The following is a 143,578-nucleotide window of genomic DNA, read 5'->3' on the forward strand; positions in this document are numbered from 1 at the left end:
ACCAAGCTGAGTTATTCACCCAAAGCCACTGATCTTTGTTAACTCAACAAAGCGGAATCCTGCAATGGCTGCTGTAGAACTCAGTGTTCTTCCAATGGGGCCAGCAAGTGTTTCCTGTAGGCCCCTCTGAGTAAATGGAGAGAAAATGACCTGCTCTCCCTTAATTAATGGGAGGCCCAAGCTCAAAAAGGGAAGAATGAAGGCATATTTGTGTGTATGTGTGTGTATATATATATATTTGTTAAAGACTGTGTGTACATGTGCATATGGGTGCATGTGCAAACATGTACGCTCACATGGGAGTCTCCCCCCTGCTCTGCTCCTGAAAATAGGCAGCCCCATAAGTAGACATCAAACGGACTCTAACAGAGTAATAGATCCCAGATTTCATTCCTCCCCCACACACCTTCTTAACAGAATATCTGTGTTTGTTCACTCTGTTGTCTGGCTTCCTGTCAAGATATCCTGCAGCCAGCCTAGAGCAGCTCCTAATGGGCTGCCAGGGGATTTAGTCTGATACGAGTGTGTACCAGGTGCTGACAGCTTGCTGGAGCAGCTCGCTCTGCTAGCGTGATTGGAAATTGGTCTCTCATTTTCACCCTGTCATAGTGAGTAGATAGCAGAGGGATGAGCAGGGATGCTCTCTTTCTGTAGATTTCCACTACTGTGCAAGGTGGGGCATGGGAAGCTTCTTCTGCCTGTCAGGAATTTGCTCAAGCACATTTCTTCCCCTACCTCAGCACCTCAGCTCTTGTCATAAGGGGGCAGCTCTCAGGTTAGCCTTATCAAGCCACACAAAGCAGTCCCCCTTTGGGCAGCAAGATTCAGAGGCAGGTGCCATTTTCCTGCATCCCTCCTCTATCTCTGCATGCCATTTTTAAAAAGAAAGAGAAAAGGTCCCGTCTTGAGGTTTTGTGTTTGTGTTTTCAACATTCTCGGATGGGAAAAGGTCTCAGGCCAGCAGTGGATGGGCCATAACATTTAAATATGGCTGCCAGGTATTGTCAGCTTGCGCAACAGGGGAAAAAAATCTCTCCCCAATAGCTCCTCACATGCACCAATTTAATTTTTAAATGTACCGAAAGAAACCTTACTGATAAGAGGAGCCTTGTAAAGAGCTTCTTATGTGTTTGTCTATAGCAAATAAGAACCATTGCCAGGTGAAAAGGAGGGAACCAAAACACATAGGTTCTTTCTTTTTTAAAGGTGATCATGGGCTAAGTGATGGTCAATGAAGCTAGTAAAAAATTGTCTTAAAATGTTTGTGGGCTTAATTTGCAAGACTGCTGACAAGGGTATGGCCCAGGGCTCCCCACCCCCCAGGCAGAACATGCTGGAACTCAGTTCCAGCACCTCTCAGGTGGGTACCATTGCCATTCTAAGAGGTGTTCTTGATGAGTTCTGGCACCTCTTTTTCTAGAAAAATAGCACTGGTATTGCCTTTTCGGGTCTAAAGAAAAAATGGCATATAGGTCTGGGTTTGGGTGTCTGAGATTGCTGACAAATCCCACATTTCTGGTATTCAATTATTTTTGAGATGGTAAGGTTTTGCAAGAATGAATACAAATTTGTTTGCTTTAATGTCCTTCTGGAATATCTCTGAAGGGCAGACAGGACATTCCTTGGTTGTTTTTGTCTCTCATTTTATATAAAGCTGAGAAAATTGCCACTCTAGGCTACAATCAGCATGAGACTTGTATAGTCAAGTGATAGGAGGGCTCAAATAAAAACATGTAAAAATGGAGCTGAACCGCAGTCTTTTGTGTGTGTTTTCTTCTTCTTTTATTTTCAGGGAATTGTTTCTCATGGATCAATACCATGTAAAATTCACTCAGGAGCCATATACAACAATACTTATGGGAAATGCACATATATGTGGGAGCAGAATAGTGGATAGAGATTTTGCAAGTAACTCTAGCTCTGCTGGCTGTGGGAATACTGGTAAGTGTTTAATTTTTAAAAACCTTTTTAAGCCAACTAATATCTAGATTCAGTTGTAATGTACGGAGTTGTTTTGCTAATTTAGTTAATATAATCCCTTGCTGAATGAGATGAAGAGGTGGGGCCTGAGCCTGCTCCCCTTTTGCATGTATTTCACAGAACAAATCCTCAGGTCTAATCAGTTTCACTTTTCTTTTTTAATTATTGGACAAGGGAGAGCAGCTGCAGTTTATACCTAGGAAAATACAGCAAATACCACATCCTGCAACAACAAGGACACAAACCATTACAGTGGTACCTCAGGTTAAGAACTTAATTCGTTCTGGAGGTCCATTCTTAACCTGAAACTGTTCTTAACCTGAAGCACCACTTTAGCTAATGGGGCCTCCTGCTGCTGCCGCGCCGCCAGAGCACGATTTCTGTTCTCATCCTGAAGCAAAGTTCTTAACCTGAAGCACTATTTCTGGGTTAGCGGAGTCTGTAACCTGAAGCGTATGTAACCTGAAGTGTATGTAACCCGAGGTACCACTGTATATTAATACATACTCAAGAAACCAATGCAAGATCTGTGCTAATGTCACCGCAGCAGCAAGCTATTAGATGTTAGGAACCTTAAAAGTTGCTTTCTTTGTTTTAGAGACACTATCTACTGTATTCAGCCACAGTGAACTTTCCAAAGTCAAGGTGAGGGAGAACCTGTTTGGGGGTGCAACAGGTTTCTGTTCACACAACAGGACTTCACCTTATTACCCTCCCTGCTACAGTCCTCAGACTCTCAGGGTCTGGAAACCAAGCCTTATGAGGGAGTCAGGTATGCTTAGTCTGGAGAAGAGAAAACTGAGAGGTGATATGATAGCTATCTTCAAATATCTGAAGTGCTGTCACATAGAAGATGAAGCATGCTTGTTTTCTGCCACTCCAGGGGGTAAGACCTAAACCAATGGATTAAAATTACAAGAAAGGGGATTCTGACTAAGCATTGAGAAGAACTTTCTCACTGTAATAACTGTTTCACAGTGGAATGGGCTACCCCAGAAGGTGGACTCTCCTTCATCTGAGGTTTTTGAACAGAGGTTGGATGTCTGTCTGTCAGGAATTCTAGCTGTGATTCCTGCATTGCAGGGGGTTGAAGTAGATGACTCTGGGAATCCCTTCCAATCCTACAATTCTAGTATTCTATCTGCTCTGGGAGCGAGCCCCACTGAATTCAATAGCACTTACCTTTGAATAGACACGGTTAGGATTGTGCTATAACACTCTCTTAGGAAAGTGATTTTTTATATATGAAATTATTAATCTGAAATATTTTTGGTATTTTTAATATGAAGTATTTAAACTATCTAGACCAAAATAACGACATTTTTGTTTCCTTTTCAGAGATGCCAATGGATAGTGCGTCAAGACAGCCCCAAATTATTTTGGCCGCATCAAGTTTAAATGTCTGCGCTTGAGGCTTCTGGAGTGCTGGGTAACAAGACTCCAAAATGTGACTCCATGATGCAATTCCAGGGTGCACATTAAGCAGAGGTCTGCTTGGATTCTTTGGAGAAAGCCCTTCCTTAAGGGTCCTATAGAATCCAGAAAGGGATGTCACAGGACAGCAAAGCTGTTCCGCTGTTCTTTTAATTTTTGCTACCTTTTAGGGGTCTTCTCTTTATTTCTACCATCTTGCCAAATATCCTTTCTTACATCAAATTTTCCTTTCACAACTCAAGAGGTTGCATTACCCCACAGCACTTTTGGCCCAGGGATTCTCCATGGTGACTGACTGGACAACTTCCAATACAGCCTACACCTGCCTTTTTGATCAGCTCCATTGAGAAATGCATGGTGAAGTCTGTGTAGCAACAACCTTCATGTTGGGAAGAGAAAAGGGCATCAAGGAAGGGTTCAGACAATGGTTATTTCTTCTCAGAGGCTCATCTTCTTACCGGATGCATCATTTGCCCCACTGTCTTCTATGGCTTTTTATTCCTATGTGATTATATTGCTAATTTCATATAGGGATTGAAGCCGTGCAGTACGCTGGGGGTTTGCAACAGAGGCTGCTCACCTTGTTCAAGTCAAAGCCTGTTGGAACAGCTCAGTGTCATTCATAAAGAGGAGAGACCTCTCATAGGCAGCCATTCACTAGGGACCATTCCTCCTCCTCTTCCTCCTCTGATGTTGCTGTAGCTGCTTCCCTTTGCATGCTGCCCGGGCAAGAGTGGTGCTAGGCCCAAGTACAAGCAGTGCCTTATTCTCCTACTCCTTCAGATAACAATTTAGAAGTGATGGGCATGATTATATGCAGTGATGACCTGCTTTCCACTGTGGCGTGTGTGTGTTGCATTACGTATGCATGCAAACATGTAGCATTCCACTATTTAAGTGCATAAGAATGGCTGCAGTATTTGCCTTTAGTAAGAACCCTAAAGACTATGGAGGGAATGGATGCAGGGAGGACATGGCGGCCTAAGATATTTTGGTGCCTGAGGCGAAACGCCCTGCTGCTGCCCCTGCTATGGTGGGGGAGGTTCTGCAAGAGTTTCTTCTGGGGGTGGGAAGAGATTTGGCAAGGGTATGAAGAAGCCGTTGGCAATTATCCCTTCCCACCCAATGGCAAAGCTAGGTGGTGGAGTGCTGCACTACTCTGCCCCCATTGAAGCCTCTGTTACCTGGATTGCTTCTCCAGCAGTGGTGTTTCAGGGCACTCGCAGGGGCGCCACCTGTGTTTCCGCCACCTAAGGCAGCTACTTCACCCCGCCTCATGAATGGGCTGGCTCTGAGGGAAGAATATTTTCACCTGCCCATGCTCTGATAAAGGGCTGTCTTCCAAAACTGAATGGCAGTGCAAAAATGTGATGAACCATGATGTGGGGTATGCGGGTGTGTGAATGGAATCCTAATATACAGCAACATGCTCTCCAGCCACTTTGAAGGGCACCTATTTTGTCACAAGATGTACTATGTATATAAAGATGCTTTAGGGTTCTGCAACTTCTACTGCAGCAATTCTTAAAATAAAAAGGGGAAATCTGAAATTATTATTGTGCGAACTCAGTTCAGTTTGATTGAGAAGCAGCCCCTCAAAGGAAGAATTGTCACATCCCTTTTATGCTTATTTCTCTCTCTCTCGGGGTAATTTTCTTCTTGGCCTGTCATTTGGGGCCAAGAATAAACTGGCTGTCTTACCCCGAGATAATTGTCCAGGGCTGGTGGGAATAGTAAACCTTCTGCCTTGTCTGTTAGCTTTTTGGAAGAGAGCCTTCTCTAGTCAGATTCTTTCATATCTGGCCATCTGCACAGGTACACCTTAAGAAGCTTGGCTTTTTAACTACAGAAAGCGTGCCTGGAGCAGTATATTCAAGCCCCTGCTTCTAAGCAGTTTTCTGAAGTATTCCTCCATCACCACCGGAAGACAAGCACACTCTGGTATTACACATGAAGAAAGGATGAGAGGCAACATATTTAGGGGTATGTGTGAGGCTGAGGAGAAATTGTTAAAACTTTCACATTCTTGCTGGTGTCTTTGCTACATGCCTTTGTTGTAAGGCAGGTTAAGTTGCTCTCTAGTTGAAGTTTTAAGGTCATAGAGCCCACTCTTCTTTCTAAAACTTCACGTAGCATGTCTTACTGCAGGGCTGATTCTGTGTGTGCGTGCGAGAGAGAGAGAGAGAGAGAGAGAGAGAGAGAGAGAGAGAGAGAGGCTGCTGACAAATTATTGTGCCCGCGCTGCAGTCTGATAGCCTCAGCCTTCATGCAGGTTTAGGTAGCATTACAGAACTAGGGAAGAGGTGCACAGACTTTGATTTCTCGTCAGGATTATATAATCTTCCTCCAAGTTTCTCAAGGGGCATTTGGGGCTTTATTATTATTATTATTTTTTATAAAATATTTATTGAGATTTTACAAAGACATAGGTTTACAAAATACAAAGAAAACATATGGAAAGGAGATAAAAAAGAAAACATACAAAAATACATAAAAAGGAAAAATAAAAATACAAAATACAAAAAACGAGTAGATAAAAAAGAATTAAAAACAAATCCGTTTTTTATAATTTTAAACTCGTTAGCTTGTTTCCTTGACCTCCTCACACCTCCCCTTTTTGTATTCCCATTTAAATAATCAAATCAGCAAATCCTTACCCTCTTTCGTTTATCTTAACTCTGTAACTTAACATATTATAACTCTATATTTTCATCCATTATCAATTCATTTTTGCATATTCTTATTAACTTTGTTGCTAATACCACTTATTTTCAATCCAACATCATTTTAACATTCATTAATTTTACAGTGTTTCTGCAGATAGTCTTTAAATTTCTTCCAATCTTCTTCCACCAACTCTTCTCCCAGGTCTCGGATTCTGCCAGTCATTTCCGCCAATTCCATATAGTCCATCACCTTCATCTGCCACTCTTCCAGGGTGGGTAAATCTTGTGTCTTCCAATACTTTGCAATCAGTATTCTTGCTGCTGTTGTTGCATACATGAAGAAAGTTCTATCCTTCTTTGGCTTTTTTTTAAAGCATGTGTTAAATCTGTCACGTTGGTGCAAATGGGTAGAATTACTCAGTTTGCTGAAGAGATTATAGGAGAACCTTTTCTGCTCACTTCATAAAAGGAGGTCCCATTAAGCACCGTGTGAAATATTAGCCATTAATCAGCCTCTGCACAGAATAAACTATCCATACTTATCATTATCTGATCCTTAATGAAGCGGTAATAGGAATGCCGTGGAGCAGGGATATTAATGTCCCCTAAGAGGCCCAAGCGATGGTAAGGCTAGAAGCCAAGATTTTTAATTCAGTTCCAAAAGCTTCCATAGTTAATAAGGTTGCTACTTATCCCAACCATTAGCACTTGTTTGGCCACAAGTGTTGCTATTACAAAAATGAGCTCAGCCCTCAGGAAGTGCTTTGCCAGCTGTTACATTGCTCATCCTCTTTTCTGTCTGACTACATACTTCCTGGGGCTGAATGTGTGCCTGGTTGGCATCCCCATTCAAGCCACTCCTTGCTTTGCTTTCTTTTTAGGCCTAGATACGATGCCAGTCATCCAGCCGTTTCAGAATGTAAGCTACACTCTCCATGCTGTAATACAGTCATAACCTCGGTTTGTGAACATGATCCGTGCGGGAAGCAGGTTTACAACCCACAGCGTTCGCAGCCTGAAGCGCTGTGTCTGTAAGCATGCATGATGCGCGTCTGTGCATGATGTCATTTTGTGTTTCTGCGCATGCACGAGCGCGAAAACCTGGAAGTAACCCGTTCCAGTACTTCTGGGTTCGGCACAGTCCGCAACCTGGAAACACGCAACCCGCAGCGTTCGTAACCCAAGGTATGACTGTAATACTTTTATTAGATATATGCCGCCCATCTGACTGGTTGCCCCAGCCATTCTGGGTGGCTTCCAACAAAATATTAAAACACAAAACCCCCCTGAAACAATTAAAATCTCCCTGTATAGGTCTGCCTTCAGATGTTACATGCGACCCACACTTCTCATCCACCACTATCTTACATTCTGGCCATAAAAGCTAAAGATACGCTTCTAATATTCTTCCATGCCACAAAGTCAGCTTTAGCAAGGGCCAATGAGCTGTCTACTGCTCCTGGGACTTACTTAGCAGTGTGAAAGATTTTGGCTGGAGTCTGACAATGGTCTTTCAAACGGGTGAAGGTGATAGAAGAGAGAGAGAGAGCCATTATTGTGCTCTGGTCAAAGCAGTTTTGCAGATTTTTGAAGCTTGACAAAACTTATCAAAAACTATTTGCATCATAGTGAGAGGAGAGTGTCACACAGGTATGGAGGACTCCATCATACCAGAATGGAGAAAATGCTGGCTTCTTCAGGAAGCCAGAAGCAAAGTTCAGCCTGTTACCTATTTGTCTTTTCCCTTCCATAATTGTAGGTTCCCAAACTGCTCTCTCAGTCCACTTGAAAATTGTATTGGTAGATAACTTAATGGTGTTTTTTCTCCATTGTAGAAATAGTACTGTGTGGATGCTGTGTGGTTTTTACTTGTATTTTTGGACACACCGTGGGCTACCCGCATGAAACTCTTGGATCATCAGCTGTTCATGGGCCAGTCGAGGAATCCTTTCCTTGGGATATACTCATCTCCTCCCTTGCTGGGCTGGTTTGGAACAAATAATAGAATTCTACAGTTGGAAGGGACCCCAAGGGCAGTGTTAGAAACTGAGATATGAAAGCTAGGGGTTAAATGGCACCTTAAACGTAGCTTATGGGCGCAACAATGGAATGTCTAGGTGTACTTTTTTTATAACAAGAATACAAAGATGAAAATGAATGAACTGCAGCTAAAATACTATGTTCATTTTTCACACTGTCTAGTCCTTCTCCTGCCCACCCCCTAATATTCATAAGAGGGCCTCTTCTCCAGTCTTCAGAGAGTAGCTGGAAGTGGGGAGGCAGAAAAAGGTCCTCCTTTCCTTCTACTCTGCAGTTTTATTCTGAAATCTTAGGTGAAGTACTGTGCCCAGAGCTCAGAAACTGCTCTTGCTAATGAAATTCCCTGTCGCAAAATGCGCCATGGGAGTTTCGAACACTGCCAAGGGTCATTTAGTCCAACACCCTACAATGCAGGAATTCTGCTCATAGCTGTCCCTGGGTAGGCTCAAACCACCAACCTTCTGGTTAACAGCCAGATGCATTGACCCACTGAGCCACAGGAGGGCTCTTATGATAATACTCTTATGATAGCTAAAGTAGGCAACATGACCTGCTTCATTCACATGGCCACAAGCACAAATGAACGGTGGGCATTCTTCTAATCTCTGTGTTACGTGTATACACACACATTCTCTCTCTTTTACTGGGGCATCTACATGTCTGTTAGTGAATCACTTCCCAAGAGGCATCCTGAAGCAATGGCCATTCTTGATGTTAATTTCCTCTTTGCAGGAGCTATATAAAAGTGCTGTTAGTCCCTGTTACACTGGAGGCAAATGAAGGCCTCAACAACACCTCCCTCCTGGATTAATACTCCTGGAAGCTCTGTGGTGCTGACTGCTTGGGTACATGATTTTAAATGTTTGATAGTGTACTAAAATATTTTCGTCGTTGTTGCTTACATAGACCTGACCATCCCTCACAAAATATGTTTTGGCATGTGATGGTATTAGGTACAGCGTGTGTTCAGAAGCCTGCTCTTTACCTCTTTCACCCACTGCCCCAAAGGAAAAAACCCCCGCTGGTGGTTGTTATGGGACGACTGTAGCTATCAAGTTCTAAGAGATGTTTGCTTTATTGTCTGTATTTTGCATGGCCTTCCAGTGAGTGTTAAGTGCCATGCACACACACACACACACACACACACAGAGAGAGAGAGAGAGAGAGAGAGAGAGAGCGCGTGTACATTGGAAAAGTGAAAGTGTTCTTGCAGCCTCGTTGTCCTTGACCAACTTCCCCCATTCCTGCCGTTGCCTCATTAAAGAAAAGGAAGCTGGAAGATAAAAAGTATCCAGGGAGAAAAAGGAACCAACTGAACACTGATGTGAAGTGTGCTTCAAAAAGCAGCCTCCTTTCATCTAACCGTTGTTTAATGCGCCTTTTCCCTTTAACAAGAGGAATTTATTTTAATCATCACTGAAACGTTCCATTAAAAAGAAGAAAAAGACAACAACAACAGCAGCAGCAGCAGAGGGATGTTGCTAGTGAAATCTATGCAGACTTAACAGCTCAGGGATTACCCTAGAGAAGTGAATGCTGCAAAAGCTTTGTGAACCTGTCTGAGAACGAGAGCAAGCAGCATCTTCAAGGATTAATGAAGAACTCTGCCGATATAAAAGAAATTGTTTCTTTTCTGGGGCCGCTGCTGTGGGAGATGCAGAAAGCATGGCGAGGCCAGATAATCAGTCGGCTCAGACCCTCCTTTTTCAGGGAGGCAGATTTTGGTAAACTTAAATGCTTCGGAGTGATTTCAACAAAAAACCCTTAATTTTTTTCCTTCCCCAAAAACACAAGCTGCGCAATCACAATTATTTCTTAGCAAAAAGCTCACATTTTATTTGCCATTAGACACCTGCATGATGCTAAATCGTTCAGATGTGCTATGCTTTCTCTGCAGCTAAATATACTAGTACAAAGAAGGAAAAACACATTTGTCCTTGGTACCTCAAAATGTTCCAGATAAACCAGGTTAACACATATCCATTAGGAATACTCTGAGCTCTCCCAGGCTCACAACCTGCAAGGATCATACACCCTGTCCAACATGCCAGAAGGATTGCTCTGGCTACATGCGTTGTGAGCCATTCTCATAATCTAGCTAAATGTGCCACTTGATTGTAAACCTCAACGTTAAAACCAAGCAGCTTCCCTTCTCACTGTGATCTCCAAGCTATGGGGATTTCTTTGAGGAAATCAAGTTTGAAGTTCTTCTCCCCGTATTCTGTCCATATGGAATTCATGTGATACACAAGCTCTTGGGATGCTTCCCCACTCTTACAAGGGCACTCTAAATCCTGTTGGGATTCAGTCTTACATCTTGTCCTTTCATGCGCTAAACCACAGAAGCAGCCTCCAATTGAGATACCTATCTGCATGCCTTTGATGCAAAGAACTTCCTCCCTGTAAGTATTCCCACAATGCAGGGCGGCCTAACTTTTAATACCAACTGGGCCACAAGAGTACTTCAATATAGAACCCACAAGCCACACACTGCCTTGTTGTGCGGTGCAGGGGGCAGGGAGGAGCAAGACCAAAAACTGATGCCCCCACAGCACTCATGCTGCTTTCCCAAAGCCATTTAAGCAAGGAGCTGGGCTTTGGGAAGGAGGCTTGAGGCTCTGACAGGGTCCTAGAGCCCTCCCACCTCCTTCCCAAAGTTGGGATAGCGCTAACTAGCTTTGGGAAGAAGAAGGGAAGACTCTAGAACCCTGTCCTAGCGCCTCCTTACCTGGCTTTGGGAAGGCAGTGCAAGGGCTGTGGGGCAGTGTTGTCCAAGGTTGCCAGGGGCCACTAAAAAGGCATTGAGGGCTGCATGCAGCCCTTGGGCCACATGCTGGAGCACCCTTCCATAATGGTAAAGCTTTTCTGCCTACAAGCCTTCTTAAGCTGACTCTGCCACACACAGATGTCCATGCTGTAATGCAAGCTGAACTTCTGGCTGGGGTGGGATTACTAACCTCCGGTATAAAATGCTCCCTTATTTAATGCTACCTTAGCAAGAAACCAATGTTTTTACCCTGCTGTTTTACATATTGTAAACAATTATCAACCTTGTTTAAATGTATCCTTTTCTGAACTGGCTGGATTTTTTCAGACTAAGTCACCCAAGAATTGAGTGGGAAGATATAATATAGTGTGTGGGGAGTCCCTTTCAGACATATGCATAGCTGTGTGGAAATATTTTCATGAACACCACCCATGCAGCTGGGTTTTAACAACCTAACCATGCTCAGAGTCTTTTTTTTTTATCAGAGGTGGCAGATATAGATTTCAACAGGTGGTAGCAAACAATGATTTGGAAGTGTTTTAGAATGAGTAGTAAAGTTGGAGTAACTAAGGCAATGATCCTCAGCATTTTCATGTGTAGACTAAGTGACACTAGGATCATTTTGGGTCTTGCTTCCAAGTAAATATGCTGAGGAATGGATTGCAGTACTAATTTATCAACCACACTGGGGAAAGGGATCACACAGGAGCAAAATCCAGGTCTATGACAATGACCCATTCACATAACCCCCATTATGTGACAAAATATGATGAAAGACTGGTTTTGTTCATTGTTTTGTTCAAGTGGACACGCAAACTTGGCTGGCGACACTCGAATAATGGCCTGCATTTTGCAGCGCAGCAAATTGGGATCAGGACGGTTGCCTCTGCAGGCTTTCTTGCTTTTGTTCTGTGGGATTAGAGGAGTTAATCAGAGTGACAGTGACTTCTGACTTTATACTGTTAAAAAGGTCACAAACTTGAGGCTGCATTGTTTTTTCTGGCCAGCATGCGAAACAATACATGGGAGAGCTTGCAGCATTCATGTAGCACAGTGCATTCCGCCATGAAATATCAACCAGGAAGAAAATGCCATCTCAAAAGGGTGAGCAAAAGGTCACAGGGTCAGGTTACATTTGTGCTGGTACATCTGGACTATTCATCATGCCATTCTTCCCATAACAGGTGATGACACTCTCCCACTTCAATGTTAGTAATGGCTCCAAGATCAATAGCTAAAATGCACATGCTCCCTGAATCTGGTCAATTAGATTCTCAGTTCCAAGCTCTTGTCAAGGACCCAGAGGCTGGGCTGTGGAAACTTCTGTCAGATTCAGGCTGGGGAAACTTAAGACAGTAGGCTAACCTACTGACACCCCCATGCAGGGAATCCTAAGAAAAATGCTTATTTGGGAAATGCAAAACAAAGCCAAGCATAGTACAAAATAAAGGAACACAGGAGAATGTGTCCCACCTCACTACACCGATTTTGCTTTAGTGATGGTAAATACAACAAATTCAGGGCCAATGCATGAAATTAAGAAGTTACAATATACCAACATTGAAATGCTTTCTTCTTCAGAGTTTCAAAAGGCTTGTGTCTATAGTCACGAGTTGCTCAGTTGTCATGCAAAATGTGAAGACAAAAAGTCAGAGGTAATCCCTCTTATAGAAAGAAGAACTTCATAACCATGTGAGTTAATTGGCAAATATATTTTTTTATTTCATAATGGGCAGTGCATTAGACATGGGTGACTGCGAGAGAGGAAGCATGGAAGGCAGTTTTCCTGTTAAAAATAAGAAGGTATCACTTAGTAGGTGGTGTCTGGGTAGGATGTTTAGCCTACAGCAGACTTAAACAGATGTAGAATCTATAGTACAGTGGTACCTCGGGTTAAGTACTTAATTCGTTCCAGAGGTCTGTTCTTAACCTGAAACTGTTCTTAACCTGAAGCACCATTTTAGCTAACGGGGCCTCCTGCTGCTGCCGCGCTGCCAGAGCAAGATTTCTGTTCTCATCCTGAAGCAAAGTTCTTAACCCGAGGCACTATTTCTGGGATAGCAGTGTCTGTAACCTGATGCGTCTGTAACCTGATGCGTATGTAACCCGAGGTACCACTGTACATACATGAAACAGAAGACAGATCTGATACAGTGATCCTTTTTCTGCTCCCCTCTTCTTTCAGTCGGTCTTTTTTGGAGTGGGGAGTGTTCCTAATGGAAGTACTATAGAGCTGGTGTATTTTTTCTCCTGTTCTGGGAGTGAGTCAGGGGAATGGGAGGGCAGCTCCAAATCCTTTCCCAACCCCAGTCCCAGAATGCTCCCTTTTTTGGCCTCTCCATCAGAGCACCGGTGGCAGAAGAGAAACAGCAGCAGACCCTTCTGTGGTGGCTGGGCTGGGAGTGTGGAGTATCTGCAGAATCCTATGTCAAGGTCTCACTACTGCCAGCAACTGTGCTGCAGTGTCCTTCACTAACTGTAGCTTCTGGATCAAATGCAAGGGACGCTCCACACAGAGTGCATTTATCCAATTAAAGCACTTATCCTCTTTTAAAAAATCAATTAAAAGATACTTTTAAAAAACCCTATCAGGGGGAAAAAATTACGTTAGTAGTCTTAAAGCAGGAGGTGCTAATGCAACCTTAATATCCAGGATTATGATTATCTTTTGCCTTGGAAACATCTACCATGTGTCTAATTGCAACCTTTGGAATCTGAAATTGACAGTCTGGGCAGCAAGGCTCCCTGCTTCATGCAGCCTAGACTTGCCCATAGTTCTTCCTTTGTAGTAAGAAGAATCTGAATGTCTGGTGCATCGCTAACCACCTCTAGCTCTGATTAAAACAGCATGAACGTCCATGACATTTGTGCCTGTCAGGCCCGTCATCAAAAGGTGGTGCCCTCTTTGGAACTCGGTGAAGAATGTGTATGAATCATTATTGCTCAGAAAAGTTTCCACGTTGAAGCCTTCCTGCTCAGCCTCACGCACCAGCTCCTGGCTGCTGAAGGCCCCGGCGGCCTCTGTCGGCCCATCTTGTCCGTCAGTTCCGCCACTCAGGAACACGACTTCGTATTTCTCCAGAAAGCTGCCGGCCTCTGTGGACTTGGCTCTGTGCAGCTCCAAAGCCACTCGCAGAGCCAGCTCTTGGTTCCGTCCCCCCTTCCCACTTCCTCGAAGCTGCACGGTGGTTTCTCCCCCGGCCAGAAGGCAAACGGGTCTTCCTGCTTGGGATTCTTGCAAAGCTTTCAAAGCGTCTGTACAGTTCAAGCCCGGGATCGCCAGCTGGGCTTCCAGGCTGGAGAGTGCTTCTTCCATCTCGTCTTTCAAAAGGTCGATCCGGGCACCTCTCACGGTGCTCAGGCAAATGAGCTGAATCAACAGGCTGTAGAGACGAGCCACTGTGCCAACCTCTCCACACACTGCATCACTCAGAACCAGGGTCAAGTAACCCAGCTCCTCTGCCTGGCACCGGGCTTCCTCCAAAGCTAACCTGTTCGAGCCAATGACAACGTTGAAGACGTGGGAATAGTCTTTGGGAGTGTTATGCCCCGTGGCAGAGCCAGACAGCACGGTCTGCACCGACTGCGGCAAGCTGTCCAGCATATTGTATCTGGTCAATATGTGAAAACAGTCCTGGGCGCTGTGGGAACTGGCAACAGTGGGGCCGCTTGCAATGATGTCCAAAGGATCCCCAATGACATCAGAGAGGATGAGGCTCAATACCTAGAAGCAAGAAGGGCAGGAATGGCTCATTAACATTCCACTGTGTCTGCTATGAATTTGAGTCTTAACTGCAAGAGGAGAAGGAGGAGGGTGTGATCCTCCATGCATGCTGATCACACGGGGACTGCAAGATCGTGCGATGACTTGCAAAGGGTGAAATAGCCCACAGAGGGGGCTTCCCATCCCCTAACACTTCGGGAGCAACTGGTTTCAAAGCAGGCACTTTATAGATTCAGCTGTAAGTCAAAGAGCCTGCAATCCTAACCAAACGACGCAGGAAGTCAACCCTGCTGAACTCCATAGGATTTGTGCTGAGGATTAGGGCTGCAATGTTTAAATAGATTCATGCGTATTTATAAAAACCGCAAATAGCAAGCACCATCTTTGAAACAAGGCATTTCTCCCTTTAGAGGGAATGCTTCTGAGATGACGCCTGCTGCAGCACGTGCGCATTGCCTAAATACAAAGTATACTTGAGAGCTGTGCGCAGATGAACGTAATAGATTAATTGGGCGTTTCTCAACCTGGAGGCCACAGCACTGTTTCAGATGGGCTGCCCTGTCCCCTCCCAGGAAGTTGGAGGCACTGCCATGAGCTGGCTGCCTTTCTCCGCTTACCACTGCAGCTGCACCAAGGGAGGGGGGCAAGGGGAAGCGAATGGCTGGAGCTACGTTATCATCAAGCATCCTTGCTGACCAAGGAGCAGCCAGCAGCCTCTTTCTCCTCCTCCTGGCCCAGGTGGAAGACAGATATTGCCAGCAGCTGCTGCTCCAGTCCAGCAGTCATTATGGAGTGGGACAAGCTTCTTCTTTACCATCATCCTTGGCTAGTATGCTGCTCCTGCAGGACTGCTTGCCCCCCAGGACTTCATTCTCCAGGGGAGCTGGACCCAAAGGCAATGCCTTTTGAATCCCACTGTTGCTGCTGTAGGAGGAAGTGTTTAACAGTGTTGGTATCAAGGCATAGGCTGTGCAAGTACCAGCAGTGGCAGTGAGTCCTGCAGAAGCAGGCATCACAGCAGCAGAGGGTGAGGGGGGAAAGGAGGCAGTGAGAAAGCTAGATGAGGAGGAGAAGGGCTTCTCGGTATGTAGAAAGACTCTTGATCAGGGTTCATCCTATTAAAACCAATGTCTACAATCATTCACATTCATTTATCCTGCATGTCTTCCGCAAAAAATAGAAGTGAATGATCCAGCCATGTCTTTAAACACTGCACTGAATGCATCAGCCGTGCCACTGGTGAGCAACTGCATTTGAAAATGACTCCAAGAGTAGCAATCTCTTTCCCACCACTCAGACGGAATTGATTTCTGCGCTTCGCTTTTCTTTGAGAAACAGCTGACCCTTCCCAGTCCATGATTAAAAAAACATATATTAATGTATAAGACTTCTGGAGTTGTTAAATATTAAAAGTATTCTACCCTCCCTGCCTCTTACCCCCAACCAACTATGTGCAAATTGTGTGAAATGTGAATTAAGAACTAGGCATATACCTAATTAATTCGCATAATCCACAACTGCTGTATAAATTGGGATTTTGATTGGATACTTTGGGATTTTAAGCACAGAATTCCATTATCCTGCTAAAGTGGTCTGTTCAATAAAGAGACCCTAATCTATTGCTTCTTTTGCATTCATTCATTTAAAAATGAAACTTGAGAGCTCTCATGGTTAGGCAAAGGCAGTGTAAAAAAATATGGAAGAATCCTCTGGTAATGGCTTCAGAGCTTAAAAAAAAAGGTTTCACCAAGGTTGGGCTTCTACTAATTTCTAGAGGGGCACATTTTTTAGGGATTGGGAGACAACATGGTACACTCCAATTGCTGCTGGACTACATCTCCCATCACCCCTGACCTTAGGCCATGAGGACTTCAACTGATTGGAAGTTGGGAGTCCAGCAACGTCTGAAAGGCACCACGTTAGCTTGTCCTACTTTAGTGGCTTTTAAATACCCTGTTGCCTTTCCATTTCCCCACCATCCTCCTTCCTTTCCAAGCTCAGCCTCACTCCTGCACAAAGGGAAAGGGGTAAATAGAAGAAAAGAAAAGCAGACATATTTTAAAAAGACTTCCTCTCCAATTTGTGTGTGTGATTACATAGTTCATTCTGGGCGTGTTATTTGGGGTTTACCACTTCACTGTCCCCACAGTCTTGAGCGCAATCCAGAAGCAGATCTCTCATGAGTGCTAAGCAGACAGATGTTGGTCATCTTTCAAGGTCAGTAGCCCACCATTCCTCAGATGCTTTCTGACTACCTGCCATCTTCTCTTCAGCTTCACTGAAACTGAGCTGGCCAAGTTTATGCTCACTGATGTTAAGGAGGGCAAAACAGCAACATTAACAGCAAACAAACAACTTGCCCACTCCTTCTGCACTTCAAGTCTATCCATGCCACCCACATCTGACCTAGAGTTACAAAAGATGCTCCTTTCTAAATGTTCACAGAGTTGCTGGGCAAAGTCAGACAGCATCTCATACCCACCTGGGCAGGATAGGCAGCCCGTGCCAACCCCCCACCTTTCAACAAGGAGAGGGCCTTTCGGATGGTGTTCAGCTCGTGAATGGTAGCTCCCTTTGAAGCAAGTAACCTGGTGATGGTTTCCTTCTCTTCCAGGGTGACTGGCGGGACGGGTGCAGGTAAAAGTGCCGACCCTCCTCCTAAAATGCAGGAGAACTTCACAGTCAGTACATTTTTACACAGCGGGGCTCCTTCTCATGACCACATACAGAGCAGTCCTGTATCAGAAAGAGAGCAATGGGAGACATTTTGCAGGCAGCTTTCCCCTTTCCCTTGCACTGGAAGCATATTTTTTTCCTAATTCTTTTTCAGCTGCACGCATAGCTTATTGGAATGACAACTGGGAGTGCTTTTTACCAAGTGGCTGAAGCCGAGATTCGCATAAAGACTCCTGAATGCATTAGTCCTCCTTCTCGAACATACATCACTGTTCCATCAACGACTCAGTACAGTTCTGAACCTGTAAAATCACAGCATAAGTAACCCCAGCAACTAATGGAGAAACTGTAAAAGACTGGACAGGCTCTTTGTCCTTCAGCTGATATCAAAGGAAGGTGTTTAAATATGAACGTCAAGACAATCAGTTTTGTAATGTGTAAGAAAGGAAAGGGTTTGGGAAATGATGGCGGTAGCAATATAGTCTGAAGGACAGACGGATCGCTATGGTGAGTGGTGATTGACAGGAATCTGCAGAAAGATTGTCCAGGGGGAACAGGAGTGCGCAGCGGGGGAGAAACAGGAAAGAAAAGATGAGAAAGTGAATGAGAAACAAAATTGCTGCTTTCAGGGATAAGGAACAAGGAGGCAGAGGCTGAAAGTGAATGGGAAAAGAAAAAGGAGGGAGATACAGCAACACTGGTATAACAAAGGTGGGGGGGGGAGGCTGGAATGAGAGAAGAAGTCAAGGATCAAAAAGAGAAGACAAAAAAGGTGATGGATGATACAGGTCATTGCGAAGAGGAGTCTTCCAATGAGACAAACGGGAACCTTCATTCAAAAGTGTGATGGAAAGAAATCTAACATTTGTAACACCACCAGAAAAAAGATGAGCTTTCTCCACATATTCTTAGAGGCCTCTTTGGATAGCTTAACCCACTGCTGACCTGGAATCTGTAGAGGACTTTCCAATGCATAGGCCACCATCTCCTGTCACTCAGCCAAAATACGTGGCAGGAGGGGGGAAAGACTGAGGAAGACAGCTGGAAGGCAAAAGGATCTGGGGTGTCCTAGGTCCCAGAGATGATGAGGCATGTTTTAGTGATGAATAGAAGTCAGCAAAAGCATTCTAAAAGAGAACTTTTGTCTTTGGATTTGGGTTTTTTTTGTGTGTGGGAGGAGATGCAAAGCTGTTTTAAAGAAGCTGAACTGACCGTCTTTGAGGGAACTGGTTTGCTAAACAAACGGCGAGAACATTTGCACAAACATATTGGTAAAAAGGATGGCGGGAGTGTCCACATCTCTGACTTCCTTTGTAGCCACGAGCAGGGCTCATTTCCTGTGCTGCCACCTTTCCATTTCTGTCTCTGTAAGTCAGGTGGAAATAAACGGTGGCCCTCCAGATGTTGTTGGACTCCAACCCCGAGCAACATCTGGAAGGCCAAAAGTTAGCCAACCATGAGGCAAACCAAGGCAGCCAAGCACCACCATCTGCTGGCAATTCTTCAGTCCACCAGCTCCATATGATCAGACGAGGATGGAGGAGGCCAGCTCAGCTATTAAGCTCAATGGGGGGACTTCGGCTAGTCACTCCCTCACCCTAACCTGTTGTGAGGATAAATGCGAGTGGGGAAGAATGAAGTCTGTTCCCCTCAGCTTCTTGGAGGAAAGGTAGGATATAAATGCTAGCAAGCAAGCAAGCCGCACCAGATACCATTTTCTCCATGTCCCAGTAGATAGGAGGGGGCCCTGCTCTACATAGGTGTGGTTGCATCTTATTCTTGCCCCTTGCTTCTCTTTCAAGCCAGACCAAACGTAGTTCAGGAAAGACTTGAGAAAAGAAGAAGGATCCCAGACAAGGTTGTAAAACGTAAGGCCTGGGGGCTTTATTAGACTTCTTGTGGTCTTCAGCGTGGCCTGCGGCATCCCTACCATACTCCACACAAATTATTCATCCAAGACTCTGGGGCTAGGGAGCAACACTCCTGCCAGGGCAAGTGGCTGTTACCACATGCGCTTTGCACCAGCCTCTTCCACTATTCCCTTTAAATTAGCAGCCCAGATGTCAGGGAGGGTGACGTGTACAGGAGAGTGCACACGCATGAAGCAGAACGGAGTGCAGAACGGACAGCTTGCTGGCATTTGCAGCTGAGAAGCAAGGGTGCGGAATAGGCAGCAGTGGCCCACAGAGAAATTTGCAGAAAAGGAGTCGGGTGACAACAAGGATATTTAGACAGGCAAGGTGGCAGGGGGGTGGGTCTTAGAAAAGGGTTGCTGGGTGCTAAAGTCTGGTTTAAGGAATTCCAACTGGGGGCAGTGCTTGCAAAGAGATTTTGTTATGCAAGATGGAGTGGGAAGGAAACTGGTGCTAGACGGCAGGCAGTATTTTTAGAAGTTAACCAGCAGACCTGCTACTCCCTGTGCATTAGAGTAGGGGACTTTTCAGTGGATGGTTATGGCTCCTGGGAACCTGACGGAGGGTAGAGAGCTTTGCCCTGTAATCTGTTTGAATTTGCCACCCCTGATTTACAGAAGGAAGCAGTTTGCCAGGAGAGAACGAGCAAAAGTAACACTACCGCAACGCAGAGCAATCTTTGTTGTTTTATTGACCTCGTTCATAGTGAAGAGTGCTTAAAAAACAGCACCAGGCTATGCAAAATAGAGAAATGAAGTGAACTGCAGATAAAAGCTTGTGGCAAGTGACACAAGGGGATGGGAAAGGGAGGAAAGAAAAATAGCTCAAGCACCAGACGTATTTGCAGCCCGCGTGACGGATGTGCGATCACAACTAACAGGACAACCACAGAGAGATATGATCAAGAGGATTGTGAAAAGAGTAGAGGGCAATCTTGTACTGGAGGCAGCTCAAAAAGCTACCATTAAATGATAAATGCTCTGAGATTTGAGACACAACATCTGGCAAATATGACAAACCAGAGAAACAACTAAGTAGGCATGACATTTCTTCAGTCACCAGCAATCCAGTCAAGAGTAGCCAGAGGAGGGAGTGTTCTCTTAAATGGGAGTTTTTGAACCAGCTTCCAAAAACACAGAGCTGGCTACAGTAGGCTTTGAGGGTCTAGAACTCTTGCCAATAAAAAGGTAGCCAAAGGGCAAGGAGATTCACATCATACAACACTTTCATTCAGGTAGATCCATTTTTGGATGGTAGAATCCTCTCTCCCAAGCATGGCAGATTGCTTGTACACTGTGAAATGGAGGGACCCAGCTGCCAGGGACCCACAGTGGATAATGAAGTATTTAGCTCCCTGTTGAGTTGATTATGGAAACACTGAGGGATGGTCATGGGAACATTTGTATGTATTTGTATGTATAAATGTATGTATGTACATATGTATAAAATGCATGTATTTTCATGGTAAGAATCAGTGGATGTTTCTGCACATGAGCAGTGAGAATATTTTGGAGACCACATTCTCCCCACTAAGTTCCCTAACAATTGCTCTGGTCGAACCTCCGCATATTAAAATATTATCAGGCGTCTAGGCCAGTATTCTTAGTTGGTGCCTCCCAGAACTGGAAGTTCTTCCTCCTGCAAGCCCACAAATCTCTGACCTAGTGTATTCATACTTTTCTGTGTTAAGGAAATACTGGATTTTATGTCTGCGTTGTGTGGATATCTGTGCTTTACTACTTTTTATATTGCTGATTTTTTACCTGCCCTAATCTTTAATACAGTGGTACCTCTGCTTACGAACACTTCTGGTTACGAACCCTTCAGGTTATGAGCTCTGCTAACCCAGAAGTAGCTGCTCCTGGTTGCAAACTTTGCCAAAGGATGCGAACGGAAATCATGCGCCGGAGGCACGCGCGCAGCGGGAGGCCCCATTAGCAAAAGCGCACTTCAGGATAAGAATGGTTTCAGCTTAAGAACGGCCCTCCGGAACGAATTAGGTTCATAACCAGAGGTACCAGTGTAGTAGCATATAGCAGACATCAGTGCTTAAAATAAATAACTTACTGCACTAGTATCAAGTATGTACAGCTATACAAATTTAGCTGAAATGCATTCTGAATGATGCACAGATAAATTGCTTCTTGTTCTATCCTTCTTTTGCCCCTGCTCATTCATTTCTGTACCAGCTTTGCATTACCACAAATTTGGCATCCATAACAGTGGCAGACACAGTAGGCGTAGGTCTACACTCTGAAAATGTTCATACGGGGAAAGCAGGTATAGCAGTTCTTCTGAGCCATACAGTGGTGCCTTGCAAGACGAAAAGAATCCGTTCTGCGAGTCTCTTCGTCTAGCGGTTTTTTCGTCTTGCAAAGCAAGCCCATTGACGGCTTAGCGGATTAGCGCTTTTAGCGGCTTTTAGCGGCTTAGCGGCTTAGAAAAAGGGGGGGAAAGGGAAAAAAACCCGCAGGAACTCGCAAGACATTTTCGTCTTGCAAAGCAAGCCCATAGGAGATTCGTTTTGCGAAGCACCTCCAAAACGGAAAACTCTTTCGTCTAGCGAGTTTTCCGTCTTGCGAGGCATTCGTCTTGCGGGGCACCACTGTATAAGATTTTAAAGGTCAAAACTAGCTCTTTGAATTGCACCCAGAAAAAACAACAACAACCTGGCAGTCAGTGCAGTTGAGACAGAATCGGTGCAATATGCTCATGCCCTCCTAGTTACCAATTTTGCTGCTGCATTCTGCACTAGCTGTAGCTTCTGAACCATCTTCAAAGGCAGCTCTGTGTACAATACACTGCAGTAGTTGAACCTGGAGGTTGTCAGAGCATACACAGCATAAGCCAGGCTACTCTCACTCACATAGTGTCACAGCTAGCAGAAGACGCTGCACACTACTAAGGCCAATTGTCCCTCCAATGACAGTGCTGGATCCAAAAATAACTCAGGGCTGCACATCTGTTCCTTTAAGGGAAATGTAACCTCATAAACAACTGGATGCATTCCACTCATCGAGACAGAGGAAGTGTCCACTAACAGACTTATCTGGATTGAGCTTCGGTTTGCTGGCTCTCATCGAGTCCATTACCAAGACCAGCACATCTACTTGGGGGGGGGGGAGAAGCAGAGTCGCATGTCATCAGCATGGGGACAACAGCATGGGGGGATAAAAGCAAACCATGTAAAACTCACATCGGAGGCTTCATGGGTCTGAAAAATATCCCCCAAGCACCAATTCCTGAAGCTGGCCATCCAAGCAGCTCCCCTGGCTTCCAACTCAGAGACACTAAGGAAGCCATAGTTAATGGAATCAAAAACTGTCAGGAAATCAAGGAGTCGACATGGACACACTCCCCCCGCCTCCCTCCCAAATGTAGGGGAACCTACAGGCAACCAAGGCAGTTTCAGTGCCAAAACCAAGTCTGAACCTTGTATGAAACCGACCTAGGAAACCAGTGTCATTCAAGATACGACTGAAGTGCCAAGCACTACTTCTTAGGCCAGCTTCCATCTACAGGGCAGTAACACAATATGTGAGTGAATCACAGAATTGCAGAGTTGAAAGGGACCCCGAGGGTCATCTACTCCAACCCCCTGAAATGCAGGAATCCTCCCCACAGCCATCCCTGTTTGGGCTCAAACCACCAGCCTGGTTAACAGCCAGACCCACTGACCCACTGCACCACACTCAGCATGCAGCAATACAACAATCCATATAATATTGAAAAGCTAGTGTCTTCCTGTTCTGATATCACTTAAGCTCCTTGTCAAAAGGCAAGTTTCATGACAGCACACCAAATGCAAATAAAAATACAGAATATTTCATTTTCTTCTTAACTCATTCAGAGCAGATTCCAGACAACTTTCTTTAACCCTGCTCTATGTAGGCTCTGTGCCCCCTGCCAATTCCACAGCACTTTAGAAGAGCATTGCTTTTGCGTTTTCTGGTTCAGGGCTGCCATCTCCTGGAGAAAGCGTACCTTGCCACCTCAAAGTGCATGCAAGTGTTGTGAGAAACAGAGGCAAGAGTGGTGCTTTGAGAGAGCCAGGAAACATCAGTGCAAGAACAGAGATCTAACGCAGAGATTAATCGCCAAGTGAGACCCACAGATCTCAAACTACTTAACAAGAAAGGTGAGGCAGGAAGACTGAAACAGAGAAAGAAAGAGAACAACTGATGAAGATCACACTGCAAAATCTATTTCAGCAGAGTAATTTATTGATGCAGAGAACTTAAAACTAAATGTTAGCATTCCACATTACGCTTTCGTCCACTCCAGCAGGCACCAGCAGGATTCCCAAAATGCAGCTTTCCTTGAGATGGAGAAACAGAGGCAGATGGCAGACAGGACTACCTGGGTCAACAGTGACACTGTTTCCAAAGCAAGCAGATAGAGGAGAGGAAAATGCAATTATCCTGCTTCTAGAAGAGCACATTTGAACACACAAGCTACGAAGCTGCCAGCAGCGTGGGAGTCACACTGGGGAACAACTCTGAGCCACTTTACGCTCCAGTTCTGCTTTCTTTGCACAGACAAATTGACCTAGTTTGTTAGGTAAGCTTGTGCAGTGGCTTCTTCCCTTCACAAGTGGGAGGAAAAAATATATATAAATCAGATCAGAAAAGGGGGAAAGAACGGTAAGGAAGCTAATGGAGGAAGGGAGGACAGGCTCTCTCTGTAAAACCCGAGTCCCTGTTCTGGAATCCCAAGGCATTACCTGAGATCAGCACCAGGAGAAGGTCCCTAGCTGTCAGGCCCTCGGCCAAATCCCGGATAGCGTTGGCTGCCTTCAGAGCTGCTCTGTCAGGAAGGTTGTGCTTAGCTCCTTCCATAACTTGGATGCGGCTCTGGGGCTTCAGCAACATTGTCCTGTAGAGGTTAACAAAAGATGAACAGGTTATCTTCTGGCACATGCTCGGCCTACCATTGACAACCCCTGCAAACGAAGAGCTACAGGGCAGTTCCTTCTGAATGTCTGTGAGATGCCACCATTTTAATAGATCCATTGCCCAGTAGGCCGACAGTTGCTCAGCTCTGAGGCCTGGCAGTGTCATACCCTCAAGAGCTAGGGGGTCCTAATGAATGAAATTACAGCCTGATTCCAGCTGAACAACCAACCAGGGTGATCAAAAGCAGGACAAACATCATCACTGCCAGACCTAAGGTGCACATGCACATGCGACAAAAAAGCAACAGAGGGCAGTATCCTCCTAAACAGGTCTGCTAGTGCAAGCACTTTTAAACAATCAAAATTCCTCTCCCTCTCCTTTTGAGCACCCCCTAAATACATCCTGGGGGTTCTCCAACTCTCTAGATTTAGGGGGCACATAGGGAAAGGGGGGGACTTCTGTTGTGCAGCCCAAAGTGCTTGCATTAATGGGGTTGTGAAGCTGGAGAGGCTGCTATTCAGGCATAACAATCCATTCTGCAGGGGCAAATGATCCCACAGCATTTCAGCTAAATGTGGCTGCTGTCTTGGATCTATCACAGATCATGGATCTATCACAGATCTAGTTTCCCTAGGAAATACAGTACTCTAGGAAGCCCTAAGTAGCAAAACTGTAATGCATCCCAAACAAACAACAACATCCCTTTAACAACAAAACTAGGTAGGAGTTTAAAGTGGTTAGTCCACAGTAAGAAAAAAGTCTGGAAAATTTCTCTCTAAAGGATCTACAGAGCAAAACCAAAATGGTAGCACGGACTGTTGTTTGTAACAGGGACATTCCTCTACTGTCTACTGTTTTAAAAAGCCTCTGGGCCTGGGTTTAGATGGCAGATACTTCTGACAGAAAAGTGAAGACCAGATTGTTCAGTACACAACCAAGAGTGAGGAAGAAGTTATGTCAAGTCAGTAAGGGGGACCTTGAGGCTGCTCCCCTGGGCCTGGTTGTGTATTTAAATCACCCTCCAACAGGGACCTGCTTCCTCACACCCCGCTCTAGGATTTTTATCATTTTAAACAAAACGTGGACTAGAAATGCCTTAACAAACCAATACCTCCTTCCTGTGTTCTGCAGAGTTTCTTGGATGCCTTGTGGAACACTAATTACTCCCCGGACGAGGTAGTCTCCAAGGATGTCCTCTGCTGCAGCCGCCATGCCCAGAACAGCCTTCCCAAAGCCGACCAGATACAAATTCCTCCTCAGTTCAAAAGGCCGACCGTGCAACACAAGCCTTGGGCATTCGCCTGGCTCCAAAACCAGGGCCCTTTTCAGCATAGGCCCCGGCAGGACTCTGGCAACAGCGCTGCGGAATAAATGAAGCCCATGCTCCTGGAGGGCCATGTCAGGGGAAGATGCCTCACGAGTGAAGCAAGCAGTGGAGCGCCAGCAAGCTCTGCCAACAACAGGCCAAACCTTAAAGAGAGAGGCCATGACCCAAGTTGTTAACCAGCTGCAGTTTTCCTGCAACAAGGGACAGGGAAAATTAATATTTTGAGCCGCACTATGAAATCAGGGGGCGAGAAAGAGACAGAGGACAGGTGGTGGGTTTCTCTCCACTCCTAACTTACCCATCTCACAGAAGCTCTGCATGTACTCTTGCCTCGGCCTCTACAACTGAAGAGCTTACTCACTACCCCCTGGGAAAGTCCAGAGGTCTTCTCGCCTACCCAATTGGATGGATCAAGTGAGGAAGTTAATAATTTACGGAGCAGGGCTTGCTTGAAAGTCATTTGCCTTCCATTAGGTAACTAGACAAACTAGATGAGGCAAGTTAAGCAGAACGGTATATTTAGAAAAGGACAGTATACCAAACTGCCTTCTCCCACACCAAAAGCAGAGTGGGGTAGACTGGAAGGCTACGAAGCCATTTCTCTGTGATGTTAGGGTTGCAAAGTAAGAAGCTGCAGTGACTAGCTAAGGAATGGAAACGATCAAGCTAGCCAGGGAGCTCAGTCATTGGAGAATGGGGGGGGGGAACAAGGAGCTTCAATGTCCCCACCCAGTTTTGATCTGTAAGCACAGCTACTCTAAAGTAACATAATGCTGGGGCAGGAGGTAGCTCAGCAGGGTCCAGAAGCCAAGAGCCACACATGGTGATAGAACAATGGAGTCTTCCTACACTGAAGCAGGGGTGAGGAAACTGTGGCCCTCCAAATATTAATGGACTACAACTCCCACTGTTCTTGAGCACTGGCCATGCCAGCCGAGGCTGATGGGACTGGGAGCATGGGCAGACTTTGGTATTTCAAATTTCAGTGGGGCCCTGTGCTGGGCCAAAATTTCACGTCCCTCTCTCTCCACCTCTCATTCTACTCATCATAGTTGCAATGCCCTGAAGTGCCCCCAAGGCTCAGCGCCCAGTGCGGTGGAACCAGTTGCACTGCCCAAAATCCGCTTCCGTTGGGAGTCCAACATCAGGAGGTTGGCAGGTTGCTTGCCCTTACAGCAGGGGTCAGCAAACTTTTTCAGCAGGGGGCCGGTCCACTGTGCCTCAGACCTTGTGGGGGGCCAGACTATATTTTTGGGGGAGAAATGAATGAATTCCTATGCCCCACAAATAACCCAGAGATGCATTTTAAATAAAAGCACACATTCTACTCATGTGAAAACACCAGGCAGGCCCCACTAATAACCCAGAGATGCATTTTAAATAAAGAGACACATTCTACTCATGTAAAAACACGCTGATTCCCGGACCATCCGCGGGCCAGATTTAGAAGGCAATTGGGCCGCATCTGGCCCCCGGGCCTTAGTTTGCCTACCCATACCCTACACTAAAGGGTGCCTTTCAGAAGGAGATGAACCGTACTTCACCTCCTCCCCTTGCCTGAGTTGTAGTTTCCTTGTCAGGAGGGAACAATAGTTTTGTGTTTCTTTTGTGGTATCCATCTGTAAATGAAGAGGTTGAACAGGTGGCAAAAAGACAGGCCCTGCTAGCTGCTAAGCAACAGAAGCCTCCAAAGGCAAGAAAAGCACTCCAGATTTCCCTCACCCAATGCTGTCTGGCAATAAATTCCAAAAACTAGATTCTGCCCCAACCCAACCCAAAAAAGAAATTCGTAAGTGCGTCCGATTTTTAAAAACAGCAGCCTCCAACCTGCACTTCAGGTACCTTGTGTACAGGGCAAAAGCACTGAGATATCATCCACAGACTGATGACACCCAATTCTGTCATCAGGCAATCTAGAAGCACCAGTGACAGTTCTGAAAACCAACGTCTGGAGGTCAGGGTTGAATGGATGGTGACTAAATTGAGACAAGGCAATTACTATTTTGGTGTGGGATTCTCAGTGCTCTGAGGAGGCACAAATGCTTCAGATAGGAAGGGGGGATACCGTTTACTGACTGGGCTTGCATGTGGCCGTGCTTCCTGATCCGGTATACCTCCTGGAATCTCAGGTTGCCGGTTTGGCAACAAGAGATTCCATCTGATATGTCAACTGAGCCCTCTCCTAGATACAGAGGATCTTGTCTATGTCACGTGTCCCTTTGTAACCTCCAGGACGGACAAGTACAACGTGCTTCACGTGCACTGCCCTTGAAGACTGTTTAGAAATTCAATTTATTGCACGAGTTGGGAGGTGTGTGTTCAGCCAGTGCTGCCAAGTGCACCAACTAGCCGTGCATTCCCAAGGTATGGGAAACTGCCACACGAGGTCATACAAGGCTTTATAGGTTTAGAGCTATAAAGCCCTGTATGGTTCAGTTTCTTGGCTCCCACCAGCCACTTGGAAGTGAAATGCATGGTCTTTGAAGTCCGCCTGAAAGCAATTTGAACACAAACTGTTTTGCAAAGGGACTTCAAAGGCAATGTGTCTTAGCATCCACCAGCTGATAGGCAGTGAGACCTCACTCTGAAGTCCATTTCCAAAGGGACCTCAAAGGCAAGCCCCTTTTCAAGCTGTCACCTGTTGTCATGTGACTGAGAAGTGGGTGTTCTTCCACAGTGGATGGGGGAAGGAAGGATCCTGCCGATCCCCATCTCTGGTTTAGACCTTTTATATCTTTTAGACTCAAGGCTAGCAAATGTGATAGCCTCCAGATATACATAGCTGGACTCAATCAGTTTCCACCAGCGCAGAGGGATGATGTGTATTCCAGCAGCATCCTGAAGGCACTGCTTTGGGTGACACAGAGCAAGTGACACAGAAGACCAGGGAGCTTTATCAATCTGCTGGGGGAGGAAAGAGGTGGGAGCATCTCTTCTAGAACAAGCAGAAGACAAGATGCAAACCTCTCAAGGTGCTGAAGGAACCGGCCTGCTTCATTTCCAAAAAGCAACCCACAAGACCTTTTACTAAGTAGTGTTAGCAGAGAGGCAACCATTTTTTACTCAGAGCAGCTCATTGAAATCAAGAGACCTAAATGAGCCATGGCCATTAATTGCAACAGGTCTACTCCAAATAAAAGTCAGCTGAAAACAACTGGAATCTGCCCTGAGGAGTTTTTGCAAACCAACTTGCAACAGTGGAAAAGACCACAGAAGAAGGTAAGGGAAAGGAGGAACAGGTGAGACAAAAGTAACAAGGGGCAAATGTCATGGAAGTCCCAGTGCATCAGCTTAGCCTTGTGATAATTTTGCTCCAAACTCTGGATGTGTGTGCTGTATTAGCTGTTTAAATCTATTGTTATCAGAGTGTACATTTGTGGCATTTGGTCAGTTGCTTTGCTCTGCAAAAGGAAAACCAGGCTATAAATATGGAAAACCCTCATTTGCTAGCAGACCGAAAACGAGCGCAGCTCACAGCCCCACTGACATTTTCCCGCGGGGAAGTGAATGGTACTTTCACAGCCACCGCCCCTTTGCTTGCGTCTGCTACTGCTATTCCCTCATGAGCAAGAAAAGGAGCCATGGCAAAACTGAATTTAAGTTGCCTTGGAGAAAGGTTTGACTTTTTGGCAACAGCTCCAGCCAGGCCAGACTGCAAACAAAGTTTCCTTGTTTTCCCGTTCCTTCATTTCCAACTTTGAAGCCTTTATTTGGAACGTAGTCCAGAAGCCCTCATTAATCTTGGCGGAGATCTGCTGAGAATTGCTTCTTCCGTGACAGGATTGCTTGGGGATTGTGAAGGGCTTAGATTAATCTCCTTTAAATGAAAACTTCATAAGCTGCCATTAATGAATAATGGTCCTAATCTGCATATTAATTTGAATAAATCATTTTGATATGTTCTTCTGAATGTTGCTTCTGACTATGGCTTGAGCTCCACTGTACAAGACTGGAGATAGTTCCTACTTCCTTATTAAATCCACTGGAGGAGGTGTAAAGAGGTGTTCAAGTTAATTACAAATCGACATACAAGCATATATTAACTGAAATGATTCACTGTACCTGGAATTATATCTATATAATACCCATTAAATCACCAGAAAGAAACACAACATTCAATAATGAACACGGATTAGTCAACAGTATCTCCAAAATCAGTTTCTGGGCCACCAGTGCTGGTTGGAGAATTGTCTTTATCATGAGATGTCCTAGAATAATTTCTCTCAACCTGGTACCCTCCAGGTGTTTTGGACAAGAATTCCCATCATCCCCACCCAGCATGCCCAGTGGCCAAGGATGATGCTGGAAGGCAGCAGGCTGGGAAAGGCTGCCCCAGAATTACGTTTGGCCCTCAGCTATTGCCATTTTGGTGCAAAATGCATTTAAGCATGCTAAGTTCTGAGCCCCAAGGGACAAGTCACATACAAATAAGGAACCTGTCCTATGACTCAAGGGCAATAGCCTTAAATCAGGGCAGGCAAACCGGTAGCCCTCCAGTTGGTTGTTGGCTCTCCCAACTATGATCATCCCCAGGCAGCATGGCCAACCATTAGGCCGTGCTAATGTGGTTCACCAACATCTGGAGAATCAGAGGTTTCTCCACCCTGCACTACGTTAGTAGTTTGGGGCCCATTCGGAGACTACTTTAGACTCCTAAATGGTGATCTTCATACAATTGGCTATTTGTACCTTTTCAAGGCAAAGCTGAGGGTGCATTGACAGGGTATCTGATCAGACAACATCTCTCTCAGAGACTCTTGCCTCAGCACACGATCTGGCTTCCCTGAGGAGTTTAGCTGAGGTGAATGCCCCATCTATGATGGCTGCTTTTTATGAATGCCCCATCTATGATGGCTGCTTTTTATGTATTGGTTGCCACTTGAAGCTGTGGTAATGCCATAGTACACATATGGATCACATTACCCTTTTTTAGGTGTAGGTTTACAACCATGTACATACCACAATGTAAGATGTTACAATGGACCCTAAATATAAACCTCTGAAAAATTACAGGCCCCTGAAAACTGCCACCTGGTGATGAAAAGCAAGGAAGTCTGCAGAATTAATGTGAGGTAATGTAATCAGCATAGCTGGGCGGACTTAATTACAGGTTCACTCACAGGGCATCGGGACCGGCAAAGGATGTAACCGATATGCAACCTTCTGTACCAAAGCTGCAACCTGAGATTCCAGGAGCTGCTGACATTGCTCCAAGGCTGTCACTCCCCCAAGCCCAAGGAGAGTGATCCACTCTTCTCTGCAAGCCACTTCTCAGCTATCCCAGTCTTGACAATCCCAAAGCCCATTTTTTACCCCTCTACACTCCTACCCAACTTGCCTGCTTGCACAGAATTCAGATCTTGGCCTGCTCCTTCACCTGAGATCCTTCACCTCTTCTGACTCAAATACCTGGGCTCATGTCCCTTTTCCAGAAAGTTACCTCCCCCAAGCATATAAACACAGAGCCCAAGGAAACTGAAAAAGTGTTCGGTAAACTTCTCACATCCAGAAATATCTTATTTCTGTTTTGTTTTTTCTTTTATGGAAAGATTTTCATGGATGTCATTTCTGCTATTACGAGGGAAACACAGGAAATGCCGTGCCAGCACTGCGTACCGTGGCAATGTTCCTGAGGTTATGGGGAATGAAAAGTGGCTTGTTAGAATTTGGGGTGACAAAGACAATATTCTGGGTCATCATTTCCTACGTGGCAAGATGGGAAACGCTGCTGTATGAAGTTAGAACCAGTGTTAGAAACTGAGATATGAACTGAGATATAAACCTAGGTTATGGGCGCAACAACGGAATGCCTAGGTGTACTTTTTTATAACAAGAATACAAAGCTGAAAATGAATGAACTGCAGCTAAAATACTATGTTCATTTTTCACACTGTCTAGTCCAGGGGTCAGCAAACTTTTTCAGCAGGGGGCCGATCTTCTGTCCCTCAGACCTTGTGGGGGGCGGGACTATATTTTGGGGGGGAAATGAACGAATTCCTACGCCCCACAAATAACCCAGAGATGCATTTCAATAAAAGCCACACATTGTACTCATGTAAAAACACCAGGCAGGCCCCACAAATAACCCAGAAATGCGTTTTAAATAAAAGGACACAGTCTACTCATGTAAAAACATGCTGATTCCTGGACAGTCTGCGGGCCAGATTTAGAAGGTGATTGGGCCGGATCTGGCCCCAGGTCTTAGTTTGCCTACCCATGGTCTAGTCCTTCTCCTGCCCACCCCCTAATATTCTTAAGAGGGTCTCTTCTCCAGTCTTCAGAGTACCTGAAAGTGGGGAGGCAGGAAAAGTTCCTCCTTTCCTTCCACTCTGCAGTCTTAATCTGAAATCTTAAGCACAGTACTGCGCCCAGAGCTCAGAAACTGCTCACGCTAATGAAATACCCTGTCGCAAAATGCACCTAGAACAATGGGAGCTTTGAACACTGGTTAGAGTCACCTGGTTCCTACAGAACCAGAATATGGAAGCAGAGTTACTGCCTAAGTGAAAGGGATGAAACGGCTGTCTCCCTTACCAAGGAGCTAAAACCATCATTCTGGCATGGACGCTTTTACTTCCCTTATATGTACATCTTGTTGAACTCTCTCTTCCTAGAGAAAAGAGCTGATCAAATTAGTGGCCGTAACACCACCTTATTGTGCTTTCAGAGGATTTACCTTGAGTTACCATTTGTGCAGCAAAACAAAATATAAGACTTCTCATTAAGATTATTTAGGTTGCAACCTGCATCTATGCAGCTGGGAATAAGTCTTGGTTAACTCAATGGAACCTGCTTTTGAGTAGATGTATAGAGGATCGGTCTGCCAAAGTACAATCTGTGAGAAAGGCTTTGCCAACATTTCATTATGAAAAGATTAAACTTGCACAAGGCAAACTGTGCTTTTCACATGCGTCTCAACATGCTATGAAGCCTGCTTCTACAAAATCAACCGAGTCATCCCGAGGCACCTTAAAGATTAACAAAAATATACATTGGCTAAAGTGCCCCTAGGCTTAATTTTTGGTTTTGTTTTGACAGATTAATGGAAATCACGTTCAATAATTCATCACCATTTTTACTTCAGTTAACCAGGAGGAAGATTAAAAACAAAGCACCTGACATACTGTAAACAGAAAATATCCCTCAGCAAGGAACTGAGAGCAAAGCAAGATAATATGGGAGCAGCCCCAAATTTACGCTTTTGTGTCAGTAATATCTAAGGGGTAAGAAAAAAGTGAGTTTCAATTGCTCAGGCAGTACATAGGTGTCAATTTTTCATATGCTGTATGGGTGAGGAGAGTTCAACCCTGCCACCCACCCCTATCTCACCATACTCTTGTTTCAAGCATGGAGAAGCTTTCTGTATTCTGAGTGAGGCTGGGATAAAAGTGCCTGCAGAGATGGAACACAGAGTCACACAACAAGGACAGGGAAGAGAAGAACCTATCAGATGGAACTGTCACTATTTTTAATTCCGTTTGGGGTGAAGCACTTTATTTTACTTGCTAACAAAGAAAGAATTTTCTCATTCACTTTCTTAAATGTGACTATTGGGTCTTTGGAAAGCATTTCGATTAAGAAAATTATTCCCTCATTGACACAGTATCGTCTGTTCATTTAATTATACATGGGGACTTTTTCTTTTCTTGCCAATCATCCCTACACAAGCCTTGGTGTGACTAACAAAGACTGAATCACTTCTGTCCAAAGAAGAAGAATGTGTTACCCAAAATATATCCAAGCAGGATGGCGCTATCAGAATATGCATGCTAGCAACTAACAATCCCAACTGACAGCAGTCAATCAACCTAAGTAAGCAGCCATGATGTAAACAGGACCAAATGGTCACAGCTCACAGAGAAGTGTGCAGTAAAGTGTTGTAATTTATCCGCATGTATTAACAGAAGTGGTCCTGTTCAGCCAGTCAATGGGAGGAATGCAATGCAGTACTAAGTTGGGCATGTGTGTGCAGAATGAGGTCCGCTCACGCAATGGGACTTTCCCCTCTCTCCTCCCCTGCATGCCCCCTAAACCTTTTCTGGAGGTTCCCCCAACTCTCCAGAGCAGATTTATGGGGTGCAGGGAGAGGGGGGAAAGTCCAATACGTGAGCAGAGCTAACTCCTTGCATGCAACAACTTAATTGAATCCCACCCAATCTCTCCAAGCAGGACAATCCAGAATCCCAGGTTTTATCTTATCTTTTTTTTTTTACTTTGGCAAACCCAGGGTTGCTCCAAGCATGCCGGTACCTTCTTGTTTCTTAGTGTCCCACATTTTGGTGCCATTTCCAGTGGCACTCAACACACTGAGTTCTTTATTAGAGGGAGCAATGATGCATACGCTCAAGACAAAAATACACTATCATTTTTTATTATTATATTAATTTCTCTACCACCCTTCATCCAAGGATCACAGGGCAGTTTGCAATATAAAAACACAAAAACACATACCATAATAACAAACAAACAAAAGAAATCTCCTTCACCCAGTTTAAAAGGCTGTAGAATGTTTAATTAGCCAAAGGCCTGGGAGAAGAGAAATGTTTTTGCCTGGCACCTTAAAAAATGCAATGAAAGCACCACAAGTGGGGAGCAACTGCAAAAAAGGCTCATTCTCGTCTTGCCACCTTCCAAACGTATCGTGGAAGGGCACACACGAAGACACTAATGTGACCATTCAAATGAGCAGAGGGCACATACTTGGGAAATGCATCTTTATTTCAAAAATGACATATGAAGTAGCATTGAAAATTGCAGAAATGTACAAAGACTTGGAAGTTAATCTAGTTCAGTGCTCTGCACAAAGGCAAAACTCTCATGTTCAAAGTTGCAACTGATCAGCCAGTGTCATCCTATGAAAGCACACCCTAAGAAACCAACAAGAACAATCGCACCATCAGTAGCTGCAAGACTCAGTCTCCATTATGACTCCACTTGAGCTCACCATCCCTTCCACAGCACTACTCCTTTTGTGTTCAATCACCTGGATTGCAGCTTGCTTTCTCTCAGAGGGACATACTGGGCAGGGAACATCATGCATTAAACGTGTCAAGTGTGGGATATACAGCAGGAGGAATGTTAGCAGAAACAAAGGAAGCTGCCTTACAGGAAGTCAGACCAGGGCTACATCCAGCTCAGCATTGCATTTGCCAGAAACAGGGAACACTCAGGCCCAGGGGCCTTTCTGATCTAGCCCTTGAGACCCTTTCCAGGCAACACACACTCCCAAGCCACACCCCTCACCACCCCACACTTGATAAAGAAATAGCCAAGAATTCCAAGATATCCATTACCTTTGATCTTTGAGGAAGGGCTGTAGCTCAGTGACTGGCACTCACAGCACTCTAGCAAAATGTGCCGCTTGGTCCAAAACGGGTTGGTGACCCATGGCTTAAACCAGGGGTTGGAAACCTAAGGCCCGTGGGCTGGATGCGGCCCAATCGCCTTATCAATTCGGCCCACGTACGGTCTGGGAAGCAGCGTGTTTTTACAAGAGTAAAATGCGACCTTTTATTTAAAATGCATATCTGGGTTATTTGTGGGGCTTGCCTGGTGTTTTTACATGAGTAGAATGTGTGCTTTTATTTAAAATGCATCTCTGGTTATTTGTGGGGCATAGGAATTCGTTCATTATTTTTTTCAAAATATAGTCCGGCCCACCACATGGTCTGAGGGATGGTGGACTGGCCCACGGCTGAAAAATATTGCTGACCCCTCACTTAAACTAAATGGCGCTTGCTCTTTAGGCTTTCCGACAGAAGACCTTCACCATTCTGCAGGGACTTTAAACTGGGAAACAGCATAAGCTTTGCCACTGAGTGAGAACCCTTTCTAATTAAATCTGAGCAGCCTCCCAAAACAGGCCTTCTGTGTGATTCTGCTGGAGGCACACTGGCATCAGGATATGACTTCATAACTGGATGTGAGCCTCCAAACGCACACCAAAAACGAACTATGGTTTTGGAGACACTTGTCTGATCTAGAATTGTGAAGGCGGGGGGGGGGCGGAGGGCTCAGAAACATGGGGAAACCGCCTCTCCCTTTTTCCGGATTTTCACATTTCTAGTCTGATCCTAGACAGGTCACCCTTCATACTGCCAAGAGTGCCACACGCAGCGTAGTACGCCTGGGGTTATTTTCTTTTGCAAGGCGTCTCCCGCCCTGCCTGGCGGCTGTGTGTTGAGAATCTTCTACCGCCCGATCCCAGTTCTTAATTACTAGCAAGGCAATTACTGGCAAGGCCCAGATTAAAGTGTGCACGGTGGCGGGGGGAGGGCACTGCCAGAACCTGATTCTTCCACCGACACTGCAACTCATGGGGCAGCCCCCCTTCCTCGCTAATTTTTATTTTTCTAATTTGTATGCCGCTTAGTACCATAGCCTCTCAGCGGTGTACAATGAGGGTGCATGACGAAAACCTGCTGAAATTAACAGCGCGAGCTGGTCCTCGTCTCCCGCAGCTCCCCGTTTCCCGGGTTGGGGGACTCGCGAGACTTGGCTATACCTGAAGGCATCACCGCAAGGTGAGCGGGGGCGGGGCTCTACACTCAACAGGGATTGGCTGGCTGCCCACAGAGGAGAACGTTCCCGCTCGACCGTTCTATCACGCGATTGGAACTGAGCGATTGGAAAGAGGCCGCGCACGAACGAGCCCGCCTCTTAACATCTAACGCGGCTGGAACGCCGGCTCCCACAATGCACCGCTGCCGCTCCCCCTCCCCCCTCAAGCCGCCTCTCAGACAGACTTGCTTGTATCCCGTGAGCCACTGCTCTCCCCCTTTGCCGCCGGCGCACCTGCGCCTTTAAGGGTCGCTTCCTTCCGCCTTGCTTCCCTCCGCTGCCCCACAATTCCGCGCGGCGCGCTCCCCTCTCTCCTCGCAGGGCCCCCTGGAGCCGCAAAATGGCGGACACAATGAGTAGCCTCCGCTGCTGCTGCAACTGCCGCCGCCGCCGCCGCCTCCTGCCGCCCGCAGCTTGACTCGAGCCCGCCTGAGGGCGCCGTCGACCAGCTTCTCCGCCCCACCAGGGTCCCCTCCCCGCGGCTTCCTCCTCTCCCTCCGCCGCCAGGCAGGCGCTTCCCGCTTTCCCCGCGCCCTCTTCGGCGCGCAGGCCCCGCCGGCTCCCTCCCTCCTCCTCCTCCTCTCCCGCCGGCGGCGGCATGAAGCTGACGGACAACGTGCTGCGGAGCTTCCGCGTGGCCAAAGTCTTCCGCGAGAACTCGGACAAGATCAACTGCTTCGACTTCAGCCCCAACGGCGAGACCGTCATCTCCAGCAGCGACGACGACTCCATCGTGCTCTACGACTGCCAGGAGGGCAAGTGAGTGTACTGGGAGGGGGCGGGCAGGCCCGGGCAGGCGGGGGGGGGGCAGAGAGAGAGGCTCTCTCTGAAGCCGGGAGGAGGCCCTTCAGACCTCTCGCACGTGAAGGGGAGTCAGTGGAGCGGGGGGGGGGCTTGAAGAGAGAAATTTAGAACATTAAAAATAAACCGGTTCTCGGCATCTGAGGATACTTGTGGAGGAGGGTGGCTTGGGGACCAGTGTGGGTGTGTTGTTGGCAGGACCGGCTGAAGGACAAGAAGCGCCTCGGGGTTGGTGGGATGCCCCGACTTCCAAGGAGGGAGGAACCGAGGGCATAGCCCCCCCCCATTTGTATCCCGCCGCCTCATCACACTGTGAAATCTGTGAGTAGGGCCTGCCTTATCTTCTAATATTCTTGGGAAAGTGCAAGTGCTCTATAAGGATTGGTGGTGTTTCCTGCCTTAGAGAAAAGCAAGTTGTACATCTTAAAGGAATCAGCTAAACGGCCCCCCCCCCCTTGGTTTGTCAGCCTAGATTGCTTAGAGCGTGGTGCTGATAACGCCAAGGTTGATCCTGGTATGTGGCAGCTGCTTATTCCTGCATTGCAGGGGGTTGGACTAAATGATCCCTGGGTCCCTTCCAACACTACAGTTCTATTATTGGGTTCCCCTCCCTGCCTGTGTTGACACTTGTGCCCCCTAACCTTTGTATTTATCTATGCAAATAAGCAGTGTGCTTGGTCCTAGGGGTTTAGGAGAAAATCTCTATGTTGATGGTGACTTCAACAAGATAGCATTATTGTGGGATCTTTAGCACATGGATGTGTTAGGGATGTAGGTATACTGGGGCTGAGTGGAGAAAGGCGTGATGTATAAAAAAGTACCTCAGTTGGAATATGGTTGTTTCAGCAGAGGAACATGAAGTGAGTCTAATTGTCCCGTCAGTAGCACCAGATATAATGCTGTAGAATAGATAGACTGCTAAGTAGCTGCCCTTTCATTTTTATCATTGTGAGAAAATGAAGATGAAATTATACCGGCAATCGGGTCAGACACGACTCCATTTGTGTTGCCCTACTAAATGATTTGGTGATTATAAGTATTCTTGCAAATGCAATTTGCTGCTTCTGTTAGTAGGTTTCAATTAAATAAAATGCATTTATAAAGGTTTATGTTCAGTTTTCTTTCCTTCTCACTCAGTGTCTTGTTAAAGTCGATACAGAAAGCACCTTTCTTTGACCCACTTCCTTGCTTTTATATGTTAGACCAAAACATTGAGACAATGTGAATGATTACCAAATCCTAGTGAATGTGATATTTTCAGCATCACACCTATAACAGAATTTTCTTCAGCTCGCCTACTAAAAGTCTGGTACACTAATAAAGTAGTTCCTACCCCACTTCCAAATCTGTGCTTCTGTGGGGTAGAGGTGTACCTAGGGGTTGGCGACATTTGCCCTTGCTAGGGGCACAAAATTCACCCATCAGGCAGAATCCTCCTGTTATACTTGGAGTGCCAGGTCCTGCCTTGCCAGCTGATGGGATCTCAGGAAAGGTTGTTGCTGCTACAGGTGCAGGAGGGGACGGAAAGGGTCCTCAGAGCAGCTACCAGGCAGAAAACAGTGCAGCTGCCCCATTCAGCCCCAAGGAGACATGTTCCTCCTGTCCAGGCAACCTCACCTGCTGCTCAGATTTGATGGGGGCGGGGGATACAGCTCAAGAGCACAAGGGACCCTAGGTATGCCTCTGCTAGAGGGTAGATTATAAGGGAGGTTTTTTTCTGCCAGAGGTTGGGGACTCTGCCAGAGGTTGTCTTCTGTTGACAGCAAACCACCAGTGGTATCATGGAGGCAGGGCAAAGAGGTTTTCCTCTTTCCTGCTGTATCTAGCTTGCTTCACTTTGTTGGGGGATGGGTTGGGTGTTAGACACATTCATTTTGCATATTTAATCCATGTGGTCCCAGCACACAACTTGTGTGTGCTCCTCATGTGCACACACCAGATGTTGGGAACTGAAGTTGTGCATAGTCTCCACACAGGGAAAGGGATGACATGGGTATGGAAGACCCTAGGCCACATCACATTTGGGTTGTGTGTGAGTGAGAGTTAGGGGGAAGGGTGCCGGGTGCCAGTTGTCATTTTTTATTTTCACCTTGCAGCTGTGTTATCACGTCTTTGGTACTGCTGATACCATTACAAATGTAAAATGTTGATTTATGTTGCATTTTTAGGCATTTTGGACTGTGACCTTCCAGTTTTTCTATGTATATCTTTGATCAGTAATGTGCAGCTGTGTTAGGATTGTTTTCACATTAGCTGCTAGATACCTTGAAGAGTCAAGAAGGGAAACAAAATTTCCAATACTTTTAAAGACACATAATAATAAATTATTAGAATTCAGTGAGATAGGGTTTTTTAAAATAATTGTATTAATAGTATTTCTTACTATACATAGATATATAATCTGTCATCAGTTCTACTCCATGATTTATACTCTTGTCTTTTGTAGACAGAGTTCCCATATTTGCGGCTCTCCCGTGTGGTGTAGTGGTTAAGAGCGGTAGTCTCATAATCTGGGGAACCGGGTTCGCGTCTCCGCTCCTCCACATGCAGCTGCTGGGTGACCTTGGGCCAGTCACACTTCTTTGAAGTCTCTCAGCCCCACTCACCTCACAGAGTGTTTGTTGTGGGGGAGGAAGGGAAAGGAGAATGTTAGCCGCTTTGAGACTCCTTAAAGGGAGTGAAAGGCGGTATATCAAATCCAAACTCTTCTTCTTCTTCTTCCCCTCTTGAAGAGTCTGCTCTTTTCCATGTATTTTAAAGTACTTAACTCCATTAGCTGACCCTATCCGGGCAAAGTTTAGAATATTGGCGGGGGGGGGCAGTTCCAATTCATTCTACTGCTGAATAGGAATCATGGTTTCTGTTTTCATTCTGAGAGCATCAAATAATCTTTCGCAGTCAACCTTGAGGATAGTGAAATCTTTGCCAAGAATGAAGCTATCTTTTCTATTAAAAAAAAGTTTCTTCTATTGAAACCCATATTATTTTTGCATCTGTCTGATTTAGGTTTAAAGCAATTTTTCAAATTTCAAAGGAAAAAATCATTTACTTGTTAAATTGGTTGCCCCTAGCAAGAGTGTCCAGAGCTTATGAAATGAGACATCAATGAAAAGCACACTCACATGTAATCAGACTATGTGTTGTTGTGTAGCTGCAAGCTTTATTTTCTCCTTGTTTAAGGCAGTTCTTAGACCAAATAAATGCCTTTTTAATAATTGACTATCATGAAAGCAGTCCTATGATCTTGCATGCTGGTATTGGTGACACATACAGTTTGTTCCCTCCCTTTCCCCAACGGGAGTGTGTATCAAGCCAAAAAGAGTTCCTTACCTTCTCACTTCTTTGTGGGCTCAATTTTATGGAACTCCTTTCCAGCTGAGGTCAGACAGCCCCCTTCCCTGTTGTACTACTGAAGACATTTTAATTGAAGTATTTTTATAGTTCCGACCAATGTTATAGCTCCATCAAAAAATTCCTTTTTGTGTATTATATTTCTTGTTCACTGCTTAGAGGTGGTTATAGTTAAGCAGTATATAAATTGTTTAAATAAATAATAAACAAAAAGGGGATTTTGCCACCTGTTGTTGAATCACTGTTTACATGCTGTTTTTGTATTTGTTCTTCTACTCTGTTGATTCTCACTCTGACCACAGATAGACAAATTGTAATTAAGTGTCCCACATTCACCTAATGCTTCTGTCAGTTTGAAGAGGACATAACATACCAGAGCGCAATGAATTTTTGAGTGCTAGATGTTATAGAAGTGGCACCGTATAGTGGTACCTCGGGTTAAGTACTTAATTCGTTCCGGAGGTCCATTCTTAACCTGAAACTGTTCTTAACCTGAAGCACCACTTTAGCTAATGGGGCCTCCTGCTGCCACCGTGCCGCCGGAGCACGATTTCTGTTCTCATCCTGAAGCAAAGTTCTTAACCCGAGGTACTATTTCTGGGTTAGCAGAGTCTGTAACCTGAAGCGTATGTAACCTGAACCCTGTAACCTGAACCCTTTCACTTAGCAAGAACATAATTTTCATTCCCCTACCTATGTTACAGTATCAACAAGTTTGAAAATAAAATGTATTTGTGTTTATTGCTTAAATACTATAATCTACCACTATAGGCCATGGTTTAGTGTTACAGGAGCAAACCACAAACCTGGGCTTATGCATTCCCAACATTCCTTTTGCTGTGAGAAGGATGAGCTTGAAAGCTTCTGCTTTCAATTTTAAACTAACTACAATTACGTCCAAAGTTGGGACTCTGATTAAACTCTCTAGCCATGGTTTATGATTCTTGCATGAATCAGTTGAATCAAACCAGAGATCCTGGAGTGCGGACAAGGAGGAATCGTAATTAAAATTAAAAATACAGTCATACTTTGGTTGTCGAACGCCTTGCAACTTGAATGTTTTGGCTCCCAAACTGCGCAAACCCCGAAGTGAGTTCTTTGGAACCCAAATGTCTTCTGTGGCTTCCAGTTGAGTGCAGGAAGTTCCTGCAGCCAATCCAAAGCTGCGTCTTGGTTTTCTAACATTTTCAGACGTCGAATGGACTTCTGGAACGGATTCCGTTCGAAAACCAAGGTACGACTGTAGATGCTTCTGGCCACCCCTTCCTGGTGTATCCCATGGCTCATTCCTATAATACTAAACTATAGTTTACTGGTACATTCAAAGTGACTTAGCCTATGAGATGCAGTATCTAGACTGGGTTTTGATGCGGAAGGCCCAAGTTCAAAATTGACTCATCCATAAAGTTCATAAGCTCCTGGCCAATATATAGTTTTTATGATGAGACAGATAACAAATCTCTTCTTGCAGCAAGCTACAATGATTGCTTTTAAATTTCCTGGGTAAAGATTCAGAAATACTGGCATGACTCAGTAGCCAAACATGTTTATGACTTCCTCTGAACCTTCCCCTCCCCCACGTTTTCTCCATGTGTTATAGGAGAGGTCTTCTATATCGTGCTGAGCTCTGGGCCAGGCAAAATAAGTGCTGCCTTGTTGTGCTACTTCTGCCTGGCTATGTGTAAAGTAAAGAGCAAAGTCCTTTTGCGTATGTTACAAGATTTGACAGATATGAGGGAATTTCTTACTGTAGTGGAAGATTAGATCTAGGGCTTGGATTTGGGTTGTGTCTGCACATCATGCTAACCCATGGTTTAACATGATACCAAGGAGCTGAAATAAGGCTTATGCACTGCCACCGCCTCTCCCCTACCTCTGTGTAGCCAGAAGGAAGCTTTTGACTGCATCTGGTTTCACTTTTCTCTGAATCTTTGCTTGTTGTGTCATCTGGGCCAGGATTTATTATAAACTCTGAGTGGTTTAACAAACCAGCTTCAGACACCATGGTTTGAAGTGAGCTTGTTTTGAATCTGACCAGATATTCATTGGAACTGTTTCTAGCCCCACAATCTCTTTATTTAATGGCATACACTAGCATGTAAAAAAAAATCATTTGTTAGTCACAGTTCATTTTGTGGTAATCAAAGGTGACAGAAACAGCAGTCTTAAAATGGCAGTTGTCTTCTTTGAGTGAAGGTGTTCAATTGCTTTTTTAAAGGTTTTGATATGGCTAAGCGGAGTTCTTGTATGTTGGAACAAGTATAATCGTTCTTGTATTTCTTCCTGGCAGACCTAAGAGAACACTATACAGTAAAAAGTATGGAGTGGATCTCATCAGATACACGCATGCTGCCAACACTGTGGTGTACAGTTCCAATAAAATAGATGGTAAGTGATCTATTCATTGTCTCTGATATCTACCTGCTTTTTGGCAGGAATAGATAATAAATACTTGAGCAAAAGATTGGGCTTGACTACATTGAGTTGTTTATTCATTCAAGCTTTTAGAAGGTAAATGAATATTTTCCTGCTCTTAATGTTTAATCTCTAAATTATTATTTTAAAGAGATACCTTAGTCAATTCTTGACTGAACTTTTAATCAGGGTGAAATGAAAGCCTGAACCATTGATTTGATGCAAGCTAAACATGTATGCAGGTGTCTCTTAACTTTGCTACTGGCTTATGCAATTTTAACCATGTCTACTTAGAGGTAAGTCCTACTGAGTTCAGTGTGACTTACGTCCAGGTATGTGAGGTTACAATTGCAGCCTTAGAACTTGCCCTCATCTCTTGTTTTCCCCAACCGTAAATGTGTTATGTTTACTTAGGAATATATATTGGGGTCTGTAAATTCATAAATTCATTCCTAAAAAACATTACAGTTCATTTGACATGACTCTATGTGGTTAACGATGTTGATTATCTTTATCAGACTGGGTTCTGTTGGTCACATCAGATGTACATTTTTTAGTATTTGAGCTTGTCTTGAGCAGAAACGTGAACCTGAAAGAGATTTATGAATATGGGCTTTGATTTTTTCCCCCTACTCATTCTATCCTTCCCACACTTTTCCTGCTTCTTTTTCAGTCGCATCCATTTCCCCAAATTACCGTATTTTTCGCACCATAGGACGCACTTTTTCCCCTCCAAAAATGAAGGGGAAATGTGTGTGCGTCCTATGGTGTGAATGCAGGCTTTCGCTGAAGCCTGGAGAGTGAGAGGGGTCGGTGCGCACCGACCCCTCACGCTCTCCAGGCTTCGCACACCTCTCCGCAAGCAGCGGGAGCCCAGCGCTGGGCTCCCGCTGCTTGCGGAGAGTTGCCTGCATGCTGAAGCCTGCGCGCGCTGAGCTCAGCGCGTCCAGGCTTCACGGACCTCTCCGCAAGCAGCGGGAGCGCTCCCACTGCTTGCGGAGACTTGCCTGCATGCTGAAGCCTGCGCGCGCTGAGCTCAGCGCGTCCAGGCTTCGCGGACCTCTCAGCAAGCAGTCGGAGCGCTCCCACGGCTTGCAGAGAGCTGCCTGTTTGGGGGCTGGGGTCGGGGGAAGCTCGAGCTTCCCCCGACCCCAGCCCCGCGCCTGGGGGGAAATAATTTTTTCCCCTTTATTTCCCCCCAAAAAAACTGGGTGCGCCCTATGGTGCGAAAAATACGGTACTCTCCTCACTTCTGTTGTTCTGCTTGCTCTGCAGATTCTGCAGTTCCCACCTTCAGTTTATTTATTGAATTTATATCCCAATCCTACCAGTGCAACCCTTTCCTCAACTATTGACATGTTTGCTCCTCTCTCACAGCAGCTCTCTCATCTTGAAACCTGGCTTGTTCCATCCATTCAATATCTCTGTTCATACTCTAATACAGATGAGCAGTTTCTGCTTCTCATCTACCATTTATCTTGTGGGCAATCATTAATTTCTGACTTTTAACTTGATAATGTTGTCTCCTTAAGTTGACATTTAAGCATTTGAACACACCATGCTTGATTAAAACACTGAACAAGTTTTCTAGCTTGCTTTTCATCCTCTGGAAGTGATGAGAAATTTATTTCCCCACCCCCCTGTTGGATGCTTCATTCCCTTGCCCACATACCCCTGTGGGCCAGCCTCCAATTATTGGCAGTTACAGTGAGCACCTTTAAAGTCCATTTGTGAGTATGATTTGATTTAACACTGCACCTGCAAATGGACAAAGCTGGGCTCAGTGGGGAACCCCTTAGTGCAGGCTTCCTCAACCTCGTCCGTCCAGATGTTTTGCGACTACAATTCCCAGCATCCCTGATCACTGGTCCTGCTAGCTAGGGATCATGGGAGTTGTAGGCCAAAAACATCTGGAGGGCCGAGGTTGAAGCCTGCCTTAGTGCAACCAATTCTAGTAAAGCTTGATGGTGGTGCTGATTTAAGCTCCCAGTTATTTTGTAGCTGCATCCTTACCTGTCCCACACCTGTCTTCATATATATGCCATCAGGTGTGGGGTGGGCGGGCATGTTTGAGGAAAGCAGCCTTGCTTGCCATATTGGGTCCTGTGCCCGCAGGGTGGAGGTTTTTCGCCCTTTGTAGGGCAAGCTTCTAAAATTATCCTTTTTAAGCTGTAAGTACAAGGAATTTATTTTATACTCATATCTATTTTGGCTCAATGTAGTAACATCTTGAGTAAAATAATAAAACTTTTGTCAAATTCAGCAGTTATAACCTGAGAGTAAGATGTTAAGATATTTGGTGTCCTTTAAAGAATAGTCAAGTTTATTATCAAGGCATTAATATTCTAAAAATTATCTGAGAAGAATTGTAGGCATTCATAGAGGGTAATAAAAGTATTATGAATAATATCTTGAGGTTTTTTAATCTAAAGCTTAAAATTCAGAATATTTTCAGAACTGGCCAGTATTTCTGGCCTCTGCATAGAGGTGATACCACAGCAGTAATTAACCACATCCTTCTCTTGCTGGGTGTACAAAATTATGATATGGCTCCTTAACTTTTCTTTTAAAAAAACAAAATGTGTGCACATTCCTTGATTATGAAACAGTCCTCAGCCATGGTTGGCAGTGTTAAAGTATGCAGTGATATGGGTTTTCCAGAACCAGCACAGTGCACTGGTTAGAGTGTTGGACTAGGGCCTGAGAAATCAAGGTACAAACCCCACTCTGTCTTAAAGCTCAGTGGGTGCCCTTAGACTAGTTACTGCCTCTCACTTTAACTTACCTCACAAGTCGATGGGATGATAAAATCGGAGTTCAGGGGAGAACTATATGTACCTTAAGATCCTTGGAAGAAAGATGGGATATAAACAAATAAATTAAAAATAAATAATTTCCAAACCCTAAATCAATTGAGTCTGATTTTACATAATTGATTGTTTTAGTAAAAATAAGAAGTGGGGATTAGGTGAATCATGTTTGGGCTAGTTGAGGCTCATCTGCATAGCACTACCAGGGTTGAATGCGAACTTAGCCATTGAAGCTGTAATGCTGTATTCAAGCCAAAGCTTTACTTGAAAATACTTTTCGAGATATAACAGCTTGGCAACATACACTTCCTTACATAGGGCTGTGTCCAATGCTAGTCCTTTTCAGAGTAGACCTGTTGAACTTAATGGACGTTACTAACAGGGGAGGAATTCATTGTCGTATGAAGGATGTTGTTCTGTCAGCACTAGTGTTTTCTGCTTGTCTTATGGAATGATCTCCCCTCTTCTCCCACAACATGCTGTTCTTAGTGTTCTCCTGCCCCTCCAGAGCAGCTTTGGGTGGGGTCCCATTGCTTTAGTGGAAGTCATTGTTCTGACTTCTGCTAGTAGTATGGAATAGTTGACACTGACCCTAGGTTTAATAATTTCAATTGGTCTACTTTGAGTATTACTAGGCTTGGCTACAACTCAGGGTTTGAAATTTAAAGGAAAACAAACACACAAAAATATGTTTATATTTATTACATATTCATGCACACTTCTGAGGGATAGTGATCTACAAAATGTTAATCACAACTTTGAAACTGCAGAGTTTGACTGTTTTATGTGTAACTAATGAATTTTATGAAATAAAGGATTTTTACAAATGGGGGGAAAACATTAGAAAATTTTTCTACCTTGCATCACTGATATGTGCTTCAAAAGGTATCTATCTTGAATGTCTGAAGTATTTCAAGAACTCATACAGTATGGACATGTTCTTGGAAGAGGCAGGCAAGTCAAAGTCCTTTCCTGCAGGAGGCTTGCCACAATTTGTGTATTTGAATTAATATTTAGGTGTTTCTGAATTTCTGCTTGAACCAGCTCTGCTGATGTACTCCTCTATGAAGAATGTCTCAGTTTTCAAGCCTAATTCTACCTGCCTGATTCCAGGCTGAGGTAGTAGTTTGTACAGTTTGAGGGTCTATGATACCACCCGGTACAGGAGATAACTGTACAGGCCACTGCCTTGCCTGGGACAGAGCTTTATCTGCTAAAACAAGGCGCTTCCTCCCTGCATTCGTTTGGTGCCAGGTAACTGTTGCTACTTAAAGACCATCAGTCTCTCTCAAATGTGTGTGTGTTTAAACAATAGATTCAGGAATTTAAAAAAACTGTGCATTGCAGTATGCATGGTAGAGAGTTGGCTCTTCAGACTAGCATGTCTGTCCTGGGCATTCATTTTTGGCTTGCAAAATTGTTCTTCAAAATGTGTCTACGTCCCTCTGCATGTTCTTATCAGTTCCACTGGAAAATACTTAAGCACATTATTTTTTATGCGATTAAAGGGCTGCAAAATGTGTGGGTTCTGCATCGTTACTTTCCACTTGAGAGTTGAAATTCTCATCTTATTTGCTCTCCCACTGTAGTTTGTCTTTTGAAGAAGCTGACTTACTTACATCAACATTTATAAATATAACTTTGAGTAAAGACTGAGAAATAATTTTACAAGATTAGTTTTATCTGCTGTATAACTTACTTAGCTGTAATTGGAGTACAAACCAAAAAAGTATGTTGAAAATACTGATTGAGAAATACTGCAAATATAATGCAAGTGATCAATCTCAATGTTCTATTCGTGTTTATATACATGTTTAAGTATTGCTATTTAGTTGCCTTTTACTTGTTTACTTCTGTTCATTTCTTTTTATCCAGAAGTAGTTTTCAGAGTTCAGTATCCCAGAATTCTCATTTTAACTGCAGTTGTTGAGCTGAGGTGGTTGGCACTTGGATAAGGTTTACATGACTGCTAAATTCTTAACACAGCTAAAAGTTAAACAAACTGCAGGTAGAGAAATGGTTATATTTTTTAGACAGAAAGTACAGTATATTATTCCTACTGGCTCAAACCTAAAACATTTTCATGCTGGGACATGCAAGTACTGTACTATTTTGCTCAGGCTATGCCAGAAGACTGTACTTCATGGCTTCAATTTTAACCCACACAATAACTGTGTTTCAAGAAAAATAACTGTCTCTATTGAAATAAACTGGCCAGGTGATGCAGGGTTGCTGTATAATATTGTTTGCCTTGTTGATTTCTTGTAGATACAATCAGATACCTCTCTCTGCACGACAATAAATACATCAGATACTTCCCAGGACATAGCAAAAGGTAAGATGAGTAGTGCACTCGTAATTTTGCTGGTAAAGAAGCAGGAATAACGGTGCATTTTGTTGAATTTTTATCTTGTTTAAATTGGCAAGAATGAAAGATGAAAAAATAGTTTTGTGTCATTTATTTTTATCTCACCTTCAGAGTTGTTGCTCTGTCCATGTCTCCAGTGGATGATACCTTTATTTCTGGGTCGCTTGATAAGACCATCAGACTTTGGGATCTTCGATCTCCAAATTGCCAGGTATTGAGTATTGGTTAATGGGTAGTCGGCATAAGGTGCACTGGAGGGCTGCTTCAGAATGTAGAATAGACTGTAGAGCATAGTATTCAATTCCACTAAAAGATGGTGTGTTACCAAAGGAATTACAAGCCTATAAATCTAATTGCCAGAATTTGTGGTGGTTCAGCATTGGAATCACAACTGGGGAGGGAAATGTTCACCTCCCCATGTGTTGTGGTCCCAAAGAACATTCTCCCTCCATGCACACACTTCTTAGTGATATTTTTAAACCTTATGCATGGTTGTTACCCACACAATTATAGCAAATATTCAGCCTTTGGGTATGTATCCAGTTTCTTCCTCAAAAGCTGCAACTCTGGGATGAAGAGAATTATTCTATTGATGAAGAGCAAGGTAGTTGTAGGAAGCACTGGAATCTGATTGGATATCTCTGTTACATTATTTGATTTCTAAATATATCAAGGACACAAATAAACATTAATTTGTAACTTTGATTGATTGTTGGGATACTGCCAGGGAGATATCAGCCATCATGGCCCCCACGTCACCTCCGGACAATCCATCGATCTCCCGTAGATACAGTATCAGCAATTAGCGACACGAGCTCCAGAAAAATAGCTTGTAACATTCCAGAGCTGATGCACACTCTATCAGCAGATAATGCACAGCGAAAGATGAACGCAGGAGAGCATTTTTCCAAGTTTATTCAGTGTTGGTCAGAACAAAGAAAAAACATGACTGCCTGCTTCGGTCTGCTCAGGCAGAGAGAGAAACGAAAGCAAAGACACAACAGAAACATCCTGTGAACAGGAAATACGCAGACTCTGTGACTCACAAAGCCTGCTCCCTTTTAAGGTGGAACGGAAATATCCTAACATCTTAGCCTTTGATTTAGTAAATAAGGACCAGCTGTGGCACACAAGTTCACCAGTACTAATATTGACAAAAGGTTACCGTGACTTGTACAGACTCTGCATTAGAACACTCCCCTGCAATTAAGAGTGTGCATTAATGATGTTTTAATATAAGCAGTTTCGATAAAAACGGGTAAAGGAGAGCTATAGTTTGGTCCCACTTTTCATTTTTTGCATAAACAACATTGTTGCAGAAATGTCTGCTTTGGTCGAATGAAAGATTTCAGCTCTGCTTTATGCCAATAACCTAGCATTGTTATCATGAAATAAGATACAGTGCTTCCTCAGGTTAAGTACTTAATTCGTTCTGGAGGTCCGTACTTAACCTGAAACTGTTCTTAACCTGAAGCACCACTTTAGCTAATGGGGCCTCCTGCCGCCGCCGCACCACCAGAGCCCGATTTCTGTTCTTATCCTGAAGCAAAATTCTTAACCTGAAGCACTATTTCTGGCTTAGTGAAGTGTGTAACCTGAAGCGTATGTAACCCGAGGTACCACTGTAGGCTTAACTAACATTGTCTAGATTTGAATCACTGTAGGAAGTAATCAAGCACTCTTAGGTTATGTTTGCTTAAATATCCCAAAAATGTAAATGGCTGCTTGATGGCCAAATGTGTAAACACAAACAGGCATTTAGATACCTGCAACCTTTTTCTTGGTGAAACGTTAACTGGGAAATTTCAGATAGCTGCTGTCAAAACATCTGTTCAGATTCAAAAGCAGATAGTTCCTATTTTGAGTATTTTCTCTGCCAAGGCTTTAGCTCTGAGGCTGAGCTTTGGGGAGGAGTAAAATCAGAACTATAATTAAATAAATTTTAAACAAAGATCTTAGGACTCCCTATATGAACACCATCAATTCCTCTTAGATCCAACTTTAGCTTATCTTTTGTAGCTGGACCTAACGGTCAGGGGTCCCTTTACTTTTACCTTTACCTTTAAACAAAATGAATATATCTTAACTAAATTGTATTACTTGGAACACCTAAGTGTCAGATGGCGAGGGTGGCTGCTCATGAGTAAGCAGGCAGGACTCCAACCTGTCTTTTACAGGTTTTATTTTGGTGCAAACTATTTACAGTGCAGAAACCCAAAGTTCATGTCTGCCTCAATCACTAGCAGAATCCAGGAGTGCCTGTTTCCTGGACCTCCTCCAGCATAAAAGCCTTGTTACGCCCAGCCTTTTCCATCCCTCTTTGCGCTTTAGACTTCTGCGCAGGGTGGGCGACAGAGGGGGCGTGCTTCCCTCCTGGCCGGCTTTGCCAGAAGTGGTGCTGAGGCTCCCACCAGCATCCTCTGGTCCTTTCACCTCTTCTCCACTGGAGGTGGGGTTTTCCTCATCACTGGAAGAAGAACTGCTTTGCAAGATTTTCGGAGGCTCCCTGTAACACAACTGCCCCTCTGTTTCCCGCCCCTGTTCTGATGCAGTTCTCTGACAGTCATGTACAGAGTTGTCAAAAAACCAAGTAAACTGTAATTTAGCAATTGTTTATGAGGTCCAGAAAAATGGTGTAATTTATAATATGTCTCTCATAAGATTATGCCGAGGCACGTTACCTATAAATACTAACTTTCCTTGGTTCTTCACAGAGCTTAGACTCAAGTAATGCCACCCATATATATTGAATGGTGTTTTACAGGTATCTGTGGCACCAATGAAAATGTGGGTTTGGCTGTAATCATATAGAAGACATAATTCACAACTAAGGTTTTTCAATTATATGTTGAACCATGGAAATTTTAAATAATCTCTTAACAGTGTTGTGATAGAGCAATACTAGATATTGTGATATAATTGTTAATACGTAGTTTTATATTTATATGCTGGCATTGCTTGCCACAGTAGTTAGGAAACTACATGCATACCTGTTAGTGATTCATCTTTGTTAATGATTCACATTTAATCATTCCAACTCAGTATTCTGGTTTAGAAATATAGTGGGCATGAATTCTATTATTATTATTATTATTATTATTATTATTATTATTATTATTATTAAATAATTATAATGTATATTGTTGACTGTGAGAGAGAGTGCATGTGTTCTTGCTTGTATTGTGATTTAACAGTAATAGAAATAACACATTTTGTTTTACGTGGAGTAATTTATTTTAATTTCCCAAATTATAGGGCTTGATGCATCCTCAAGGGAAGCCTGTGTGTTCATTTGATCCAGAGGGGCTGATTTTTGCAGCTGGGGTCAATTCCGAAATGGTGAAGCTTTATGATCTTCGCTCATTTGATAAGGTATGTAGTGTTCAGGTGCATTTGAGATTGTAAACATTCCCAAGAGATCTCTATAAACATGTCTGTAACGGGCAGAATTCCTGTGATTCAGATATAATGCATTTAACTCTAGAAAACAAAAGCCATACTCTAGATCTATTAAAGTAAAACGTAATTTTTGTTAAGTGGTCCTGAGTTTTCATTCATGTTGGAAGAATGCCCTATCTGATCAGGGTCTATCTAGACCAACATTCTTTGCCAGCGTCCCAGTGACCAAGAGATGCTCACTGGCTCCTTCAGTCTTCTCACAACAAAAATAATTCTGTATGACTGTGTTTGTGCAGGTTCATGTTAACTTTCATAAATAGAATGATTGAGATGGTTCCGCTATATGCCCTTATTTGGTTTTCTTTCTTGAAGGGTCCATTTGCTACCTTTAAGATGCAGTATGACCGAACCTGTGAGTGGACTGGTTTGAAGTTCAGCAGTGATGGTAAACTTGTTCTTATATCAACCAATGGAGGGTTCATCCGACTCATAGATGCCTTTAAAGGAGCTGTTCTTCATACATTTGCGGTGAGGCTGCTTTCCTTACTTTCTGGGGTGCTCTCTGTCTTAAACTTCCTTAGTTATAGGTGAGATGTACCGTATTTTTCGCTCCATAAGACACACTTTTTTCCTCCTAAAAAGTAAGGGGAAATGTGTGTGCGTCTTATGGAGCGAATGCAGGCTGCACAGCTATCTCTGAAGCCAGCACAGCAAGAGGGAGAGCTGCGCAGCACCTCTTGTTGTGCTGCCTTTCCAGCGAAGCGGGAGGAGGGACAGAAGGGAGCCCTTATGGAGCCCCTTCCGTCCCTAATCCTGCTTCGCTGGGAAGGCAGCACAACAAGAGGCGCTGCGCAGCTCTTCCTCTTGCTGTGCTGGCTTCAGAGATAGCTGCGCAGCTTGCTCTGGTTTTCAGGGAGGTGGGAGAAGGGACAGAGGGAAGTCCATCAGTCCCTTTTTCCACCTCCCGAAAAAGCCAGCAAGAGCCACTCTATCTTTAAAGAGCTGCGCCGAGTGAGCGTGTCTGCGGCTCTTGCTGGCTTTTCTTGTTTTTCTTCTCTAAAAACTAGGTGCGTCTTATGGTCGGGTGTGTCTTATAGAGCAAAAAAATATGGTATTGTACAGATCCACTAGTATTGTTTTAAAGATTTCTCAGCTGTTCATCTTTCAACAATCATTCTGTCTAAATGTTTATGCTACAGACATTTTTAGGAGGCACTATCAGGCGCTTCTTCCATAAACCTATTACTGTTTGGTGGAAATCAGGGTTCAATATTGCAGCCTAGCAGACAAGGCTTAAACCAATAAGAGTGACAAGTGAGTCAATAGTGCAACTGAAACAGTAATTTATTAAGCAGACTACCCAATGCAAGTGTAATGGATAAAGAAAGCAGATAAAGCATGAATTCTTTACGTAACAGTACTTGGTATTGCATTGCAACGTCCTCCTACAGTCCTCTTGTTCATCTACTTAAGACATGATTATTCTAAGTTCCATAGTAGTTCATAATTAACAGTGGCCATCAATATCAATGGATCTCATGGTCCTTTCTCTATCCTTTGAGAGACAAAGTAAGCCTACCCTACTCCTGTCCTTTATAGGTTTTTATATTGATCATAGGTGGGAACAATTTTTTCCACCCACTTTGTTTACCCAGTTTTCTCCTGTAATGTCATCTTAGCTTCTCTCATTTAGTGGCTTCATCATTCACCAAGCCACCAGACAAGACCTTCCTCATTCTCTTATCAGCCCAAGGTGTTGCACATGCTGCTTCTGTATGACACAGGTTATGCTGAGCCAAACTCTTTTACTGCAGTAGTTCATCAAGGGCCCAGTAGTTCTCTGGGTCTGGCAAGATTAGATTGTCAGCACATCAGTTTCTTTTATTAATATCCCTTTAATTTCAAGTATACTTCAAATATTTACAGTTTCTGCCTAATTGCCATTTACTTCCCAAAATCTTCGATCACTCTTTCTAACCCAGGTAACTAAAGGATTTAAGGATTTAATTTAACTAAGCATTCTGGACTCTAGTGGATTCTTGCTTCTTTGCTTTTCTTGCCTCCAAACTCACTTTTCCTTTTTCTTTGCAGGGATTTAACAACACAAAAGCTGTTACACTGGAAGCTTCATTCACCCCAGACTCTCAGTTTATAATGATTGGTAAGAGAGCCACACTCCTTTATGTAACTGGGGAACACCAAGTTTGAAAAGTAATTTCAGTGTCACTTCCAATGCAGCCTATGGCCTGAAAAGATTTCTGCCCTTCTGGGGTGTATCTGGCTGTTTTGTATATATTGGCTGTGCCATCAGTTGAAAATCAGTTGGGTTGCTTAATTAATTGGTCTCCTGTTGGTGCTTCATACTAATATTGCATAATCCAATTTACAGGATCAGAGGATGGGAAGATCCACGTCTGGAATGGAGAGACTGGAATGAAAGTAGCAGTGCTAGATGGGAAGCACACAGGCCCTATTACCTGTTTACAGTTCAACCCAAGATTTATGACCTTTGCCAGTGCATGCTCCAATATGGTAAGGAGACAATATGTTTCTACAGAACCCCAGCCAAATTGAATATGTGCATGCTTCGGACAAATGGGCACTCCTTATGGGTGTTTGAAAGTGAGTACAGCTTTTTGTAGGGATGAGGACCTTGTCAAAGCAGAGTTGATTGCAGAGAAATCTACTTGCATTCAAGCCCCCTGCAGGGGAAGGTCAGGGACCCTGTGTGTGCATACGATGCTGTGAGGCTTGTGTGTGCACTCCTGTCCCCTTAACATACTTACAGAACAGTGCACTTCAAAATGCACATGGACTATGTAAGCAGGAAGTATAAACTCTGAATTTATATTGAACAGTTCTTTGTAATTAGAAAATTGGCAGACATACTAGAATCACACTGATTTTGTTTCTTCTTTCAGGCCTTTTGGTTACCCACTATAGATGACTAATTCCGGATTCATCTTTTCCATTGGACAGTTTTCAAATTGTACTGACAGCAACGTATTTGTGAAGACTGTAATAGAAGTACTGGGATCACATCGCAGACTTGAATGCTCCCATGCAGCACATCCTATTTCTATTTTGGTATGCCAGGCTCTTTGCTGCATCCCTTCAAAAGGATTTTTTCATTTGGCTGCGCACCTACCAGTTCAGGAACTTGAGATCCTAGCAAGTATCGTCCTGAATTGTAGCAGAGCTTTGGTTTAATATTGGCACAGCAAATACATGTTGATACATCAGTCCCTTTTGTTTTTAAGTGAGGGTTATCAATTGTAAGCTCCTAGGATTCTGGGCTTGTTTAAAAACAAACTTTCCAGAATGTTTTCTCTGTTCTGAAATATCAACAGTAAATACACTCTGCACTCCTTAAGTGCTTCTCTGTGCCACATAAATCTTTGTGCCATATATACAGCAACTACCCCATTCTTGGAGAAAGCTTCTTATGCTACTAATACTCCCATGAGACTTTATAGACATTTTGGATTCCTTGACATGGCAGTGTCAAGGACATGCAGGGACTTGGCGTGGATGATCCTAAGCAATAAAGAAGTTTTCAGCTGTAAAATGCATTTAAAAACAGACTGGATGGAAATGCATTCTCTGTACCCCTTCTTTCAGTGTAATTGCAACTGATTATGTAAATATGGGGAGGGGGTGGATGGAGCATATTTTTTTACTTTTAGATATTAAAAAGTAACATTTGGACCAATACAGTATTGTGGAATTAGTCTTGGTTCTTCACCTGCCTTTCACACATCAGTCTTCCTGTTCTCCATACTTCCATTCCATTCCTCCAAGGCTAGGCACAGCTTGTACTGCCCCCTTCCCTAAATATTTCCGCCCATTGTGAATGGGGTCATTCTGTTAGTGCAAATTTAGTTAACTCTGTCAAACTAACTTGATGGGACTGCAGAATTTCCAGTTTGTTTCCAGCTTGTTTGCTTTCTTGGCCTGTGAGTCCTTTTGCTGAAGAACAAAGGGACATGTAAGTAAGCATGTCATGTGGCAACAGGAAATGAAATCAAGGTCAGCTGTTCTATTATAGTGATGTGCATCTGGCCTACTGCTTTGTAGTCTTCACTACCAAGTACTTAAAACTAGTGCCTGCACATTTCAATAATTATCATCCAAGTAAGCACAATTTCAGTGCTTCATGCTCTAGTGATTTTGAACTCCCATGAAACCCTCACTCTTAAAGCCACTAGCATTTTGATACGGAACCATGTTTCCTTTGGCTATGTCCTGGCTTTGCTAAGTGTTGTTCACACCTTTGGAGAACTTTCCTCTGCATTTAGAACATGCTCTGGTGGTACATGTTACAGTACTGCATCCCAGGCATTCTCTACATCCTCCACAAAGAGCTGCTGCGCAGGAGCCGTGCTGAGGAATGTAACATTTTAAGTTTGAGCTGCTGGGGTAGATAACTCCAATTGCCTTATTATTAACTAAATTGCATGGTTTTTTGTTGTGTTTGTTTCCAGCGGTTGCTCACTCTGCAGAGATAATGGCTGGATCTCTCCTGAGCCTGCCAAAGTTCAAGGATGCAGGTAGCCGCAGCTCAGGGATTTGCCTCAACTGCATCAGCACACAACCTCCTGGCTTCTTCTGTTTTAATTCACAGTATGGCAGCACTAGCAGGACTGTCAGATGCAGTGTTGAGATCCAGGGGCAGCACTATTACATCAATTATGTTCTTGGCAGTAATTCATTTGCATGGTACTGCACTGAGCTGCATGTTCTTTTCTACGAGCAGTTCAGTTAATTTTTTTAATCATAAAATCTTGCCCACTCTGCTACAAAAAGAGAAGTCAATGAGTGTTTTACTTTTTTACCTTGAGTAAGCTGCTACTCTACTGAAGCTGGTTCTCAGTAGGCAGTGGAGTGTATGTGTACTGCATTTACTTTTGCCGGGAGCTAGTTTTGATCAAACCATTTTTTAAAGAAAAGCACTGTTTGCAAATGAACTCATATTTGTTAACTGTATTATGTATCCTAAGTTACATGTTGCATTTTGTAAACCTGTATTTGCAGACTTTACAGATACGTTAAAGTCAAGAATAAATTGCAGTATTAAGACACAAGGAGCACTGCTGTCCTCCATTAACTTTGCCACGTAGTGTTCCCACCATGTATGTAATGGATGTTTCCTGGCTACAGTATTTCTTCACTCTTGAACATACCGTATCCTTCCAGCAAAGTGTGCAAGTCATCAATTTTTCCAGTTACCAAAATAGATGCATCTTCTGAAGCAGTTGCTAGATGTTAAGATAAAGATTTTATGAAGATCTACTGCACTGCCAGGAGGTAAGATTCTAAGGCCTATTCAGTTATGAAAGTGACCCTCAAACCTCTTACCCTTTTTTTTTTTTACATAGGTTTATTGGCCCTAAATGTTTTACACCAAGGAAGGGGAACCTTATCCCTGGGTGGCCAAATGTGGCCTTCTAGTTCACACAACTTCACTAGAGTCCAGCCTCCACCATTTCCCCAAGTGATTTTATCTGTCTGCAATGTGTTCTTGATCTGTCTTACTTGCCTAGATGGAAGACTGAGGGTTGTGCAGCTAATAAAAACCAGACTGCAGCGTAGAATAATATATAAAGGGAAGAGTCACAACTGCTGCTCTGACCTATTTAAAACCCCCATAAAGTTGCCCATGAGTGAATGTGGCCCATGGACTGAAAAAGTTTTCCCCACCTGTGTGGAGATAGTCTGTTAGAGAAATGGGAGCACTGTTGGTCAAACAATTCTGGGCAAAAACTTGGGTAATTTGTTTCTGCTTCTATTCTATAAAAATACATGTTGTTTGGTTTTAGACTTTTATAGCATGTAGGTGTATGGTAGACTATGTGTTCAGCTTTAATAATATGTATGCCTGTTTGCTTACTCTTCCATCTGGACTCATTTTTTAAAAATATCTGTTAAATGGTTCCATATGCAAACTACTGTCTTGGTGCTTACAACTTACTATTGCCCGTTTAACTCTCAGCTTCATAGCTCTATAGAGTATTGCCCATTTCAAAAGAGATAAATGAGGATGCATTAGGAATTATAGTTTTAATCAAAGAATGAACTTCACAGGGTATGTGAGCTAAGGCTGCAGTCTCATGCAGAAACAAATCCCATTAAAACCTGACTGGCTTGTCTAACAAGGAACAGAATGTGTGTAAAGTTGTCATGAAATGCTAAATACAGTGTTTGTACAAAAATATATTGTAGGTTGATTTTACTGTTAAACCATGTATGCTGTTTGAAGAGTATTGTACCTGTAGGAGACAAGACTGTCTCTGGTCATCTCCTTCTGCCCCCTTCAGTTTTCCTTTTCTAAATGGCACTCAAAATTGTAGGGTTTTAGAAGCTACTGAGTAGTTTGGCCCATATTGATGGTTTGTTATTTTAAAAATAATGTTCTGTCTTCTAGGTATGCTGGTAAGAGGGGAGGTAGCAATATGCTTTAGTTAACCTGGGGGTAGTCAACCTTTTTATACCTACCGCCCACTAATGCATCTTTCTTGATGGTAAAATTTCCTTACCGTCTACCAGTGCTTGATGGAAGGATTCAGCTTGTGCCGTAGAACCCCCTACCACCCACCTAGAATCCTGAAACGCCCACTAGTGAGCGGTAGGGACCAGGTTGACAACCCCTGGGTTAACCCATCTGGCTTGGATTTGCATTGAGATGGATGTGCCATGAAGAATTGTTCTGAGGCATAGTGAGGATGTTACACGTTACTATAGCAACCCCATCCCATGTTAGCTAGGGCTGTTTCATACTCAGAACATATTAAAGTTTCTGATGGAAAACCCATTTACCACCAATGGAAAAAGCAGGATGCAATCGTATGAGACAGACCAGCTGATTCTGTTTATCTCTTTAGTTAAAACAAATAAATACATTATGCAGTTAGATTGATTCTCAATTTGGTGTTTTTTATGCTGAACTATTTACTGCAGGGTATATCTGTCAACTTGAATAAAGTTGTACCATTTATTTTAAAATAAAAACTAGATATTTCATTGCATTTAAAAATAACCATGTTTAAGTCACAACAATATACAAAATTATAAACAAAATACAAGCTTGTCTGACCTAAAAAAAGAATTTATTTTTTTTTAAAGTGCTCACCACGTACCAGTACCTCAGCTTCAGCTTGAAGTTTTGAGGCAAAACTTGGTAAACACTATATTTAATACAGATTCCATTAAAAGACTGGGCAAACCCCTGTACAGAATTATTGCATGAAAAGCACTGGGACTTTCACTTAGTGGTTTGTGGTCAAGTTTTCAGTGTATTGATGTAGCTTAACATCTTTCTGTAACTTCTGTGAGCCATGATAGAAGCTGTTTAGCTTGGTACATTTTGTAAGATATACAAAGTTGCTGCTAAAATCCCATTTAAGAATAAAATGGATTAAGTTCACATTAGTGGCAGCAGGCCATTTCTTTGATACTAATGCTATTGCAAAAGAAAGTCCAGAGGGAAGCTCCCATCTTGCTCCACTTACTGAGTTAGAAAAGCTTCTTTAAGGAAGTGGGACTTTACAGCTGCCCCAAGGGAATGACACCAAAACTGTACAAGTTGCGTTTTCTGCATTTGCTTTCCAATGACGACAGTGAAAAGTTGTTGTTTTTCCACATGGGAAATGTTGTCACTAATAGCAGTAATACCATCATACCATAATTAACTTGCTCAGTAGTCATGGGGTGTTCAGAACTGTGTTTGCCATTCCACTGTTGTACAGTGGAATTGCAAACACAGAAATGTCATCATAAGAAGCAGGCCTGTTACTGCCCATAGTCCAGTAGTATCCATCCTTCTTTCCCCTTGCTTTCTGCACCAGGCACTTGGCTAGTTCTGTAAACCTATAAAAACAAACAATTACTTTGTTATCTCCCAAAGCAGTGATTACCAATCCTAAAGACAGGTGAAGGATGAACTACAGTACTTAAGGCACTGAGAGTTTGGTTTACTGTTCTGGTACGGCTGCCCACACACTACAGCGGAAGCAAACCGCTTCAGCATCCAATTTGAGTCTTGAGTACTGCCAACAGCTCTGGTAAACTAATTCTCTAGCAAAGCAATCTCAGCTAAATGTAAAAGGAATAGAATTTTGTCAGAGTAACTCTAAGAAGATAAGAAAAGGGTGTTGGTTCAGGCTAGTGGCCCATCTAGTCCAGCACCTTGTTCTCACAGTGTCTACAAGCAGGTCAGGAGTACAACACTTCTCTGCCCACCAGCAATTCCTAACAATTTTGAAGACTTGAGACCACACAGGTTAGCTTCTTTTTGCCTTTACCTCTGCTTAAAATGCTTCTCTGTACATCAGTATCAGTTACAGAGAACTTCATTAAGTATGGAAAATGTTCAAAAACCAAAACTCTGCTTCTGATTGGCTGCAGGAAGCAGGACGTTCAGCTTCCAAAAATAGTTCGCAAACCGGAACAGTCACTTCCGGGTTTGCGACGTTCGGGAGCTAAGCTGTTTGAAAACCAAGGTACAACTGTATAGGTGATCAAGATAACTCAGCCTAAGAAAAAAAACTCCCTCACAGTAAACATGCCTGGGGGGTGGGTAGAGGCACCCACGTGGTCTCTTATACACATAGAACATACACCTCACAGAGGCTTCATTTTTCAGTGTGCAAAGATGAGCTAGCCACTGCTTCATTCTCATGCAGCTATTTCCTGAACAGCTGAGCAATGAGGAAGATTGTGGGGAGGATTCTCTCTGCTCCCCACATCTTTTCATCAAACAGCTGACTGCAGTTCCTGGTAGGAGGAGCTTGAGAAGAGAGGCTTTGTGGGACAGATCTGGCCCATGGACTGCCATTTCCCTACCACTGCTATGCCAGAACACATGTCAACATAAGCAAAAGCAGAGGTGTGCATATTCAAATATTTTCCAGTGTGTTTCATTCCCCAATTCTTTTAGCACAAATGCTCTTCAAATATTTTCTGCTAACATACCTGTATGGGTCAGATGTGTTCTCCTGGACAAAATTCCTGACAATATGAGCCACATCGTCATTGGACATAACATCCCAAAGGCCGTCAGTTGCCATGATGAGGACATCGCCTTCCTTGATGTTTTGTTTGGCAAAGTCTAATACTTCAACCTAGTCAGAATTGACGAAAAGATGCAAGCTTTCTTAACTGCTATCCTCAAACAGCTGGATGTTTGCAGTCTCCCTAGAGAATGGTTTAAATGGGGAGCCTGGAGTCCAGCAACTTGTGCAGAGCCACAGGTCTGCCACGCATGCTTTAAATACATGTCACTACAATAAGGGCATACAAGACAAGGCCTGCTGGATGGGACCAAAGGCTATCTTCTAGCACAGCATTATTATTTTTCTAACGGGGGAAGCCTGATGTTCCTGAGAAACTTAGATGCATAGTATGGAGGCAATAGCTCTCCCCTGTTGACAAACACATCAGTAGACCCTCAAAGTCAGTATACACATGCATGTCTAATTGGGTTCCTAATGACTAGCTACCCATTCTGTTTAGGGCTGCAGCATTATATGGACCTACTTTTTTGGGGTGGTTTTTTTAAAAAAATATCAGGCAAAATACTAGAAATAGTGACAAAGCTGAATTATCTTTCCCTGAAGATATTCATATGACCCAGAAAGGGGAAGGAAGCTGAACTACAATGGTAAACCCATGGCTGAAAAGACTTAGTGTGTCCTATCAATTTCCTACCTTTGGGATGCAGGACAGGAAAGGCTTGACTTCAACATCTGTTTCAATAACTCTCAACTGATGATCTCCCAGGCCTCGTGAAACAGCCAGGGTGCCTAGCAAGCGAGCCTAAAAAAGGATGAGGCATCAAGGAGTGGAAGAGTGTCACAAGCATGGAGCCAGCGGTAATTTCAAGTAGAAGTTATTAAAACATTCATCTTTTCAATGTAATATTCACAACAGATCACCATACACGTTTAAACACAAAGAACAATGTAATTAAATCTTTAAAAAAACAATGTTTCCAGCAGCAGCACACTTCTCAAGAGCCACATAAAAGCCATTAAGCATCTAGAGCTTGGGAATGCAATTTTGTTTTTATCTGGTCCCTAAAGATAATATACTTGACAACACGTAAACTGACAAGGGGAAGTTTCATAGTGGAGGCACTACTAACAAGGTAGCTCCACACTGTATGCAACTGTGCAATTTTTTACATGTTGAGCATGCTTCCAACTATGGAAAGGCAGCATACAACTAAAATTTATGTATGTATGCATGCATAAAAAACAGTATAGGAAGGACGCACTGGCTCTTCCCGCCCCCCCTTTCTTTCCTTGCAAGGACCCTGCAGGCACACCTGTTTTCCATGTCCATGGATAAGAGGATACTTGAGGTCATCTTTTGCTACCGTCTTGTATCCCCTGAAACGAGAAAGGTCATTTTTGCAGTCCTGTCATACCATGGCCACAATCCAATATGAAGATAAACATGTTCAGACACACTAAATGTAAAACATATTACTCCGTGGCTGCAGTCTTTGTATATAAATGTCCCTTTAATGCAGACATTTTAACTTTTCTACTAACTGCAGTACTCCGTTACACAAGGAGGTTCGCAAGGTTGAACATGAAGCTTGTAGCACAGTTAAAGTAATCAGTGACGTCAATCCCAAAGCCATTTCAGAGCACAGGCCTATCAGGTGGGTGGATTCAGAATTGCAGCTCAGATCTCCAGAAAGCACACAACTGCAGCATTGGAAGGGCCTCATCTAGTCCAACCCTCTGCAATGCAGGGATATGCAGTTGTCAAATACAGAGATCAAACCTGCGACCCTGGCATTATCAGCACCATACTCTAACCAGAAGCCAGACTACCATTAATTAACACCATTATTGAGTGGCTTACATCTCACATTTATGTTAAAAAAACAGCTGCACATTACCGATGGGTTCTTGGGAGCAAGCTTAGGCTGACAGAGGGGATTTTCTTCAATCCTTGGAGGGATTGAGAGACAAGAGCAGTGAGACAACCACTGTATCTCAAAATCTGATGTTGTCTCCTCTTGAAAGCCAAACACCTTTCCCCCCTATAATGTAAGCCAGACATAGGCAAACTCGGCCCTCCAGATGTTTTGGGACTACAACTCCCATGATCCCTAGTCAACAGGACCAGTGGTCAGGGATAATAATAATAAATTTTATTTATATCCCGCCCTCCCCAGCCGAAGCCGGGCTCAGGGTGGCTAACAACAATAAAACAGTACAAAAGTACAACACAAACAACACTCTAAAATCATTCATTATAAAATTAATTCAAATCAAGCCACTGGCAACCATTGGGCCAGGGCTCTGTGAAGATTGCCGAGGGAGGGAGTCAGGCTGTGCCCTGGCCAAAGGCCTGGTGGAACAGCTCTGTCTTGCAGGCCCTGCGGAAAGATGTCAAGTCCCGCAGGGCCCTAGTCTCTTGTGACAGAGTGTTCCACCAGATCGGAGCCACAGCCGAAAAAGCCCTGGCTCTAGTTGAGGCCAGCCTAACCTCTCTGTGGCCTGGGACCTTCAAGATGTTTTTATTTGAAGACCGTTTCTCTGTGGGACATACCAGGAGAGGCGGTCCCGTAGGTACGAGGGTCCTAGGCTGTATAGGGCTTTAAAGGTTAAAACCAGCACCTTAAACCCGATCCTGTACTCCACCGGGAGCCAGTGCAGCTGGTATAGCACCGGGTGAATGTGATCTCGCAGCGAAGACCCCATCAGGAGTCTCGCTGCAGCATTCTGCACCCGCTGGAGTTTCTGGGTCAGTCTCAAGGGCAGCCCCACGTAGAGCGAGTTACAATAATCCAGTCTGGAGGTGACCGTCGCGTGGATCACAGTGGCTAGGTCAGGGCGAGAGAGGTAAGGAGCCAACTGCTTAGCTTGGCGGAGATGGAAAAATGCCGCCTTTGTTATAGCTGCAATCTGCGCCTCCATGGAAAGGGAGGTGTCGAAGATTACACCCAAACTCTTAACGGACGGTGCTGGCACTAAGTGCGCCCCCGCAAGAGATGGGAGTTGCCTCCCCAATCCCATATCATCCCGTCCCAGCCACAGGACCTCTATCTTCGAAGGATTTAGCTTCAACCGGCTCCCACGTAACCATCCAGCCACAGCTTCCAAACATCTGGCCAGTGTGTCTGGGGCCGAGTCAGGATGGCCATCCATCAACAGATAGAGTTGGGTGTCATCAGCATACTGATGGCAACCCAGCCCAAAACTCCAGACAAGCTGGGCAAGGGGGCGCATAAAGATGTTGAAAAGCATCGGGGAGAGTATCGCACCCTGAGGTACTCCACACACCAAGGAGTGGCGCGATGACAATTCCCCCCCAAGCGCCACCAGAGAGAAACGAGCGCAGCCATTGAAGGACTGTGCCCTGGATCCCCACATCGGCAAGGCGGTGGTCCAGAAGTTCGTGATCGACCATGTCGAAAGCTGCTGACAGATCTAGAAGAATCAGCAGCCCCAACTAGCCTCAATCCAGCTGTCTACGAAGATCATCTGTTAGGGCAACCAGAGCTGTCTCGGTCCCATGACCAGCGCGGAAGCCGGACTGGAATGGATCCAGAGCCGATGTTTCATCCAGAAACCCACCAAGCTGTTCAGCAACCACTCTCTCAATCACCTTAATCACGGGAATGATGGGAAATGTAGTCCCAAAACATCTGGAGGGCCGAGTTTGCCTGTGCCTGATGTAAGCCATCCTGCCAGGTTAAGAAAATAGCATGGCTGAAGCAGATAGGCAACTAGAGACCAATAAGGGGAGAGAGATGAAGGGCTGCCATGCAGAAAACGGTGGCTGGTACTTTGCTGCTCCAAAGGGCAAGACTAGATTAAGTGTAGGACTGGAGAGTGTAAACAGCAAGGAAGCAGATTTTCAGCTAAAGACTAGAATAATCTTCCTAACAACTAGAGCTGTTTGACAGCAAAATAGATTGCCTTGGGAGATTGTAGATGCATTTAAGCAGAGGCTGGGTGGCTGTCAGGTGTTACAGGAGCATCCTACATTGGGCAGAGTGATGGCCTCCAATGCCCTTTCCAACACAATTCCACCACACAAGCACTGCTCATCCAGGGCATCCTCTTATCCAAGCCAAGAGAGGCTTGAGTGACTCACCAGCCTTCCATTGAGTAATCTCGATAAAGGACCTTCTGGCCCACATCATCTCCTCTCAATCTCCTTGGAAACTCAAACCGTATGAATTCATCTGCCAGAAGCTCTGGGTACATGAAAGCCTGCGAAGAAAAAGAACATTCAAAAATACTTAAAGTGGAAGCATCATTTTCAGGGGAATGTGGTAGAGAAAGTGGGGAAACTTGTGTTGCGTATTCTGCCACTGGTAAGTCCCTAATTATCAGTGGCATAATACTCTATTTCTATGGAGAATGGGAATAAAAATCCTTAAATTACTGGTAGAGTATTCTAATTTCAAAATTAAAACAAGGGTCCCAAAACCATAAAAGCAACAGGAATGATATTTGCAGGGAAACCTGTTTCCTTACAGAGATTGCTCCTCACTGGATATGAATAAAGGTCTGGGCTCAGAAAAAGCTCAATATGGAGGCCAAATGGCCGAAATATTGGGAAATATTGGAACAAGAAGGAGAGAAATTGAAATTGCAGAGTTTTGAGAAATTAAAAGATAAAGTGCGAGACTGGCTTCATTATTATCAAATAAGAGAGGCCTATAATTTGGACAAAAAAATTGGCTTCCAGGTGGAAAAATCAAAATTGGAAACAGAACTGTTAGATCCCAAAACAAAGATACTTTCAAGAATGTATAACTTGCTGTTAAAATGGAACACTCAGGATGAAACGGTTAAATCTGCTATGATTAAATGGGCACAAGACGTTGGACATAACATTATGTTTGCTGACTGGGAACAGTTGTGGACCACCGGTATGAAATTTACGGCATGTAATGCCTTAAGAGAGAATATTATGAAAATGATATATAGGTGGTACATGACACCAGTCAAGCTTGCAAAAATATATCATTTGCCTGATAACAAATGTTGGAAATGTAAAGAAAATGAAGGTACATTCTTTCACCTTTGGTGGACGTGCCCAAAGATTAAGGCTTTCTGGGAGATGATCTATAATGAAATGAAAAAGGTATTTAAATATACCTTCCTGAAGAAACCAGAGGCCTTTCTCCTGGGCATAGTCGGCCAATTGGTGCCAAAGAAGGACAGAACTTTCTTTATGTACGCAACAACAGCAGCAAGAATACTGATTGCAAAGTATTGGAAAACACAAGATTTACCCACCCTGGAAGAGTGGCAGATGAAGGTGATGGACTATATGGAACTGGCGGAAATGACTTGCAGAATCCGAGACCAGGGAGAAGAGTTGGTGGAAGAAGATTGGAAGAAATTTAAAGACTATCTACAGAAATATTGTAAAATTAATGAATGTTAAAATGATGATTGGATTGAATAGGGGGTATTAGCAACAAAGTTAATAAGAATATGCAAAAATGAATTGATAATGGATGAAAATATAGAGTTATAATATGTTAAGATATAGAGTTAAGATAAATGAAAGAGGGTAAGGATTTGCTGATTTGATTATCTAAATTGGAATACAAAAAGGGGAGGTGCGAGGAGGTCAAGGAAACAAGTTAATGAGCATAAAGTTATAAAAAATGGATTTGTTTTTTAATTCTCTTTTATCTATTCGTTTTTTGTATTTTGTATTTTTATTTGTATTTCTTCTTTTTTATGTATTTTTTTAGGTTTTCTTTTTTTTATTTTGTTCTTTTCATATGTTCTCTTTTGTATTTTGTAAACTGATGTTTTTGTAAAATTCTAATAAATATTATATAAAAAAAATAGAAAAAAAAGATATGAATAAAGGTCTGGTAAATCACCACTGTTTGTGCAGTCTAATTAACATTATTTTGAATGGCAGAATATAGATCTATTCTATATAAGGCTATACTCAGACACTTAATACTTCACACCACTTCAGTGCAACACAAAGCAAGAGTAGTAGTGATATCTCAGAATGAATCTGCTGTTCAGGATGACCATACTACTCATGAGAGATGGGTAGTGCAAGACAGACATGTTGCCATTAGAAAATATGCAGAAAGGTGCGTGTTTTTCTTACCAGATGTTGGATTCTCTGCCTCTCTGTTTCTGGAGTGAATTCAGTACTCAGGGGGACAATGCTTTGTTTTCGAACAAGGAGTGCCCTAAATAAAATAATATAAAAACTGAGTTTAACGCTTTCAAGTGGATTTCTCTCATTACATTTTTCAGACATAGGAATAAGTTGACAGGTGTATTTGATTGTTGCTATACAACCAGCTTCTTTAGTAATACAGGAGGTGGGGAAGAAGATCCTTTTTGGGCCAGCCCAAGAACTCAAGATGTGTATGCCACCACCCTACAAGTATACATTTGAAACACCTTTCATCAATATTACAACAAAGAGACTATCTCTCCACAAGCTATGCCTGAAGAGTGGCAAGAAGTTAATCCATAAGGCAGCTGTTAGCTGTCCCAACACTCTGCTCCCGAAGGCAAAAAGTGAAATTTCAATTCTTCTTTAAAAAGCATGCTCACAGCATCTTTATATTTTTCCAAGGAAAAACAGCCACACAGGACCTCCTTTCAGATCAGGACTTCTAAATTCTGGGAAGAGAGGTTTAACCCTTTTCTCCCTGCACCAGTGTAGCATTGAAAATCAACACAAAACACACACACCTGTTTCCATGCAAAGATTCAAACAGGAAACAGGGAAGGGATTTTCATTAGGAACCTGGTGTAGGGAGGAAAGGGTTAAACACCATTCCTGACCCTGATTAAGGCCTCCAGCAGCTGCTTTTTTTCGATTTTAACAAGCATGCTTAATATAATACATTCAATACTTAACAAAACATCTAATTCTGTTAAACAGAGAAAACTAACATTAACTGAGTATCTTTCTTACTCAAGAGACATGAAGAATCCTGCTATATAACTAGGCTAAAAGGACAATGTTGGGTCTCATCCTAGGTTGCATTTGGATGTGAACTCACCTGCTGTCACCTGCATTTGCCACATAGAGCTTTCCCTGCAAGTAAAGTGCAGCCAGTGCAGTACAACCTCCTGATTGGCCAGTAGCTTCCATCTCCTGACCAATTACATCATCCTGTTGGGGAAAAACATCTGATGATGATGCAAAGCAGGTGCTGTATTTCTCAGCGAAGTCTGAAATCTAACTTTAAGACCACTGTTAGATAACTAATCATCCGGACACTCAGTCAGTTCAAACAAACACATGCCACTTTCTTTTCGTGCGATTATGTTTTCACATACATGATTGTGCAGCAAACGTTTCTTGTGAATTGGCAGCTTACATGGGAACAGATCTGTCATAGTAAACTTTATATACCAAGCAGAAACGCATAGGGTACTAAGTCTGCATCGGCACAACATTTGACAATGAGTCATGGAATAAACAGCCTGGCTGGTTTGCCTGGCTGTGAAAACAACAGGATCTTGAGCAAGATTTGCACCAACGGCCATCTGTGACATAAGGAGCCTTAACCCCCCCAGAGACAAGAAAGGGGGAAACAAGGTCACTCACACATTCCTGGAAGGCCTTCTCCAGTGCTCCAATTACCACATCCTCCTGCCGAATTTGTTTTTCTTCCACGAACTGTGGGTCACTTTGGCAAACGCACTGCCCACTGAGGTGCATTGGGGGACGGTCTTGAGTGATGCCTTCCACCACATCCTCCAATTTCTGCTTGATGCAACAGTGCAAGTAGTTGGAGGCCAAGATAGATGCTTCTGGTCCACCATGACCATCAAACAGTGCCCAGTAGTGGCCAGTCAGATACTGAAAGTCAAAGCATTGAGACTTTTACCATCATTTAGTACACTCTTCCATGCTGTTGCCAGAACATCTGGGGGTGCAGCAGGCTGCATGTTTGCTTTGTATGTGGGAGCCAGACTCACAATTCTCACTTAAGCAAGTCACCAATCACTCAACCTCACCTGCTTCAGTGTGGTTGTGAGGATTAGAATTATAAACCACTCTATAGTCTGAAAACTGAAGCAGACCGGTGTGTGCTTCAGGAATCAATTCATATTATTATTAAAACATTCTAAAACACAACCCTCACATCTGCTTGTTAGGAACTTTGGATAGAAATTCATTCACACAAGAGCAAGCATTTCCTCTTTTGCTGTAAGCCACAATTATACAGTGGTACCTCGGGTTAATAACTTAATTCATTCTGGAGGTCCATTCTTAACCTCAAACTGTTCTTAACCTGAGGCACCACTTTAGCTAATGGGGCCTCCTGCTGCTGCTGCACCGCCGGTGTGCAATTTCTGTTCTCACCCTGAACCAAAGTTCTTAACCCGAGGTACTATTTCTGGGTTAGTGGAGTCTGTAACCTGAAGCGTCGGTAACCCGAGGTACCACTGTACTCCAAAGTGTACCATAGAATCTGCTAGTTCCACAAGGGCATCAGCTGCCCACTCTCTGACGTACAAACTTCCTCTATATTCCAAGTTTTACTCTGAGCTTTGCTGTTGTTGTTCTTTCCTTTATCTAAATGGATTTGCCAGGCAGATACAAACTCGCAGCTCATGCCTTTCACGGGATTCTCAGAATGTTGAATGAGGAATTGAAGAACAAACCAAGCCATTCAGCGTATGCCGTAAGAGGAATAGGAAGATGCCCTAATTGTTTAGAAATACTTGTGCTTCACTCATATTGACCCCACATGACTATGGTCTGGTCCAGAAATAATTAGTCCACTGAAAGGAAGCCAGATAGTTATAAATGGGAGAGAATGCCATACTTGTGAGAGCAAAACAGTTAGCAAAAGCCACTTAAGACAAAGCTAGGAGCTAGATAGACATAGCTGCCACTTTTAATGGGTACGACATCTGGCACCTCTCTGTCTGTGAACTGTGAAAAGATCTGCAGTCCAAAGAGGAAAAGAAGAAATATGTTGTTGTGACCTTTACCTCTGATGAATGCAAATAAATGACACAACCTCCATTTCCCACAATGTAAGAATGCCTACCATGACATCTGACTGGATGTGAATATAGCATTCTGTAATCACTCAAAATATCTTACTAGATATAATGATTATGTAAGTCCTGTTTCAATTTTCTGACTGACAATAGTTAAATTAGTAAGTTGGCCACTATGGAACTGCTCTCCGCCACAGCCTCTTCCTGCTCACTAAACCCTGTTGCCTCTTCAGCTTCTGACACCTCCTTCTCCCTCTGACCACTCATTGTCATCCCACCACCAATCCCTGGGTTCTGAGCCTTCTTTCCTTGGGGGTTCCCCAGTTGGTGCCGCCCACCTTTTCTCTGTTTCCAGCCAGTCCATGACAGCCACTATACTGAATATGGAATCTCCGTAAATCATCTTAAGACGTTACAAAGTTGGGGACAAATATAACTGCCAAGCAATTAAACTCATGCACTCTGTATATGTTCAGAGACATTCACCTATAGACCTATTCACCTATGAAGTTTCAGATCTGAATCAAAACAGGTTCTGCCATAGGCTGAGCCTTGGTAAGTCCTGGCTCTAATTAATCCCTGCTGTAGACGGAAACGCTACATCTGAACTCACCTCAGTAGTGCACAGAATCAGCCACTCCTGGTCCTCTTCTTTGCCATGTTCCCTCTTTCTGATAGAGATATGACAGCATGTTGCTTGGTCTTCATTGAATTCTGATTTTTCTGCATTGATGGTTCTGATGGCACAAGAAACAAAATCACTAGAATAACTGAAGCAATTCCATTTTATTAGGTCCAATGTAATTGAAAACTAGCAATTTTATGGTTGATGACACAATTGACTTCAAATGACACCCTGCAGGTGCCAAGAAGCTGAGTAGTCTTGGAGCCTAAAAGCAGGATGCAACCTGTTTTATCAGACCTTATAAGATACTAGTGAGTAGGAGAGTACACCCAAATCACCAAGACTGAGAATCTATAGAAATCCAAGCTGCAGGCCTTTAGTTCTGGGCTAGCAGACATAATCCTAGAGCAAGCAAGTGCCACAGTCATTCATAAGGCCTTTGAGAAAACAGTGAGAAGTGGTGTGATAGGAAATACCTGCATATTGCACGTGGTTATGGAGAAAGGGCAGCAGCCCAGCTATGCAGGGAGTAGGTCTCCCTTTACACTCTGGGTCCTCTACGTTTATTCTAGGGGCTCCACGTTTTTTCTGTAGGTGCTGAACCGGGTGCCTTTCCTGTCACCTTTCCTCTGTTCCAAGCACAGGGGCACCGCAAGAATATAATTTAGCCACAGAATCCCCATTAATCCGATTCATTATGGCCTGGGGTGCCTTGAATGATGGTCAGGGGTGCCGCAAGCAACACTGGCCTCTGTCCCTCCTTACTTCCCTCCCTCCTTGGATGCCCTCTCACGTCTATGTCTCCATCAGGCTGCTAAGGCTGAGGGCATCCTCTTCCCAGCCCCTGGGGGGCAGCACGAGGAGACACCTCTCTTTGAGGTGGGGGGCATCTCAGAAACCAGGGGCAGTGGTGGAAGCTACCCAGAGGACTCCCAAAAAGAAGGGAGCGGAGCCTGAGGGAACACTCCACAAGGCTTGGAGTGTGTTTCCCCAGAGAGGAGCCACAGAACAAATGTTGTTGGTCAAGGGAGCCATGGACTCAAAAAGGTTGAAAACCTCTGCATTATGGAGATAATGACTTAGCACAGGAAATGGCTGACGTTCTAAATGTTCTTTCCTCTTTCTGAGCAAAAAGTGTCCTCTTTCAAAAGATATTGCCCCACTGACTGACTCAACATTCACCCACACCAAGAGGCAAGACTTGCTATTTTGCCGTGCTCTTGTTATGTAGCATAATCTATTGCAGCAGTGGGTCAACATAGTTTCAACATTAATTTTATTGATTTATTTTATTAGATTCCTACAACGTATTATTTTAACAACACACACACACACACACACACACACACACACACACACACACACACACACTAAAGTATTTCACCCTAGCCCAGAATATCTCGGACTACCATTTGTATGGAGTGTGATAGAAACTTTATGCCAGGCTTCCTCAAACTCAGCCCTCCAGATGTTTTTGGCCTACAACTCCCATGATCCCTAGCTAAGCAGGACCAGTGGTCAGGGATGATGGGAACTGTAGTCGCAAAACATCTGGAGGGCCGAGTTTGAGGAAGCCTGCTTTATGCTAAGGAAGTTTTATAATGTGATGGGAATAATCTGTTTTCGTTTTTGGTCACATACATATTAAAGCTGTATCATAGCCTTTGGCTAATACAATAAACTTATGGAAAAAGATGTACTAATCAGTTGCAAAGGACTCTATGCATCAAACCATGTGCCAATTTTATTAGTAATTTTTTTCACAACTGCTTTTTGGCTTACTTTAGTGTGCCAGATATCAAAGAAGCACCCTCCAAATTCTTCCAGTATCTTATTATTAGGAGTTTGCCCACTAGTAAAAGAGAACTTGTTAGGGTTTCTGAACTGTAAGTTAGCGTTATTTTTCATAAAAAGATATTACAGTCAAACATAACTATGCCTGCTGCTAGTGGTGCATGAAGGGTAAGAACCACAGTTAAATTGCTAGACAGACTCAGGTCATGCCCCTTCTCCTTGCAGAGGAAGTGAAGCCTTTCTACTTCCTCTTCCTCTCTCTCTCTCTCTCTCTCTCTCTCTCAGCATCATGTAATAAACCAGAACAGACATGCTTAAGCTAGCTCTAAGCTTGGAACAAGTGTCTGAAGCTATCTTACTGCATTTTCCACCCAATTTAGCATATATTATCGTTGCTGCTGCATGAAACAATGCAGACCTTGAATCGGTAAGTAAACATTTTAAACTTACTTAACAGTTTGTGTCTGCTCATTGCAAATTCAAATAATTAATTTATTCCCACAAAAAGACTGAGCACGTTTAGAGGTGTTTTGTCCAGGACCTGCTTTTATTTCATCAAATATTTCCTCCAATAACTCTCCCGCATATCCACTGCATATGTTGAATAAAACCTAACACTGCACATCCTCTCCAACAGCTTGGTGAATAGGAGGAGCTAATATGGCCTAAACATATAGGGAAGAGATACCATTTTTGCAGTATTTTAAGTGCTACCTATTTTGTCAAGGTCAGTAAAGATTTTCTGGCACACTGAAGTCCAGTCATATTGATTGACAGTAATATTACAGTCTTTTCCCTGCCCGCTGCATAGCAATTCCCCAAATTGTCTGGAAAGCAGCAGAAACAACTAAAAATTTGTCTGGCCCTAATACATTAAGGAGGTGGGTGGGCTAAAACATTTTCATTTGTTTTGGTCCAATATCACTGAGGCAGCTCCTGCAACAAGGAAGCTCTTGTTTCTATTCCTACAACTACACTAAGCTCAACATAAGCAACTTGCCTTCTTTCTTTCATGCTGAAAGCAGTTTTTGTCAGTCACATGGTGTTGCTTCTTTATTTTCTGAAAGTGTTTGTTCATATAGAGTTAGAAAACCTGCTGTGTTTGGTTCCCCCCCGCCACCCCCTTGAGGATTTGTTGACCTCACAGAATGCAATTCATCTGAAGAGTTCAGTCTGAGGACAGGTTTATAATTTCAACAGGCAGAGAACATAAGATTTCCTGTAGCTTTATGCAAACAAATCATTAAGAAAAAAAGAGGCACTTGATACAATGGCCTCAGTTTCAGTTTCAACCTCAAATTCAATGTGTTTTTCTACGTGCAGAGCAGTGTTTCTCAACCAGGTGGTAGGGGCATGAATATTTTTTTAAAGTACATTAGAAGTAAAACATTAACAATCTTAAAATATAAAAACATGAAGTATTATGTTCAGAAGGTGAGAAGATCATTTGCAGTGTATTACACGATGTGCACGTCATCATGAGTGCACAATAGTTTGGCGTTCTCTCATGACCAGTGTAGTGCACAATATACCTCACTGAGCAGTTCACTGTGCATGGTGCAGTTAATTAGTCATGTGTTTATTTGTGCTGTTTATTTCCTTTACTCTTGGAAAATTGAACATTTATTTACTTATTTATTGGGTTCCTTGGAGGAATGGTGGAATAATAATATGATACGATATAATATGATATGATATACAGTCATGCCTTGGGTTGAATGTGTTTCAGGTTGAGTGCTTTCGGGTTGCGCTCCGTGGCAACCCGGAAGTAACAGAGCGCATTACTTACGGGTTTCGCCGCTCGTGCATGCACAGATGCTCAAAATGACGTCACGTGCATGTGCGGAAGCGGCAAAACGCCCCGCGCGCAGACGCGCCGTTGCATCTTGCATACTATTCAGGATGCGAACGGGGCTCCAAAACGGATCCCGTTCGCATCCCGAGGTACCACTGTAATGTGATATAATATAATATAATATAATATAATATAATATAATATAATATAAGTAATAACAACCTCTGAGAAGTTTACAATAAGACACCATATGCTACTGCTATTACATAGCAAATATTCCTGAATTAAAGGCAGGTGTGTTGCAATGAGCAAGCAGGAGAACATGGTATTAGTGTTCTTGGAATCTGGTAACCCTGTAAAGAATTTGACCTTTTTCATAAAAGCCAAGGAGTACACTCTTTCAGCACATTCAATGCCCAATATTTCATCAACGGAAACCTCCCCCCCCTTTCTTCGAGTACTGCACTTGCAATCTTCCAATCTGCCCACCCCCCACCCAAAAAAGGGAAGACAATTTCAGCTGGGTATGAGATGGAGAGATCCAGGAAGTGAGTCAGCCCAGAGAACTATGACTATTAATTGATCCCAGTTGGCTTTGCTCACTAAACTCCTCCATCTCCTAGTTAGGCCTTGCAGTCTGACCAGCCCAGGAGTCTCTGAGCTTATGCTGTAGTTGCATTAAAATTGAGGGAAGGGTTGCAGAAAGAAATGCATTTATATTTTGTTCAGTAATAGTGGTTACATACAAGTCAATATTTTTAAAATTATCTTCAATAAGAGCCTGTTTCTCTATGGTTCTGGTTTTGTCATAATTTGTTGCATTATAATGTTACTGCTTTGCATTTTATATTCAAGAACAAAATAATATAATCTCTTATGCAATGAACACGTTACTGCAAGAACTTGGATATTCAATATTTGAAAATATACCAGCAGTCCATACTAACATCTGTGCTTCAAAATTTTGCTTTATAATTGAAAATGAGTGGGGATTGGTTTCATAAACCTATCTTCACTGGGCTCTGTGTATCAGATGCCATTTGGGTATTTCAAGCTTTTTATGGTAAGAAAAGCATCCAGAAAACCAAGAAAGTCCCAGTGGTAGGAAAGAATGAGGAAGAAACTCCAGCTGCTTTTAAAAAACTGGAGTTTGTTACTCTTACTAATAGAACAAGAACTGAGAAAACCCTTCTGTCCTCTCCTGTTGATCTCATCTGTTGAGTGAAATGAGAACTTGCTCTAGTATTTGGATGTGCTCAGACTTAGTTCTCTTCAATAGCTTTTATTTAGTCAGGTGATGTAAAAGATTAATCTTCAGGACTTGCACAATAACATCAGTTTCGGACAGCTGTCATAACTTGTGTGTGTATCAATGGCACTAACAACTTCTGCTGGGAATACATATAAGCAGTGATCAGTCCTGTGCTGCTGCATGGAAAACCATTTCCATAACTAAACAGTGTGTACGTAACACAGTAGGGAAGGATGTATTAATGTTAAATAAAGTTGTTAGACTGCTAATAGGGCTTACTTATCATGGCTGTTAAATATATAATTAAGTACCACAGACCACTTTCATTTTTCTTTACAGATTAATCTCCAGATTCAATGCTGTGTCCCCCATCTCCTCCATAAATCATAGGTCTTAGTGTTCATTTACAATTGTTGCTGTGATGGGTTTATTTACTGCTGGTGATAACTGGCTACTGTGATGGGAAAGTTTGTTTTGCTGGACAGGTTGGGTCCCCAAGTGCTTTCTTTTTCTTTTTCCCTGCGAGCAAACAGTTAATGAATGGCAGCCTCTGATTGGTCGGGGTTCCAGGAGGGGGAGTTGAAAAGGAGAGGATTTTGAGAGACAGTTTGTAGGTTGGGAGAATAGGGAGTGAGATAGGGAGTGAGAGGAGAGAATGTTGGTTCTGGGTAGAAACATCCACTCTGAGGAATATATCACAAGCTAGAGAAAGGAATCTCTGAGCTTAGTGTGAAGCAGAGTGTGTGGTGTCCTGAAAGAGGCCAGGAATTAACTGGGAGGCTGAGCCAGGAGAAGTAGAAGCTGGAAAGATACAGCCTACTTGGGTCTCAATTCCAGTCAGGAGGGGAGAGATTCTTCTACAAAAAGAGAAGACTCCCAAACCAGTTAAGAGGGGTGTGGTGATCCCTTGGGTCTGTTACTTGGAGTACCTCAGGAGTAGGGTTGTCTAAGAGGTGTGTAACTGACAGGAAGTACCACTTTGTTTAAGAAGCAAAGTATTAAGCGGCAACAGCTGTGCAACAACTGAGAAAGAACTGAAGTGAAATAGCATTATATTCTGAAGTATCCTATGTTTTACCCACTTGTGTCATAAAATTTCTTTGTTTAATAAAATCTTTATTGTTTATTTGATCAAATCCTGCCTGAGACTCCAAATTATTAAGTTTTCCCTCCCACAAGGTCCCCACAAGATAATCTGGGGTAGTTTGTAGGAATTTGTGGAACTGGTGTTCTGTGAGGTCAGGGCCCAACGGTGCCAGGGGTAAAAGTGCTGTTGTGCCCGTCGCAGCTACTAGCATGAATGCTCCTTACTAGTACTTTTCCTCTATCACCTGTAATATGCAAACGCTGCATTAAAAGCACTTCACAGTCACAAGTTTGCCAGAACTTCTAGAATGGACTGTATAAGTACAGAGACTGAGCCAGGGCCAAGAACAAATTTCATCCTAAAGCACAGAGGTCAATTCAGCCAAAGTTAAGCACATGTATGTTCCACTGATTTTACTGGGGAGTTAAATCCCTTCAGCTGAACTCAATAGGACTTCAGGTGCTTCACTTCAGCAGAATCCTGCCCACAAAGTCAAAGCATTAAAGTAAGGAGGATGCTTGTAGGCACTAAGTCACACCATTTAGGTTGTTATTCCCTTATCATGGTCTGTGGTATTACTACATAGGTATAAGAAAGGGAAGCAAATTGCTTATTTCTCACTTGCCTCCCCTTTCTATCCATTCTGTGCGACAGGATGGATGCTGCTGTCGTCAAAGCACCACCGTGTCAGAAGAAACCAGTCTTGCCACACATTTCCTTGCCATACAACTATTAAAAGTACAAATGTTCTCTTTGGTAGAGAATCAAGCAATTCAAAGCAGCCCCACATTCTGCCATTGTGGTTTACAATCTCATGCTGTACCACTTACATCCAGAAAACACAGGTTATGCTGAGTTAGTTGCTATCTCTACCTACCTTACAGACTGTGCATTATTGCAACTTGTAATAACCTTACAATATTGCCCAGAACAAAGGCTACAAAATTATGATTTAACCAAAGCCGTCCAGCCCATCACTAAGAGTGAGTCGTGGCAAAATAGTGAGAGAGGGACTTGAACCAGGGAACCCAGATGTAAGACTAGGAAAAAAAAACATTTTAAATTTTCAAAACAGCATCAGATTTCTCGATCTCCTTGATACTACAGGGACAAACAGAAATGTGCGGGCCAGGTCTCACTCTCAGCCAACAGGGGCGTCTGCACACGTGTGCGTGAAAAATGCACTAAACTGGGCAAGCAGGATTGTCGTGCCATTTTTTTAAAAGTCCTGGCTTTTTAAGCTCTATAGGGTTACTTGCTGCTTTTGCACACCTCTAGGCGTAACCTCCAGCTGCTGCCGATTTGGCATGGTAGTCCTCAAGAGGTGTTTGTTTGTTTAAAGTTTATTTTTAAGCCACTGCTTTGCAAGAGGTATCCCCAAGTCATGCGCCCCGGCCGCCCACTTACTCTGCATAGCCCGCGTTCCACTGGAGGGGCTTGTCTCGCGGCGGGCAGGCGACGGGGCGCTTGCCAGGCTGCCTCTCCCCGGCCGAGGCAGCTCCACGCAGGAGTTTGGGCCGCCTGTACGGCAACCGGGGGAGCTGCGGCTGTGGCCGTGTGCCTCCTTCCTCCGTTGGCCGCTGCTGCTGCTGCTGAGGAGCGCCTTTCCCTCGGCTCGCCGCGCTCAAGAAGCGCCTCTTGAACCAGTCCGAAGACATGAAGCGAAAGGAACGAGAGGTCCGCTCCCTCGCCTCTCCCGCAGCCAACTGAGAAGCCCAGCGCTGTTCCAGATCCAGGGAGCCGTTCCCGCAGCCAATGGGCGTCGCGCTCGTGACTCACCAGCACGCGGCAGCCAGTCAGCGCGGCGTTGCTCCGCCGGGTGTCACCAGGCGCCACGCACCTTCCTTGGTTTCTACTTCCTTGTTTTTATTTTCTCCCTCCTTTTCTCTGTCTCCCAGAGCTATGCTGTTAAGCAAGTGGCTTCCAACATGGGGCACCCCCCACACACTGGGGGGCAGTTTGATTTTTAAGGGGGGCAATCCGAGAATGAATTAGACCAAGTTTAGGCTTCCTCCACCTGAATAGGAGTTCACTTTTTGAATAAGAATTATTGGGGGGGGGGCGTCAGGATTTTAGAGATGCTTAGGTGGGGCATGGCCAAAAAATGGTTGGGAACCACTGCTTTAATATTTTTTTTAAAAAAACAGATCAGGGCAGTGGCCCACCCAGTCCAGCATCCTGTTCTCAGAGTGGCCAAACTGCATGCCCTGTGGGAAGCCCAGAAACAAAAGTGATACCCAGCAGCTTGCTTTCAGAGGCGAGGCAGGACATAGCTGACAGAGCTGGTACCCACTGATAGACTTATGCTCCCTGAACTTGTCCCATCCTCTCTTGAAGCCACTGGTGCCTCCTTTGGGAGCGGATTCCATAGTTTTAACTATGTGCGGTGTTTTCTTTTGCCTGCACCGAATATTCCAACATTGTGGACGTCCACAAGTGCTTATGTGAAAGGAAGAAACGCTTTATCTGCTTTCTGCATCATTTTGTACATCTCTTATCATGTCTCCTTTTACTTGCCTTTTCTGTAAACTGAGAAGCTCAGAAAGTTGTAACCTTTCCGCGCTGGAGAGTTGCTCCATGCTATTGATCACTGTGGTTGACCTTTCTTGAGTGTTTTGCAGCTCTACAACATTCTTCTGGATGTGAGGCAACTGGAACTGTACACAGTACTCAAAGTGTGGACCAGGATTGGTGTTAAATGCTCATAATGATATTTCTCTGCAAGGGGATTACAAGGATTGTTGATTCAAGCCAGCAGAGCCAGCGAAGTCCAGAGGAAAATTGGCCACCCTCCAGGTGCCCGGCTTGAATCCTTGTTGACCTCCCTGGCTGCATTCTCCAGCAGGATCAAGGCGAGGTCTCTTCGGCGATCCTTTTCAACGTGAAAAGGACACACCACTCCTCCCCCTCCCATAACCAGGGGGGGAATGAGACAGACAGAAATATATTTACATGTCTTTATTTCTGTCTTTCAGCAGTACAGAGAAAACATGTCTGTACACTCTCATCACAACTGCAGAGAGAGAATAACTCCACCCATGTACTTCCAGTACAGGGTCATGTGACACTCTGAGCTAACATCCGGTGCTCAGTGCACTGAATAGATCGTCCCTGGTTCCCACGGTACAATCCAATAACATCAGCTTCCTGTTTACCATTCCAGCCACCTGGAGCTCGCTTCTGCATTGCTCCTTTTTCGTAACATCCTCCCCCAAAAGAATCAATGCGTGTTGCAGCAAGCAAAGCGTGATCCAGAGAAGAAAACAAACAGTTGTTATACACATAACACTCCCCTGTTGTTTCAGTTCCACCCTTGGAACTCCCCGCCACTGGTTTCCCCAGTGTATCTCTCTGGTTGTCTGGTTTCCAAGGAACGAGTGCATCTGCACTACCTTGGCTAGCAACTCTCTGTTGTGTCTTTGTCTCTGACTTAGACACAGCTCCAACCTGTCCTCGGTTGTTTACAACAGCAACACATGCAACAGCTAAGTTAGCAAACTCTTTTGAGTACCTCTTGGGTGGTTGACCCTTTGTAACTCTCTCAGACCTACGTACGAGGTGCTGATCCTCTCTGCTTACTGGTCCAGTCTCAGGACTCTTTGGAGAACCAGTTCCAATGGTAAACAGTGGTTCATCCTTCACCTGTGAAGGCCTATCCATTGTGTGAGATTTCCTCTCAATGACTGTGACAACTGAGCTCTCCGAGCTATCAGTGTCACTCTCAGTACCACTGTAATCTGTAAAATCATCATCATCTGAATCGTCCTCAGTGGGAAATGTGTGTACTATCACTCTCTCCTGTTCAGGAGCACTCTCTAGAAATTTTGTGAGAATCACCTGACCAGATTCAGACAAAATTACTCTGTAGAGACCCTTTTCATAACCCACAAAAATGCCTCTGGCATTCTTTACTCCACCTGGAGCTTCTGTTCTCACATGAGACCCAAAAACCTTGAAATGGGCAACAGAAGGTTTTCTGTGGAACAGTTTCTCAAAAGGAGAACTTCCCAACTCTTTTGAAACCTTTCTCATCTTCGTATAACAGAACGACATTAGAGACTCGGCCCAGTACTCATGTGGCAGATGTGAACTAAGCAATTGCGCATTCATCCCCTTTTGCAATTCTCTGTTCACCCGTACACAGACACCCCTGTTCCACGCTTCCGCTGAAACAGCTATCTTGTGTCTTATCCCCTTTTTCTGCAGGAACCTCTGGAAATCCTGTAAAAGAAAAATCTGCTTCTCATCTGTGAATAGACAATCAATGTTAGCATCATGCATATTCTTAACCTTGTCACAAAACTCCTGAAACCTCTCCAAGGCTTCCTGTGGCTTTCTCAACACATAAATCCAGACATAGTTAGAGAAATGATCCACACACACAAGATAAAATCTTGCATTGCCTCTAGATGGTTCTAGAGGACCAATCACATCAGCATACACCCGCTGAAATGCTCTGTTGACCCCGGTCTTCTTCTTGCTCACACCTGCAAGAGAAACTAGGTTAGACACAGATGAATTACATTCCATGTAATCACTTTGTGCAAAAGTCAACAAATATAATCCATCTTTCTCTCTGGCAGAAAGAAATAACTCTCCATCTTTGTAGATCTTGCAGCTCTCAGCATCGTAGGACAGTCTTAGTCCTTTCTTTGCAATCTGTGAAACACTCAGCAGATTGAACTTCAGTTCAGGAACCAAATAAACATTGTTTATTGTCAAGTTCAGACTCTTAAGATAGACAGTGCCTACGCCGGTCGCTTCCAGCTCCTGACCGTTGGCCTGTTTAACAGCGAAGCTTTGCTTCTTAAACGTTGAAAAGAGTTCTCTGTGTGGGGACATATGGACGGTCGCTCCAGTGTCAATAACAAACGAGTTCCCAACATCTGGCGTGGTTCCTTTCGCCATCAAAGCCTTTCCAGGTTTCACCGAAGTCTTGGTATGACCTTTGCCTGACGCCTCAGGCTTTGCTGAGCGGCCCTTCGCTCCTTTTGGCTGACGTGGATTCTTACAGTTCCGCTGAAGATGCCCAGCCTGTCCACAATTGTAACATCGGACAGCGTTCAAAGCTAGAGCTTTCTCTCCAGTAGCTTCATCTGCGGGGGAATTAGAACTCCGTTCCTCCCTCCCCGTCCTTTACTTCCAGTGCAGCAAGTCTGTCCTGTTCATTCAGAACGATGGCAGACACCCTTTCCGCGGTCAAATCTTGAGCCGGGAGGGAACCAAGCTGACTGGCAACGGTTTTGTAAGTCCGATTTAGGCTGTTGATCATCATGAAGCAAAACACTTCCTCCTGCAGACGGAAATTGCATTCCACCATCTGCTGGCGCAGATATTTCATCTCCGTCAGGTGCGCTTGAACATCTCCATCAGGCGCAAGCCTCAGATTGGTCAGCTTCTCAAAATACAGCAACGCTGAAGAACCAGCATCCCTCTGATGTGTTCTACGCAGCATTTCCCAAATTTCCCGTGCATATTCCAAACCCTGAATATGCACCAATTGGTCATCTGACACACACAGAATTATAGCCGTTCTGGCTTTCAGATTCTATGACTCCCAACCTCGTGTTGGAGCTGCAGGGATGGGGTTCTCAATCACGTCAAAGATCCTCTGATTCTGCAGCAGGGCCTTCATCTTTATAGACCAAGATGAATAATTGTCATTAGTCAGGGGAGGTGGATAGGGTAACCCTCCCCCCTTCTTGGAATCCATGCTGAACCCAAGTCTGTGCTTTCTCTCTCAAGCCTGCTTTCACTTTCAAGCCAGTAAAATCCAAAAGTTCTCTTTCGGCTGTTTACTGCTTCACTGGCAGGCAAACCTTTGGGCTGTGTTCAAAATCCTTGCACAGCTGCGCAGAATTCAAAACAATTCCACTTCCCAGGCTCTTTTTGAACCATTCAGTAACTGGCGGTCGTTGCCTAGCAACCTGCTCAGGACGGGAATCCTTATCTACCACAGGAATTCCTGGTATGCAAGCTTGCTCTCAGAGCTTGTTTTTTTCAAACGCAGCTCTCTCGTGAACAGAAAATAACCTTTCTGTGTTCACTCACTTTAGCCCGAAATGCAGCATACCTTTTTGGGGCTCCGTTGCCTCTCGGTGTCCAGCTGTCTGTTCTGTTCAGCTTCTGGCTGCAGGCAGACGCTTTCTTTATCTCCTTGGGTGCAGAGGATGGCAACGATTCATCAACCTCTCACCACTCATGCTGATTCTCATAGATCTTTAGCCATCGGCACTGCTACCAGATGTTGATTCAAGCCAGCAGAGCCAGCGAAGTCCAGAGGAAAATTGGCCACCCTCCAGGTGCCCGGCTTGAATCCTTGTTGACCTCCCTGACTGCATTCTCCAGCAGGATCAAGGCGAGGTCTCTTCGGCGATCCTTTTCAACGTGAAAAGGACACACCACTCCTCCCCCTCCCATAACCAGGGGGGGAATGAGACAGACAGAAATATATTTACATGTCTTTATTTCTGTCTTTCAGCAGTACAGAGAAAACATGTCTGTACACTCTCATCACAACTGCAGAGAGAGAATAACTCCACCCATGTACTTCCAGTACAGGGTCATGTGACACTCTGAGCTAACATCCGGTGCTCAGTGCACTGAATAGATCGTCCCTGGTTCCCACGGTACAATCCAATAACATCAGCTTCCTGTTTACCATTCCAGCCACCTGGAGCTCGCTTCTGCATTGCTCCTTTTTCGTAACAAGGATATCAGGATAAACAACCAGGTTAGACCAAAAATGCAAGTTCAAAGCTTTATCATCTTATAAAATGTTATACAGCTTAGGATGTTATTTCTGTTGTGAAGAGAAAACCTGGAAAGTGGAACAGAAATTGGAATGAAGGAATTGCCCTACAACAAAACTAACCCTAACACACACACCAAGAAAAGGAAAAATACACACACGAAAAAGAGGATCCTGGCTAGGGAGTCTTCTAAAGATAGGAGAGACAAGGCAGGCATGAGATCAAAGCAATGAGGTCAAGTTTTGACTTTTGAAATGTCTACTGTGCAATATTCTCAGAATTTCTTCTTGTGAATTGGTTCTGAATTGTCATTGATGGGAGACTTTATATATGCACATTTCCTGGTGAACAAAAGTGTTCCCCGCCCAGAATCCATAATGCCAGTTGGCTTGAGAAAACAGCATTCTTCCCTGCCAAGATCCAGGTTTTGATCATCTTGATATTTTTATTATTTTTATTTCATTTCTATACTGCTTCATTTAAAAAAATAAATAAATTTTACTACCCACATTAAAACATGGCACAAAACATGTCACAAAGCAATCCAAAATAAAGTATTACAGAAGAAAGTCAACCAAAAAGTACATCCAAAGCAATATAATTAACAGGATACTAAAATGTTATCTAAAAGATTTCAAAGCAAAACATTAAATTGATGCAGTCTGAAGAATAGATGTGGCCATCTGTCATGTATGATCTAGCTGTGATTCCTGCATTGTAGAGGGTCGGACTAGATGGCTCTCAGAGTCTTTTCCAACTCTGCAAATCTATGATTCTGTGAAAAGAGGTAAAGTACAGAATGCACATTAAATGCAGCAAAGTTAGCGGGGGGGGGGGGGAATACTTTAACGTTGCAAAAGAAAACATGACTAAAGGAAGTCAAATATAAAATGCACATTTAAAACAACACAATTAGCAAGAGAATATTCGTGAGGATAGAACACATCTGCAGCTGTTGTTGCCAATCCTGCGAATGGTGGTTCATGGTGGGTGGTGGCTGTGGAAGCCCAGGCTCGATAACCTGAGTCTTTACTAAGAAACAGCCAAACTGGTCTCTCCACATGCATAGGAACTTTTCTTAAAGTAGAGAAGAATTCAGATTGCCTGCATCACCTTTCTTCACCCTTCCTGTAAGCTAAAACCACTCTCAAACTCTTACACACCTCCCACCTCTGGAATGTGGTTAGCTCAAACTTTTCCCAGGCTAAATCTCCTGCGGAAAGCCAAAAACTTCAAAAACACAGCTTTACTAATAATGAAATGATAGCATAGAATTTGAGAGTTGGAGACGTGTTTTAAAAGCATTAACTATGCATATATGAAACAAAAAGGCCTCTGACAAACAATAACTTGCACGGTTAAATAAGTTGGCCCTACTGCTTCTGCTTAGGGTTGCCCTTATAAAGAGAAAAACCCTTCCCTTCCCATTCTAAAACCCTGAAGCTGTGTTGTTAGGGAGCCTTGGTTTTCAAGGCATTAAGGGAACATGAGAGAAATGTTCTGAATCGCCCACGGTCCTCTTATCTTTGGAAGAGGCGCTTGCACATGAAATAACAGTGTTACACTCATTGAAATTGGTTGGGAGAGGCAGAAAGAGCAACATCAAAAGTTTGCAAGAGGTTTTGTTTGGATAAGTGTACAGCTAAACATGCTGGTAACACAGAGAGTGGATTTAATTGGAAGATCTTCCCACTGTATTGTGATGTAACCAATGGAAGTGTAGTTTCATGTATTTTAAATTTAAAGCACTATATAAAGTACCGGTATGTTCCTTTGTTAGATGGGGGTCTTCTCTCTTCATTGTGGCGGTGGGAGGGGGGAATCCTGCTACAGCAGCAAATAAAGATCACCCTCCTAGTTGTATTTTAATCATGACAGCTGAGCCTCTTCTAAAGACCATGAGTTGGAATCAACCATGTATTTGCACCCACAGAAGCCAGCGCAAGGACCCCTGCTAGTGCAACAGAACTATCCCTCCTCTCCTTCCCCACCACACCTTTCGCTCACACACATACTGTGGGATGGGTTTTAATAGGTAGGTGATTGCAATTTATCCCTCCATGCTCCCACATATGTGGGCTAAATAGAGTTTTAAAATCCCACCGTGGACAGCAAAAATTAAAAGCACAGGAAATAGATTGTAAAATATTGTTTTAAGCAAGCCCAGCTATGAAGTAAAGTGGCTCTCTCTTTCTCACCCTGCTTAACAAAGAATCAGGAAACAACTTGGGAAGTAAGTTTCAAATAAGATTTACTTACTTTAAAATCATGCATTGGTTCACAGCAATGGCAGCTGTAAAAACTATGCAGGCAAAATACTTACATTCACAGTATAACCAGTTTCAGGCACATACCTAAATCTGGAGCATGCACGGGGTACACCTGCCCTCATGGTTGGTCAAAGAAAGGAAGGGGGGGAGAAGGAACAGAGGGGAAATGACATCACACAGAGTGTCTGCCTGTCAGCAGTACAGTTCTGTGGACTTAGCCCTTTCACATGCTAACTAGCAATAATACACATTTGTTAGGTTTGGCTGCTAATCTCCCACACATACCACCCCTATTTCCCTAATATCCATCCTGAGAGGAGGAATCTGAGTTCTTCCATCCTATCGTTTGAGGACTGGATCATAAACTTTTACTTTGTTTTCAATATATTCTGCAGCACCATCTAATCCCTAAATGAGATAGCACAGCAAGTAGAGTGAAAGGACCTGGACAAACTCCCCCTCCTTCATGTGTGCACAAACGCCAAGATGAAAAAACAACAACGGTGCAATTCTAAAGCTTCCACAATCCTTAAATTACTACTTGGTCCAATCCATTATGCAATCTTTCTGAGTCTGTATGCACATGGTGGAGGAAGAGGAGTGCTGGGGGAGCGCACCGCCCCCAGCAGCGCAATCCTGGTGGGGTGACATTGCGGCTGTGTGTCCCCCCCCCCGCGCGCTGGGCACCACGTCCCTACGGGCAGTGCACCACGAACCCAGGACGTGCTCTCCGCCCCCCCCCCGTGCCGGAGCATGAAGCTCAGTCACTGTCTGTATGTCTCTGAGAGCCAGTGTGGTGTAGTGGTTAAGAGCGGTAGTCACCTAATCTGGGGAACTGGGTTCGTGTCTCCGCTCCTCCACATGCAGCTGCTGGGTGACCTTGGGCCAGTCACACTTCTTTGAAGTCTCTCAGCCCCACTTACCTCACAGAGTGTTTGTTGTGGGGGAGGAAGGGAAAGGAGATTGTTAGCCGCTTTGAGACTCCTGAAGGGGAGTGAAAGGCTGGATATCAAATCCAAACTCTTCTTCTTCTTCTTCTTCTTCTGCTTCTGTAGAACCAACAGGGGCAGACAGTACTAGATGTTCCAAACCCCAAATAACTATGAAGAGAGAGAATTGGGAAGTGAAACTGACCACCAGTACACCATGCCTCAAAAGTGGCAACAAAGCGGGTAAAAATAAACAGGGGAAAATAAACCAAGACCGCAACCCTATGCACGTGTGAGTCAATAAACCTCACTGAATTTCTGCAGAGGATTGAAAAGCTGTGGAAAAGTTGATTTTTCTGCTAACAGCAGATAGGAATTACTTTGCTTTCTTTTGTATTTCAAAGGTTAGATTGCCCCTGAGATTCTCCCACCTCTTGCTATGAAGGTTTGATCATGTGGAACTGAAAGCAGAGGTGGGTCATTAGCAACCAGATGAGCATTCTGGTTTGTGTAAATTTTGCTTTCTGATTACACCCTTTATGAAAATAAAAGCTGCCATAACCTTCCTGGAACAAGAGCCTCTCTCCAGCCAGCTGCTCCAAGTCAACATCACAGAATCTTAGCAGTTCATTATCACATGATTACTTCAGCTACTTAAGCAGCTATATCGAGAGAGAGAGAGAGAGAGAGAGAGAGAGAGAGAGAGAGAGAGAGAAGACATTTTGGAGTTTTGCCATAAAAACAGGAATGTATTGTCACACATTAGAAATGAAAAGATTTCTTGTGGCAAAGGTTTTCATAGACTAGAATAGAGCTTACCTCAATCAGGGTCCGGGAAGAAGAAGAAGAGTTTGGATTTGAGTGGCAGACGAAGGTGATTGAGTATATGGGACTAGCAGAGATGACGAGCAGAATCCGTGACCAAGGGAAAGAGACGGCGGAAGAAGATTGGAAGAAATTTAAACTTTATCTTAAAAATTCTTGTAAAATTATTGAGTGTTAAAATGTCATGGGTAAAGCATAACAGATTTGCAGCGATAAATGATTGGATAGGAAAGAAAGAGGTTATAGAAAGGAACTAATAAGTAATTGGGACCAGGGGTTGCTGAAAAAAGTTCAAAACAGGGATGCAGAAAAGGGAGGCATGGGGAAGTCGCTGAAACTGGGTATATGAAAAAATTTATGAAATTATACATGTTTATATGTTTGTTTGTTTGTGTTTGTCTTTTGTATTGTTTTATATTATATGTTGAAAAACCAATAAAAATTTTATAAAAAAAAAAAAAAGAAGAGTTTGGATTTGATATCCCGCTTTATCACCACCCGAAGGAGTCTCAAAGCGGCTAACATTCTCCTTCCCTTCCTCCCCCACAACAAACACTCTGTGAGGTGAGTGGGGCTGAGAGACTTCATAGAAGTGTGACTAGCCCAAGGTCACCCAGCAGCTGCATGTGGAGGAGTGGAGACGCGAACCCAGTTCCCCAGATTACGAGACTACCACTCTTAACCACTACACCACACTGGCTCACCAGGGACTGGCTGGGAGCTGAGAAATGGCTGGAAGGGTCAGCCATGGAATCCTCAAGGGAAACTCCAGACTCAGAGCCTGGGGATTGGTGGAGGGACAATGAGAAGAGGTCAGAGGGAGAAGATTGGGAGGAGGTGCTGGAGGGACAACAGGGTTTAGTCAGCAAGAGGAACCAGACTCCAAGGCTGCTGAAGTATCCAGGGAGTCTCCCTCTCTGGCTGTGACTAGCTCCCTTTCCTACACAGGATAATGAGGGCAGAACCGAGATTGGAGGTGCTCAGACACAGCTTGAGACTACTTGGGAAACATCTGAGAAGTCATGGTAGACAGAGACCTTCAATCCTAGCAACTCTATAGATGCAAGACCAAATGGGGAGTGTTGCTGAGTTGCCTGCTGTTTCCTTGAATAAAGATTTACTTCACTGACAACTGACTCTGTTTCTTTGTGCTGACCTGCAACTGACTCCAGCCTTGACAATCAGGTAAATACAGTGCTATCCTCAGGTGGCAGATCTCAGCATGGATATAGAGAAAATAAAGATCTGAGAGTAAGTCAATGAGGCTTGCTGAATTGTCTATCCACACCTCAATTTTTTGCAAGGTAAGCACAGTGGCCATTTATAACAGTAATTGCAATAATATAATCTTCCTAGCTTTGCTATACCAATTTAACACCATGGTCTTGATTGACTGAGTCCTATATTAATAGAATCAAAACTGCTGACCAATCAATTTCACACCGAAAATCTCCCTTGATATTTTTTTTCAGCGCTGGGAAGTGTGATGACTTTGAAGTAGACCTCGGTTCATGCTGTCTCATTGGTTCCTAAGGCCAAACTGGTGGTCCTGCATAACATGACATGAGAGATCTTGACTGGCTCCCCAACATCTTTTCCATTTCCTAAAAGCCATGGGGAAGCCAGCTGGGACCAGGGCCATGTCACCAGCGAAGCAGCTTTAATTATTTCTCCATGTACACATGGGCATAGCCAGGATTTTTGTTGAGGGGTGGGGCAGCCAAAGTTGTTGAGCTTCTTTTAGGAAATCAAAGTTGGGAAATCAAAATACCCTGTGAAGAGGACATTACAGGGGGGCTGGCTTCTGCTGTGGGGGTGGGGTTGCAGAACCTCAAATAACTGAGTACTTTCAATGATTTTCAATAATGTTTGTGGATCTAGGGGGGCAACTGCCCCCCCATGGCTACACCCATGCCTGTTCAGATGATCCCCTCATAGTCACTATTAACCACAGAGCACTTGTCTTTTGCAATTATGATTTGCACTTTACGAGTAATAACACCTCAGAGGGGACTGAGATATGCATCTGGGAACAGGCTCTGAATGGTAGGGTTTAAGCCCCCTCCCATAGTGCCACAGTCCAAATCCAAACTATTCCAGGGTGAGTTTCTTGAAAAAAATAGACATGCATCCAGTTTTGGATGGTCTTCATCAAATGTCATTTGGCCCTCAACATTGCTGTTTTTTATGTTGGATGTGTGACGATTTATATTTGAAAATAAAGATTGATGTTTTAATCTTGTGATTGACCTGCAGCATATGTCACATTAGAGATTCATGGGCCCCTGACGGTGATTGCTATTCAGTGCTGTAATAGAGTTGTCTGAGTGGATATGAGGATGAATCTGGGTTTGTTGCAGGGTCTAGACTCATCTTAACCTTAGCTTCACAGTAACACAAATTAGTTCACAACTTAGGGGCTAATCAGTCTGGCAGGTAATGATACTGAAGAAGTGAGGCTGGCAATGTTTGTGTTGCCAGTCAGTGTCTGCGTTATAACAGTGTGAGTAAATGTGCTAAACGTGATCAGTGTAGCTGTCTCTTTCCTGGCTGTTCATTATAAGAAATAATGCCCATAAATTTGCAGTTAAGGGGAATATTGGGAGCAAGTTGCAAGTGTGAGTAGAGATGAAACCAAGTGTATTTAAGTAGGAAAAATATATATATAAATACATTGCACTGATACAAGGCCGGCTTGCCTTTGTTATTGTGAACTGAATAAAGAACTTAACTGTTGTTAATCCCTATATATACATTGTTATGAGTTTGGGGTATCAGTCTGGATGATACCCTAGGTCTCTTCCATGTGATTCTCTGTATGCAGGGTAGAATCTACAACAAGAAACCAGCCAAACCAGTTCCATTAAGTTAATGGCTTCAGCTGGCCAGTTAAGCACTGCAATTTACAGGTCCAAAGAGGTTGCCATAGAGACAAATGGATGGGCCTTTCCTCACCTCACCTGGCTAGATGCCACATCATCCTAGGATAGGGTTGCCATAAAAGCAGGACACCTCAAAATTGTTTAGCTTTCTTTTAGGAAACCACGAAAATCGTTGAGCTTTTTAAAGACACATCCAAAAGTTGCGATGTTCAAGAAAGAGACATGCTTGCTCTCTGCTGGACTTTGGGGAGTGTTAATACTGTGAGCTCAGGTTTTACATATGTGTAAATAAAACCATATACAGTGGTATCTCGGGTTACAGACACTTCAGGTTACAGACTCCACTAACCCAGATATATTACCTCGAGTTAAGAACTTTGCTTCAGGATGAGAACAGAAATTGTGCAGCGGCAGCAGCGGGAGGCCCCATTAGCTAAAGTGGTATCTCAGGTTAAGAACAGTTTCAGGTTAAGAATGGACCTCCAGAACAAATTAAGTTCTTAACCTGAGGTACCACTGTATAGTACCTTCACGCCAACATAACTGAGCCCTGAGTAAGAACAGGAAGCCCTGGCATCACTCGTTGCTTGGAGATAGGGTTTGCACTCAACAATATATACATATCCAGCCTTGGGGGTGCCACTTTCTTCAGCCAGACAGAGTGAGTGAGTGAGTGAGTGAGTGTGTGTGTTTGCATTCACACATGGCTGGTGCATATTTAGAACAAAAAGGCAAAGAACAAATGCTACCAAATTATGCATGATGTGCAGAAAGAGACATTTCTCTCCTTCTCTGCTTTCACTAAAACCAGGGGTCAGCTGATGAAGCTGAAGAATGGAAGATTCAGGATGGACCCAAGAAAGTGTTCTTTCGCACACTTAATGTATTCAAAGTATTGGTACAAGTTCTGGGGTGCCCCCTAGCTTAGAGGACTTAAAAGGGGACTAGGCTAACTCATGGAGCTGGAGCTCAGCCTTTCGGGGGCTGCAGCTATCTATTCCTTTGGCAGAATCTGACGCAGGATTAGAGGTTGCACTGCCCGCTTTACGAGTCCACCCTCTTCTGTATTTTAAGTAAACATATATCTGAAAGCATCCTTATCTTGATAAGGAAACTGGCCTTGTGGAGGTAGGTAGAGCCAACTGTCTTTTAGCACTATGAATTAGGGCTGCAAAGGAATGTTTTCTTACTCCAACAGCCTGTAAACCAGGGGTCAGCAAACTTTTTCAGCAGGGGGCTGGTCCACTGTCCCTCAGACCTTGTGGGGGGCCAGACTATATTTGGGGGGGGAGAAATGAATGAATTCCTATGCCCCGCAAATAACCCAGAGATGCATTTTAAATAAAAGCACACATTTTACTCATGTAAAAACATGCTGATTCCCAGACCATGCGCGGGCCGGATTGAGAAGAGGATTGGGCCAGATCCAGCCCCCGGGCCTTAGTTTGCCTACCCATGCTGTAAACTAATGACAAAAGTTTCCTGACTTAATCAGGCACCACTTTAGACAAGATGCTCATTGTGAAAGCTTAGGCTGGGCCACGCAATGTGAACCATGCGCTGTGTTTACTATATTTTACATACTCTCCTCTCCAGCACTGGAGGGCTTCACTACATTGATGCTGTGTTACAATGACCATAATGGTTATAATAATAAATACAGACACTGATTTTATTCTATAAAAGAGCAAACAGCAGTTCAGCATCTCAAAGAAGGCTGCTTTATTTTCCCCAATCCATTCCATTCAATCGAGACTCCATTCAAGTCTCAGGTTAAAACTGCACACTTCCTATAGGCACCTGGTTGTTGAAATTACAGGAGCTGCAAAGTGCTCGCAGTCCACCAGATGGCAGCAAGACCCCAAAGCAGACTCAAATTATCTTGCGTTGTTCAGTGTCCAGCAAAAGATATCATGAAATCCAAGGGAAAACTTTGAACTACTAATGATTGGTTTTAGTGTCCTTGTTTGGTTTGCCTACCAATGGCACAGAATAATCAGTGCACTCTTTTTTAATTAAATAAAATATATCAATATTTATTTATTATCATATATTTATTCTTATAGTCTGCATCTAATTAGTATAAGTGTGTTGCTTACAATAAGCACAGCTGCCTAGTATGCTTTGCCACCCCTTTCAGTGATGTTGTTCAGCTAGTATGAATGTGGTACTACCACATATGTTCCACTGGTGCTCAGTATCAGAAAAGAATTGTTGTTTACAACAACAGCAATAAGAGAATCCTAGAGATACACCCACTGGAAGAGAGGATGTAAATTCATAGCCCGAAGTAAAGGCAGCCTTGAAAAGAAAGATTATGAAAATATATTTGACAAAGATACTAACGCGACATCTGAAATTGCACATGCTAAAGTGGTAAAGCACCCTCTGACACCTTGCCCTAACAGGTGGAGGAAGAAATAACTAAAATAATAATAAAATGCTACCTTCCAATAGATAAAACCATGCTCAAAGTGGCTTACAACATGAAAAGATTTACATAAGTACAAAAGCAGTCATAAACAACAAACAAAATACATCAAAAAGCACAAGACAAAATTCCCACATAAAGCACATTAAGAGCTAAAAACAGGATACAATAATTATTACAGGCAGTGAATATTTTGTGTGGGGTTCTGTACCTTGCCCTGTGTGCGTCGGTGGAGAACACATAACCCTGCCTTGCCCCGTTATACCCCATTATACCCTGCCCTTTTCCGGGTTCAAAAGGACCTGCATATCAGCGGTCACACGCCAATTGGACACATGCAAAATTGGCTCTGCCTGTATCAACAACAACAAATTAACAACCCCCCCAAACAATACTCCGACCCAAGAGTCCGATGGGCAGCCTTAGCTTTTGTAGCTGGAATCCATCAATCGGGCCTCACCCTCCCAAGCCAGATGGGAAAAGGCTGATAAGGCAGGGAGCAGGTCTTCCAGGACTCACAGCCAATAGATACAGGCAAAGCCTGTTGTGAGGTGCAAAGCTGTGGCATTAAAGGGGCAATTGCAAGCATCAGTCTAACTCCCCAGATAACAAGGCTCTCCTGCTTCTATTCCAATGCATCTCCCTACCCCTAGAGAAGACTTTTTACATGTACCTGTGGAGGAACCTCATTGTGTCTGCTGTGCAATCCCTGTGCATTGCAGATGAAATTGCAGCATATTCCTCTGTAGGACAGTGGTCTTCAACTGGTCTGTACCCAATCTGGGTCATATCCAATCCAATGCTCCATGAACTATCTCCTTTTAAACAAACAGAAAAGAAAAGAAGATGGAGAGAGAGCATGTCGTTTCCTGCCAGAGTACAATGAGAAGCCCCCTTCCATTCCCCCACATACAGAAGCCAATCAGCCTTGCAGATGGACCATACTTCAGCACAGGCCATGGGGCGTGTCATCCCCTGTACCTGAAGAGAGCAGGCTTGGTTACAGGGTGCACACAAACTGCCCTGTATTTTGAGCCCTTGCCACCACTTGCTCATTGATCTGCCCAGCACCTGCCTGCTATTGCTCAAACAAATGCTGTAATTCAGGGAGTGGCTGTGCCAGCACGCATTGCATGAGAATGGCAACACGTGCCCCTGCATGATGCCTGCTGTTTTGTGTGGCCAGGTGTGTTGGGTTTGCTCTCTGTATGGTGAGTGAGCTCTACCAGGTGCCCTCATCTATACTGGTAGCCAAATTAGGCTTTCCTCTCACTCGGGCACTTGATGAAATACAGTGGTACCTCAGGTTACATACGCTTCAGGTTACATACACTTCAGGTTACAGACTCCGCTAACCCAGAAATAGTGCTTCAGGTTAAGAACTTTGCTTAAGGATGAGAACAGAAATTGTGCTCCAGCAGCGCGGCGGCAGCAGAAGTCCCATTAGCTAAAGTGGTGCTTCAGGTTAAGAACAGTTTCAGGTTAAGAACGGACCTCCAGAACGAATTAAGTTCTTAACCTGAGGTACCACTGTATAGTACCTTCACTCCAACATAACTGAGCCTGTTATGTTATGATAACTGTAGGATTCAGACTTTATATTAGTGGGACAGTACATCTCCCCCACCTCTGTGTAATATGGTGTTTAATGTACTGATTTGATTGGTAAAGGCTATTCTCCAATGACAGCACTTGCAGGCTCCCATTGTTTCCCAGTTGTTTGTGTTTATGCCACATCTTTAAAGACTTGCCTTGAGCCAGTGTGGTGTAGTGGTTAAGAGCAGTGGACTCGTAATCTGGAGAACTGGGTTCCTGTCCAGCTCCTCCACATACAGCTGCTGGGTGACCTTGGGCTAGTCACACTTCTCTGAAGTCTCACAGCCTCACCTCACAGAGTGTTTGTTGTGGGGGAGGAAGGGAAAGGAGATTGTTAGCTGCTTTGAGACTCCTTAGGGTAGTGATAAAGCGGGATATCAAATCCAAACTCTAAACCTCTTTTGTTGACCACCAGCATTAAGCTTTCAATTTTTAAGTTTGGAATAGAGTAGTTGCTTTGGAAGACGAAAATCAGGTATCTGAACAACATGACCAGTCCAACAAAGTTAATGCTGAAGAATCATTGCTTCGACATTGGTGATCTTTGCTTCTTCCAGTATACTGGCATTAGTTCGCCTGTCTTCCCAAGTGATATGTAAATTTTTTCAGAGACACCGTTGATGGAATCTTTCAAGGAGTTGGAGATGGCGTTTATAAGTGGTCCATGTTTTGCAAGCATACAGTAAGGCTGGTAGTACAATAGCTTTGTAAACAAGCATTTTGGTTTCCCTGCAAATGTCCTGGTCCTTGAACACTCTGCACTTCAGTTGGAAAAAGCTGCACTCGCAGAGCTTAGGCAATGCTGGATTTCGGCAGCAGTGCTGGCCCTTGTGGAAAGATAACTGCCCAGGTAGGAGAAGTGATCAACACTTTCCAATGTTACACTATTGAGTTGGATTTGTGGCACTGCAGAGGGGTTGTTTTGTGCTTTTTGGTACGGTACTTTGGTTTTTTGAATGTTGAGCGATAGGCCAAGCTTTTTGTAAGCAAAGATATTTGGGATAGTTTCCCCAGATTTGGAGATACTGCAAGCTCATCTCTAATTTGTTTTTCCAGGATTTGTGTGAGGACCTCTGCAGCTACGGGGGAGTTGCAGTTAAGGAGATGCTGATAATGTTATTTCCAATGCAATCCAATAGCTTATTTATCTTTTTGAAGTGTGGTACCGTCTGTTGTTATAGGGATGCGGGTGGCGCTGTGGGTTAAACCACAGAGCCTAGGACTTGCCGATCAGAAGGTCGGCGGTTTGAATCCCCACGATGGGGTGAGCTCCCGTTGCTTGGTCCCTGCTCCTGCCAACCTAGCAGTTTGAAAGCACGTCAAAGTGTAAGTAAATAAAAAGGTACTGCTCCGGCGGGAAGGTAAATGGCGTTTCCGTGCGCTGCTCTGGTTCGCCAGAAGCGGCTTAGTCATGCCAGCCACATGACCCGGAAGCTGTACGCCGGCTCCCTCGGCCTATAGAGCAAGATGAGCGTCGCAACCCCAGAGTCGGTCACGACTGGACCTAATGGTCAGGGGTCCCTTTACCTTACCGTCTGTTGAGCGTAGGGGGCATATGTCATGATTTATTGGCCCATAGATGGTCTTTGTGGCTTTAAAGAAACTGTGCATCATGTGTGTCAGCTAAGTGAGGGATCTCTTGAGCTTTTTTATCCACTGGGAGTTCTTTAGTTCTCTGGTTCTCCTCAGCCTTAGGGCTGGCATAAGTTTTTTTCCTTAGTGGCGCTGTTTCTATCTCTGCCAGATTATTATTAGCATTAGTAATAATACTAATGTGGGTTAGCGGTTTGGACTAGGACCTGGGAGACCTGGCTTCAAATCCCCACTCAGCCATGAAGTTCGCTGGGTGACCTTGGTCCAGTCACAATCTGTCAGCCTAACCCACCTCATTGGGTTGTTATGGGACTAAATGAGGCAGGGGATGTGGAGGGGGAGAAGCGTGTACTGGGAGGTACTGGGAAGGTGGGCTCTAATAAATGCAATAGATGAGACAATGCCTAGTTTGTGCTAGGTAATTTCCACAGCAGTGCCTTCAAGCAAACTGCACACACTCTCTCTCTATATATGCACAGTATTCCGTTTTACCGGAGGGGCTGACACTCAGGCAGGCCTTGACCCCCACCCGCCCCCCGCAAGCCTACAAGGGACGCCCCCGTCCTCTTTCCTCGACGCCCCGCCCGCTGCCCCCTCCGCGCTCCCTCCGCCGAAGAGCGGCCCTCCCTCCGGGCGGACCCCGCTCAAGCCCCTCCTGCTCCAGTCGGCAGCAACCCGGAAGCGGGCGGTGCTGGAGTCGGAGCCGTTTCCTGCCCGGGAGACAAGCGGCCAGGGTAGGATCTGTTGCAGCGGACCTGATCCGGAGCCATGACTCACCAGACCGGCATCCACGGTAAGGACAGCGGGGAGCCGCTCACCCCCCCCTTGCCTCTGCGCCTGGGCAGCTCCTTGGCGCCCGCCCGGACCCCGAAGGCTGCCCCGAGCGGCCCGCCGGACGCCAGCTGCCCCTCCACCCGTGCAGCCGCGCCCCGCTCCGTATCTGCCTTTCCTCTGCCCTCCTCGCCCCAGTGCCTTGCTCGATGCAGCCTTGCATCTCCCTTTGCAAGGCAGCAGTTAAACGAGCTGGATCCTGTTGTTGTTATTATTATTATTATTATAATCCCGCTGTCTGTTTGGAAAGGGATGCTGCACTAGCGGCGGCGTCTGCTCTGGGGAGGCTTCTGAAGCCCAGGGGCATCCGTGCGAAGGTGGCTGGCTGGCTGGCTGGGGGACATGCCTTGAATTGAAGGCTAACTGGCTGCCTTGGAGCCCGGAGATCTCGCAGGCTTCTGGTGTTTCGACCTTGCACCCCCCCCCGCAAGGCAATGAATGCCCCCCTGAAGCACCATTTCTCCCATATGCCTGACTAGCCTGCAGTCACCTGAGAGTATCCATTTTCTTAGGTGCTCGTCCAATGGCTGTAAAGAACACCAGTTTTCCTTAACAGAGTTTGCACAGTTTACCTGGAGCGGTTGGTTCTGGGTAAAAACTGGTATATTCTTCATAGCCCCTTGCTGGCTTTCACTCGCCTGGATTTTCCAAAAAAACCACCACCACCGAACTCCGGTGTGAGGATCATCTTTCCTACCCAGCCCTTAGACCCCACAGCTGCATATGTTCTGAATGACTGTGGCTCTTTGGGAGCCCTGAAATTCCTTTAGCCCCTTCTCTTTTACATGTGATTTTCATATTTGTGCAGCAGCTTCTTTCCTGTAAACACTGCAAAGGCACCCCACAGCACTTGTTTTGATGCCAAGCCTGAGACGGCTGCTTCCTGAGCTTGTATTTCTCTGCAAAAGATCTGTAGGTAGCAGCTCTTCTCACCAGAAATGTGTCAGCCTCTCCTCTGCTTCTCCATTATCTCTTAACATGTTCGGCTCCGCAGCATGAATCATAATTGCAGGAACCATTTCCCTTTCTGCGTAGCAGGCAGCTCCTTCGCTTCAGTGTTTCTCTCTGTCTCTGCCTTTAGCTTTCTCCCAGTGATCACACAAAAGATAATCACAAACATTAATCTTCTCAGGTTCTTTATGCATGCTACGATGTTGCTGAAATGCAGCACAGGATTGCAGCATAGGATGTCAGTACTTCAGAAGGCAAAGTGATGCAGAATGTACATTACTATAATTCATTAAACAATTTGGTATGATGTATGTGAATTGTACTGATCAAATTACTGGTAACCATGGCAAAAAAAATCTATGCTCTTTTCCTCCTATTTTTAACTTCTTACGAAGAATTTCCATAGATAAAATCAGGATGCAGAATGTCACCCCAGGCCTAATCCAAACCTAGTGTTGTTTCAGTTTTAATCCTACAAAGAAAATGCAGACGTCTCATGTTGCGAAAATCTTTGCAGGCTGCAATAATCCAAGAGGGATTGATTGCTATGAGGATACAATTTGATATGACAGAGCAGCAAGAAATGTGATTGGAACCAGGATAATTTCTTAAGAAAGCACTCTGCAAATGCTCTCCTAGGTCATGTTTACACACCCATATTTAACCTTGAACTATTCTTTTGGGTGGGTTGGATCTCTGACAAGAGGATTTTCAGGGTTATCACAAAATTATGTTTCTTAGGAGTGTGATAAAGTGATGGCCAGGATTTGTAAAATTAATTCATATTTATAATGTAGAAATACTGTTAAGGTAGGTGTTGGAGTACCTGAAGACGTGGCTGAATCAAACATCTGGATTTTACTGTAGGGAACAATTGTGTGGGTACTGGTAGCTTCCAAACTCTTTTAATAACTGTTGTCTTTGCCTGTGTATTTCTGTAGTGGCTGCAGAGATCTTACAATTTCAGTTCATTTAGCAGCAGTAACAAGTTATTGGCCTCTGCAGCCACAGCAGATGCTGTGATTCACCAGCAGTTTGACCTCACCACCAGAAGTGCACTCCATTGTCTCTTGAGACAGACGACTGCCAACAACAAGCAAGTCCTCTTCAGCTAAAGCAGATTCGGCTTGCAAGTTAACACTAGTAATTTAAGGGTCCTTCATTAGTTTTGGATTAAAATATATTCTTGGATTTGAATTAGTTATATATGGCAAGGAGCATATAGCTGACTCCAGAATGAACTATCTTACAGTTTTCTTCCGCATTTCTTCCCAAGAAGCTCAAGGCAGTGTGTATACTTCTCTCCTTTCCCGCATCACCTTCTGAATAACCCTGCAAGGTAGCTCAGGCTGAAAAACTGGCCCATAGTCACCCCGTGGGTTTCATGGCTGAGTGGAGATTTGAGACGATCTCATTGGTTCGACTGCAGGTCTTTGACTAGTAGACCACATCATCTGTCACCACACACCCTGCTACACACTTATACAATGTCATGCTTGGAAGTAGATATATGTCTGTCAATAACATTAATTGGTAATACATCGATTAGTCCTGAAGATCCTGAGATACTGCTCATCTCACCAAGATGTTTTCCACTACTCCTGGCTTAGCACTGTAATACTAAAATAGGGGTGAGTGGATTGAGAAGAGGTACCAGCTACCATGGTGTCCCTGAGCATTTTTTTCTGGACTGTGCCACTTGGACTGATCTTACTGGTTGCTGGTCTGCCATTTTGACTAGCAAGGATCAGAACAGGATTATCATGGGCCTTCTGCAGTGTGTGGACATCAGGTGTGCTGAATCAACCTTCTGAAACCCGAGAGAGGCTCTTTGTGGGAGTGGCAGTAATTGTTCATAGCCTCACACACTATAGGTGGTGGTCCATTAATTTCAGCATCCTAAGAACAGGACTGGACTTCAGGAGATAACTGATTAGAACCTTTGCTCTTGTAAAATACTGTCTGGCATCTTGTGCCATATGCATCATGTCTCTCAGTACAGCTATAGTTGCTTCTAGAATATAACAGAACTTCTGCACAACCGTGGACTGATTTTGCACTCTCTGATCCACTCTTTCCTTGTTCTCTTGCTACAGGTCTGTTTACATGATGAAAGTTTGAGTGAGTGGTGTTCTGACACCTTGACACTTTGTTTGTGCAGTAGATTTTGCAGTTTCCCATAACCGAAAGCAAACCCACAACAGGTGAAAATGTGGAAGAACAGGGATTTGCCCACAAGCTACTGGAATTTATTGCTTGTGTAATCAAACCTGAGGCAAGCCTATTGACTTGGATTAAGAACTGCAATTTAATAGTCCTGTTAACTACAGAATCTTTGGATTTTTTTGTAAATGGGACCTGATGAAATCACAGGCTTGCGTTTTCTTTAGTTATCTAAATACTTCGATGCTTTGCCTGGGGAAGGTTGACTTTGCTTTGACATAAGTAAATTTTCTTGTCTCTATTTATTATGTGCTGAAATGTCTCCTAGGGTAGTTGACATATTGTTTTAAATTGCTACAGAAGAAGATGCTGTGATTTAGCTAGGTATGGGAAGGGTTCATCTGAGGTTTTGTTCATTGTAAACAAACTGAAGGCAGAGATGGTGGATCGCTCTTCCCCCTATATAGTTTAACTACCTTGAAATCTCAATTGAGGTTTTAAATGTGCTATAAATTATGTAACATAATCAATATAAGTATGTAGGAGCTGGAGATGCTAAAGACCTCCTGGGTCAGCTTTTTCGCCACTCTTGACAATGCAGAATTGTTACCCACTATAGATTCTTCCAGGACTTGTCCACTTCAATTGCAGTGTATCATGCACTGATGTTTCCCCTCTCCCGGCGGTCTTCAGGCGTCTGTTGTGCAAAGCAATAGATCTTGAAATACCTGAATGCTTCCTGTTGTTAAACACCTTGGTGAGATTCTTTTGGCAAGAACTTTACGTTTATGGTCCCTATTACTTAGTGGCTCAACCACTACTACTTGGCAATGGAGCCAACTTTATTTTGGCCTCTGCTCCACAAAGAGTTTTCGTGAGAAGCAAACAAGGGAAATCAGTTTCCTGATCAACAAGTACATCGGAGAAGTTGGAAATGCTGTAATGAGGAACACAGGCTATGATTTCCTTATGGCACTATCCTTAGAAAATGCTATCCTGATACATTTTTGTTCATGTTTCATATTCTCATTTAAAGTGCCATAGGACTTTGGCATACATGGGTTCAATGCTGATGATCTCCACAAATGCATTAAGTCCAAGTAAAGCATGCTTTGGCCTCTCAGGGGTAAGAACCAGAGTCAGCACTGGCGTGTTGTGCTTAATAATGCTCAGTCCTATATATAATTTCTGTTTCCTTTGTTTCTGATTGTAAATGAGACCACCAGACTTTGGAGTCCAGGACTCAACCTTCCATGCCTTTAAGCTAAAATTTAAATTGCTGTTATATCTTGAATTTTCCTCTGTTGGGTAGCTGAAATCGGACAGCAGCAGTTTTATCCTATGCGTACCTCTTCAGAAGTAAACCCCACTGAGTTCAGTATGAATGACTTCCAGGTAAACGTGTATAATACTGCTTTGCAGAGCAATCCTAACCATGTCTGCTCAGAAACAAGTTGAATTCAGTGGGGCTTACTCCCAGATTAGTAAGGTTAGCCTTGCAGCTTTAGTTGTCTTCCTTATCACATTCCACTTTTGTCCAATATACTTTTTAGGAAGTAAGGAGCATTAAGCATGATTCACTTTCAACACTGATATGTCTTCAAATTTGTCCCCTCTATCATGTCTAGTAATCCAGACATTTACCTGCGTGAAGCCTCATTTAATTCAGTGTGACTTATTTCTGAACCACATGATTAGGATTGTGCTGTAGCGCATTGAAGTGCTAAAATGAATTTTTGTTTCTTTGTTGTAGCAGACTAAAACAGCAACTGCCCCTCTAGAATTTGTGTTTTTGCAATGGGACCTTACGTTGAAGGGCAGGTTATAAATGCAGTGAATGACATGGAAAAGGAACAGTGTGAAAGACAAACATGAAGACTAAGAGAGCCAGTGTGGTGTAGTGGTTAAGAGCGGTAGACTCGTTATCTGGTGAACTGGGTTCGCGTCTCCGCTCCTCCACATGCAGCTACTGGGTGACCTTGGGCCAGTCACACTTCTCTGAAGTCTCTCAGCCCCACTCCCCTCACAGAGTGTTTGTTGTGGGGGAGGAAGGGAAAGGAGAATGTTAGCTGCTTTGAGACTCCTTCAAGTAGTGATAAAGCGGGATATCAAATCCAGACTCCTCCGCTGCTGCTGCTTCTGCTGCTGCTTCTGCTGCTGCTTCTGCTGCTGCTGCTGCCTCTTCTTCTTCTTCTTCTTCTTCTTCTTCTTCTTCTTCTTCTTCTTCTTCTTTGTCTGCTAATGCAAATCCCCACTGGGCCACCTTGGGCCAGTAATTCCCTCTTAGCCTTACCTACCTCACAGGATTGTGGGATTAAATGAGGAGGGGGGGAACCATATACACCACCACGAGCCCCTTGGAGAGAAAGGTGGGAAATAAATGCAATAAATAAAAATATATCAGGAAAATGCAGTCAGGATTATTTGGCTCCTGACTTGAAGAAAAATGTCCCAATTCTTTGCAGAGTTAATATCTAACCCTAACTGGGAGGGGACTGGAGCAGAAAACAAGAACCAAATGTGGCTTCATTGTTCTGTGCTCCCATGCTGTGTTGAGAGGAATCTCCTGTTTAGGTATATATCTCAAGTATTAAGAACTTAGCAGTTTGCAAAATCTGAATAGATGCTCCTATTATTTGTACCAAATTGTTCTTCAGGTGTTACCTTGCAGCTCTTGTATTTTGCTGCCCCCCGCCCCCCCCCCCCCGTGGATCTGCCCTGCCCTGGATTATTTTATCCTGAAAACCTTAAGTGAAACGCTTGTAATGCCTTAAACAGTCCTCCCCACCATGAAATGGTTCTTGAGTTTATCCTATCAATTGTATCACTTGTGGTGGTTAGTAGAATATTATGCCAGATTGCCCCACCTTTAAATTTCCAAAGCTATTTTCACTTCACAGCTGGTAATCCATCAAAGTCGTGGGCTTGCTTGCATGGTTGCTCCTCCCACCCTCCGCAAGGCGTTGCAGAATTGGAAGATGAATACAAGAGAAGCATCGCTGCTTATTATGAGGCATTATAAAAAATCCCAAATGCTATGGGTTATCTCACCTGAGGAAGAATCTATAAAATGGCACTGCTGAATTTTAGCAAAATTAACCAAGCATAACTACCTGGTTCTAGTCTCACAGCTAATAACATTAATTAGAGTCATCATTCTCTGCTGTAGGGCGAGTTCTAAAAATAATTGAACACAGATTGCCTAATCCTAATGTACCTTCTAGTTTGCATGGGGTGTGTGTTCTACGTTATAAAGAACGGTGCAGCTTTTCCACAGTCTCATTGCATGGTTATTGGAATGTTCTTAAAGTGCTTCATTAAGCTATGACTTTTGTTCCAGGTCCGATTTACCTGGTGTGTTCTCATAATCATTAACGTGGATTAGCACCCCACCCTTTTTAACCGCTAGAGAAGAACAGAGAGGAACCTTCCCTTTTATTTAGCTAATATATGTTTCTATCATCCTGCCCTTTATGGCAAACCACTTTCAATCCTATATAGTTATCTCAGTTTTACCCACACGGCAGCCTTTTTCGAGGGCAGGTTAGGTTGAGACAATTAATGGAAGGTAACTCTGGTAACTGTGATCCAAACCCCACTTTCTTTGGAGTAAGCCCCACTGAATGCAGTCAGAAGAATTGACATGTACAGGCATCAGTTCTCCAGGATTTCTGTTGGACATTCCCAGCTGTACTTCCTGTTCCTGGGAAGTGAACCTGGGACCTTCTGCATGCTGGACAGAAGCCACACCACCAAGATACAGCCTCTCCCCACAACTTCCACATGTGGAAGTTGGTTTTGTTGTGTGAAGGGTTTTTATTTGTCTCACCTCCTGTTTCTCTCTAGCTTTTCATCGCTATATTGCCTGCTGTCCTGAAGCGAAATATGCTCTTTTGCTTACATTGCAGCCTTATTGTGCGCTAACAAAATAAAAAAATTCCTTCCAGTAGCACCTTAGAGACCAACTAAGTTAGTTATTAGTATGAGCTTTCGTGTGCATGCACACGTCTTCAGATACGCTGAAACAGAAGTCACGCGGTGGATAATCCTACTGGCCAGATGGTGTGGCGCGTATAAGGAGAGAGCTCTTGCTGCAGGACAGAGATAATCTGTAGGTTGTCACTTGTGAATCATCCAATGGGAATGCCGACTCCCAGACTGACTTTTAAGCGAACGATAAAGCCTGATAGAATGAATCAATTAAGACATCGAACCATGTTGCCTGGAGATATTGAGGCACCACCTGGAGAGTCCATGACTTTGGAGCAAAAAACCTGATCCATGTGTTCCAACTGCTAGGTGAGGAAGGCCACTGGAAAGCTAAACTGTACGACGGCCATTCTGTGTGATAAGCTCTTTGTGGGTGCCTGTGCATCATGTATTTGGCAGTATTCATCAACCAACCTATCAAAGATGGACGGGTAAGGGCAGTTCAGGTGGTACCTGAGTAATGTAAGGGTCACAACAGTGTGTGCTGCTTTAGCACTTTTCTGGGAAGGTGGAAGATCTGACTTAATTTCCCATGTGCAGGGAATCCTTTTTTTTTTTTAACGTGTTGGAGCATTTCATCATGCAGCTGTCCTACTGTATTCTGGAATAGTATAGTTCAGGAAGGACTGTATCATGTGCTATTAGTGCACATTTGAATTGGTACTAGGTGTGGATTCTGTTTTTGAACACTTGGGCTTTCTAAAAGAAGCCTAACTTAGCACTTTAGACAGCATGAAGACAAGACACAGTGAGAATGTTTATTTACTGCTTCTCTCTCGATAGAAAATTCTGATGGCTTTGTTTCACTGTGCAGTTTTTTAAAAAAGAGATAGAAAACAAAAATTAGCCATTTGCTTCCATCTTCTGTTGGGCATCACTAAGTGGTGAATAAACTTGTCTGATTTAGCTGCCTAGGTAGTTAATGTACTTTACTCACCCGTTGCTTACTTGGACAAGAACTTCAATGCACAGTCTAAGAGCTCAGTGGCTGTGAGCACATTTTGCAATGAGAAAATACAAAAGAGACCTTTCTGCAAGGTGACTTCAGTATGGATTTGCTAGGTATTAAATCAAAGTCCCTCTGCCCTGAATCATATGGGTCAGTGGGCTGCTTTAGTAAAGGCTTGCCAATTTCTATAGCCTATTCTCACAAGGCTGTGATGTAGCCAATGCTCCATCTGGCTGCCTCTGGCTTTTCCAGTCTGGTAGATAAAACGCCTTATTTGCATTGCTGTAAAGTGGTGTAACAGAACAATTGGCAGCCCATCTTCCAAATTCTTAGAAGTATTTTTAAACACCACATTCTAGTGACAGCCTTCTCTTGGAACGGAAAGCATGTGTGGCGCTGCTCAAGATCTTTTGTTTGCTGGCTGGTGGAAAGGGGAATTTTAAAATAGAAAAGGAATTTGGTTCAGGTATTGCCTTTCTGATTTAAGATAGGAGGTTCTGTATTCTTGCAAGTGGAAACATTACAGTGCAGGAATGGGGAACCTCAGGCTTCAAGGGCAAAGGTGGCCCTCCAGGCCTCACTATGTGGCCCTTGGGACTTTTCCAAGGCCATACCCCCATTTTCTGGCCCACAACGCTCACTGGTCATGTTCTGCCACCTCCTCAAGTTCCTTGAACTGTGATAATGCCTCTTTCTTGCCTGAATGGATAATATAATGTGTGCGTATGGAAGTAAGAGAGAGAAACTCTGATTTTTGTCTTGCTGGAATGTACCCTGCTGTGCAGAGGTGTCACATCTGTTGTTCTTACCCACTTTTTGCCCCTGGCCCTGCCTATCCCTGGCATGCGGCCCCCAGAAGATTGCGCACCCACTAACATGGCCCTCAGGCTGGAAAATAGTCGCTAACCTTGCCATGTATCGTGCTAAGAAAGACATTGCTTAGTTCTTGGATGACTTTGTGGGTCAACTGTATATTTTTTTCAGACCCTTTAACATTTTTACATGGGCATACGTCTTTTTTGCCTTTCACATGTCAATACATTGCTGTTTCTAATTAAAATGCAGTTTGTTTATTTACATCATTCATAATCCGCTCTTCATTTTTGACACAATCCCAGAGCGGGGAGCAACATTAGAATGCAATAAAACAACAGGTGCAGCTGAAAGAAAAAAGCAGACAGTACAGTAGCGCACAGATGCCTCAATCTAGCAAAGGGGCATCGCTTCATGATGACAAGCAGGTCTTTGCAAAAGCACAGCAGTTGCACCTGCCAAAGAGGCAGGATTGGGCCTCAGCTTCTTGCCCTGTCTACACCCTGGTGGCAAATGTGTGTTCACCGCTATGTAGTGTCATGGGTGAAGCAGGTTGTATTCCGAGAGACTCTCTTTTCATCTCTGCATCAGGGATGGTGGCCTTCCAGATCTTCTTGGGTTCCCATCATTCCTGATCATTGGCCATGCTGGCTAGGGGTGATGGAGGAGGTGAGAGTCCAGCAGCATCTGGAGAGCCACTGGTCCCCCAGCTCTTCTTTTACGAGCTAAACTTTTTACTACTGTGTTTTAATGTAACCTGCCTTGGGACCTTAGGGGCCGCTGAATAAAAACAATGAAACCGAAACATGGTTAATTTCAATGGGACCTGAACAGACACAAGCACATTCTGCAGATCTGGTTGGCAGATCAAATTATTATTTTGAATGTTCTTACCAGCTCCGTTCCATACCAGAAGCTCCCATTGTCCTTTCCGTCACTTTGTGGAGAGTGCTAAAGGCTAGTGTGTTCAGAAAATGGAGAGGAGGTTTTTTTACACAAACAAAGGAGCTGCACTTGATACAGAGCTGTAATTTTGTCTGAATAATTAAGGCCCTGTGAAGCTGAGCGTTTAAAGTTATCCAAGCAGAGGAAACCCCCTTGGAAACAGTGTGTTTAAGAACCTTTTAGTGTAATAAGCTGATTGTCAGGATCCATCCTTTGGGCTCTAGGGACCTGACACCTGATCCAGCCGTCTCCAGTCATTGCCCGACTCTTGGGAGGGTGAATGACAAGCAGCTATGAGATTGTTTTACAGGCTTGGAGTTCAGGGAGTAATATATACACCGGCAGGACTCTCTGGCTCTTTGTGAAGCTGAACTACTAGGGCTAGATTTCAGACAGGAGGGACTTGTTGTCTTGCAAGTAACCCCTCCGTTTCTTATCGGGAGTCCATCGGAAAGCAGGGACAGCTGTCCTGAATTTTGATTGCCTCCATGACCATATCAGGGACTTGTTTATGAGGTCAGTAAAATGCATCCAAGCCAAACATGACAGTTAAATCAAAGCTTAAGACCCCTGCCGGGAGTGACAACATGGCCTAGAAATGCTGACCTTTGCCATGGCGCACTGAGTCCAGGAAGCCTTTGGAGCAGGTACTTAAGAAGTACTGTGTCTCAATTAGATGGGCCTGAAGCACAGCCACCCTCCATCCCCAAAAGCTGAGGCAGGTGCGTAAAAGCCGTACTGAAGCATGACAAAACTGCAGAAATAGAATTGGGACTCTAGCCTGGGTTGGTGGCATAGATATTCCTCAGCTATTCCTTCTGGAGTTAAGCTAGCCAGCCGCATGCTTCATTCATTGCCTGCCTGACCTGCACTTGTGGCCTATAAATCTTTAGAGAGAAATTACTTCTAGAAGCAAGCAATTGCTCAACCCAGCTTTCTATGCCAGTTATATATCAACAGTACTCTTTTTTTTTCATCCCTTGGGGGCCGCTCACCTCTACACAGTTCCATCTTTATTTCAGACATTGTGATACGTTGATATATCACGATGTTTAGCTGGTGGTATTGAGGGCGCTGCTACCCACTCCTGCTCCCTTGGGCATAACAGTTATTTTAATATTCTCTCATGTAACTTTCTGGCTTGTATATGATGCTTGCCATGCAGTGGCTGGTGCCTGGCAGCCATCAAGTGTGTGTGTGTGTGTGTGTGTGAGAGAGAGAGAGAGAGAGAGAGAGAGAGAGAGAGAGAGAGAGAGCGCCCTCATTACTGTGGTGTGGTGATATTGTGTTGAAACTTTTAACACCATTGCTGGGTACTCCTTACAAAAGCTGGTGGTATGTCGGCATGGAAGCTTTTCACCGAATGGTGGTATTTGTTTGCTTATTTCATAACATTTATGTACCACTTGATTGTAGTAAATAACATCAAAGTGGCTTACAGACGTTCCAGATGCCAACCTCATCTTGCCCATAATGACCATGGCATGGAGTAGCCAACATACCAAGGCTGTTGCCGTGAGAGACAGGTCTAGCGCAGGCCTCAGATAAGAAGAGTTTTCGGTGTGTGTGCGAAGGAAGCTGTTACAGAGGCTTAAATGTTAAGGAGCTTGCATTGTTTCATACCAACAATGCTCTCTCTGTGTGTATCTATTTGGCTGCTTCTGCTCTTGCTTTTGGGCGGTGTCTGTAGTACAACAAAGGACAGGTGTCAATGCAGCAACTGGGGGAGATCTGGAGAGTTGGAAGTGCCATGAAATAATGCTCAGAACGAGAACGCCTGAGGAGCAGCTAGCCAGGAGGTCAGGATGACCTTACTTGGGAACCCTATAAGGCCACGACCTTCTGGGATTTGTTTTAGTCATAATACCAAATGTAGCACCTATTTCCTCAAACCCAGTGAATGGGAAATGAAAACAGCTACTTGAAATCTCCTTAACATAAAGATTACGTCCAGAGAATGAAAGATTGATAGCCACAGGCTCAGATTTCCTGTCAGGAGGACAGAGTGACTTGACATACTCAGGAGGGCATTTATTTCAGGGTTCATGTATTATTGATCCAGCTGGTGATGGGACATGAGATGATGGAGGAAAAGATGCTCATACTAAAACTTGGTCCACTCTTCTCCTGGTGTGGGGTACGTGTGAAAATATGATGCTATCACAGTTGTAAACAGTGAATTGGTGTAGCAGGAGTAGACTCAGGCAAGTATGTCATAAGTGTCAGGATATATTCATGCCCAGTTCAGATTGCAACAGGCAGGTGTGTCGAAATACGTTATGAGGAAAAAACAGTTAATGACAGAATATGCCAAATGAAAATAATTGCGTACTCTTCCAATCTTTGCTTTAAATCAAGGTTCTCATTTAGAAATTCATGTTGTTATCATTAATTTATCTATCACTTACATGCCAGAATGACTTGCAAGCAGTTTCCAACTATGAAATCAATTATAAAATACATACATAATTAAAATACACAACAAAACAACAATCATGTCCTTCCTGAACAGGCATATGTAGTAACCGGTTGCTATAACAATGGAAACATATCAGTTAGCAACTAAATAAAGCCTTTACAGGGAATCCACCGGTGAGCATGATCCAAACTCTTGGTCATTCAGTTCATGTGCAACTGCTGAATTACATCTCCTTACAGACGATGGACTTTTTGTTTGTTTGCTTAGTGCTCTCTGCTCACCTGCAAGGAAACTAAGGCTGCACAATTCCTTTCAAGCTAAATAACAACACCAAGGATAAGGGCGGGAAATGCCCCCTGGCACCATAAGGGCATCAGGTTATTTCTGCTCCTGACAGAAGACTTCAATGTGATATTTATTGTGATAAACTTTTGCAAGTCTCTTTGAGAAATACAGTGGTAGCTACCCCAGTGTCACCCAGATATGTTGAACTCCAACTTCCATCAGCCCCAGCCAGCATGGCCAATGGGCAGGGATGATGGGAGTTGCAGTCTAGCTGGAAGACATGAGCAGGATTTAAGTATTCTAAATAAGTAAGTAAGTAAAATATAGTCGTCTGCTTCCTGTTCTGTTTTTGATCTTCTACTCCCAGTCTTACAGATATCTATTCTGATCTAGTTTCTATGGGGGTGGGGTGGGACTTTTTAACTGCTTGCATATCTTGGGGTCTTGGAAGCAGAGTAAATAATTTTCCTTGGGCCACATCTGTGCTAAAACAGAGGGTTTTGATGTCCTGCGATATGGAATAGATATGGCCTCTGGTGGTGGCTGGAGTTGATGAACCTGAGCAGTGCTGAGTGACGGCTCCTGCAGCCTTTCAAAGTTTTTCTGTATTAATAAGAGAAATGGTCATGGCTTCCTTTTGTAAAGCAACTCAAAAGGGTATCATTGGAACGTTCACTCTCCACCTTTACAGCTGGCATTGTGTGTTAAGGTTCTCTGTTACTAAGTCTGATTAAAACTCTCCCGATTACAAAGGACGCTTGTAATGAGCATTGGCAGCACAACACTGGGAAGCTTGGATCTAGTCAGGACCAAATAATTAATCCCTGTTTAATGCTGTGCTAGATATCTTGCAGGCTGAGCAGTATCTTCCTTAGAAATAGGCATCTGATATGAGTGTACAAATCTACAGAACATACTAGAGAAGTAAGCTCCTAAGGTCACAGTTCTGGGCATTACATTTGACATTTGCCTGTAGGGCAAATATTTTAAATTGTTGCATGTAGGTTTAGGGTTTGGGGATGGGTTTTTTTGGGGGGGGGGCTGCTCCCAGAAGGAAAATCATTCCATGTTACTATCATGTTGTAGGGTCCTGTGAAAAGATAAAGTCTGTCTCCTGAAAACAAAGAGAGGAACTGCATCCTTAAAAGCAGAGGGATGAGGAATTTCTTGAAAGGTGATGCTCCCAGCCTTTGCAGGAAAATGTTTTGCTTGGGTGAGGCAGCACTCCTCTTAAAACTCACGCCCACCAGCAATATATTCACACACACAATGATTTCCCTAGGGCCATTGAATGGCTAATTCTACTCAAGCACACTAGCAGTTGCGGCTTGCGTATGTACTAAATACAAAAGATGGAGCAGGGAAAGGATGAGGGAAACCAAGGACTCACCAGCTGCAAAGTGCTGGCTACAACAGTATGGGCTGTTGAGCTTGGTTTTTTGGGGGGGGGGGGGTGGAAAGAAGCAGGTTCACTCTTGGTCTGTGCAGGTGTAAGAGACCAGTGTCTTAGGAAAATGGAGACTTACTACAGGCTTCTGTGAAGCACAACTTCTCCAGCTCTATTTCCAGCAAACTGGGTCCAAGAGCATTGTACCTGAGGAATAAGGAAAACCATGTTAGCTGTAGAGGCCAGTGGTGCTTCAACTCTCAGCCAATGTGTCTTGAGTCACACCCAAAGTGGAGAGGTGTATAGGAAGCTGCCTTGCACAAGTCAGACACTTGGTCTACACCAGGGTCTCCCAAACTTGGGTCTCCAGCGGTTTTTGGACTACAACTCCCATCATCCCTAGCTAGCAGGACCAGTGGTCACGGATGATGGGAATTGTAGTCCCAAAACAGCTGGAGACCCAAGTTTGGGAAACCCTGATCTACACAGACAATAGCTCTCCAGGCTTTCAGGCAGGCAGGGGTCTTTCCACAGTCCTCCTTGGAGATGCTGAGACCTTTTACATGCCAGGCATGTGCTCTTCCACTGAGCTATGGCCCTTCTCAAACAGCGTTGGAGCGAGTTAATTGTGGGCTGTGGCTGAGAGAGAGAGCCAGAAGAAGCTGTGTATGATAAAGTAAACCAGTGTGTGTTCACTTATGCACACAGCCAGAAGGGGGAAGTCCAGCTGTTAGGAGCAAGCAGTGACAATGCCTTTTAAGGTATTGTCACACACAGGCTTACGTAGGCTTTCCTTTGCATCAGGCTGTATGAGTAATGAAAAATCTGCCTTGGTGAAAGTGTATATTGGGTTACTTTGCTGCTTTGTGTGGTGAAATGCTTGTTTAGGGGTGCACTGCATGGCCAGTAAGATCAGCAAGGGTACATAGAAGGAGATCATCATGGAGGGATTTAGCATGAGCTAGCAAGGGTAGCCAATGTGGTGCCCTCAAAATGTTAGGAGACAACCCCTATATTCCCTGCCCAACAGCCATGCTGGCTGGGGCTGATGGGATTTGAAGTTCAGCATCATTTGGAGGGCACCATGTTGGCTTTCCCTGAGTTAGTGTCATAGGTTAAAATGAATACTAGCGTATTGCATTAGTATTTAGGAGGCAATTGAGAGCCACCTTTAGATCCTGGTGCAATAGACTCCTCAGGAGGTGCCTCATCCAAAGGCACTCCTCTGCAATCTGTACCATTTGTAGCCCCAGGTTGATTCTAAGATCAGCGCTGCAGATCAGTGCTGTGCGTTTATCTATCTTGTATTGGCTAAACATCACACAAGTTAATCTGTACCAAGGGTTTGCAGCCTTCTTTCCCAGCTGCTGCCATAACTGGAAGATTCAGCCAGGACAGGCTGTGACTGGCGAGATCAGAGTGAACAAGTACCATCAGTGAGACATCATTTCCCAAGACTTGCCTGGGCAGAGCCTGCAAGCTGCCATTACTTTGGTTTTGTCTGGATTTTGCGTCAGTTGCCGATACATCCAGGTACCATATAATCATGGAAGACTGCAAGATCAGCGTCAACTTCTCCAAAGTGGTCCCACAAAAAGTTGCCTATGTTGTATTTGACTCCTGAAAAATCTAATTAAGAGGTAGGGAACCTTTTTGGCTTCAAGGGTCAGATAGCCACAGCCAATGTAGAATTGAACCCTGCCCTCCTGTCCATCAGCTGGTTTGGAGAAAATGGCCTTGCAGGCCAGACTGGACTCCAGTGGGCCAGAGGTTCCCCAGCTCTAATCTACTAGGATCAACAGGTTTCAGTTCCACCATGCTGATCTTGAAGCATAGATGGTGAATCATGGTAAGAAATGCAGTAGCTTAGTGCAGAAAGACACTATGCTTTTCAAATCACGACAACTTCAAGAAAGCACATGCTAATGAGATTCCCTCTTAACCAGGGTTTGCCAACCTGATTCAGATGCCGATTATGATGCAAATGTGGTGGGCTTTAGCCCAATTTGGTGCAGATTTAGCACTAAACCACAGTTAAGTTTGATTAGGGAAGGGAATGGAGGGGCAATGCATGCTGGAGAGGAGTAGAGGGAGGGTGCATTCCTGAAGCCAGCTGCTGATTTGTACGCCATGGTTAGCAGAGAACCAGCATTATGGGTCCAGTACACAAGTTGCGGTAAACCAAAGTATAACTTACTGGCGCAACGTTGGTGCCTAAAGAGGTTCTCACGCCCACTGTGCTTCCTCCTTTTTTAACTGTGCAAAACTGCAGCTAAGTCAAACTGGGGTTCCTGCTTAAGGTCTCTTCTCCTTAAGTAAAGGTAAAGGGACCCCTGACCATTAGGTCCAGTTGTGGCCGACTCTGGGGTTGCGGCACTAATCTCGCTTTATTGGCCGAGGGAGCCGGTGTACAGCTTCCGGGTCATGTGGCCAGCATGACTAAGCAGCTTCAGGTGAACCAGAGCAGCACATGGAAACGCCATTTACCTTCCCGCCGGAGTGGTACCTATTTATCTACTTGCACTTTGACATGCTTTCGAACTGCTAGGTTGGCAGGAGCAGGGACTGAGCAACGGGAGCTCACCCTGTCACGGGGATTCGAACCGCCAACCTTCTGATCAGCAAGTCCTAGACTCTGTAGTTTAACCCACAGCGCCACCTGCATCCCTCACCTCTTCTCCTTAGTCATGACCAAATCTTGTGGTTAAGGAGGAGAGACCTGTGCAACCCTTGGCTTGGAGGACACACAACTCAGACCTTGGCTTAGTAGCTGCGCAACTCTGAGCTAAAAATTATGGGAAGGAGTGAAGTGAGCATGCTTGCATATTTGGGAGCCTCCATGCTAAGTAGTAGTTTGGCTTAGCATTATGTGAAAATTTGGCCTCTGCCAGGTCAGAGAATCAGATGTTTTCCAGGGCTGCCTTGTTTATTCAATTATTTCAATTGTTCTAATTACACAGTGAAGCTAATGAGCCTTTAATTCCTACTTAGCTAGTTTATCTTTTACTATCACTTGTTCTCACAGGGAAATGCATGGCCTGTAAAATGCAATTCTTGCCAGCCAGCTCACCTAGAGCTGTTGTATCCATGTTTGGTGAGCAGGATGAAAGGGTTTGGCAGATGACATCATCTTCAACCAAAGTAACTCAAATCCTTTCTGCCGTCCATAAAGGTGACATTATCTGTTGTTGTCGGCAACACACAACCCAACAGGTTTTTCATTTGGCAAGCATCTGTGGCCTCGCCGAGAACTTTGCTGGCTTCTCTTCTCTCGGGTTCATAGCATATTATCCTTCAAGGGTCGACATAGGACAGGCAGAGGGCGAATGCCAGAGCAGCTCCAGTTCCGATTCCTATAAATGTCTGGCTGGCTGTTTGCTTGGCAGCTCACTGGTGGGGGGGGGGTGTGTCACATGTTTCTGGTTGGGGCACCTAAAGCAAAACATCGTCATTGCAAGAGCAAGAACAGTGCTGCTTCTGCCCATCATCACCCCTAATCCCAGCAGGCTCCTTTCCCTCTGCCCTGTGTATACATCAGGATGCACTGTATATTTAATAAACTGTCACCTGAGCCCACCCTGCCTTTGCAAGCCAAACTATCTGCTAAATTTGGGATATTATGTTCGCCCAAGCCAAGTATCAAGTTCTTTCGATCACATGCGCTCCCTCCCAGCCGGTATTTAACTCTGAAACTTCTGTGAGAGTTAATACTTCACCACACAGTCGATCAGAGCAACTGAAATCTTTCTTCTTTTTGACAAAAAGCTGTACTAGTTCTTTCTCCTTTTTCTTTTTCCTTTACCTTGTTTTGAAGAGTGGAATAAAGTTCGGGTTTCCCTTTTCAGATCCTGATCAATATGTTTCTGATTCTTTTAGCCACAACAGAATTAAAGGATTTTTTTGCCAAGGCCCGGAACGGTTCGGTCCGCCTCATCAAAATCGTCATCGAGGATGGTAAGTTTTACATTGATTTTGTGTTGTTGTCTTTTGGTGTCAGCTTCTTCAGTTGTGTACCAGTGGTAGAAAAGCAGGATACAAAATTAACAAATAAATATTTCTTCACTTCATTAATCTGGCTGCCACCAGTCAACTTGGGCAGGGTGGGTGGCCGGCCTAGAGCTACCCAGAGGAAGATTCTAGTGGAAGCTTCTGGAATGCATTACCTCAAGAATCCACACAACTTTAATTTTAAAAGAACAGTAGGTTTTATCCTTATTTGGGGTTTTTTTGGTTGCCAGTGAAGCTTCCTTTGGGACATACTGTGAACCCCTTCATAATTTGAACAACTTTTCCCATGAGGGTGCTTGCTGATATTTTTGTGAAGCAACAGACCGGAGTCCCATTAGATGGAATAAGATACTTGCTGTCTGGCCAAAGTGAGGTGGCCGTATAGACTGTTCTGTTCCCGGGGCCATTTTCTGGGTGCTTTCAAAATTTGTCTCCTGTACAATGTAAATAAAAGATTGTAGTCAATGTTAGCCGTTGGAGTGTCTGATATGGTAGCAGTTGAAAACTTGTCTAACAAAAGAAGCACGGGATAGAATCTAATTGGTGCCCTTGTGGTAGTGAAAGGGATTTTGATCCACTTATAGAAGAGGACAGGAAGCAATTTGCACTGATCCCCCTTCCCCTGCTCCTATTGTTCCTGAAAGCCAACTCGAGAAAGTTGAGGGACCCTCCAGAACAGGGTGGGAGAAGTCTGGGAGGTGGTGGGCTGCAGAGGGAAAGGAAGATTGGCAAAAATTGTTCCCCCTGTTCTTCCATTAGGTGACTCCTCCAATAGATTCCAGCCTAATTCTCTAGTAATGACTACAGGTGCTGCTGTTTTGCATGGCTACTATGGAACAACTCTCAGCCAGTAGATAACTGAACCACTTACAGATTAATCCCCATCTAGTGTGTAGGCTTCTCCTGTGAAACTCCTTCTTTCTTTAACCCATAGTTGGGGAACCTCTGACCCTACAGATGATGCTCGACTACATCGACCGTCATCCCTGATAGGCTGCATCCACATGGCAGTTTATTCTGTTTCCCTAACTGTTAAATTCCACATTGTATTTGACACAGATATGAAATAGAAGTCACTTCTGGAAATCTAAGGGAATGTAGGAGAAGTTCAGCACTCTTTTCCATGTTAATTGCTTTCAGAAAAAAATCTGTTTGTATTAACTCAGAACACTGTAGGAATGAAGTGATGAAATTTGGGGCAGTATACCAGCATACTTCCTGCTCTTTTCATGAGGGAATAGAAGCATGCCTGAGTGGAAAGGATGGGTCAATAGTAATGTTGTCCAATCATTCTCGTCACACCACGCTCACTGGTGCAAATGAAATTTAGCACGACAGGCCAGTATATTGGCCAAAAGCTACAATTCTATAATGCAACAGGTACTGCAGTATGAAAGGAACCTTAGAAAATGAGACCGAAGCACTAGCATTATAATCAGATAATCTAGAGGCCAGCAAACTTTTTCAGCAGGGGGCCAGTCCACTGTCCCTCAGACCTTGTGGGGGGCCGGACTATATTTTTTTGGGGGGATGAACAAATTCCTATGCCCCAAAGATGCATTTTAAATAAAAGCACACATCCTACTCATGTAAAAACACTAGTGAGGCCCCACAAATAACCCAGAGATGCATTTTAAATAAAAGGACACATTCTACTCATGTAAAAACACACTGATTCCTGGACTGTCCACGGGCCGGATTTAGAAGGCGATTGGGCTGGATCCGGCCCCCAGGCCTTAGTTTGCCTACCCATGAGATAGACTAATATAATATTCCCCACATCTGCATGCACCAATGATTGGCTATGCTAGTGGAGGCTGATGGGAGTTGGAGTCCAACAATAGTTGGAGGGCCTAAAGGTCAGGGCTGCTGAAGTCTTATGAAACTCCACATCCTTGGTGCTGTCTCTCCTGGAAAGAGAGCTCAGAATCAGTCTCCAAATATTTCCCTTGTAGAAGCTAGTTTTTTGATTGGCTTACTAAAATGCAAGCATGTCAAGGACAAGGCTAGACTAAAGTCCTTTCTCCGTGACTTACTATTGTATTGTATGGAGGTAATATTTTGGCTGAAAAAGCATTAATTTATATGAACTTGCAGCTTCAAATGGGATGGTCCACATACAAGTTTTATCCCTCAGTGAGAAGTAGCTTTTGTTTTTCCCAGCAAGTGATGTGTGCACCTTCTTGCTTACTGGATATCAGTTACATTCCAATGGGAAGTCATTCGCTTCTCTGCTCTCACTATTTTCTACTCCTCTTTTTCCTGCCGCCGCCCACCAGCTGTTTCTTCCAATTTAGTTTTATTATCTCCATGACTCTCACGTGCTGATGAGAATCGGGATGGTGAGATTAGTGCATGAATATGGACTGGTCAGGGGTTTTCCAGGCAAAAAGCTTAGTTATGTCTAAGGTAAAAGGTAAAGGACCCCTGGACGGTTAAGTCCAGTCAAAGGCGACTATGGAGTTGTGGCGCTCATCTCGCTTTCAGGCCTAGGGAACCGGCGTTTGTCCACAGACAGCTTTCTGGGTCATGTGGCCTGCATGACTAAACTGCTTCTGGTGCAACGGAACTTCGTGACAGAAACCAGAGCGCACGGAAACGCTGTTTACCTTCCCACCACAGCAGTACCTATTTATCTACTCACACTGGCATGCTTTCAAACTGCTAGGTTGGTAGAAGTTGGGACATAACAACAGGAGCTCACTCCATCACAGGGATTCAAACCACCAACCTTCTGATCGGCAAGCCCAAGAGGTTCAGTGGTTTAGACCACAGTGCCACCCACATCCCTAGTTGTGTCTACAGCTAAATAAATACTCATGATCCAAATATCTGAATTGTTAGATGGCTCCCATGGAAATTTGTACCACTAATGTAGCCAACTAATTGACTTTGGTAGTCTCCAAATCTACTTGAGCTTATCCAGCAGTTAAGGAAAGATGGAGATCTTGCGGTTAGTCGAAAGTTAATAGCATTTCATTGCTGCTCCCGCTTGAGTCACTGGCCTTGGGAAGGTAATCTGAAGTCTGCTTCTGCTTCTAGAATTTTCCAGAAGAGGACTATGGAACTTGTGGTTGCTTACTTTGTGTGGGAAAACTGTGCGATGCTTCAATTTCATGATCTTTAGAAAGATTATGCCTCCTAAGCAGCTTACTAGGATGATCTTTGCATGTGTGTATATCTATATGTCTATTTATCTAACAAACATTATTCTGTATATGAGAAACATGCCCTCTCTTTCCTCCCAGCGTAGGTGATTCAGTGTTAGGCTTTTTAGAACCAGTGAATACTCATGGATGGATGCGGCATAGGAATCCGCACACTTAGTCATGGCTGACGAGGTATATTTATATATGTGACGCGTTGCTGTAAAACTTGAGGGAGGCCTGCATAAAAGGAATTTTCCTCTTGAGTCTTTCCGTCTTCTATATTTGGTAAAGAGCAATTGCCAGGGGCACCAAGGATGTCTCCGTGGGAGAGAGGAGATTAAAATTTAGATCATTAACTTTGTTTCAGAGATTCTGTACTCTGTAGTAGTGAGGAAAGAGGAAGAAAGTTTTTTTAAAGCAAACTTTTTTTCTGCCTGGGAAGGGGTTGGATTTTTTTACAGAGAATCTTCCTGGGGACCTCATACAGGTGGTAGGCAGCGCCAGATGCAAAAGCAGGGAGAACAGCAGGTGTGACTCTTCCTTTTGTGTAGTTGCGCTATACCCCAGCCACACAATCCAGAGGTTTCTGCCTACACACACCTCTCTACCTTCCATCCAGGTGAAGAAGAGGCATCATCACAGTTCAGACACATTCCGGCCGCACTATTCTTTCATTATGTGGGGGATGCATTGAAATCCCCGTCTTCTGCACCATCCTTGACAGCAGGATTCTTTTCATGCAAAATAGTCTGGCCCAACTGATGAGAACATTTTCTGCAGTGTGCTTGTAAGAGCAGGAATTTTCTTGTTTACCGACTCATGCCAGATTTTTATTTTTATTTTACTTGAAGCTTTCTCCTTTGCTGCCGCCTGCTCTCTTCTCATTCCTCGGGCCTCCTGTTGCTCAATATGGCAGGGCTTCTTGACTCATTGCCTAAGCCACATAAGACTTTTTGATGCTTTTCTTGTCCTCGCTGCTGATGCTGCTTTCTTCTTCTTCTTCTCATTTTGATGCTTCTAATGATGGGATCTCCGGGTTTTGGGAAGCAACTTGAAAATGGCCTGATGTGCATTAAGAGTATTATGGATGGCCCCTGAAATGCAGCACTGCAAAAAAAAATTTTTTTTTTGGAAATAATTTACATTTCCTCTCAGAGTGTGTGTGAACACCCAAAGGTACTTTAGCAGAGCAGAAAAGCAGATGTACTAGTAACAAGAGAAGGAGCTCTGAAAGAATGGTTTGCATGAAATGAGGTTTTAATGGCTGCTGGTGTGTGTGTGTGGGGGGGGGGGATCACATTTTTTCCATTTCTAGAATGGAAAGCCCCAGTCTTTACGGCCTTTCTATGACTCGGCTTGAAGGAAGGGTTGATCTTTTGGGCATCTTTCTAAATGGCAGTGCAATGATCTCCTTAAAAGCAGCCACAGATTTCACAATTCTCTTTGGTCATTTCAAATGTATTTATAGCTTGTCAGTTTCTTATGGAAGACACCACTTGTGAAATAAATGGTTTTAAAGCTTTCGTTTTCAGCACTTAAAAAAAATATGTAATGAGCTTCTGTGATGCCCACAAAGTTCAGTGTGAAATCTACTGTCCCCACTCTCCGTCCATGTTGTTTGGCATGGCCAGTCCCCCAGCAGATTTGCTCCTGGGCTCCTTGCATTCAGGAATTCCGTCCAGCAATAGCTTTTTGCCACAGAGATACAGTAAAGGTCACAGGAACGTGAGAAGCTCCTTTAAACCAATTGGGCTGCCCAGCTCAACACCAACTGACAGTGGCTTGTCAGGGTTTCCTGAAGAAGCTTTTCCCAGCCTTGCCTGGAGACACAAGGGATTGAACATGAAACCATTTTGGGGGAAAATCTTTTTAGGGACACTTAGGCAGCTCTCAAAAAGTGTCTGTGTGAACAGCACTTTCAATGCTGTTGTGGTGTGGTTTTTTTGCCAGATGACGGTTAAGGAATATAGTTTATATCATTTACAGTGAACATCTTTTTGGTACAGCTTGTATTCCAGCTGTGTCCTATGTAGACTTATTCCAATGGAATAGTTTAGCAGTCATTGCCGACAAACGGAAGCCGCAACCTCTTTACATGCAGGGAAGTAAAACCCACTGAACCCAGTGAGCCTTATTTCAGGGAAGACGTGGAAAGTTTTGCACTGTAAGGTACTTAGAAGGCTGTTTGACTAAACAAGGAAAGGTTCTTCCTTGGGCATTTCTCTTCCTGCCCTTGCTAATATCCTACACTCATGCTAGTGTAAAATTATCCTGCTCACTATCCTAGCATCGCCTATCCTGCACTCTATTTGTGAGGCAAGTTATTTATTCTCTAAATGCATAAACTATCGTTGGGTGTAAAAGTTTAGGTTTGCTAAAGAAGCCAACCTTCCCCTTGGCAGACTGAATGATTCCAAAATGAAGGGTATGGCTTTAAGACTCCTCTCCTCCAACCACAGTGCTAAGCTGGGATATATGCCTTCCAGTTACCTCAGAAACATCTCTTCTAGGAAAAGGAAAAAGGAAAAAGAAGGAAGCAATTTAGAGCAAAGATGGTAAAGAAGAGCATTTCACGTGTTTCAGGTGCGAAGAACCTTTGGTCCTTCAGATGTTGTTGCTATTGCTACTACTGATTTACTAAACACCTTCAAAATCACCATCTCACGTAAGATAATTAAAAAACAGTTGAAAACACAAAAGCAGCAAACACTGTTAAAACAAGGCAAAAACAGTAAGAAGTAGACGCTTGTGGTAAAAACCTCATAATCCAGCTGGGAAAGCCAAAGTCAGATCATAAATGACTTCAATTGATTCCAGAAAGTGCAGACAGCTGGCCGCTGTTATATCTCGACAGGGATGCTATTCCACAGAAGAGGGGCAGCTGTGCTAAAAGCCCTGCTCTGAATTACTGTGGAGGAGGCTTCTGAGCACTTTGTAACCTGCAGGAGAAATTTCACCACAGACCATAGCAATCTACTGGATGGATAAGGGATAAGACAGTCTCTCGCGTAACCTAGTCCAGAGCTGTGTAGGGCCTTATACCTTGAACTGGTCTGCCTCATAGCAGATAGGCAGCCAGTGCAAATCCTGCAAGCACAGTGTTACATCATTTTCTCCCACAAACAACCTAGTTGCTATGCTTTGCATCTGATCAAGGACCAAGCTAGCCCCACATACAATGCATTGCAGTAATCCAACTGTGAGGTTACCACGTTTGCTCCCATCAGTGCAATTATGGCTAGTGGCCAGGGATGATGAGAGTTGTAGTTCAGCAACATCTGGAGCTCCAGAGGTTCCCCACACCTGACGTATGCTTCCTTTCTCCCCTTGTTGGATAAACCACCCTTACATTTTTTGGATGCAATGGCTAACATTTTGTTAATTAAACCTGGATGCAAGCACTGAGGAAGTGGGGGGGGGGAGCTTGTGGCCCCCTTGCTTTTCTCCCAGCCACTAAACTATGGCTTAGCAAACTGGGAATTGAGCATCCAAACCTGCCCACTGTGTGTCCTTCCTTTTCTGCACTTGCATGCAGAGGTGTGATTCCTTTCACCTCTCTCAAACCCCTGCCAAATAGCTTTATTAGCTAACTTGAATTATGAGGCCTAATTTAAATACTATTCTAGGCATTGATGATAGCATGTTAGGGATTTGTGACTGAAATCCTAGTTGGAACATGACAGTAGCAGAATGCAACATGGATAAGCAATTTGAATTTGCCTGCTGTCAAGTTTAAACTGAGTTGGAGAGAGTGCAAACTGTGCTCCTCTTCACTCTATTTATAATTTTATAGACTTTATAATGGTTTCCCCCCCTTAGTTCTCTCCTAAAGGTTTCAGGCTTTTCAATCTTCCCTCCTAGGAAGAGTGTCCCATCCCATTTACTGCTTTAATTAAACTTTCCTTTATCGTTTGAGTAGTGATTGGCTTTAGAACCACACAGTGTACGGAGCATGCCTGTATTTTTAGTGATTTTTACCTAATAAAGTCTAACATGGAAGTTGCATTCTTTTCCATTGTCTCTCTGCAAAAGGTTGATATTTCGAGTGAGCTTTCCATTAATGACCCAGATACCTCATTCCTTGCTGACCCAATTTAGATCCCTAAGTAGTGCCTATGTAGCAACAGGAGCGTTTTCCCCTAATGTGTATCACTTACAGGAAATCTCATTTGCCGTTCCGTTGCACTTTCAACCGGTTTAAAGACCTGCCCTCCTGAAGAAAAGAATAACGTAGTGCTTTGATAGTTCTCATAGTCAGTCTCGCCAAGAACACCCTGAAGGCCTGTGCTTGAAAATACAATCCACTTATTCCATTGTGCTCTTCACCTTAGACTGCTGGGTTACTGGATTACTATCCCGGAGCCCTAACAAGAGGATGAAACTGTGAATCACAGTAATTGATATCGGGCCTGGTGCCAGCAGTCAGCCAGACTGGACACTGACAAAGACCTGCCAGGACTCACAAAGGCCTGACTTGCAACCCCCTTGCTCACTGCCTTTATAAACACCCTCTTTTTAGTAGCTGGCTACCTCACCCAGAATGCCTGGCTCTGAGAGGGAGACCTTTGGCCTTCTCCCAGGGTCCTGGTGGCAGAGAAGGGGCCAGCGCCGCCGCCGCCGCTGTTCTGGTGGCAAATAATTTTTTTAAGTAACAAAGCGGGGAGGAGAATTGGTGGCACTGTTGCCACAAAGATTGGCCTCAGGGAGGGACATCAGCCAAACTGTACCGAGGACCTACTGCCGTTTGGCAGTGGCCCTGACTGACATCTTAGGCATGTTGGGAATATAAGCTTACATTTTAAGGACCCACTTGAAAGCTGTCTGCTCTCCTTTATCCATGTGTTTTGTCGCACTTGTCAGGCTGTTGCCATGCTAGCATTTAGGGTTAGTGTTCTTTGCTCATGTGACCCTGGTAGATTATTACTTAGGATTTCAACACAAGGTAGGGCTCTCATGGGGTGAGTAAGCATGGAGCTTATTATAGATTTTGATGAAGTTTTGCCCTCCTGATGACTCTTCCATCTGCTGAGAGTGTGTGTGACACAGATCAAACATTTATTAGAAAATGGGACATGTACAAAAAAAATTTCTTCAGGACTATTGTAAGTGGCAGGCCTTGAAGGACTTTTGTGGCATGATGGATAATTAGAAGAGAATATATTACTGATGAAAATTAGCAAAAGAAAATGAAAACAAACAGTGTGCTAGATAGATTAAGTTGTAGATGCATGATGGGGTTAGAAATGCAAGAAGAACTTATTGTGATATGATGTAACAAATACTACCATTTTCTTTTCTTTCTTCTGGACAAATCTTTTGTTTGTTGTTTCCTTTTAGTTTCAATAAAGCATTTAATAATGATAAAAAAGTGTGTGTGTGTGATATCATATAGGTTGGGCTGTGACCAGTTATTGACAAGCTTTATTAACTAATCAGCTATTTAGTTTGTATTTTGTTTGCTAGATGGCTGAGTAGAGAGAGAGATGGGAGGTTTTTTATTTGTGTTGAGTAGGGAACGGGGGGGGGTCCCTTCTATTTCATACTAGGGTACAGAGATGGCATGAATGACAGAAATATCTGCCTCTCCTCAAGCCATCTTGTATATGAACGGTGTTGGTAGGCAGGCAGCATGTGAGCCGAAGACTTGCTCTTGCATCCTTCCTGAGGCCCATAGAACAGACACACCAGAGCTATGTAGCTGGGAAGTTAAAAAAAGTATTCTTCTTTATAGCAGTTTTATGTCTAGAATGATTAGGTCTTTCTTATTGTCACAGCCCTGAATAATGTTTGTTATTTCTAATCTCGGTGCTTTTAAGAATTAATCTCTTAACTTCCCTTTGAACCTCAAGGTCAGGGTGTGCCCAGTGTAGCTTTAGCTTCTAGCACAGTAACAAAGTCTGCCTGCGGCTTGTAGATTGGAAGGGCTGTGGTTCCAAACTGAGAAATAAGTTCCTGGGTATCCGCAGGGTGAAGTGAGTCACAAAAGGTTGTATTGGTTCCAGTGGAGCTTAGAACTTAAATCCAGTCTTTTGAATCTTTACAAAAACCCTAAAAAGTGTGAAGTGGGAGCAGTGGGAGTTGGGATGGGGGCAGTGATGCCACTACCAGGGTGCCAAGTTAAATGGCAGGAGATAAGGTGAAAGCCAGATTGTGAAAGCAGCAAGCCACGTGGCAAGAAAAGCACCAATGTGGGTAGTGGCTGTTAAATCCGAAACCTGAGTGTGACCAGAAGTGTTAGAGACACTCAGATCTCTGCAGAATCCACTCCCCCCAAAATGAGCTATAGTTCTTATGCTTTTTGAACAAGCTATGTTCATGCCTTTTGTACAAGCCTAACAAATGATAACTTGACGGGGTCTTTACCCTGATTCACAGCCACTTCCTACTTTGCACACTGAATCTGTCAGCAATCAAGTGTTCAGCAAATCTGGCTTTACAGTGCAGTGCCTTCTGCTGAGAACACCAGCTCTCCACACCCCAAAGTCTATACAGGAAGTAAGAGTTCCTTTTGGCTCAGTCTGTCGTTCTTCGTTTTGCAGAACAGAAGAGCAATGAGCAGCTTAATTCAGGTTTAAGAAGCAGAGCAGCCTTCTGTTGACTGGTGGTACATAAGAGCATAAGAAGAGAGAGCCCTGCTGAATCAGGCCACCTAGTCCAGTCGCCTATGGGAAGTCTGCAAACAGGCTTTGAGTGCATTGTGGGTAGTAGCCATCCTCAATAAATTTGTCTCACACTCTTTTAAAGCCATCCAAGTCAGTGACCATCACTATATCTGGTGGGAGCAAATTCCACTGTGTGAAGAAGTACGTCTTTTTTTACGTCCTAAATATTCCAACATTCAATTTCATTGGATGGTGCTGGGTTCTGGTATTGTACAAGAGGGAGAAAAACTTATCCTGAACATTTTCCAGATTTACAGTATCCTCCTTGAGATGAGGGGACCAGAACTGTAGGTGTGCTTCTAGTCAACTCCTTTGAGTATCTGTGTCTTGTGGCTAACCCCAAACTACAAAGGCACACTGGCAAATCTAAAAATACCTGCTTCTTTGGGTTGGGGTGGGGTTGAAAAATAGTGGCAATAAGTGTTTCTGATTGGTGTTGGGCCAGCTGAGAGGTACCCAACTGTACATTTCTATATATCTCCAGCCAGCCACTTTCTCTCCTGTAGTTACTTGATTTTAAAATCTCACTTTCCTTCAGTCTTTTGAATCTTTCAGTCTTTTGAATCTAGATATCTCCAGCCAGCCACTTTCTCTCCTGTAGATGCTTGATTTCTGGGCAACTTCTTTGTTTGCCTCAGACAATAAGCAAATGTGTGGTAGTGTAAATTGAGAGATCATGAAAAGAAAAGTGATTTTACCATGGATAATAAGGGGTACCAAGATGGTGTCCTCAATATATTGTTGGACTGTAGTTCATCTGCTTCTACTGGTGGAATAAGCATTGATGGTGTCATTCTGCACTCCTGAGTACAACAGTGGTCTCCACTATGGTAAAGTCTCGCTTCCCCAGACAATCTTCTCTTTGTTGACAAGAAGCCAGTGTATCAACCCTGACTCCCTCCAGTCATTAGCATCGGGAGGAGAGGGGGATTGTGCTCTAAATCAGCAAAGCAAAATGTTAATGTATCCTGCTTAAGACGATTCTTCTTTTAACAAAGAGCCAGGTAATAAAAAAGACAGCAGATCTGAATGTTAACAACCAGCCACAGCACCTTTACACCCTGTGACGTAAAGTACAAAAAAGGGTTGCCTAAGTGTTTCATAACTACACCTCTGTCTGCTTGCGGTTTCTGCAAGGTTACTTGCCAGTTTCCTGACTTAGATCTTGGAACTTGCTGGTGATGCAACTTGCATCTTTAGTCGATAAATACAATAATGCAAAAAAAGATGCCTCAGTGAAGAACAGATTCAAACCCAAGGCCTCCTTTTGCTGATCACCTCCCTCTTTTACCCCTCTTTTTCTTTTCTGTAACAACAGGGTTACTTATTAGAAAAGAAAGAAGGTTGTATATTAGAAGGGAGTGAAGCATGTAGCTGTGACACCAGGTGAGCTAGCCTTAGCTCAGGCTTGAAAATAGCCACTTGCCTCGTTGCCTGTGGTGAGTCAGGATTACCTCCAGGCAGGAAGTCTTTCTGTGCTTGCCCATATGTGCACAGTGTATGCAGCCCTGACTCCAGTCTTTGATTCCTTTTGGAGAGGGATATGCTTGACATGCAGAAGTTAATGGGAAAGACTGGCTGCCTGAGACTTCGAAGGGCTTCTCCTGTTGGAGTAGGCAAAGTGCTAGGCTCCATTAATGGGTGGTGTCTGACTTGGTATGAGGCAGCTTGCAGCGCGTATGGCAGGTTCATTCCCAATGTCATGTGACAGAGTCCATAGGTTTTCACTTTGAGCAGCAGTGATTCCTCTGGAAAGTGGTGACTGCCTGCTTTCGATGAAATAATACGTTGTCGAAAGGGTGGAACTTAGTGGAAGGGGAATTTGTGTTAAGGGGCGTGTGCAGATTGCAAGAGGTCAGCAGCATTCTGGCATGGTCCCTGTTGTAACATGACCGAACAGGTTAAAAAAAAAAGGCCACATGTGTTGGCTGCCTGACCTGCTGCTGTTCAAGCTGTTGCATTGTTTGTTTGTGACATATTGTTGTTTTCCTATTGTTTGCAGAGAATTAAAGAGACAATTCAGGGTTTGTGTGAAGAATCCTGAAAGTGTTTTCCCTGATCTCTCATCTTCAGATTGACTGATAATTGACGGGCCAAGATCAGGCACATATTTGAAGGCCTGGTTTGTTGTTTCATTGCTTGTACGCATGTGGTCTAAAGGCACTTGAGGTCACCATTTGCTGTGGTCAAGTAGGCCTGGGTCTGGCCTGTGCCTGGATGGGAGGCTGCTTGGGAACCATATGCATGCTGTCTTGGGCTCTGTGATGGAGAAAAGGCAGGGTAGAAATGTAAGGAAATAAACAAATGTTTGAAACAGGCATGGGCCACCTCCAGACAAACAGAAAAGCATTGTGGGCATACACTGCGAAGCGACAATGGACTGTGGCTCCCTGGGAACCTTAAGTCATGTGGTAGGCCACCAATATTCCAAAGTGGTATATTTGTAGGTAATCCATAATGCATCATATTTCCCAGTGTGCAATTTGCTTCTCCATTGTGATGTCATTTCTTGCTTGAGTGGGCAGTTTCTGATTTGTAATGTATCTGCAGTTCATCTATGTTTATTCCCATAATGTTAAATGGACATGTGCACCTTTGCGTGTGTGTGCGCGCGCGTGTGTTTAAAGAATAAAAGAGAAAGGCAGGAGGATAGGCAGAGCCATCGTGACTGGTAATAATTCTATCTATCCAAACTAATGGTGGAAAGTTTTTTAGGTCTTTAAGAAGGTTCAAATTTGTGTGCAAGAAAATCTAGAAACAGAGCATTAAACTAGGGATGCTGAGTTACCATATATGGCTGTTCATTGGAGGTTCTCCAGCCACCTCCTAACAAACAAACAAACAAACAAACAAAACTGGTTAGATTGGATGCACTCCAAATTAGAATTTTCATTTAGTTCATTAATAATTGCTCCTTTCATTTCCCCATCAACTGTATACATATTTCCATTTCAGAAACATGGTTCCACCATATCATGTGCTGGCCATTGATGGTTTGCATTGCTGCTTCATTGTGGGACCAAGGGTTGTGGCAAACTTGTCAGAACAGGAAACTGTAGAAGTGCATCACACAGTGTTTCACAAAGATAATTGAACCACAAAGTTGTGTGTGTGTAGTTGGATGCATCATTCCTCAGGAGGTCAAATAGAATTTTATCTTTGATTGAACTGCAATATTTACTCACTTTTTCAGTCAGTTTTTAAACAGCAGACTGAAAGCTCTCAGATGGTTAAATCGACTTTCCGTAAAAGCAAAAACTTGCTAAGGTGGCATAAGTAGCAGTAAATGAAAGGGCAGGAAATAGCTGCTAGCTGAGGGCATGTTTTGCATCCTAGAGGGAAGTGGACATTTCCGGGGCTGTCTCCGCAGCCTGAGTGACACCCACAGTGACACCCACATTCCTAATTTCTCTCTACCCCCCCTTTTTTTTGCTGACCTGAAACTACAGGGGATAGCTTTATAAGGACAAGAATGGTCAAGGAGATTTGGCAAGCAGGCAGGAGGCCTGGGTGGCTCTAGCCTAGGGGCATGGGACTTCAGGCCTGCAGATGTTTCAGGACTCCCAACTCCCATTAGCCCCAGCCAGCATGGCTGGTGGTCAGGGATGATGGGATCTGTTGACCAGCAACATCTGGGCCGCAAGTTGAAGGAGAAACATTTTGTTATGTTTTTATGAGGTTGAGTTCTGGCAAAGGTCCTTGTGACCTTCTTGGCCCCTTTTTTGTTTTTGTTTATCATGAGTGAATCGGAGAGCGAGTTAACATGGGCACTCGAGGGTTCCCGAAAAACATAGCCCTTGGGAAATGGGTCTGCAGTAGAAACAAAACAAATGATGCAACAGACAGCTGTCACTTACCCAGCCAAGTGGTCACTGTCTCGGGGCCTGGAGTGCTTTCATATTTTCTGCCTAACTCAGTAGCTCTGATTATAGGCTGATAGGTACATTCAGAGTAATCACATTGTTTACCCCTCTGGGATCTTGCTTTGCCTTCGCCCTGATGTAGAAATATAGCCCAAGCAGAAAGGTTTTCTGTTTCCCCCCAACATAAAATCCCATGAAGCTGCCTTATATTGGAGCCAACTGTTGTCCCATGTACTGGACAGTCTATCCTGACTGGAAGGTCTCAGGCACACAGGTATTTCCCCTACCCAATGCTCTTAAGTAGCAGTGTTAGATTTGAACCTGAGACTTTCTGCATGTAGCAAAGCAAGTCATGACTCAGAGTATTAGTGCTCCCTTTGTCGGTGGCAAAGTCTCTAGGCCGGGCTTCTTTTTTATACACATACATAGGAGCTGGTTTCATTATGTAATCTATAGGGCTGCCAGGTTATTATCATTGCCAGATGGCCCTTTGTATTTCAAAAGGGATTGTCCAGAACCTTACAGCTGTGTCAACATAAAATGGGTGTTCCAATATATGCTGAGAAGAAACACAGTCAGGGATGGGTCTCGCTTTTGAAAACTCTTGCCCTGCCAGAGTTGCAGTCTGACAGCAGCATGCTGGGGTTGGGGGAAGAGGGAGGCACACGGTCCTTGCGCTTTCTGCATCTCTTCTGTGCCCCTTCCAATCTCTTCTGTAACCTTATGCAGTCCGTTCAAGAGGCACTTCCATGAACAGATTTCCCCCTTCAGTTCCGTGATGGAGAATAAGGGTGTCGTTCTCAACAGTGAAGGAGAGCGGCTCTAGGATCACAGGTCTGCCATTCCTGCTGTGTTCCTAGAGTTGTGCTCTTGGGAGTGAAGAAGACCAATACATAATGCAGACGTTCTGTCTTTGCACCCAACTCCTTTTATTTTTCCATAACCCATGAAACAGAACTATCGCCTCTTTTCAGCCATAGGGAACGTGGCAGAACTTTTTGCCCACAAAGTGCTCAGATCTGTCTCTCTGACCAAAAAGAGTGAGCGGGGGTTCCCAGAAGGAAGGAAAGCCAAGATGCTCGTAATTGCAACCAAGGAGGACTGCCTGCCTAGGGCCTGAAGGGCCCTGCCCTTGCCTCCTTCCACTTGGCTTGGGGCGGGGCTTGACAGGCTTCACAAGGACTGTGGCTGCTGCTTAGCACCGAGGACTCCTCTTTTCAACTGTTCTTAATTTTTATCTGTGTTGTTTTAAATGAGACCATATTGGCTGTAAGCCTTGTAAGACCTGCACCCTGCCTTACTGTTCCTTTCCCATCTGGCCTGGGAGAGTAGAGTGCTGACTGACTCCAGCTACAAAAGCTGAGGCTGTTGAACAGATTCTTGGGCTGGAGTATTGTTTACGGGGAGTTGAGACAGCTGTTGCTGTTATTGATGTTGTTGTATCTTTAGTTTCAGATCTTATGATTTATGTGGAAATTGTTTCCATTAAGTTGTGTACTTTTTGATGCGTTTTATTTATTGTTTATGACTTCTGTTATGTTTGTAATTATGTAAATCTTGTCATGTTGTAAGCTGCCTTGAGCATAGTTTCAACAAATTAAGGTAGTGGTGGTGGTGGTGATGATGATGATGATGATGATGATGATGATGATGAACCAAGCGTGTGTGGGCCTTACCAAAGTATCTGGGTTGGCGGGAGAAGGTGGCAAGTTCTTCACCCTTGATTTAGAAAAGGTCTGGGTGGCCCAACTGCAGCCCCCTAGACCTCCTAGCCTCTCTCCAGCTCTTGGGAATCTCTTCATCACACCCTCCTCAGGTGCTTTTGCCTGGCTAGAATGCATCCTTGAAAATTTTCCTCTTTTTTTTTGGCAGGGTGGGCAGGTGTAGAAACTTTTGGCTTGCATGGCTGAGATGTATACAGCCCACTGTACAAAGACAAAGGCTCTGCCCACCACTGTCCTGTAACCTCCAGAAAGTTGCCTGCATGTGGTTCTGGGGCTGCAGAAGGTTCCCTTAGCCCTGGTTGTAAATGACCGATGCTGCGTTTAAGTGCCACATCTTTTTGCTCACAGTTCTTTCGTTTTCTCTGCCCCGCCCCCTCCAACTTGCAGAGCAGTTGGTGCTTGGAGCCTACAAAGAACTGTCTCGACGTTGGGATAAGGACTATGACTCATTTGTGCTGCCGCTGCTGGATGAGCTGCAGCCATGCTACATCCTCTACCGCCTGGACACCCAGAATGCACAGGGCTACGAGTGGCTCTTCATCTCCTGGTCTCCTGACAACTCTCCTGTAAGCCTCTGCTTTGTTTCTGCTTGACTTTAGCCTCCTAGGGCTCAGAGCTGAACCGGCATGGGTAGCTGGTTTATGCAGTGGGTTGTAGGTGAAAAAGTAGGTCCTGTTCCCTTCTGGGAAGAGGATCGTGCAGCCAATGCAAGACTGAACACGGTCCTTCCACCCACCAGCTGACATCACCAGTGATGGGCAGGTGGGCACAGTTTGGGCAACATGGCCTAGAGGGCTACGATCAGCCCATAGGCCAGGGGTTCGCTACCCCTGGTTTAATATCATGTGGAAATTGGAGGTGATTCTTTCTCACCATGTTTAGGAATTCATTCAAAACAGACTTTACAGAACAGTCCAATGGATCATCACTTGATTAAAAAACAACAACCCTACAAACAGAGATGATAACTTTAAGGACTTAATGTATCCTATTGTTTCATCATATAATATTTCTGTGGACAAGGGTAAATACGGAGGGTTGTACTTATCTACTGCCATTTACACATTCTTGCATTCCCAGGCATTTGTGTGGTGAACTACTCTGAAAGAATCTTGCAGAACTCTTGCTCCTATAATCTCCGCTCTTATTAGACTAGCATGCCATCTGGAGGCCAACACAGGCAATGTTTTAACATGGCTTGTCATTACTGTGAGAAGTGCTCCCATTCTTTTTCCCTAGCTCTTTCCCAGATCACCCCAGGTTTCTTTAAAGGATCATCAGCTAAATCAGTGGAAACATTCTCCCCCGTTTATGTATTGAATGCATTTCTATGCCACCCTTCATCAAAAAGTCATTACAGGGCAGGTTACAATAAAAATTGGTAAAAACAGTTCGTGCACTTAAGCCAACAATTTAAACACCAGAGCCAGCTGAAATAAGAGCCTTTTAAAAACACCCGTTTGCAAGTCTCCACCTAAAAGCTCACTCCCTTACAAAAGCCTGGAGTGAATAGCTATGTTTTTAGACGGTGGCAGAAAGCAAGGTACGTTTGGTGGCACCAGCCATATCTCAGGAGGGAAGGAGTTCCACAGCAGCTGAAGAAGTAGCACCACAAATAAAGTCCTGACCCTGGTCACCACACACACAAGGAAGAGTAATATAAATAAATAAAATGCAGACCACACATTACTCTAAAATGGTTTTTGCATAGTTAAAACCTTTGATGGCTAGAATATGGAGGGGTTGTGTGGAGATTGACACTGCCAGAATTCTGACTATGGTAAGCTGAAGGGAACGTACGACACCCATGTTTAAATCGGCACCCATGTTTAAATCACCACCTTGTTGCATTTTCTATGAAAGTGAAGTTGATAAATATTTTAATAATACAAAATCATAAAACTCCTAAATCAGCCTTCCCCAACCTGTGGCCTCCAGATGTTGTTGGACTCCAGTTCCCATCAGACCCAGACAGCATAGCCAATAGTCAGGGATGATGGGAGTTGGAGTCCAGCAACATCTAAGGGGGCCTCAGGTTGGGGAAGGTTGCTGTGAATCCTTGGGGCTCCCATATGAATTTGCCTGTATTTTGAGATTTTCCATGGAGGTTCTGATCTGGATCCTTTTCTTCTCTTCAGTGTAGTGTATGGTTACTCTCTGGAACAAGGTCTTTTTAACAGTGGCACCAGAAATGTTGCCAGAATTGTGGAACTCCTTCCTGGGAAGTTTTGCTGTGCTAACATTTAGACAGGCAGCAAAGGAGGTGCTTTTTTCAGAAGGTCTGCAGGACTGAGTTTGAGGGAATACAATGTGTGTGCCCTGCTGACTTTCTTTTTACCATTTAACTAATGAGTTACTAATTTTCTTCTGTTCTGCTTGTGGCATTTTGCCTAATTCATAGTTTAAAAAAATATTTGGATTTTAAATTTGAACTGCTTTGAAGATTTTTATTTTTAATTCAAATGGCAGAGTATAAATATTTTTATATTGAAATATGTATATTTCTGTGTCTTACCTGTGCTAACAGCCTTCATACATAGCCACCAACAGTATGAGAGAGGTTCAAGGGATTTTTTTTCCTTGGCTGGGGGTGGAGGTTAACCCAAGTATCAATAAACTTGAATATTTCACCCAGTTATTAAAACATAAAACCCTGCTAGCTGTGAAGGCAGTTAAGGTAAAAAGGTTACAGTAATAGGAACAATAGTTGCTAACCATCCCCCAAGTCCTGATGTTGAACTCTGTGATAAGATCATCCATAATACCTCCTGGGGAATAGCTGCCAGTTCAATTGACTCTGTGTAATTGCTTATATTGGCAGCTCTATAGATTTTATACTTGCAAGCCCTCACATGGTTTACTTTCTAGTCTGTCTGAATGTATTTTGGAACAGTAGTTTGAAGATGGCTATCTAAAAATATTAGCAAGGGGACATATTCCTTAATAAAGAATGTGCTCAGAACACACAAATGTAAAACCCTGCAGTTACAGCATTCCATGACCATTGTAATTGGGAGACTGGGCTACCTTTGAAGGTGACTCGAAAACTACAACTCATCCAGAATGCAGCAGCTAGACTGGTGACTGGGAGCAGCAGCCGGGACCATATAACACCAATCCTAAAGGATCTTCACTGTCTCCCAGTACATTTCCAAGTACAATTCAAAGTGTTGGTGCTGACCTTTAAAGCCCTAAACAGCCTTGGCTCTGTATACCTAAAAGAGCACCTCCACCCTCATCGTTCAGCCTGGACACCAACATCCATTTCTGAGGGCCTTCTGGCGGTTCCCTCACTGTGAGAAGTGAAGTTACAGGGAACCAGGCAGAGGGCCTTTTTGGTAGTGGTGCCTGCCCTGTTGAACACCGTCCCATCAGATGTCAGACAGATAATTCACTATATGACTTTTAGAAGACATCTGAAGGCAGCCCTGTTTAAGGGAGTTTTTAATGGCCGATGTTTTCTTGTATTTTTAATATTGTGCTGGGAGCCACCCAAGAGTGGTTGGGGCAACCCAGTCTGATAGGCAGCTGCTTCTTCTTCTTCTACTTCTTCTTCTTCTTCTTCTTCTTGTTATTATTATTATTAATTATGTTTTCATACTCATGTAATGACTTGTCCTTGTCAATGATGTTTCTCTCTGTATGACCAGGTTAGACTGAAGATGCTCTATGCAGCAACCAGAGCAACAGTGAAGAAAGAGTTTGGAGGAGGGCATGTGAAGGACGAGCTCTTTGGAACAGTTAAGGTACGGCAATATGCAGCAGGGCCGTCAGGGAGAGCCTCAGCCATTGTTGTCTTGTACCGTGTTGCTGAGAACCTTACATCTAGAAAGCAGGCGTTTTTCTGGGTCAATTTAACCCCCTCCCCCACACACCCTTTGAGTAGTTTTCAGTTCTTTAAGGCAGAAGAAAATCAAGTGTGTTAACAGTAGTAATAAAAGCTTTCTGGGAAACTGGAAGATAAAAGCTATCAGTGGCTACTAGCCATGATGGCTGTGTTTGACCTCCACTGTTAGAGGCAGTATGCCTCTGGCAGAGGTAGGGAGAGCGCTGTTGCTCTCATGTCCTGCTTTTGGGCTTTCCATGGGCATCAAGGTGGCTACTGTGTGAACAGGATGATGGACCTTTGGCCTGATACAACAGGTTTCTTAAGTTCTTAAACTAACTGAGATCTTCAGTGTTTCCCATTTCCCCCCACCACAGATTTATTTAATTTGTGATTATTATTATTATTATTATTAATCCTTTTGGATCCACACTTGGTGAGGGTCGGAGTTTGGGCTGTGTGGTCTTCATTAAGGCCCTTTCTCGTCTACCCTTCCTCTCCATAATTAGAGCAGTACTCCTAGGTGGATGGATGAAAGACAGAAAGGAAAGGAGGCACATAGGCTTAACATCAAGTTTGAGCACTCCCTTTTGGGTGGGTGTACTGATATGAAACTTGGGTAGTCCATGATTCTACACACGATGCAATAGCAAACCCTGGTTTGCTAGCCATGGTTTTCATGGCACTCTGGCTTTATAGGAAAGCACCATAAGGTGGCAGCGTTGCTCATGAAATGAGATCACACTATATAGCGTGGGAGGAATCTTGCATTTCTGTTTGTCTGCAACCTTCAGTAGTTCTAAATAACTGTGAAATCCTCAAGACATGCCTGTCATTTGACAGGAAATCTAATACTAAGCCCAGTGTACTTGACCAGCTAACATTGGACAAGTTCCTCTCAGTGGTGGCATATTTATTCTTTTAAGCTATGCCTTTTACATTGAAAACATTGTGATTCTATGCTGTTAACCAGTTTGAGCATTGGCTGGTCCCCATGCCTCCAGCAACAGAGTCAAACTTGTGTGGGCTTGTTGCCAACACCTGCAATCTTCTTTGGGTGGAGGAGTCTCTGCAGTTTGCCATAGGGAAGAATTGGAAAGCTTTTGCTTCCATTTTTCTCTAAGCACAGCCTAGCATTAGGTCTGAACCTGGACAAACAGTAGGTTGATTTTAACTGTGGTTTACTCCAAATAAAACCAGCTTGATGAACCATGGTTTATTAAGCTGGCTTGTTTTAGAAAGCCATAGTTAAGTTGAACCACCATTTACAGTTCAGACTCTGCTTGCCCTGGTTAATGAAGAACAGATGTTTCTTCACTTTTTCTCATGGATGCTTTGGGGAGAGAACACATGTGCCCGTGACTTGCACAGGCTCGGTCTTGTTGCACCACAGCATGGTCTAGCATTACATACAAATGCATTCCTTGCCCTTGTTTCTGGATCATAGTGAAACTGACCAAAGAACTCCTTTCCAGTAGCAGCTGTCAGGGCAGGGCGACATTGTTTACCTGACTTCTCAGTGGCTCATGGCGCTGCCAATTACTGAGAAGTGGAGAGCTCTGTGTAGGGGCAGTGGCTGGAGCATTGGGTCGATTCCACTGCTGCAGCCGCACTGTGCTGAGCTACCTGCTTCCTTGCCCCTCTTCTCTCAGTAACCAGACGTCATGCACAGATTTGGGAAGCCAGGTAAGCAACACTATCCTCCCTTCACCACCTGCCAGCCACTACTGCTCCTTTTTCTTTGATCAGTTAGCAGGGGTCAGCAAATTTTTTCAGCAGGGGGCCAGTCCACTGTCCCTCAGACCTTGTGGGGGGCCAGACTATATGGGGGAGGGGTGAACGAATTCCTATGCCCCACAAATAACCCAGAGATGCATTTTAAATAAAAGCACACATTCTACTCATGTAAAAACAAGCTGATTTCCGGACCCTCTGCGGGCCGGATTGAGAAGGCAATTGGGCCGCATCCTGCCCCCGGGCCTTAGTTTGCCTACCCATGAGTTAAAGCGTTAAGTGCTCTTTTACCATGTTGGAAATAGGTGGTGCCCCCTTTTAGCAATGTGTGCTATGCTGCAGTTTTAAACGAGAGCTTGTTAAGAGCGTTGATGCTAACAGTGAGTTGCTATTCCTGGCCCTGCACACCAAAGCCAGCTGATAACATTAACTGGAGTTGCCTTTGTGTGTAAGGTTCACAGCCATTGACCTATGTAGCCCATAAGAAAATGTGCCCCCGTTCATATCTGTTGTACTTTGAACCATATCTGTGGCTGCTACATCACCTCTGTCTGACTACAGGAAGACATCTCGCTCAGCGGTTACCAGAAGCACGTGTCGTCCTACTCTGCTCCGGCTCCTCTGACTGCAGCTGAACAAGAGCTCCAGCAGATCCGCATCAACGAGGTGAGAGGCGGCACATTGTGGCACTGATCCAAACGATTGCTTGGTGATCCTGCCCAGCTAATCATGGTTTTCCTTTGGCACTATTATGCCTCATAGAGCAAGCAGAGCAACTTCCAGTGTGCATTCTATTAGACTGGGGGATAAAGCCTTGTTGCTGGTGGCAGAGAGGGGTGGCCATAACAGTGTCCCCTCCTCCGCCACCTCTCTTTGGGCTGTGCACACTGGCTAAGGAAACTGAAAATTTGCAATATTGGGTGGAAAGCTTCTCAAGGCACAAACTACTATGGGTATAGTTTCTCCTCCCTGCCTCCAAATTTCCATTCCTGTGCCATTACCCCCTTGCAGAGTCTGTTTCTGCAGTTTCTCCTTACCTGCTTCATGCCTCGCTGTTGTGTTTTCTCAGTTGCCCACCTTTGTCAGTCCCAGAACATAGCCATATGGGGAGATGAATCCGTGCCCCCACCCAGTGCAGTTCCCGTCACAGGCGCTGTCCAGTAGGAGCTTTGCAACCACTGTGCAGCCAAATTCTACACAGCAATGATGTCAGCACTAATTTAGGGCACAGCATTTAATCTGCCTGAACCAAACAAGTGTGCTCCTGTAGCTTTCCGATGGCTTTCTGGGTTTATTCGGGCAAGATCATTTTTGGTAGTCAATCAATTAATTCTGACTACTCTGCTGAGCAGTCTCCCCATACAGTTGTCCCTTCTCACAGCCATAATGCTGGCATCCTACTCCTGTGGGGTAAGCAGTGAAGAAGGAGAAATTAATCCTGAGAGGGGCAGGGAACTTCTGGCCCTCCAGTTGTTGCAGAATTCCCATGATCTCTGACCATTGGCCATGCTGGCTGGGGCTGATGGGAATTGGAGTCCAACAGCATCTGAAGGGAACAAGTTTCCCCATCTCTGCTTTAAGGCAATCTGAGACCTTCATGGAACTGCGGTTGATATAAATTATCAATTGGTTCAGAGCTGAGGTCCTATTCTATGCCTGAGAGTGGGGAGTAGAATCAGATAGCCTTCCAAGTTTAAGCAAAAAATGCCATCCAAGTTAAGATGATGCCACAGCACTTTACAGGGATTTAGAAATTTATATGGGCCATTACCTTATACAAATGCAGTAACTGTTCAATAATAGAATTCTCAATTTGTATTATTTCATTATCACCTTCACCATTTGAGTCTTCCATGCATTGTTTTCTATTGCCACTTGCTCCTTTAGTATAATATGTATATACAGTATACAGACAGTTTTTCTTAACTGACAGGATTTGACCCTTGACAGCTCCGATCTCCCAGCCACAGATGATGGTCAACTCAAATGGTGATTTAGCAACTATTGGTGCGCCAGCCAGTGTTGTCATTTGCACCGACTTAAGCCTTTGGGATGTTGTCATTCTCTCCCAGAAGGGCTAATGCAGAAGCCTGAAAACAGGCAGAAATAAATTGCTTTCAGCTGTTTCTAAAATGAGCTTATAAGTGCAGGAAGATAAACACTTAAATGTGCGGCAAGCACTTTCCGGGAGACTTAACATTGTGTTTTTATAAAGGTGAGAGTGGGTGGAAAAGTAAAAGCAGGGAAGAGCCAGGAACGCCCTGTCCCCACTGCAGATGAGGGACATGGACTGAGGTGGGGCCAGTGGTTCCCCCCAGGAATAAGCCGGAGGAATGGACAAGAGGTGTTTAAAACAACAACGGCTGCGCCACATCAGTGAGATTGAGGGACATGGACTGGGGAAGAGAGTTGGTTTGGAGAAGTAATTTTTTTTTTGTAAAAAATAAAAATGGTTTCTGTCTGTTAAAAAACAGAGAATTAGAGTGGGGAAGGCAAGGAGGATGGCAAAAAAACACTTGCTTTGGAGTCGAGGGAGGGAGGATGTGGAAGAACTACCCCAAAAATGGATTCTCTCTAAATTTAGTTTCATTAAGTCGGGTCTCCCAAATTCCTCTGCATTTGTTTCCGTCTTTAAGCTTCTGTCATGGTCTAAATTTAATTCATTTAAAAAAGTATACCTGTTTTGCTCGGTGTTAGGAGTGCAAGAGAAGCACCAAATTGTATTGTGCTTTGCTGGAAACGCTGAAAAGGATTTGCTGTTCTGGGGGATGTTACTTGGATTGGTGTTCAGTCGGTGTGGACTGGAAAAAACCAATGCAGGATAATTTCTCCCTTCCCAAACTTAGAGCTCCAAATAGTGACTTATTTCTTGTCTGTGTTACTTGTTTGCCATATACCTTGCAGTATCTGTACTGACCAGGTTGAGGTCTGGGATATTAGTAGTTGGGTAGCAATCTTGCCTCTAAGTTAGAGGTGGGTGTGTGCATTTTAGGCACCAAACATGTCCCCCCCTCCCACCCATTTTTCTCTAATAATCAGAGTTTACCTAGAGCTTTGTGTGTACCTGATTTCAACGTTCTGTATGTTGGGAAAGTTCCATAAATATTGAAACCAAGTATCATTTTATATAGACTACTGGAGCTTGATGTTGCGGTGTGGAGTGAGCCTTTCTAGTCACACGCTCTCTCAGGGCACTCCACCCCACCCTCGCTGCCCCCAGTTTTCTGTCTACCCCCCCCCCCACATAGTCAGAGTCAGCATTCCAGCTGACTAAGCATGCATAATCATGTTTGGGGATTTCCCTAGCAAAGGTTTCCTCCCCCCACCAAATATTTTGTCATTCTGCAAATCTTTCCCCAAGCCCACTGATGTCTCTCTCTTGAGCAAGTGTTCTGGCGCTTGGAGAAATTGAGATCGCTCACGGTATATGCAGATAGCATCCGCAGCAAAGTGTTGCAGTGTGGAACAATCCTGGCCGTGCCATTCCCCTCCCTCTTCTCCCCTAGTTCCTTTCCCTCCTCTCCCCCATTCCATGGCCACTGAGCGTGTTTAGTTTTCATTGGGCTGTTTTTTGAGATTCACTTCCCCGCTTAAGTTTTTCACCTTTTTTTTGTACATTTGCAAACATTTGGGGTTCACCCAGACCTGATGTTAGGTCCTTTTTTGTGCATAGATGGGGTTGTTTTGGACTGACACTCAGAGAATGGATAAATCTGATCAACTCCACACAACAACAGTTTGCCATTTTAAAAAATGCATCTCACCCCAGCAGTTCCTGCCTTCCTCGATCCTTGTCTTTGTAATCAGCTTGCCCTGCCCATTACATTTCCACATATTGCAGAAGGCAATATCTTCAAGTATGTGCAGAAGACCATTCTTTCACCACCATTCAATCACAACCAGCCCCCCAACATATCAGACCCATGTACAAAAGATACAGCCTCTTTCTGTCCACCCACCTCTCATTTCCTTGTTCAGCAAGTCAGTCGAAATAATCCCAGCCCAGTTATCCCCTCTCGTTCTGCACCCTTCTCTGAATATGCATGTCAATATTTCTGCTGACAGGCGCCCAGCTCTGCCTCTGCCCATCGCCATCCCTGCACGGCTGAGTGGTTAGGACAGAGAGTCCTTCTCTGTTCAGAGCTTCTTTTTCCTGGGTCAACGTGCAGGGCCTCTGTTGTCACTGTGGCAGGAGAGATGTCAGAATTGGTTATCACCGGTGAAAGCCTAAACAGTGGCATATCTCCCTGCCTCCCTCGCATCTCCTGACAACACAGAGAGAGTACTTTGTAGACAGAATTCATCTGCAATTGCAACTGTTCGTGCTCCTGGTTGGGTGCCATAATGTGCAAACAGAAGTAAATGAATTGTCCCTGGGCAGGCAGATACATTCTCTCCGTCCCCTTGTCCTGGGACACTCCAGAGCCTCCTGCCAGCATCAGAGGGATCAACATGATCCTCAGCAATTTCCACCTCCCAAACTGTTGCCCAGCTCAAGGGGGTCGCAAGGGGAAGGGGCCTTCTATCTGTGGAGGGGACACCAACTAGATGCAACCCACAAGGAGCTGCTTGGTACAGAGTTGAGACATTGCTCCATTTTGCCTAGCAAGTCCTTGCAGCTTCTCTCCCAGCTCTTGAGCCAAGGTCTCTGCTGACCCTCCATTCGAGAGAGGAATTGAGCTTGGGAGCTTATGCGCTGTGCTGCACGACATGCTCTCTGTTTGGAAAGACATTCATGCTGGTGGCCCAACTGTAAGGATAGATATTGTGCAGAGCATCCACATTTCTGGGCTGTGGGGATCAGAAGCTCTGATTCCATCCTCCCAGTTTTCCATTTTGGAACTGATGCTACAAAGCCAAGGGACAGTTATCTTAAATCCCTCCTATCGTGCTCCATTTTGCCCCCTTTTTTTCCTAGCACTGCCAAGGACTCATCGTCAAGGTGCAGGGATTGTCCCCTCCCATCATGCACTCAGGTATCATTACCTCCTGATGCCTGTTAGTGGATGGAGATGCCTCTCATTAAGGACAATTCTTGCCTTGCTGCTTAATGAGACAACAGCTATGTAACCTTGCTCTGGAATGGATTTTCAGTCCAGGAACCAAGTCTCCTGTTATTCCTTAACTTGTTATTACAGAAGACAGCACTTCTGAGCACATACAGAACATCTCTCTCTTGCCACTGTGCCATCACAACTGGCCTCAGAGGTGCCTGGGTAGAAAGCCCAGGTCCAGGCAGGCTTGTGCCTTCTGTCTTGTTTTACAGAAGTAGCAATGTTCTTGTTCAGAGTTGCCTTGCTACGAGCCTTATTTTAGTTTTGTTTGATTTAAGCTGCTTTTTGCCTGTGTCTTGCAGGGTAAAACAGCCCAGGTAAGTGCTTCTTGTTGCTTGCTTGCTTTCTATCATTTCTCTGTCTTTCCAATTTCCTTGAGTGAAGGGCAGAGCTCTGACGACAAAAGCCCGAAATACGTATTAGTACTGGTATCTTTTCCATAGGGTTAAGTACTAGTGACGTACACAGAGAGAGAGGTTTAATTGGGCAATCTTTGTATCTCAAGGTGCTAGCATCATGTCAGGCATTTAACATGTAAGGGCCCATCCCTGTCCCCGGCTTCGCTAAGCCCTTTAAAACTTAAGATTGCCCCTTTCTCGCTCTGCCTTAGTTTTCAAGTGCCCTTGGCATGTCTAACTAGACTGGGGGCAGAATTTATTAGAGTGGACAATTAGGTAAGGAACGCTAGCAGATCCCCATTGATAAGCCTCTGCTAGCCTTGACCTGTTTGTTTACTGGAGGCAAATGGCTGGTGATAACAGTTATGGACCAGTAGGGAAAATGGCACACGTTATTGACTGCAGGTTTCATAATCAAGCAGTGGATTTTAGCTGGTGCTAGAAGGGGGGCTCTGCTTCTTTAAAGGGTGGTGGAGGAAATCAGTGTGTTGTGAGTTGTATTTCTTCCATGCTTGCCTTTCTGTGCCTAACGCATGAGTGCCTGTTTGTGCAGTGCTTCTGTGCTCTTTCACCCCAAGAGAGAGGTTGCTGAGTTCTTGGAGTGTTGCTTTTCTGTGACTTGCCTGACTTCCCAGGACGGCATTCAGGTGGCCCATTAGGCACACCTTGGCATTTCTTTCCCAACCTTCTAGTGTTCAGGTTGAATGCTCTCAAAACTAGTTTTGTTCTTTTCAAAAGCTCTCTGCTGTAGTACTCTGTCCTGTTCTTGCATCAGAGTCACATCAGTGTAGGAAAAGCAAGCTGTGTAAGTAGCCTAAAGGAAATGGGACAATTTAACAGCACTGCCCTGTGCATGTTTACTCAGAAGTAAGTCCCTTTGAGTTCACTAAAAACTTGCTCCCAGGTTTTATTCTTAATATCCCTTCATCCCTGTGCAGCAAAAAAGACAGCCTTCTTGCAAAAGGCCAAATCCTTTTGCACGCCTGTTCTTCAAATCCAAAGGACGTTAAGAGGGTTTTCCCTCCCCCCCCCCACATCACTTTTAAATATAATACTAATTTCAAGGGTTTTGAAAGCATTAGTAAATTGCAAATTAGAAGTGCCCGTGGATCATAGGAGCCAACTCCTAGTGACCAAGGTACCTTTGCACACCCCTCCAATAAAATAATTGAGGGGGCCACCCCCCAAAAGTTGATGGGCACTGCCATTCAGATGGTGGGCATGTATCGTGTTCTGTGATCAGTTATGTGGTGTGAGTACTGGAGCCTCATCTTCACGATCTGTCCTTCCAGTGAGCACTCAGGGCTGATTTCCTTAAGAATGGATGCGTTTGATCTTCTTGCAGTCCATGGGACTCTCAAGAGTCTTCTCCAGCACCATAATTCAAAAGCATCAACTCTTCGGCGATCAGCCTTCTTTATGGTCCAGCTCTCACTTCCATACATCACTACTGGGAAAACCATGGCTTTAACTATACGGACTTTTGTTGGCAAGGTGACGTCTCTACTTCCCTAGACAGCATCTTGAGAAGTAGAGACGTCACCTTGCCAACAAAGGTCCGTATAGTTAAAGCCATGGTTTTCCCAGTAGTGATGTATGGAAGTGAGAGCTGGACCATAAAGAAGGCTGATCGCCGAAGAGTTGATGCTTTTGAATTATGGTGCTGGAGAAGACTCTTGAGAGTCCCATGGACTGCAAGAAGATCAAACGCATCCATTCTTAAGGAAATCAGCCCTGAGTGCTCACTGGAAGGACAGATCGTGAAGCTGAGGCTCCAGTACTTTGGCCACCTCATGAGAAGAGAAGACTCCCTGGAGAAGACACTGATGCTGGGAAAGATGGAGGGCACAAGGAGAAGGGGGCGACAGAGGACGAGATGGTTGGATAGTGTTTTCGAGGTTACCAGCATGAGTTTGACCAAACTGCGGGAGGTAGTGGAGGACAGAGGTGCCTGGCGTGCTCTGGTCCATGGGGTCAGGAAGAGTCGGACACGACTAAACAACAACAACAAATGTGGTGTGAGGCTTAGCTCTCCCCCCCGCCCCGTCAAATATTTCATTCAAGTTGGCCTTGGATAGGATGGATTTGGTTGAAATCAGTGCTATTTTTATCAAAAAAAGAGGTTCTGGAACTCACCCTGAATGCCTCCTTCTTTCTCTTAGAATGGCAATGGCACCCACCTGAGAGGTGCTGGAACTGCATTCTGCCATGTTCACTCTGAAAAAAAGCTGTGGTTAAAATGTATCATTGAGAAAGATGTGATGTTTTCATTGGATCGTTCTCTACAATGAATTTGAAAACTCTATACGGTGTCTAAAAACCATTTTGAATGACTGCATGCGCTAGAATGTGCATGCCAGGTTGGAAAGTTTTTGAATGGGGCCACCATTGAAATGTTCTACTCTGCATAATAAATCATTTGGAAATTATGGCAATTATATCACTTTAAAACATTTGTTAATTTGGAGAGGCATAGAAATAAAAATAGGGACTTCAATGTGTGTGTCAAGGCAAGTGTGGAAGGTATTTGGAGTGTGGCACGCAGTACTGGACGGTGTCTCTGAAATGGCAGTAATTTGTGTTAGTTCAGAAATACCCAAGAATGAATGTGAAGACTTCAGTAGTATACCATGTTCTATGGAGTTAGAAAAAATGGGCTGTCAAATAATCCAAATGTTACACCGGTGCAGATTTCCTTCTGAAATCTCAGGTGTAAAGGTGCTACTGACTCTTTTGGGGAGGCAATATTTTGTGCTTTTAGCGCATACCATTAAGATTACTCTGATTGTGGATGTTTACCAAAGAGAAGTAGAGAAATGATGGATACCATAATTGGCTGAGTTCCAAGGGTAGACTTAAGGCTTGGGAATTTCCGGACTTTCAGCATTAAACCCTTCCATCTTATTCTGGTTTCTTGTAACAGAACATAAAAATGCATTTGAAGGTTCTTTAGTCCATCTGAAACCTGCATAGTTCTTTAGCTCAGATTAACGTAGGAGTGGTTTCTTAAGACAGAATTGTAGTTTCTCTTAGAACTTGTTGTTGCAATGTTTATCTTCGGAGACAGAGAGAGAACAGTTTAGCATTTCCTTTTCAGGGTCCAAGGCTGCAACCCTCTAGACACAGTTACCTGGTTGTATGTCCCACCAAAGTCAATAGGGCTTTCTTCTGAGTAGACATACATAGGATCACACTGTGAACGAGTGCCATACTAGATGTGAAATGTGTCTGGAGAAAGTAGCATTTATGGTAACAAAAGTTGCTGGCAGATTTCTTTTTAGGAGATGGAGATTGATGCGCTGACCCATAGTCCATGTCTCCGTTCAGGAAAACTGGCTGATGCTCAGGGTCATGTTACCTCGAAAAACATTGTTCTGTCAATAAATCCTGTCACTTGAACCAAGTGGGCCTCTTCGTTCCACTGCAGAGTCTGTGACTGACAGGTGGTTCTGAACCCTAGAGCACGATGGCTTCGCTTAGTCT

General features: G+C 44.1%; 4 protein-coding genes and 1 long non-coding RNA gene across 14 annotated transcripts in view; 3 read left to right on the top strand and 2 right to left on the bottom strand.

Annotated features, from left to right (window-relative positions):
- The window catches only part of LOC128408199 (uncharacterized), an 80,201-nt gene extending 76,306 nt beyond the window's left edge, over positions 1-3,895 (top strand). For all 3 annotated transcript variants that reach the window (XR_008328996.1, XR_008328997.1, XR_008328998.1), the window contains 2 exons: positions 1,793-1,941; positions 3,319-3,895. This is a non-coding gene — a long non-coding RNA (uncharacterized LOC128408199). The remainder of the gene's footprint in view (positions 1-1,792; positions 1,942-3,318) is intronic.
- Positions 3,896-12,584: 8,689 nt separating this feature from the next.
- Positions 12,585-28,467, bottom strand: GLYCTK (glycerate kinase). Its single transcript, XM_053377527.1, has 5 exons — positions 25,721-28,467; positions 25,207-25,613; positions 23,924-24,075; positions 17,094-17,269; positions 12,585-14,611 (listed from the first exon to the last, which is right to left on the bottom strand). Exons 1-5 carry the CDS (start codon positions 25,880-25,882, stop codon positions 13,706-13,708), a joined length of 1,803 nt encoding a protein of 600 aa, XP_053233502.1. The 5' UTR covers positions 25,883-28,467; the 3' UTR covers positions 12,585-13,705.
- Positions 28,468-36,277: 7,810 nt separating this feature from the next.
- On the top strand, positions 36,278-56,202 carry WDR82 (WD repeat domain 82). Of its 2 annotated transcripts, none has more exons than XM_053377529.1 (9): positions 36,278-36,741; positions 42,425-42,522; positions 47,628-47,694; positions 47,839-47,941; positions 50,983-51,099; positions 51,499-51,654; positions 53,218-53,287; positions 53,516-53,658; positions 54,048-56,202. In XM_053377529.1, exons 1-9 carry the CDS (start codon positions 36,581-36,583, stop codon positions 54,075-54,077), a joined length of 945 nt encoding a protein of 314 aa, XP_053233504.1. In that variant the 5' UTR covers positions 36,278-36,580; the 3' UTR covers positions 54,078-56,202. The 2 variants fall into 2 exon arrangements, with proteins under 2 accessions (XP_053233504.1, XP_053233505.1); XM_053377530.1 differs by having other exon boundaries at positions 36,279-36,741; positions 47,839-47,938.
- A 1,838-nt stretch (positions 56,203-58,040) lies between these two features.
- On the bottom strand, positions 58,041-77,386 carry PPM1M (protein phosphatase, Mg2+/Mn2+ dependent 1M). The gene is made up of 10 exons (XM_053377528.1): positions 77,074-77,386; positions 69,727-69,850; positions 67,705-67,959; positions 67,154-67,266; positions 66,241-66,325; positions 64,243-64,361; positions 61,451-61,514; positions 60,832-60,939; positions 60,097-60,245; positions 58,041-58,992 (listed from the first exon to the last, which is right to left on the bottom strand). The coding sequence occupies exons 1-10, from the start codon at positions 77,322-77,324 to the stop codon at positions 58,827-58,829; spliced, it is 1,434 nt and encodes a 477-aa protein (XP_053233503.1). The 5' UTR covers positions 77,325-77,386; the 3' UTR covers positions 58,041-58,826.
- Positions 77,387-95,597: 18,211 nt separating this feature from the next.
- TWF2 (twinfilin actin binding protein 2) overlaps positions 95,598-143,578 on the top strand; it is a 57,381-nt gene continuing 9,400 nt past the window's right edge. For 3 of the 7 annotated variants that reach the window (XM_053377532.1, XM_053377534.1, XM_053377537.1), the window contains exons 1-6: positions 95,599-95,737; positions 113,554-113,631; positions 129,471-129,649; positions 132,734-132,829; positions 135,205-135,309; positions 140,000-140,014. In XM_053377532.1, the coding sequence (XP_053233507.1) occupies positions 95,713-95,737; positions 113,554-113,631; positions 129,471-129,649; positions 132,734-132,829; positions 135,205-135,309; positions 140,000-140,014 (498 nt within the window). In that variant the 5' untranslated portion in view covers positions 95,599-95,712. Of the gene's footprint in view, positions 95,738-113,553; positions 113,632-129,470; positions 129,650-132,733; positions 132,830-135,204; positions 135,310-139,999; positions 140,015-143,578 lie in introns of all 7 variants that reach the window. The other 4 variants (XM_053377533.1, XM_053377535.1, XM_053377536.1 and 1 more) reach the window with 3 other exon arrangements.

The sequence above is a fragment of the Podarcis raffonei genome, chromosome 2, assembly GCF_027172205.1.
Source record: "Podarcis raffonei isolate rPodRaf1 chromosome 2, rPodRaf1.pri, whole genome shotgun sequence".
Lineage (NCBI taxonomy): Eukaryota > Metazoa > Chordata > Lepidosauria > Squamata > Lacertidae > Podarcis > Podarcis raffonei.

Bases quoted from the DNA above. Each gene is read 5' to 3' on its own strand.
- GLYCTK (XM_053377527.1), bottom strand. From the start codon at position 25,882: ATGACTTTCAAGCAAGCCCTGCTCCGTAAATTATTAACTTCCTCACTT. The intron at 25,614-25,720 runs GTAAGTTAGGAG...CCCTTGTTGCAG, and splicing joins GCAGAGCTTCTGTGAGATGG to GAAAACTGCAGCTGGTTAAC. The intron at 14,612-17,093 runs GTGGGTATGAGA...TCTTGCTTCTAG, and splicing joins GGGCTGCCTATCCTGCCCAG to GTATTGAGCCTCATCCTCTC.
- PPM1M (XM_053377528.1), bottom strand. From the start codon at position 77,324: ATGTCTTCGGACTGGTTCAAGAGGCGCTTCTTGAGCGCGGCGAGCCGA. The intron at 67,960-69,726 runs GTGAGTTCAGAT...TTTGACTTTCAG, and splicing joins TGATTCTGTGCACTACTGAG to TATCTGACTGGCCACTACTG. The intron at 60,940-61,450 runs GTGTGCCTGCAG...ATCCTTTTTTAG, and splicing joins TCCATGGACATGGAAAACAG to GCTCGCTTGCTAGGCACCCT.
- WDR82 (XM_053377529.1), top strand. From the start codon at position 36,581: ATGAAGCTGACGGACAACGTGCTGCGGAGCTTCCGCGTGGCCAAAGTC. The intron at 42,523-47,627 runs GTAAGTGATCTA...GATTTCTTGTAG, and splicing joins CAGTTCCAATAAAATAGATG to ATACAATCAGATACCTCTCT. The intron at 53,659-54,047 runs GTAAGGAGACAA...TTCTTCTTTCAG, and splicing joins CCAGTGCATGCTCCAATATG to GCCTTTTGGTTACCCACTAT.